General features: G+C 59.2%; 8 protein-coding genes across 22 annotated transcripts; 4 read left to right on the top strand and 4 right to left on the bottom strand.

The window, feature by feature from the left end:
- The first annotated feature begins 18,668 nt into the window (after positions 1-18,668).
- On the top strand, positions 18,669-83,511 carry DOT1L (DOT1 like histone lysine methyltransferase). Of its 8 annotated transcripts, none has more exons than XM_028126074.2 (29): positions 18,669-18,778; positions 35,731-35,774; positions 43,590-43,664; positions 46,637-46,700; positions 48,384-48,612; positions 50,729-50,823; positions 51,335-51,397; positions 57,870-57,925; positions 60,077-60,156; positions 63,630-63,698; positions 64,439-64,545; positions 65,018-65,059; positions 65,905-66,015; positions 66,112-66,346; positions 66,844-66,957; positions 67,590-67,681; positions 68,072-68,173; positions 68,600-68,737; positions 69,441-69,566; positions 70,811-71,295; positions 71,486-71,621; positions 71,928-72,074; positions 73,149-73,263; positions 74,246-74,820; positions 75,136-75,338; positions 78,075-78,139; positions 78,473-79,402; positions 80,161-80,734; positions 82,286-83,511. In XM_028126074.2, the coding sequence occupies exons 1-28, from the start codon at positions 18,698-18,700 to the stop codon at positions 80,697-80,699; spliced, it is 5,118 nt and encodes a 1,705-aa protein (XP_027981875.1). In that variant the 5' UTR covers positions 18,669-18,697; the 3' UTR covers positions 80,700-80,734; positions 82,286-83,511. The 8 variants fall into 8 exon arrangements, with proteins under 8 accessions (XP_027981875.1, XP_027981877.1, XP_027981878.1 ...); XM_028126076.2 differs by lacking the exon at positions 80,161-80,734 and adding an exon at positions 79,501-79,631; XM_028126077.1 differs by lacking the exon at positions 82,286-83,511 and adding an exon at positions 79,501-79,631 and having other exon boundaries at positions 80,161-80,223.
- Positions 83,512-85,591: 2,080 nt separating this feature from the next.
- Positions 85,592-88,278, bottom strand: PLEKHJ1 (pleckstrin homology domain containing J1). Of its 2 annotated transcripts, XM_088018725.1 has the most exons (6): positions 87,810-87,903; positions 87,649-87,716; positions 87,298-87,364; positions 86,378-86,468; positions 86,235-86,298; positions 85,592-86,146 (listed from the first exon to the last, which is right to left on the bottom strand). In XM_088018725.1, exons 1-6 carry the CDS (start codon positions 87,901-87,903, stop codon positions 86,081-86,083), a joined length of 450 nt encoding a protein of 149 aa, XP_087874851.1. In that variant the 3' UTR covers positions 85,592-86,080. The 2 variants fall into 2 exon arrangements, with proteins under 2 accessions (XP_087874851.1, XP_087874850.1); XM_088018724.1 differs by lacking the exon at positions 86,378-86,468 and having other exon boundaries at positions 87,810-88,278.
- SF3A2 (splicing factor 3a subunit 2) lies at positions 88,045-99,028 on the top strand. Of its 3 annotated transcripts, none has more exons than XM_028126132.2 (9): positions 88,045-88,186; positions 93,109-93,273; positions 94,525-94,596; positions 95,568-95,614; positions 96,084-96,193; positions 97,285-97,334; positions 97,413-97,553; positions 97,927-97,995; positions 98,115-99,028. In XM_028126132.2, the coding sequence occupies exons 2-9, from the start codon at positions 93,148-93,150 to the stop codon at positions 98,913-98,915; spliced, it is 1,416 nt and encodes a 471-aa protein (XP_027981933.1). In that variant the 5' UTR covers positions 88,045-88,186; positions 93,109-93,147; the 3' UTR covers positions 98,916-99,028. The 3 variants fall into 3 exon arrangements, with proteins under 3 accessions (XP_027981933.1, XP_027981932.1, XP_027981934.1); XM_028126131.2 differs by lacking the exon at positions 88,045-88,186 and adding an exon at positions 88,380-88,507; XM_028126133.2 differs by lacking the exon at positions 88,045-88,186 and adding an exon at positions 88,776-89,307.
- A 104-nt stretch (positions 99,029-99,132) lies between these two features.
- Positions 99,133-102,526, top strand: AMH (anti-Mullerian hormone). Of its 3 annotated transcripts, XM_028126097.2 has the most exons (6): positions 99,133-100,152; positions 100,651-100,793; positions 101,121-101,229; positions 101,312-101,480; positions 101,558-101,630; positions 101,715-102,526. In XM_028126097.2, exons 1-6 carry the CDS (start codon positions 99,333-99,335, stop codon positions 102,441-102,443), a joined length of 2,043 nt encoding a protein of 680 aa, XP_027981898.2. In that variant the 5' UTR covers positions 99,133-99,332; the 3' UTR covers positions 102,444-102,526. The 3 variants fall into 3 exon arrangements, with proteins under 3 accessions (XP_027981898.2, XP_027981899.2, XP_027981897.2); XM_028126098.2 differs by having other exon boundaries at positions 99,133-99,837; positions 101,558-102,526; XM_028126096.2 differs by having other exon boundaries at positions 101,558-102,526.
- A 303-nt stretch (positions 102,527-102,829) lies between these two features.
- On the bottom strand, positions 102,830-105,374 carry JSRP1 (junctional sarcoplasmic reticulum protein 1). 3 transcript variants are annotated; one of them, XM_088018683.1, is made up of 6 exons: positions 105,257-105,374; positions 104,880-104,944; positions 104,627-104,732; positions 104,096-104,272; positions 103,356-103,444; positions 102,830-103,243 (listed from the first exon to the last, which is right to left on the bottom strand). In XM_088018683.1, the coding sequence occupies exons 1-6, from the start codon at positions 105,372-105,374 to the stop codon at positions 102,830-102,832; spliced, it is 969 nt and encodes a 322-aa protein (XP_087874809.1). The 3 variants fall into 3 exon arrangements, with proteins under 3 accessions (XP_087874809.1, XP_087874810.1, XP_027981824.2); XM_088018684.1 differs by having other exon boundaries at positions 104,886-104,944; XM_028126023.2 differs by having other exon boundaries at positions 104,627-104,747; positions 104,907-104,944.
- Positions 105,375-116,708: 11,334 nt separating this feature from the next.
- On the top strand, positions 116,709-119,371 carry OAZ1 (ornithine decarboxylase antizyme 1). Its single transcript, XM_028126160.2, is given in 6 exon segments — positions 116,709-116,925; positions 117,993-118,050; positions 118,052-118,138; positions 118,420-118,592; positions 118,760-118,845; positions 118,961-119,371. Coding segments are annotated over 6 exon segments (684 nt in total). The 5' UTR covers positions 116,709-116,779; the 3' UTR covers positions 119,095-119,371.
- A 283-nt stretch (positions 119,372-119,654) lies between these two features.
- On the bottom strand, positions 119,655-125,132 carry PEAK3 (PEAK family member 3). Its single transcript, XM_028126134.2, has 4 exons — positions 125,035-125,132; positions 124,483-124,565; positions 123,571-124,109; positions 119,655-122,466 (listed from the first exon to the last, which is right to left on the bottom strand). The coding sequence occupies exons 2-4, from the start codon at positions 124,562-124,564 to the stop codon at positions 121,684-121,686; spliced, it is 1,404 nt and encodes a 467-aa protein (XP_027981935.2). The 5' UTR covers position 124,565; positions 125,035-125,132; the 3' UTR covers positions 119,655-121,683.
- A 6,723-nt stretch (positions 125,133-131,855) lies between these two features.
- LINGO3 (leucine rich repeat and Ig domain containing 3) lies at positions 131,856-133,634 on the bottom strand. Its single transcript, XM_028126111.2, has one exon. The coding sequence runs from the start codon at positions 133,632-133,634 to the stop codon at positions 131,856-131,858; it is 1,779 nt and encodes a 592-aa protein (XP_027981912.1).
- Between the last annotated feature and the right edge of the window lie 803 nt (positions 133,635-134,437).

Genomic DNA, 134,437 nt, shown 5'->3' with positions numbered 1-134,437 from the left:
GAAGGTCACTGGGCATCTCCTTATAGGAGCGTTCACAGAGTGCCTGTGCCATACCCCACACGTGTTCTTCTATTTTGATCCTCAAGACAGTGGGTGAGGCTTATCTCAATTTGCTCTTGATAGCAGAGGCTTAGAGAGGTGAGGTCAGTTAATCAAAACCCCACAGCTACTAAGTTGCCAGATTTGGACACAGGTGTCATATTTGTCTCCTGCTCCCAGCTACCTTTGGAATCTTTTGTAACTGTGTCACCATTAACAGACTCTTTCTTCTGCACTTGGTTTCACTGCTTTTGAAGCTCTTTCGGTCCAATAATGTGGACACCTGTATCAGTCAGCAAGTGTTGTGATAGCACTGTGTAACAAACTACACCAAAACTCAGCAGCTTTGACAATAATCACCTATTCTCATCTTCAGGTTCGTTGGACATCTGTAGAACTAACCTTATCTTAGCTGGTCTCGGTTCCAAGCTTCATGCTGCCCTACATGTCTTCCTCGCAGGGTGTGCTGGTAAATGTTTAATAGCCTTTTGGGGGTGGGGGTGGAGCTGTTTGTCACCTTTGCCAATTTCTGTGGTGTAAATACTCCCACTGGGGCTGCTCTCAGTTGACCATTATGACATCACTGGGTGCAGAGTTGGAAAGAGGTGTGCAGTGGTGGACCGTTATACACTTAGTCCATTTGGGCTGCTATAACAAAAATACCATAGATGGGGGCACTAACCTATAGACAAGAGACATTTATTTCTCACAGTTTTGGAGGATGGGAAGTCCAAGTTCAAGTTGCTGGCAGATTTGGTGATTTGGTGTCTGGTGAGGACCTGCTTCTTGATTCACATGTGGTAGAAGGGATGAGAGAGCTCTCTGGGGTCATTTTTTATAAGCACACCGATCCCGCTCACGAGGACTCCACCTTCGTCACCTAATCACCCCCCGAGGCCCCACCTCCAAATTTCAACACACTGGGGGTTAGGTTTCAAGATACAAATCTGTAGAGGACAGTACTGATGCAATTCACATAAATAGCCTGAAAATATAACCTATTTATATCTATATAATCTGAGGCATGTGCAAAATGTGATCAGTAACACCAACAGAATGGTAAAACAAATGGGAATAGTAAGTTTTGAGTATTGATCACCTTTGTTTTAAATATAACTTATTTAAGTGTACATTCATATAGTTTAACTTCTAACACTGGCTGTGTCTAAAACCCAGGTCACCAAATACCTAAATGTTTAACAATTGGTCCTTATGAGCCAGTGCGAGCTGACTTGAGCACACTGCTGGCTCCATGTGTGATTGTTCAAACCCTCCTGGGGCCAGGCTACACCCAGGGGTCGTGTTTCACCCCGGGCCACTGGTGAGCACCTGCTCTCATCCTATTGGCCAGAGCAAGTCAGGGGCATCTCACCCCATGGGGCAGGGACATACTTCCTACAGTTAGAAAGCTTTCAGCCTCACCTGACTGTGTTGACACAGGGAGGGGTTAAGAATATGGAAGAATAAAACAAGGAACGACATCTGCCATTGTGTCTCCCTCCCCACCTATTAAAATAATAGCAGTTATGGAGATGTGCCTAGGAAAGCTCACCCTCCTCCTGTGGGTGTCTCCTTTGCTCTCACACCATCACGTTGACAACACTCTGACACCAGATGTGACATCAGCTGGGAACCCTACAATCTAACTCAATTCTGACATTATCTTCCCGGAGACACATCGAGCCCTGCAAGTTCAGGGCTCTCTCCCACATGGCTGCCCCTCACTTCAGACACCAATCCCCAGTCCAGGCTGGCAGCTGTGCTGCTCATCGACTGGCTATAAATCAGAGGTTCTCAAAACCCCCTTCTTGGGTACAATTAATTTGTTGGAGCAGCTCATAGAACTCAGGAACTCAGTTTGACTTACTGTTTATTGGCTTATTATAAAAGGATATGATAAAGGATACAGACGAACATCCAGATGGAAGAGATGCATAGGGCCAGGCAGGTGGGAGAGGCACAGAGCTTTGTGTCCTCCCTGGGCACGCCACCCTCCCAGCACCTCCGCATGCTCACCGACCTGGAAGTTTCCCAAACCTGGTAACTTTGGGGTTTTATGGAGGTTTCGTCATGTAGCCATGATTGATCATTAACTCAATGTCCAGCCCCTTCTCCGTCCTCCAGGGAGGATGAGAGGCGTGCTGAGAGCTCCAAGCTTCTGGGTTTTTTTTTGTTGTTGTTGTTGTTGTTTTAAGGTTTTATTTTTAAAGCAATCTCCACACCCAATGCGAGGCTCACACTTACAATCCCAAGATCAAGAGTCACATGCTCCACCGACTGAGACAGCCAGGGGCCCCTGAAAGTTCCAAGCTTCTAATCATGGTCTCTCTGCTGACCCGCTCCCATCCAGGAGCCCACCAGTTCATCTCATTAGAACAAAAGATACTTCTATCACCCAGGAAATGTCAAGGGATCTAGGAGCTCAGGGTCAGGAACTGGGGACAGAGACCCAATGGTAGAACAAAAGATATTCCTAGTGCTCTCATCACTTAGGAAATTCAAGAGTTTTAGGAGCTCTAGACAGGAACTGGGGGACAGAGACCTATATATGTATTTGTTATTATTTCACAAGACATGATTTACATACCATAAAAGGCACCCCTTTAAATGTACAACTCAGTGGCTTTTAGTATATTCTCAAAGTTATGCAAAACATCGCTACTCTAATTTTAGGACAGTTTCAGCACAAAACAAACAAAAACAGAACACCCCTGTCCCCATCAGCAGTCATTCCCCACCCCCTGCCCAGCCCCCAGCCCCTACGAGCCCACTTCCTGTCCATGGATGAGCCTGTTCTGGACGAGTCACACATGTGGACCCACACCCCGTGCGGCCTTCTGTGTCTGGTTCCCTCCCTGAGCATCGTGGGCCTGGGGTCCGTCCCGGAGCAGCGCATGTGGGGCACCTCACTCCTGTTCTCGGCCGAGTGACATTCCTGTGTGTGAATACCTCCTCCCTCATCTGCTCATGGATATTCCGATTGTTTCCATTTTGGGGCACTTATGAAAAATGCTGCTGTGAACATCCACGTACAAGTTTTTGTGTGGACATATTTTAATTTCTCTTAGGCATGTGCATAGGAGCGAAACTACTGGGTCATATGATAACTTTATGCTTCATCTTTGAGGAACGGCCAGATTGTTTCAAAAAGCAGCTGCTCTGTTTTATGTCCCACCTGCAGTGTATAAGTGTCCCAGTTTCTGCACATCCTCTCCAACACTTGATATTATCTGTCTTTTTTATTCTAGGCATCCTAGTAGGTATGAAGCAATAGCTTATTGTGGTTTGGATTTGCATTCCCCTGAAGGCTAATGACATTGAGCATCTTCTCATGAGCTCATTAACCATTTGTATTTCTTCTTTGGAGAAATGTCTATCAGATCCTTTGCCTATTTTTCAACTGGATTATTTTTAAGTTGTTGAGTTATAAGAGCTCTTTATATATACTAGATACAAGTCCCTTCTTGGATACCTGATATGTAGATGCTATTTTTTCCCATTCTGTGAGTTGTCTTTTCAGTTTCTTGATGGTATTCTACTAAGCACAAAAGGTTTTCATCCTGATGATGTGTAATTTATCTAAGTTATGTACATGCTTGTGCACATTTTTTAGTGGATATGTGCTCTCATTTCTCCTGGCCACACATCCAGGAGTGGAACTTCTGGGACATGGATTAAGTGTATGTTTAGTTGCAGTAGATGACGCCAAACAGTTTTCCAAAGGATTGTATGAATTTACAATCCCTGAAGCAGTAGCTGAGATTTCCAGTGCTATCTATTCCTGCCAACACTTGGTTTTGTCAACAGTGTTTGTTCACTGAACACATATGTGATGTTACAGTGCCCGTCTGGCAGACCAGGAACCTGGATACTACAGAGGGAGGTGGCAGAGCATGAGTCCTCTGGTTCGGAGTGAGAAAACACCTTTCCTTTCTGCCTGTGAGGGGTGGAGTCCCTAGGGCTAGGCCTGGTTCCTGGGTGAACAATTTGGTACCTCCACTCCCCCCGCCAGAGACACCAATTAGGCTATTTCAGTCCCCTGGTAGCTGGGGAGGAGGTCCCAGCAATGAGGCCATCATCTTGCATCACTTGTGGTCCTGGTAACCAAAGGCACCAGGTTTGCTGGGTGGATGCAGTGGTGAGCAGGCAAGAGAAGTACGAGTCAGTCTTCCAGGGAGGTGCCTAGGGACCCTGGGGGGGCCTGGTCCTAGCCAACGCTCCACCAGGAGCTCAGCCCGACAGCTTGATTCCAGGCCCTGGTTTCCTCAGCTGTAAAGTGGGGTTATGATACTCCCCATTGGCCTGATCTCATGGGAAGGAGGCAGGGCAAAGATGTTAATTATATTGACATCAGTAATCATGATAATGGACATAATTATTGAGCATTTACTCTAAGCTTTGTCAGAGGTGTCTCACCTAATGCCCATACATGGTTCACATAAAAATCAGAGGCTGGGCGCCTGGGTGGCTCACTCAGTTAAACATCTGCTCGGCTCAGGTCATAATCTCAGGGTCCTGGGATCGAGCCCCAAATCGACCTCCCTACTCAGTGAGGAGCCTGCTTCACCCCCTCCCTCTGCCTCTCCCCCTGTTTGTGCTCTCTCCCTCTCTCTCTCTCAAATAAATGAATAAAATCTTTAAAAAAAAATCAGAGGCTGATGACCCTCCTCTAAAACACAAACAACTGCTAAGGGGCAGAGGCAGGATTTGAACTCACGTTTCAACCTAGGTGTCCCACCTTCAATAATCCCACAGAGAGAGGCTCCGATTGGGCCATTAAGTCACCGTCCAAAGCCTCTATTGGCTAATCATGTGACGATAAATAGGGCTACTTAGACTCCAGGAAGTAACTGGGGCCATTTCCCCAAAAGGCTGCTGTACGTTGGGCAGGTGTTTGGGTTTCTGGGGAGGAATCCCGCTTAAGATACAGGACTGACCATTAAATTTGAATTTAGGGGGGCGCCTGGGTGGCTCAGTCGGTTAAGCGACTGCCTTCGGCTCAGGTCATGATCCTGGAGTCCCGGGATCGAGTCCCGCATCGGGCTCCCTGCTCGGCGGGGAGTCTGCTTCTCCCTCTGCCCCTCCCCCCTCTCATGTGCTCTCTCTCTCTCACTCTCTCTCTCAAATAAATAAATACAATCTTTAAAAAAATTAAATTTGAATTTAGGGTGAACAGTGAATTTTGTTTAGTTATAAGCATGTCCCATTAAATATTTGGGGTATACTTACATTACAGAAATTATTCGCTGTTTATCTGAAATTCAAGTCTAACTTGGAATCCTGTATATCTAATTGCTAGATCTGGCAAACCTAATTCCAGAGACTCTCTACCGCTGATAGTTCACAGGGAGGAGAGGGGGAAATGACAGAAGGGAGAAATTCATGAGGACCTTTTTCCCCGCATGGGGGCTGAATCTCTGGGCTGTCGGCCCTGGCCCTACCTGCTCCCAATCATATTGCAACCCCATTCCCCTCAAGATCCTTCCCTTCTTTCCTCCCACGAAGAGGACAGTTGAAATATGTCTCACATCTCTCTTCTCTGATTATCACAACATCCACTGGAAGTTTGAACAATGAACAGACTTCCTGACCTCATTATGCTCATGCTGGAACTGTGTGGCTCAGAGCTACTAAATGGCTCATCCGACATTAGCAACAACTAATCCCAGCTTCTTTCTCTGTGTTTCAGAAATAACCCTTTCCCCACAACCATCCCCTTCACTGCTTAAAGCCCTTCTGATAAAGACCTCCAGGGACACAGCTGTGGTCCCAGAAAGTTAGGTTTATTAACTTGCCGCACCATGAGACCACATAATAGAGGTTGTATGGAGTGTCTCACCAAAAAAGGAAACAGATGAGAGGATTTGAGGAAAAGTAGAGTTTAGGTAATATTTACGTGAAGTGGAGTTTGGTGGGCTCAAAGCAGAGCTATGAGTGAAGAGGTTGGTGTTAAGCTGGCTAAGATGTGGATATAGGGTCTTGTTTCCTTGGAAACTGTCATATGAAATGTGTCTAGACAGCCTAGAAGCTCCACACCTGGATTAGAAATCCAGATTACTTCTCTGGGTCAAAGTGCCCTAGAGGGTTCAGACCCTCCAGACAAGAGCAAGATGTTGCATTCCCACCAAAAAGATTGGAAATAGCAAAGATTCTGACTATGATTTTAGAGAACAACGTTGTCCTGCACTATATCTTTTTTTTTAAAGATTTTATTTATTTGACACACACATACACACACAGAGAAAGAGCACAAACAGGGGGAGTGGCAGGCAGAGGGAGAGGAAGAAGCAGTCTCCCCGCTGAGCAGGGAGCCTGACTGATAGCATGGAGCTCAATCCCAGGACCTTGGGATCAAGACTCGAGCCAAAGGCAGACGCTTAACTGATTGAGCCACCCAGGCGCCCCCCCCCCCCCCGCCCCGGCACTATATCTTTAATGTGATTAACAGAAGCCATTTGCACAGACTCACATCATGTATCTCTGTCCCAACACGTGGAACACTTAAAAGTCCATAACACCCAGCACCCAGACCTTGATTTCTAATACCATTCTCCAACAAAAGAAACCAGGGTTTCTGGTTTCTATATTTGAGGAAATATACAAGATGAGCCTGGAGCATCTTGTGGTACCAGGAAGTAAGTGTTTAAAAAAAAATCCACCACAAAGATGGGGTTATGTCAACAGGACACAGGAACCAGCTGAAAGGGCTCCCAGTGCCCAAAGCTGAAACAATTTTTGCAGTGAAATAAAGCAATATTGGATTAAACCCCAAATATAACACAAATATCTATGACTCCACATGGACGTAAATAAGTGATTAAAGAAGTAAGTGGGGAAATAGATAGACCTCCCAGGCAGAAAAATTCAAAACAAATCCCATAAACACTCAACCCTGAAGGAGAGGGAGCCTAACTTCCAACATATAAATGTGAACTATACATAACAGCTTCCTGGATGGAAATAGGAAGGAAAAGGGGGAGGGAAAAGTAACTTATAGCAGAAACACCTGACATACATACCTCAACCAGGTGATGAAGATCAACAGTGATGTCATATTGAGAGCATGGACCCTTGATATGGGATGACCCTTCACCTCTGTGATCTTCTTCCCTAAAACCCATAACTCCAGTTTAATCATAAGAAGAACACCAGACAAGCACCAGTTGAGAAACATTCTATAAAATGCCTGATCACCACTCCTCAAAACTGTCAAGGTCATAAAGAATGAGAAAATCTGAGCAACTGTCTCAGCCAAGAAGAGGTCAAGAAGAAATGACCACTAAATATCATGCAGTCTCCTGGATGGGATACTAGAACATAAAAATGGCATAGAATTGGGAAAGTCCTGGAGACAGGAAGTAGATGGTGGGAGCCAGGGGTGGGTGGGGAGGAGTAGAAGGGCAGTTAAGTGTTTAATGGGGACAGAATTTCTACTTGGGAAGATGAAAAGTTTTGGAGATAGATGATGGTGATGGTTACACAACATGGTGAATGTACTTAATGCCCCCAAAGTGTACACTTAAAAATGGTAAATTTTGTTATGTGTATTTTGCCACAATTAAAAACAACAACAAAACATGACTCCAAGAGCCCTGTGTGCTTGACCAGATGGCTTCTGGAGGCTGCCATGTGGTTAAAAAAAAAAAAACAACAACAGAAGAGCATTTCTTTTTCATTTGTCGTTTGTTTTTAATCCCCATGCTCAAAACAACTGGTATAATTTGAAGCCAAAACTTGGACACTTGAGGTTGTCCAGGAGTGACTTTTCATAATTCCTAAGAGATACGTCAATAAAGGGAGAGCTTTCTTCAATCAAAGATCTGCTTACTGCACACCCTCTGGGACTCTCCAAATGTGAAAATATTTAGAGATTCCAGGAAAGCTCTAAGCTCTTGGGCTGCCCTAGAACTCCCCACCAACTGGAGGCCCAGTAAGGACCTGGGGGGAAAAAGGAGTTCTGGGGTGTACTTACCAAAACAAAGCTGAAGTTAGAACACCAGAGACCCAAACCCCTGGCCATGAAAGGCAAGCAGTGGTGGGGAGTGGGGGTGGGTATGGGGGGGGGGTGTTTCAGTACCACGGAGAGCTCTGAGCTGCCCAGAAAAAGCTAAATGTCCAGATCCTGCCAAAGTGTGTGTGTGGGGAGGGTGGGTCGGCGAGGATGCAGCAGCCTGGACCAAGGGGATGAGAGAGATGTAATCTCAGACCCCAGGGACTTTATTGTGGTGGGGGTGTGTGGAGTGCCCTCCAAAAGATCTACCTACTTTACTTAGTGAGAGACTGGGTTCCTGCTTTTCTAAATCCTATATTCAGGGACGCCTGGGTGGCTCAGGCGGTTAAGCATCTGCCTTTGGCTCAGGTCATGATCCTGGGGTCCTAGGATCGAGTCTTGCATCCGGCTCCCTGCTCGGCGGGAAGCCTGCTTCTCCCTCTGCCTGCCACTCCCCCTGCTTGTGCTCTCTCTCTCTCTCTCTGACAAATAAAATTTTTAAAAAAGATTTTATTTACTTATTTGAGAGAGAGAGAATGAGAGATAGAGAGCACGAGAGGGAAGAGGGTCAGAGGGAGAAGCAGACTCCCTGCTGAGCAGGGAGCCCGATGTGGGACTCGATCCCGGGACTCCAGGATCATGACCTGAGCCGAAGGCCGTCAATTAACCAACTGAGCCACCCAGGCGCCCGACAAATAAAATTTTTAAACAAAAATAAATCTTATATTCAGCTCTGCATTACCTTTCCCCTGCCCACAGGCACTTGGCATTCTGCATGTCGCAGCACTCCTTAATAGGCTGGGCTCTGGAGTTAGATCAACCCAGCTTGACCACTGACTGGCCGCTTGTGACTCAGGTAATCACTAAACCCATCTAAGCCTGAGTGATTTTTTTTTTCACCTGCAAAATGGGATGTTTATAGAGTACGGTAGGTAGATAGATGCCCCTCAAAGACGTCCACCTCCTCATCACCGGAACTTATGGACATGTTAGGTCACGTGACAAAAGGGAATTAAGATTGTAGATGGAGTTGAAGTTTGAATGAACTGACCTTAAAATGAGTTTATCCTGGATTATCCGGATGGACCCAAGGTAATCATAAGCCTCTTTAAAAGCGGAAGATGGTCAGGGAGGTAGCAGCTTGAGATGCTGCTGGCCCTGAGGATGGAGGAAGGGCCATGAGCCAAGGAATGCAGGCAGCTTCTAGAAGCTGCAAAAGGCAAGGGAATGAATCCTCTCCTAGACCCTCCAGACGGGAGTGAAGCCCAGTGTATTAGTCAGGGAGCTCCAGAGATACAATGTATGTATGAGAGTACATTTGTCTTGTTTTAATTTGTGGTCCTTTGTTACAGAAGCCATAGGAAACTGATACAGAAAGAATATCCCTCCTGGGGTCCTTGCAGGATGAAGTGAGATTGTGTATCAAGTGCTTGGCTTAGCCCAGGCATACAGACAGCACTCAATAACTGGAAATGGTTAAGTTGCCAGATAGTCCCATTGCAGGGAACTTGGAAAACCCTGGGCTTCAGAGGTGATGGTGGCCTGGATCCCGGAGCAGAAGGAACCTGTCGTTTCTCGGTTCTCTTCTGTTACTGCTGTCACTTCTGAGACTTTAAAGTGGACCCCCAAGTGCTGGAAGCACCACCATGTCCCTGCTGGGGAAGATTTGGTGAATTCACTGAGATTTTCCAGAGCATCTGGCAATCAGATGTTATCCTGTGCTTGTTGGTCTTCACCATGAAAAGAATTCCTATTTGTGGGCCTTGTGGGGGTGTCATAAAAGCCATCAGTGCAGTCGAAATGGTCACAAGCTCCATCTCCACTAGGAGAAAATACTTGTGTTGTGGAGACGTGGGGCTGGGGAGCGGAAGGGTCTGCAATTCTGTGTGGGGTGAAGGACAGAGAGGCAATCCACTGCGTCCTGTGCTTTGAGCTCCTATAACCTTAATCAGGGGGACAGCAAACCACAGCCCTGGGGGGCCAAAGCCAGCAGGGGAGGTTTGTGTTCCATGCTTTGCCCCAGCCCCCCTCCCCCCCCCCGCAAGCATGGTAGGCGTGCCAAGTCAGCTGATAAAAGAGGCAAGTGTTCTTCTGTCTTATATCGGGGGCTGGCACACTTTCTGTAAAGGACCGGGGAGTAAATATGTTGGCTCTGCTATCACAGCTCAGCTGTGCACTGGTGGTGGAAAAGCAGTCATGGATGATGTGGAAATGAATGCATGTGGTTTTGTTCCAATAAAACTTCATTTACTAAAGTAAGAGGTGGGCTGGATTAGACCCTGTCCTAAGCCAATCCTCCTTAAAAGAGAAAGTATGGGCCCTTAAAGCCACCCAAAATAGCTTCAAGAGGTCTGGAAGTTTCCATTCTTTTTTTAAGATTTATTTATTTATTTTGGGGGGCAGGGGCAGAGGCAGAGGGAGAGAGTCTAAAGCAGACTCCCCGCTGAGCGCAGAGCCTGACTCAGGGCTCGATCTCATGACCCGGAGATCATGACCTGAGCCAAAACCAAGAGTCAGATGCCCAACCAACTGAGCCACCCAGGAGCCCTTGGAAGCTTCTGTTCTTATGTTCTTACTGACTTTAGAACACCATGAGGCTGGTCTACTGGAGGATGAGACCAGAAAGTAGAGGTGAGCCTCCCAGCTGAAGCCCTTTAGACCAACCAGCCTACCACAGACCTGCTGTTGGAAAGACTCCAACAATCTACTATTTGTCCCTTCCAGCTACAACCACTATAATGCGTTTCTTGTGAGCCAGTAAGAATCTACTTATATGCAAGTATGTTTATGTACCTATATACATATATATATTTAAATACAAATATGAGCTTTCTTAGCATGCTAATCTGCAACTTGCTCTTTTTAATACAACATATCGTGTACATCTTTCTCCATGAGGACATCTTTCCAGTTTCATCTGTTGGATGACCTTTAACTTGGCATACAGATTTGTAATCCTCCTTCCCTGTAACACAGATGCATCCGTGCATCCAGTCTTGCCAAGAATGATCTCACTGACCCTAGGACAAAGCAAATGACACAACAGGAATGCAGAAAGAGGACTCTCAGAGGGTCCCATATTTCTGGGGCAGAAGCCTACCCTTGTCTGCAAAGCAGGTCATTATGATTACATTTGCTATCACTTTTTTAAAAAGTATGATAAAATACACTTAAAGTTTTTAAATGGTTAAGATGGTAAATGTTATTTTTTCTCGAAGCATAGTTAACATACAATATAATGTTAGTTTCAGGTGTACAGGTGATTTGAAAATTATATACATCATGAAATGCTTACCACTGTAAGTGTAGTTACCATGTTAGCCATTACTAAGTGCACAGCTCAGGGGCGTGAAGCACACTCACACCATCCTGCAGTCACCCCCACCCTCCATCTCTAGAACTTTCCATCTCCCCACACGGAGACTCTGTCCCCATTAGCGTGGACTCCCCACCCCCTGCCCAGCCCCGGCTCCCACACTCTCCTCTCTGTCTCTGTGGACGGGACTCCTCTGGGGACCTCCTGGGAGTGGAATCATGTGGGATGTGTCTTACTGGTTTATTTCCAAGCACAAGGTCTTCAAAATCCATCCATATTGTAGCAGGTGTCAGGATTTTTTTCCTTTCTAAGGCTGAATAATATCCCATCGTATGGGTGGATCACATTTTGCTTGTCTATTCATCCATCAATGGACGCTTGGGTTGTTTCTACCTTTTGGCTATCGTAAATAATGCTGCTGTGAACATGGGTGTGCAAGTAACTTTTCAATTTTTTGAGTGTATACCTAGGAATGAAATGACTGGGTCGCACAGTAACTCTATGTTTAATTTTTTTTTGAAGATTTTATTTATTTGACAGAGAGAGACACAGCAAGAGAGGGAACACAAGCAGGGGGAGTGGGAGAGGAAGAAGCAGGCTTCCCGCTGAGCAGGGAGCCCGATGCGGGAATCGATCCCAGGACCCTGGGACCATGACCTGAGCCGAAGGCAGATGATTAACAACTGAGCCACCCAGGGGCCCCTATGTTTAATTTTTCGAGGATCTCTATAAGAGTTCTCCACAGCAACGGCACCATTTTATATTTCCACCAACTCAGACCTCGTTTTATTCTATTCTATTCTTTATTTTTTTTAAAGATTTTTTTAATTCATTGACAGAGAGAGAGAGACAGAGAGAGAAGGAACACAAGCAGGGGGACTGGGAGAGAGAGAAGCAGACTCCCCGCTGAGCAGGGAGCCCGATGTGGGGCTCGATCCCAGGACCGTGGGATCATGACCTGAGCTGAAGGCAGACGCTTAATGACTGAGCCACCCAGGCGCCCCTATTCTTTCTTCTTTAATATGAGGGATAGCACACATACAAAAGGACACAAGTGCACTAATCTCAAGTGACTGGCTTAATAAATTCTCCCCCCACCCCTTTACCTCCGTCTCCACGTAATCACCACTCAGACTACAATGTAAAACACATCCAGACCCTTCTTAGTCAATGCCTCAACCCCCAGAGACAACCCATATCCAACTTTTAACACCATTCATTTTCCTGGTTTTGCGCTTCATATAAATGGAGTTAAGAAGTAAATCCTTCTTGTGGGTGGGTAACGGGCGAAACCATCAAAAAGTACGAGTATGATGAGCACTGAGAAAGGCATAGAATTGTTGAATCACTAAATCGTACACCTGAAACTAACACTGCATGCTGACTATACTGGAATTAAAATTAAAAATGAAACAAAAAAGAAACAAAAAAGCCCCAAAGAACATACTGCTCTAAAAGAAAGAAGAAAGAAAGAAAGAAAGAAAGAAAGAAAGAAAGAAAGAAAGAAAGAAAGAAAGAGAAAGAAAGAAAGAAAGAAAGAAAGAAAGAAAGAAAGAAAGAAAGAAAGAAAGAAAGAAAGAAAGAAAGAAAGAAAGAAAGAAAGAGGGACACCTGGGTGGCTCAGTCGGTTAAGCGTCTGCCTTCGGCTCAGGTCGTGATTCCAGGGTCCTGGGATCGAGCCCTGCATCAGCGGGGAGCCTGTTTTTCCTTCTCCCTCTGCCTGCTGCTCTGCCTACTTGTGTTCTCTCACTGTCTTTGTCAAAGAAAGGAAGGAAGGAAGGAAGGAAGGAAGGAAGGAAGGAAGGAAGGAAGGAAGAAAGGAAGAAAGGAAGAAAGAAAGTTTCCCTGACGGCTGCGTGAGATCCACCCACACTGGTGCACGCCGGCTCTTCCCTTTTTGGTGCTGTGTGGCATCCCCTTTCCCACAATTTCTTCCCCTGCTCTCTTGTGGAAGGACATTGAAATCATTTCCAGTTGTTGGCTATTGTAAATAAAGCCCCTGTGAACATTCCAGGGCATGTCTTTTAGTGGCGACTCAGACACTTATTTCTCTTGCGCGAGCATCGAGGAGGGGGATCGCTGAGACCTGGGGTAGGTGGAGTTAGCTCTTGGGGGTCCAGTCAACAGCTTTCCAAAGTGATTGCTCCAATCTGCACTACCAGCAGCAACACATGGGAGTTCTAGTGGCTCGCCATCCTCACCAACATTAGATATCGTCAGTCTCTTTAATTTTGGTTACTTGGGGAAGGGAGATGTCCACCATGATTTAAAAGATAACAGTAGTCAGGCGATCAAAGTTAACAGCTTGGTCATAAATCCTGTTGGCAGCGGGTATCCTTGATGTTATCTGATGAGAATGGCATTTTATCTCTGGGTCTTCCTCCCCCAAACCCCATAGTCCCATACTAACCACAAGAAAAACATCACGAAAACAAATTAAGAGACAAAATGCCTGATTGGTCCTCCTCAAAACTTTCAAGGTACCAAACCTGTCACAGTCCAGAGAACGCTGGGACAGAAACAAGATGTTAGGGAAGAACTAGGGAAATGCAAATAAAGTTTTGACTTTAGTTAGTAATAATGTATCAATGTTGGTTCCTTAGCTGCAACAAATGTATCATACTAATGTAACATGTGAAAAATGGGGGGGGAACTGGGTACAGGGTGGGGGGGCATAAGAATGTTAGGTACCATCTTTGCAACTTTTTAGGTAAATCTTAACTATTAAAATTAAGCACTTTTACAAAGATAATAGTGTATTTCCTTGGTTTAAACATGCCTGAGTCTCCTTTCCTCTTTACGATTTTGGCATCTGGATGCATCTCGATTTAAGAAAGAACTGCTGCTGGCCCCCGAGAAGGGGGTGGCTTGTCAGCAGGTGGTTCACTCCAGACCTGAAGGTGAAAATCCTGGGTGGAAGTCTGAAGGCTCTACAAGTATTTAGAACCATAGGAGAGGATGAACCTGGTCACTTAGGGACCAGATTCGACTCTGCTGGTGCCCTGGCCTCGTCTGTTGGACACGACCGTTTTGAGACTCCAACAGCCAGTATCTGCATCTGGAGGACTGTGGCGGGCTAGAAGTGCCGGAGAATTCACATCCTCCCGACCCCTCCCACCCCTCCACTGATACAAGGAGTTAGTGCATAAGTAGCCCAGCTCCTTCCACCGCCCAGGTGGGCTCATGCCAAGGTACGTGTTTGCATATCCCCAGAGTGTCTGTAATGGTGGAGGTCCCACCACGACAGCTGCTATCAGAGCACACCTGTCTCTTCCTGTCCCCCCTCCCCCTCCCAGGCAGTTCTCTGCACCTCTCAAATCATCCACCTGCACTCCTGTCCTTGTTCTCAGAGTCAACGCAACCCAGGACAGGGACCAGAACAGGGGCCAGAGGAGGTGATTCTGGAAAGAGCTAGCCGCACAAGGTGCGTGGGTGATAGAGGTCATCGTGTGTGGGGGCCAGCCCCACCTCTCCAGCTCTGAGCGCCAGGTGGATGGGCATACACACTTGCCATTTCATCCCCAAGGCTTGTCTCAGCCCTGCCTGGCTGCCTCACTCTGCATCACCTCTGAGGGTGTACAAGTGGCTGGGATGGAGTCCCTGCCCTTGCAGGATTCTGGGGGAACCAGATCATCAGAATAATGTTGGAACAGGGTCTCTGCCCCTTGGCGCTGCTGACGTTGGGGCCGGGTCATTCTCTGGGAGTCTCGATGCTAGCCTCACCCCTCATCGTTATAAGCACAGATATCTCCAGACGTGGCCCAGTGTCCCCTGGGGGCCGGATTGCTCTGGGTGAGAGCAGTGGACCCCTTTCGTTTCAGGGCCTGCATTTAAAGCTGCCCCCTCTCCCTCTCCTTCCCTTACTTTAGTGATCTACCTGACACCATTCCTGTTTAATAAATTACATCTTATCAGCTTATTGTTTGCTGCCCTTCCTGGAACGTAAGTTCTATGAAGACCTGGATTTCCATCCACTGTCCTGGCTGCTAGGTTCCCAGCATCTGGAAGAGGGCCTGCTATGTAGTAGCTGCTTATGAAATACTTGTTGAATAAAGGAGTTGAGCAAAGACACGAGCGGATGAATGAAGGGTTAGCAGGAAGGAAGGCAGGGGCAGGGAGATTTCCTTTCCGGCTGCGTGGGGATGGGAGACAAATCCTAAATAGAGTGACCAACCATCCCTGTGTGCCCAGAACAGAGGGGTTCCCTGGGTTTCCAGCGCCGAGACTGGGACTGTCCTGGGCAAACCGGACGGCTGGTCACCCTACAAACTACCATAACAATACCAACAGCAATGCTGGTGGCAAACAACTTCTGTGTAGCAGGCACTGTTCTAGCACTTTCTGTGGTACCTGACTTGACCCTCTCAAAAACATCCTGGGGCAGGGACTGGGGGCATCAGCTGCTCAAACGAGGAAACGAGCAGAGGTGGAGACACTCACCTGGCAGGGAAGGGAGGGCCGGGATTGGAATTCTGTGGGTACAGGGCAGGTGTAAAGCATACTCTGGGGCCCCACCTTGTCTGTGGAATCCAGGAAGGTTCTGGAGGAAGTGAGCAGAGAACAAGACTGATGGCAGAGGGAGGAGTCTCGGGGAAGCACATTCCAAGCAGAGGAACGGCACGTGCTGAGGGCCCGGGGCCAAGGTCACCCTCCTCCAGGGCTTGTCTTGACATCCCTCAGATGGTGGGGGACGGGCAGGGGAGGGGAGGGATGGGAAGCTGCTGTCTGCAGCCACTCTCTGGTTGGCTGCCCCCGAGTCAGGGTCTGAGAGGTCCCTGGGGGTCTCTCTGCAGAAAGGAGAGAATAGATAGAGGGAGGGGAAGGGATGGAGGAGGAGGGAGGAGGGAGAGAGGGAGGGAGGGTGTTTCCTGAGACACATGCTTTGGCTGCCTCTGTGTCCTATGGGATGGAAGCTGAAAATAGCCTGAGAGCCCGGGAGCCCGAGGTGGCTGACTGGCTCTCTTCACTGGAAGGATGAGGGGTGGCTCTGGGCTTTGGGTTCCTCAGGCTGGGGACCCTAACCCTTGTCCCAGGCTGTCCTGAGCTCACAAAGTCCAGTCTAGCTAAGTTATCCATGGGGGGTTTGTCCCTCTTCAGAGCCTTCCTTCCTTGTCACCTGGGTGACCGTCTGGCCCCCCCACTCCTCTTACTGCTTCTTCCTTTACCCCCCCCCCAACCTCCCAATGTGTTCTCTGCATAGCAACCAGGGGAATCTGTTTTTAGAAAGCTTTTTATTGATAGACACACAAAAAGTGCATGATGGATACTTTTTCACAGGTGAATGTCCCTGTGTCACCCCTCTGATTCCTGAGCTAACCACTGTCCTGACTTATTTTATTTTTTATTTTTTTAAAGATTTTATTTATTCATGAGAGACAGAGGGAGGGAGAGAGAGAGAGAGAGAGAAGCAGAGGGAGAAGCAGGCTCCCAAGGAGCAGGGAGCCCGATGCAGGATTCGATCCCAGGACCCTGGGATCATGACCTGAGCCGGAGGCAGACGCTTAACCATCTGAGCCACCCAGGCGCCCTGTCCTGACTTTTTAAAGATTTATTTATTTATTTGACAGAGAGAGAGAGAGAGAGAGACAGTGAGAGAGGGAGCACAAGCAGGGGGAGGGGGAGAGGGAGAAGCAGGCTTCCCGCGGAACAGGGAGCCCGATGCGGGGCTCGATCCCAGGACCCTGGGATCATGACCTGAGCCGAAGGCAGACGCTTAACGACTGAGCCACCCAGGAGCCCCCGCTGTCCTGACTTCTGATGCCCTTGGTTAGTTGGCCTTAGTCTCGAGCTTCCAACAATCCAGACCCCACGTCTTTCCCTCCCCATCCCTGGGAAGAAGCACCCACGGGGGCGTGGACACTGCTGCCAGGACTCCACCTTCCACCTGCCTGACTTGAGCAGGTCACTGCCCGTCAGGCTCCTCACCGGGCAAGAGCAGAAACCACCACCTGCCCTCCTGGGGAGCTGTGACACTTAAGGGAGGTACTGAAAAGGCAGGTGGTTGGCTCCCTCGCTGACACATAGCAGGGGCTCAATGAGCACAGGTGTCTGTATTAGTGAGGGTTCTCCAGACTAGCAGAATCCTACTGACACATATACAGAGACGTACAGGTGTGTATATGTACGGCATACATATGTGATACACCTGCACGTATATAACATGCAACACGCGTATGCACACGTGTCCGTACACACCTGTAAGTAGACACACTTACATATACACTATGTATATGCGCGCACACATCAATGTATAGGCGTGTATACGCACACAGATCCTCACCTACTTTTATTTTAGGGACCTGGGTCATGTGACCGTGGGGGCCGTCAAGTCAGAAATCTTTCAGGCAGGACCCCAGGGAAGAGCTGACGTTGCAGCCAGTGGCCGACAGAGGTCCCTCCTTGGAGGGAAACTTACTTTTTTCCTCTTCAGACCTTAAACTGACTGGACGAGGCCCACCCCAGCATGCCGGGTAATACCGTCCTCTGCCTCGAGTGAACCGATCTAAACGTGATCTCATGGGAACACCAGCCCCTGCACACACCTGAAGTAATGTCTTTGGGCCCCAGTGGACGCACGGCGTTAAGAACCCTTTTGGCTTCCCCGGCACTGGCCCGATCCTCCCTGCGGGCAGGGTAGTCCCCCTTCGTCACTCTTGGGTGCTCAGGGCCTGGCGCCGAGCAGAGGCTCACCAAGCTGCGTTTCTCGCGGGGCGAGTCGCGTACCCGGAGCGGTAGCGCGGGCCTCCCGGACCGCGGGCGTCCTATTTCACGAGGAATTACGGCTTTATTGGGCGTGGGAAGGGTGGGCCCCCACTCCTCCGGGGGCGGGGCTCGAACCTGTCATCCCAGACCCGCGGGGTCTCCCCGGGTCCCCGCGTCGGGCCGGCGGCGGCGGCCGAGGGCAGCCGAGGACGTGCGTGCGTGCGTGCGTGTGGGCGAGTCCACGGGGAGGGGCGGCGGGGGGGCCGCGCGCGGCGCGGCGGGCGGGGCAGCGGGCGCGCGCCGAGTCCTCGCGCCGGGCCCCCCCGCGCGCGCGCCGAGAATGGTTCGGCCCGGCCCCCGGCTCATTGTGCTCGCCTCACGCCGGTCCAAGATGGCGGCGGCGCTGGAGGCCCCGGGCCTGTGACCACAAAGAGGAGCCGGGGGCCGGACGGGAGCGCGGCGGCGGCGGCGGCGGCGGCGGCGGCGGCGGCGGCGGCGGCCGAGGCCCAGGCCAGGCCCCCCCCCCCTTCCCCTCAGCCTCCCGCCCTCCCGCCCGCCCTCCTCCGCCCGCCGCCCCGCCCCCCGCCGGCGGCGCCGCGCCCCTCCCCCAACCGCCCGACTAGCATGGTGCGGCGGCCGCGCGCGCCGACATGGGGGAGAAGCTGGAGCTGAGGCTCAAGTCGCCCGTGGGGGCCGAGCCCGCCGTCTACCCGTGGCCGCTGCCGGTCTACGTGAGTGCCGCCCCCGCGCCCCGCGGTCCCCCGCTCCCGCGGCCCCGGCCCCGCGGCGCGCCGCGCCCGCCCGCGGACGGGGCCGCCGGGGTCCCGAGAAGCCCCTCTCCCGGGGCGCCCTGCCGTTCGGCGGCGCTGCCCGCGGCCGTTTGCGGGGCGGTGGGGCGCGGGGCTGCCGTTGCCCGGGCCGGGGGCGGGGGGCCCCGCGGAGTGGGGTGTGTTGACAGTCGGTCTTGCCCTGCGTGGGGTCGTTTGGGTCTGGCGCTGTCAGTGTGCTCGGCTTTTTAGTCCCCGCGCTGTTTTCCGTCCCCCCTGAGGTCGGGGGGGTGGGCGGGCTGGCCGGACCCGGGGCCCGGGACCGCTCTGTCCCCCGCTCTCGAGTGACCCTCGGAAAATGACCGGCCGAGCGGAAATTTACCGGGGTGGCCCCGGGGCGGCCGCGGAGCCGCGGGGGCGCGGGTGGGCGGCGCGGCGCGGGTGTCCGCGTCCCCGGGGCCGCTCGGACCGGCCAGGGTGCCGTTGGGAGCGGGAGCGCGGCGGGCGCCGTGGGCGGGCGTCTTCGGGGCGCCCTTCGGCGCGGACGCCCGGCGGGGGGACGGGGGACCCGGCGGGGAAGCCCGCGCGCCCCGCCCCTCACGCGCGCTCCGTGTGTGTCAGTTTTTGGAAACGTCGCGGCCGGGGGCGGGGTCGGGGCGCGGCGACCGCCTGGGAGCGGGTGTTGGCTGCCGGCCCCGGCTTCTCCGCGGTCGGAGGGTTTCGCGGTTTCCAGCCCGCCGCGCGCACCGGAGCTTTCTATTTTTGCTCATCCTGCGGCCGGAGGCGAGGTCGAGCCCGGGCCCTGGCTTTTCCGGCTGGCAAAGTGTGTGTGTGTGTGTGTATGTGTGTGTCCGGCCGCCTGGGCAGTGGGCAGGGCGGGGAGACCGACGTCCAGTGTGACGAAAGTGGGGAGAACCTTCAAAACTCCAACCGTTCCACCAGCCTCCGCCTCTCTCCGCCCTTGTGACAGCGCTCCGCATGCACCAGTTGGCTGGCCAGCGCATTCTTTAAAATTGAGCTTTTTTTTTATCTTTAGCTCGCACGCAGTACGATCACTGTTTTTGGCACGGTGCAGCTCCAGGAGTTTGGACAGGTCCGTCCTAATGAGACCACCGTCAGCCCTCCGTGTTCCTTCCACCAGCTCAGCTCTTTTCTCTCTGCTCCTACAGGCTTGCCTTTTCCAGAAAGTCAGATAAATGGAATCAACAGCAGGCAGCTTTCTGGCCCAGTAGGGTATTTCTGAGACTCACCCATGTTGCTGTGGGTATCAGAAGTCCGTCCATTTTATTGCTATGTCCTGTTCCATCTTTTCATTTCCCTGTTTCACTGCCCGGTGGTGGCCTTGTGGGATGTTTCCAGCGGGGGGGGGGGGGGGGGGGGCGGTAGTTAGGAATAAAGCTGCTATGAGCGTGTGGGGGCAAGTTTCTACGCGAACTTGACTTCTCACCTTGGGAAGCATTCAGTGGGAGGACGGGCCTGTGCCGCCGTGTGTGACACTTGTGCATCTCCCTAATTGGCACTGTTGGGTATTGGAAGACTGAGGAAATGCACTGTGACCCACTATCCAGGCCCTGGACACCAAGGTTAAAGTTCATCCGGAGACAGCCACAGTGTCCCCCTCACCACCATCTTTTATTTGGAGCAGAGCAAGGCCCATAGTGATTTGTACCCGGTGTAAACAAGGCCTTCCGTGTTGGGCCTGGCTTTCTAGTGGCCACTGGTTCTGAACTGCAGAGTGTCTTTCCCTCACTGGCTGGGACCTCGCTTGGCAAGGGGATGGGATTGTGCTGCCCGCCTGGCCAAGCGCTCTGCCTGACGTCAGCGGCCCTTTCCTGGTGTGGTTGTCCCACTGCCAGGCCAGTGGGCAGGCGGGCCCCGTGAAATCCTCTGCTAGTGCAGTGGCAAGCGACGCTCCCGCTACAGCTTTGCGGTGATGTCTTTTAACTTTCCGTATCCCTACTGATGAAGTTTGCTTTCTGGTGGGAAGCGAGGGCCAGTACTTTCAAAAGGGTTCATATCTTGTGATGATTCGACGATGACCGTGTTAAGAAAACGAATGACTTCATAAGTTAACTTCTCAGGAGGTCAGACTGTCATTTGACTACATGTGCGAGATGACTGGGCCCATTTGTTCACGGATCCATTCATTCTGCCAGCACCTACTGGTTGCTTCCGGTGCTCCTGGGGCCGCAGAGGACAGTAGACAGTATTCGCATGCTCAGGAAATGTATAAACATAGGGAGGTAGGAGATCTATAAACCCACAAGTTCAGCAGTTGTGTGGCCACATAGCTGCCGGCTGAGGTGGTCCTGGAGGGAGGGGCTGCTGGTTTTGCCCTGGGGGAGGTGTGGGTGGCTTCTTGGAGGTGGGGGCATCTGCAGGAGGAAGTACCAACAGTCACAACCACCCACACTGGGAAATGTCCAGGGTCAGAAACAGGCTTCTTGGGAAATTGAGAAATGGGAGGGAAGGTGGGGGGGGGGGTTGCGGCTGAGTTTTGTTGCTTCCATGACTTAGAGTTCTTGGATACTCACCTACAGCTCAAGGTGGCTCTTGTCTTAGTGGGAAAACCAGGTCTCAGCTGGAAGGGGGGTAGTGGTATTTTTAGCTGCCTGGCTGCCGGGCAAGAACCTTCGAGGGCGTGGAGTGGTCCATCTCCTCCATGACTTATGAAGCCTGTGGGCGGGGGAGCAGCCCCATCGTGACTGTCCCCGCCTTCAGCTTCCTCCCGGGGAGCCCACGATCTGATGAGTGCCCTCTGAGCAGTCATGCCCTTTACGCAGGAGGCTGAGTGGGTGGGCAGAGTGAGCCATCCCTCCCTGTGACTCAGAAAATATTTCCTGATGCTGACCTAGGCTTGTGTGAGCCTTCTGCCTAATCCGCACTCAGGTGGAAGGCAGATTAACCCTTAGACAACCTTGTGTGGGTGGAGTAGCCACTTTAAAGGGGGGAGGGAGAATCAGAAAAGCCTGTATGTCATATGTGGCTGTTAGTTTTCACAGCCAGCTTCCTCGGATCCAAATGCCTGCCGGTACTCTGTTCCGGACGGGTAGGAGACGGAGGGAGCAGGAACTTTGGATGTTCCCTGGGGAGGCAGGAGCAGAGCAGCAGGGCACCTGCCTGGCACCTGCCTGCCCAGTCTCCCTCTGGGAGCTCTGCCTTTTTTTCCCTTGAACTATTAATTTCGAGATAATGGTACATTCACTTGAAGCCATAAGAAATAACAGGGGCGCCTAGATGGCTCAGTTGGTTAAGTGTCTAACTTTTGGTTTCAGCTCAGGTCGTGATCTCACAGTTGTGAGACTGAGCCCCGAGTCGGGCTCTGCACTCAGCCGGGAGTCTGCTGCTATCCCTTTCCCTCTGCCCCGGGCTGTCTGTCTCAGATAAATAAATCTTAAAGAACGAACAGAGACACCCTGTGTTCTCCTTACCCGGCTTCCCCCAGTGGTAACATCTTACAACCAGAGAGCAGGATGAGCATATCGTTGGCATTGGTGCAGTCAAGATACAAAGCATTTTGGGGTCCTCTCTTGAATGTGGGACCTGTGGGCTGCCAGGGTTCTGCATCTGGGAGCAACTGAGTCCTGGGCCCCATGCCTCTCTCTTGGGAAAGTTCTCACTCTGCCTGACTTCCCCTGCAGAGTGCGCCTGGGTCTCCCTAGCTGTGGGAACAGCATTCCTGTTTCCTTCCTCTTGCCCAGGGTTGTACTTCCTGAAGCCTCTCTGCTTTCTCTGTCCCCTTGAGGTGTCCCCACAGTTCCCACCAGTGGGGGCTCCTGCTAGCCCAGGCCATGGTATTGATTCTGCAGGTATTTGCCAAGGACCTGCCGCTGTTTGGGGGGTGCCGGGGCGTCGCTCTGCCACCCCACGGCCCACATGTGGCTCCGGCCTGCCCCTCAGTGCCTCGCCCTCGCCATTCCCTTGCTCCATGCGCTCCGAACTCCTCTTCCTGACGTGGTCTTTCCTCTCCCCGACCCGCATCCCGCTTCCGGTTCCGAGCCCGTGGGCCCTCCCCCCTGCGCTGCACCAGTCCCTTCTTCCTGCCTGTTGTGTGGCTCCTGGGGCGCTGCCCGTGGAGGTTGGGAGGTCAAGGGCTCTGGGCTTTACCATGCAACCGCCCTAAGCCTCAGTTTCCTCCTCTCGAGAGAGACTTCGGCTTGAGCTCCCCTCAGCTGGTCGTGGGGTGTGGGCTGGTGTGCAGAAAGTGCTGTGGGTGTGTGTGTGAGTGATGGGTACTCACTCCGATAACACTCTTGTCATTTAAAAGCCTGACCCTTCTTTTTAGGAGTTGGGGGACAGGGCTTTCTGGGCTTTGTGGTAGGGCTAGGGATAGAGGAGGACACAGTGCCGGTGGGGGGAGTGTGGCCTGGGGGACCACAGGAGCCCCCATGGGGCTCAGGTTTCTGCCTGGATGGCTGTTTTGCTGTGATCTGTTTAAAGGGGTGAACAGGGTTATGTTTCCCCTGGTCTGCAGGTGGCTCACTGAGGATGGGTCTGCTCTCCCTCTATGGGGCGGATGCTGGGCTGCATCCCTGGTCTGGCAGTTCGGGTTGTCTGCCCCAGATGTGCCGGGTACGGGAGGCCAGGCGCAGGGGCCTGGGCTCAGGGAGGGACCAGGAGGACACTCAACAGGAGTGCTGGGGCGGTGCTGGGGCTTGTGGGTTTTGTTTACAAGTAACAACTTTATTGCAATGTAATTCGCACACCACTCCATCTCATCTGAAGTACATTGCCACAGACCAGTCCGTTCACAGGGTTGTACAACTGCCACCTTTAGTTCCAGAACCTACCATCTCCCCAGAAGGAGACCCATCCCCATCAGCTGTCACCTCCCCCCGTCCAGCCCCTGGCCCCCACGAGCCCCCTTCCCGTCGTGGATGAGCCTGTTCCGGACGTGTCACCCACGTGGACTCACACCCCGTGTGGCCTTCGGTGTCTGGTTCCCTCCCTGAGCATCATGGGCTCGGGGTCCGTCCCTGGGGCCACACGTGTGGTCTCCTGCTCCTGCTCAGGGCTGAGTGATGTTCCTCTCCATGGATGGACCAGGTGGCCGTGGCTGCTGCTAGGATGGCACAGCTCCAGACTCCTTCCTTGTGGGGGCTCCTTCCTCTGGGCCCCCTGGTCATTGGGTTGCACGGAGCACGGTGTCCGGGGCTGCGTGGGACCGAGTTTGCGCCCGAGTGAGGTCTGACGGGCCCCGCTGCTCCGGTCTTCTGGACAGCTCCTGCAGGAGGCTTCGCATCAGCGCTGGCTCCTCAGACCACTCTTGGGTGCTCCTCAGCATGCCTTCCTGTTTTCCCTCTTCCCTCCCCCAGCTGTATTTATGGCCGCGGGGGATCCCTGTGGCCCACTCTGCTTCCCACGGCGACTCGGGGGGCTCGTGTGTCGATTCTTTCGTTGGAGTGCCTCTTCGAGGTCATTGGCCATGGCCACACCGCAGGCCTGGCATGCTGCTGGGATGGCATTGGGCGGGACTCCCTTGCCCTGGAGACTTGGGGGCTGTGGGTCTGGTGGGCCGGGTGCTTTTAGATGTGGCCCTATCCTCTGAGCAGCCTTGTTTGTCAGGGTTGGCGCTGGGCAGCGTGGCCCCGTGGAGAGGGGTGCGGTGGGGGTGGTGGCAGGAGCCAAGGCCTCCTTCCCGGTGAGTCACTGCTGGCTGTCGTCACAGAGCTGAAATGGTTCCTGAGAGCCAGGGTGCGTCACAGGTGAGTGGTTGGCTCATTCCCCCCTCCCCCGAGAGAAGTTATCTGAGCAGCATTAAGCTGCCCTCCTTCTGGCCCCTTTGCAGCGTGACATTGTTTCGGGGGCCACATAAGTTTAGTCCTTAAAACTAGTGAAGCTCAAAAGCAGTGGCTGGGTGACTTGACTTTTTCTACAGCTTGGGGGAGTGAATTTGCTGCTCTCACGGATCCTGTGCCTCATCGTGGGGTAGTGACTGGCTTCCTGTCACTCAGCCCAAGCAGGTGCCCCCAGTGTGACCACAGTCACTGTGTGGGTCTTTAAGTAACTGTCCCCTTCTCTCCCTGTGCTGCCTCCTACCATGGACAGCAGGCCCAGAGCCCCTGGGGTACCCATTGCTGCGTAGACACCAGGGCTGTGAGCTGGGAGGTTGTCTCCCCTGCACAGATCGCTCATTGTGTGGGAACGTGGAGTCTGAAGACCCAGCCAGTTGAGAGCGGAGGTCTGGGAGAAGGACCAGCAACGAATAGGAGGGCTCTCCAGGGTAGGTGTGTCCCCACAGGGTCCGGTTTACAGAGGAGGGAGCCACCACAGAGATGACAAGACCTGTCCCAAGTCCTGTTCCTTCCAGATGGCAAGCCTTCCTGCAGAAGGGCCTCACGCTTGGTTTAATCCTGTGAGGTGGCTAACCACGGTTGAACGGGAGCGCCCTGGGCCCTCCCGAGCTGCTGTCTTTGCCAGGTCCCTGACCTCTCGCCCTGCCCCACTCTGCACCCTATCCTGAGGGCTAAGTGTGGACCGCAGACCTGAGCCCTTGTTCACCTCCCAGAGCACCGACACTAGCTGTGCTCGGCCTCGGGGGAGCTCCCAGACTCCGCCTGCTCCGAGCACCGCACATTGACCTTCCTCCCCTCTAGGCTGACCTCCAGGGTGATACCCTCCCACCGCAGCCTTCTTACCATTGTTTTGTGCTTTTTACTTATTTGTACACATGGCCTGTCCTTTTGGGTTCTTGCTTATTTGAACCAGGAAGGTGCTATTGCTATAAATACCTGAATTGGTCATGTTAAGAACAAACCGTAAGTCAACTGCTCTTGCTCCCCTGCTTAGCTTCACCATGAACTCAGCCCGAAGTGGCGCTCTCTGTTTTATTTATTTTTATTTTTTTTTAAAGGTTTTATTCATTTGAGAGAGAGAGAATGAGAGACAGAGAGCACGAGAGGGGAGAGGGTCGGAGGGAGAAGCCGACTCCCCGCCGAGCAGGGAGCCCGATGCGGGACTCGATCCCGGGACTCCAGGATCACGACCCGAGCCGAAGGCCGTCGCCCAACCGACTGAGCCACCCAGGCGCCCAGCGCTCTCTGTTTTAAAGTGATTAGGAATGAGTGTTTATTTTGTCAAAGGGCCATGTAGTAATATCTGTGAAAGGGCAGCTTCCGCATGAAATTTAAGGTGATTATTAAGATAGCAGATTGACCACGTTGAGTTTTGAGATGTTTAAACAGATTCAGACTGTAATCTATTACATTTCTCAATGTGGGTGTTATGTTACACATTTTCCTTATTTCTGAGTTGAGGAATAAACAATTTTAGCCGGGGGGGGGGTGAAGGTACTGGAAAATTCATGGAATTATTAATATATTCAGAAGACTTCAAGTATGCTCTTTTCTTCTTTGTTTTTGTTTTTGTTTTGTTTTGTTTTAAGGTAAGCTCTAGGCCCATTGTGGGGCTTGAACTCAACAACCCTGAGATCAAGGGTTGCATGCTTTCCCCACTGAGCCGGCCAGGCGCCCCTAAGTGTGTTGTGTTTATCTTTATGGTGCTCCTGCCAAGTAAGAAGGCAGCAGGCAATGTCCCCCGTCAGGCGGATAGAAGGCCTTCTCCGGGTGGGGGTGGGGGTGGGGGTGGGCTGAGGGACTGCGTGTGCCCGGACACATACAGACCCCGATAGCACCTTTCTGGTTTGTCTGCATTTGGAGAACCTTCTGTGTCTCACCTTCCTGTGCAACGTTTTTGCATTTGGAACGGATTTTATTTATTTTTACTTTTATTCTTTTTTTTTTTAAGATTTTATTTGTTTATTTGGGAAAGAGAGATAGAGAGCAAAGGACAGCTCAAGCAGGGGAGCAGAGGGAGAAGCAGACTCCCCACGGAGCAGGGAGCCCGATGCAGGGCTCCATCCCAGGACCCTGGGGTCATGACCTGAGCTGAAGGCAGACGCTCAACCGACTGAGTCACCAGGCGCCCCTGGAAAGGATTTTATTTTTTTTAATTTAATTTTTTCATTTATTTATTTTTGAGAAAGAGAGAATGAGAGATAGCACGAGAGGGAAGAGGGTCAGAGGGAGAAGCAGACTCCCCACGGAGCAAGGAGCCGGATGCAGGACTCGATCCCGGGACTCCAGGACCATGACCTGAGCCGAAGGCAGTCGCTTAACCGCCTGAGCCACCAGGCGCCCTGGAGAGGATTTTAGACAGAAGAGCACATTGTACAAATGGAAGAGAGTTGCCGTAGCCCTCACTCAGCTGTCCCCGTGGCACAGGGTCCAAGCCGGGGCTCGGCGCTGAGGGGACTCGAGACTCTGTCTCCCCATGTCCCTTTCTGCTTAGGTCCAGCCCAGGGTCCCCTTAGTGCTTAGTTGTTGCGTATCCTCAGCCCTAACCTGGGGGAGCCCCTCATGTTTACGGGAAGGCCAGCACCTGTCATGACCTGGCCACCCCGCAGGGGCCTTAGTGGGGGGTTGGAAGTGCGTTCTTGGCAGGAGCCCCACAGGCCAACGCTGTGGCTCCTCGGGCATCACCTCCGCGGCTGCTGAGGCTGTGCATCTTCCTGCCGACGGTGCTGACCTTGAGCCCTGGTTGTGGCGGCAGCGCCGGGTCTCTCCCCTGCCCATGATCAGGTTGCTGCTACCCTCCCCTCCTCCCCGGGGGGCGGGGTGCGTCGAGGCTGTCTGGGGCCCTGGGGGGCCTTGCCTACAGCAGTCGCGGCAGCCCCTGCGTCGTGGGGCTTTCTCCTTTCCTCCACCGCACTCTCGTGGTGACTGCAGTTCCTCTCTGGGAGACCTGTGGCTGTCCTCCACTTACCCACACGTTTCTAGCCTCTGCGTGGACTGCATTCTCCGGGTGATGGTCCAGTCTGTGAGGGGCTTGTTGCTCACGTTCTGGAGCCAGCCCCCGGGAGTGCCTCCGGGCTTTCTCCTGGGCCCTGGGCCTGCCCACGCCCCTTTGGGGACATGTCTTTGCTCCCTGGTGCACAGGATGTCCAAGCTCGTCTTGTGTTTTCCCTGCCGCAGCCCTGGAATCAGCCATTCCTGCAAGGAGCCTGGTTCCTTTTCAGAGTCCTGTGGAGGAGAGTACCGGTGCCGGGCACAGTCGTGCAGTGGGTTCTCAGGGGCGCGGAGGCCTCCTGGCTGCGCGTGGTTTTCCGCTGGGTGTGGGCAGCTGCCGCAGAGGGTGCCCGGCACCTCGGGTCAGAGCAGGGCTGCCTCTTCTGCTCCAGCGTTCCCGGGCCAGCCGCAAAAGTGCATTTTGTCGGGAGCCACTGTTTGCGGCCATTTTCGGTGCCGGGTGCCGCTGCCGGCTGAAACTCCACCTTCCCCGCTGCCCCTTCTGGTTGGATTTCTGCTTTTCCACCTGTGTCCTCCTGCCTTCGGCCCAGAGGCCTGCTCCTTCTTGGCCAGCTCCTCGTCCCCCCCTTGGGTCCTGGGCCACCCTGTGAGCGCTGCCTGTGTACCGCCCGTGCCCTGGGGGTCATTGTCTTTTGTTTGCCGGGGCTGCGCTGATGGGATACCGTGGGGGGCAGCTTGAAACAGACACTGATTTCTCACGGCCCCCCAGAGGCTGGCAGTCCAAGGCCACGGTGCCGGCAGGGCTGCTACCTGGGGAGGGCGCACTTCCTGGCCGGCAGCCCCGCCTTCTCGCTGTGTCCTCACGTGACCAAGAGAGTGCTCTGTCCCTTCACCCCCTTCCACGGGCACTGATCGCACGGGGGGTCCCCACCTTCGTAACCTCCCCAACCCTGTCACCTCCCAAAGGCCTTGTCTCCTAATACCATTCCACGGGGGGTCAGGGCTCTAGCGTGTGCATCTGGGGGACCCAAACATTCTGTTCTTCACAGTGTCCCCGTGTCTCACCATCTGGCCCCTCCAGCAGCCCCGAGAGTACTTCCATGTTGGTGTCTTTGTTCAGCTTCTTCTTCTTTGGAGTGTGTTGGCTGGAGACCCAGCTCACTTGGCTGGGCCTGGCTCCCCGCCTATGACAGCCCTGGCTGGGTGCAGTGCTCTGTGTTTGTGTTCCTTTATGAGGCCTGTGTCCTTTGCGCACACCTCGGCCATGGCCTGTCTGGTCCTCGGGTATGGTTGCCGGGCTCGCTTCCACCGCCTTCCTGGAGCCCATAGGGCAGGCACTCCATTGCTGCCACCCTGCTCTGCCCTTGCTGGGGGTGTGCAGACATCCGGGGCTGGCTGTGGACGCGGCTGGCATGATTCTGTGCAGCCTGGGATCTCTGCTGCCGTGCACGAATTTGCTCCTCTTCACATGAGAGCCTGTCCCTTCTTGATGCTCAGGCCCTGCAGGTGCCACATCATGCTGGCTTGCTGTCCTCACCGCTGCTCCCTGCTCCCGGTCCCAGGTGCGCGGGCACACAGGCAGGTAGATGAGGCTGAGCACCCCAGCCAGGCCCCCAGGCCCCGTGCTCTCCATCCCGCTGGGCTTTGTAGCTGTGGCCCTCTGGTCTTCCTCCTGGACCGAGTGTTCCGGATGCCTGCTGATTTTGCACTGTGTCCTTCTTCACTCCCACCAGATCTCTGCCGGCAAAGCCCTGCCACTGATAGAGACAGACAGCAGGCCTCCCACCACGTCCCGTCACCCAGCCTTCATTCTCTGCCCTTCTCCACGCCTTAGAGCTCTGTCTGCACGTCCCCATCCCATCCACGGCAATTCCCATGTCAGTTTACTCAGGGCCGTGGCTCTCAGAGTGGGGTCCCAGAGCTGGCAGCCTTTGTATCACTTGGGAACTTGTTAGAAATGCAGATTCCCAGGCCCCCAGACTTGCTGAATCTGAGACTTTGTGGATCGGCCCCATCGGTGCTCAGGAGCCTTCCAGGGGATTCTGATGCTTGGCGCAGTGTGAGATCCCCGCTTCAGAGGACTGCTTGGGTTCTGCCCTCCACCTGTGAATCCTGATGGGAGCCGAGGGCACTCCCTGGATGTTGTTCTTGTAAACGGGAGTCAGGAGAATGGAGCTGGCAGGCGGGTTGCCCGGGCACGCACCCCTCTGTGCACCTCTGGGTCTTCCCTTGCCTCTGCAGCCCGCCTCTCACCGACACCCCTCCAGTCGTGCAGAGGAGGTCCTGAGCTCCCAGTGCTCGGGCGCCTGGGCTCCTGCCCTTGCAGAGGGCATCTCAAAGACCCTCCTGTGCACACTTCTTGTGCTGAGACTGCAGACCTGCCGGGGACAGGCTGGTGGCAGAGCCAGACCTTGAGTTCTTGTCTTGGGTGCTTGTTCTCAGGTTTGTCCTCAGGGTACAAGAGGGGGCCGGGCCTGGGCTAGTGAGGCAGCTGGGGCTCCCTGCACGCTCTGTCCCTCTGTGCGTGTGCCGTCCACACACCGTCTGTGCTGGGCAGTGCTGAGGACACAAGGGCCGGTGGCCTCACACTGCCACTGGAGTTGGGGAGGCGAGTGGTAGTGGCAGGTGACAGAGTTTCGTGTCACCTCCGGGTGTGATGACTGCCCCCTGGGTGGTGTGCAGCGTAAGACAGGGACAGGTTGTACTTGTCATGGACGTTTTCACGTGCTCCCCGAGGCGGAGGGCCTAGTGCAGCCCGGTGCCCGCTCTCCCAGTTAGCTGTGTTCACTAAGCAGGGTTTGTATGGAAGAGCCTCTCTCAGCTGCTCCGTGTGGACGCTCCCGTGCAACTCGTGGTAGGAGAGTGGGCCAGTCCCCACGCTGCGAACAGACGTTCCTGCTGTGGCCAGCGCCAGGCTGGGGACACGGGCTGTGTGTGTGCATGGAGGGGTCCCTGTAAGGACCCCAGGGTTGGGGCGCAGGAGGAGGAGGAAAGCGGGGTATGGGTCACAAGACAAGGGCTGCTCGTGAATGCAGGCTTCCTCGGGGCTGTTCTCAGTCTAACCTTTCCGGGTGGCTTCTGGCTTCTTTCTTCTGAAGGCCGCATCCACGAAGTTGGAGTTTCTGAATCATTTATGGTGACCACTGCATCTTAAATTACACACCTCAGGGCCACCAGTGGCAGCTGGCCAATTCCTGAAAGGATCATTCTGAGACCTTTGGAGGCCCTGTTGTAAACTTTTTTCTTCCTTTTTTCTGCTTTTAAAGCATTGAGAAAGCTGGATTTCATTTTCTCACAAGAAGAGATCAAATTCCAGGCACCTCTGCCTTTCCAGGTCTGTGGATCTTGTGTGAGGCGAGTCAGCCTGGCAGGCTGTGTGGGTTCCTGTGAGGACGGGGGGAGGGTGCGAGCCCCACATCTGCACGGGCCTGCCACACAGCAGCTGCTCAGGCTCCTGTCGGCGGTGCTTGCCCCCGCCCTGCCGTGCACGGGGCTGGGCAGCTCGTCCTTAACTGTGGTGCTGCTCTGACTCAGACCCTTGTGGTCAGGGGCGTTTCTAAGAGAGTCACCTGTGCTCCCGGGCTGGCTTATCAGCCTTAACACAGAATCTGTATTGGTTAGCTGTGGCTGCATAACAAATTAATCCAGATTCGCAGCCTAAAGCAACACGCGTTTATTTTCTCAGGGTTTCTGTGGTCAGCAGTCCAGGAGCAGACATAGCTGGGTGGTCCTGGCTTGGGGTCTCTCATGAGATTGTGGTCAGCACATAGGCCAGCCGGGGCTGCCTCATCTGAAGGCTGGACCCAGGCAGGAGGAGCTGTTCCTGCCAGCGCCCTCGCAGGGCTGCTGGTGGGAGGGAGGCCTCAGCTCCCCACCATGTGGGCCTCTCCATGGGGCTGCTCATGACCTGGCAGCTGGCTTCCCTGTGACCCAAAGGAGGAGTGGGGGAGGGACAGAGAGAGAGGCAGAGAGCGCTTTGGTGGAAAGTTCCAGACTAACTACCTTTGGCATCTCTGTAGCTACTTGTCCTTGTGCTGTGCGAGTCTGATGGTGTCTTCTGTAGATCCTGTGACATAATGTCTTCTCTGCTTTTTCAGGGTCAGTTAGTACGGGAGTCAGGTGAGCTCCTGCCAAAACTCTGAATCTGGGTTTCATTAACTGTTGTGGACAGCAGTAGAGTAGGGTCATCGTGTGAGTGTCTTACAAACTCAGTCTTTTCCTACCGGGGTAGGGGGGTGCTTTTAATAATGCTAGGCGGCATTACTTCTGCAGATGTTTTTGTTTACAGCTTTTTTTTTTTTAAGGTTTTTTATTTATTCATTTGAGACAGAGAGATACAGAGAGAGAGCACAAGCAGGGGGAGCAGCAGGCAGAGGGAGAAGGAGAAGCAGGCTCCCTGCTGAGCAGGGAGCCCGACACAGGGCTCGATCCCAGGACCCTGGGATCACGATCCGAGCCGAAGGCAGACGCTTAACCATCTGAGCCACCCAGGCGCCCCTGTTAACAGCTTTTTTGAAGTATAACTCACATACCAAATAACTCACCCATTTAGAGTGTGCAGTATTCACAGAGTTGTGCAGTCATCACTACTATCAATTCCAGAAAGTTCTGTTACTGCAAAGAAACCTCGTCCCCATTAGCGGTCACCCCCATCCCCTCCCCAGGCCCCAGCCCCCACGAGCCCCTTCCTTTCGTGGATGAGCCTGTTCTGGACGTGTCACCCACGTGGACTCACACCCCGTGTGGCCTTCTGTGTCTGGTTCCCTCCCTGAGCCTCGTGGGCTCGGGGTCCGTCCCCGGGGCCGCGTGTGTGGGTGCCTGGCTCCTGTCCGTGGCCCGGTGTTGTGCCCGTGTGTGGGGGACAGGTTGTGTTTGTTCATCTGTTGATGGACACTTGGGGTGTTTCCACTTTTTGGCTATTAAGAATGCTGCTACTGTGACCGTGCATGCACAGATTTTCGTGTGGATGTATGATGTTTCTTTTGGGTGTATACTTAGGGGTAGGATTGCTGGACCGCATGGAAATTCCACTTAAGCATTTGAGGAACGGCCAGACTGCTTTCCAGAGCAGCTGCACCATTTTACGTGCCCACCAGGCAGGTGTGAAGGCTCTCACTTCCCCATCCCCACCCCAGCACTCAGTGTCCATAGTTTGGACTCTGGCCGTCCTTGTGGTTTTGATTTGTGTCCCTTCATGGCTCAGGAGGTGGAGTATCTTTTCATGTCCTTATTGGTCTTATTGACTGGCCATTGGAGCATTTTCTTTGTCGCAGTGACCATGTCAATTCATGTTTTAATGGCCTTATTTGTCTTTATTTTGAGTTATTCGAGTTCTGTATATGCACAGGCATGCATTAGGGGTCCTGTGGGTTTGGTTCCAGACCACTGCAGTAAAGCAAGTGTCTCAGTAAAATGACTCACGTGAATTATTTGGTTTCCCAGTTAACATAAAAGTTATATTTACGCTGTACCGTAGTCTGTTAAATGTGCAATAGCGTGATGTCTAAAAAAAAGACCATGTACTTCTCTAAAAATGCTAACCGTCATCTGAGCTTTCAGTGAGACAGAATCACGGATCACAGATCACCGTAGCAAATATAGTAATAATGAAGTTTGAAATATCGTGAGAATGACCAAAATGGGACACACAGACACCAGGGGAGCCAACGCTGTGGGAGACACGGTGCTGATACACGCTCATCCCAGGGTGGCCACAGCCCTCAGCTTGGAAAAGCGCCCTCTCTGCACAGTGCAGCCTGGTGAGGTGTGCCTCTGACAGATGCTGACGCTGTTCCGGAGAGATGACTTGCAGAATTTTTCTCTCATTCTTTGGTTTGTCTTTTCGGCTTTCTTGATGCTGTCCTTGGAAGCATCATTGTTTCATTCTGATGAAGTCAGCTTAGCTGTTGTCCCCCCCCCCCCCCGCCGCCGCCGGGGGAGGTTTATGTGATCATTCTGGGAAAGGGTGGCTCGCTGCCAGGCAGGGACTCTGATTGCCCTCCCCTCCACCCTGCATGCTCCTCACCAAAGCACTGGGTGCTGCTGTGTCTCCTGCCTCGCTTCAGGTCCCACCGCTGCCTCATGAGAGGCGCTGGGGGCAAGCTGGTGCTCAGCGTCTCCATCTGCAAAATGGACTGCTGGCTGTGCACGCGGAGGGCTTGGCACCCCCTGAGCTCAGTGGTTGTGTCACACGCTCACCTGCGTGTATCATGCAGTCTCCCGAGCTCCACGGATGCCACCCACCGCTGTCACTGTCAGATCTCCCACCTCGCTGGTGCCCACATGGCGGGTGTGGACCTAGAGGGCCAAGGGCTGAGTGGACAGGCCCGCTCGGTGATGGGCCTGGATGCCTCCGGTCGAGCCACGGGGAAGGATGGCACTGCACGCGGGCACAGTGGTGTTTCACAGTGTGGGCTCCTAGGCGAGCGGTCCAGCAGCAGGAATTGTGGCTTCCTCCTTGTTTCCGACACTCACAAAATAACAGGGAAGTGCCCACGAGGAGTTTGTGGGGACTCTGAAGGTAGCAGTCTGGGTTCGTCTGGTTAGAGGAGCTCCATGTTTGACGGGCCAGGAGGTGTGAAGACGAGGCTGAGACGAGCAGAGAAGCTGTTTCCTCGTGGATGTCACCAGCTCCTCACTCCTGCCCACCCTCCTGGTGCATTGGAGCACCTGGGTGTGTTCCCGCTGACTTGGGACCCAGAGGGTATTGCGCAGGCTGGTGTGGCTCACCAGCAAAGCTGGGGCTCCTGTGTCAGAGGCCGGGGGTGTCTGCTGGCTCCGTGTTCCTTCCCCAGAACGTGGGGGGCAGGCAGTGCTGGGCCTTGGGACTGCTGTGCCTGCAGCCCGCGAGGAGGCTCTCCTTGTGGCCAGTTCCCATCGTTCCTTTAAGGCCTTTTGAGGTTGGGCTAAAGCTGTCTTCGTGTGCCCAGCAGAGCTGCCCCAGTTGTCTTCCGACATTTGCCAGGAGGTCTTGGGGCCACTAGTTCCCATCAGCGGTCTCCACCCCAAGTTTCTGAGTCAGCAGCACGCCGATGCTGCAGGTCAGTCAGGTTCCCCTCGGTTGGGACCGCTGGGCTGCCTGCCTTCCATCTTGCCCCCCTGCCCCCGCCATACCCGAAGAACAGGACTGCAAGTGACGTGTGTCATTTGATCCTTCGTCAGTTGGAGGATATTATTAAGAACATGGCAAGGTTGGCTCTTCATTTGCCTTAAAAAAAATAAGGCTTAGCACAAAATGCCACACAATGTGTGATTCCATTCATGTAAAATGCCCAGAAACAGGCAAGTCCACAGAGACGAGAGTGGATTAGTGATTGCCAGGGGCGGGGGAGTGACGGCTCATGGGGACGGGGTCTTTCTGGGGTGTTGAGAGTGTTCTGGAATTAGTTCATTGCTTGCACAGCGCTAGAAGGACTGAAAAGCCACTGAGTTGTGTACAGGAAGCAGGTGAGCTCCAATCTGAGAATCCCGTCGGCATGGAGCTGTCCCTCCTCCGGAGGCAAGGGTAGGGCCCACGGGTACTTGGAGTCGTGTTGACCCTTACGCCGGGCCCTTGCCCCCTGGCGTCTGCTGTAAGGTGGTGCAGGGGCAGGCTTGTATATACCCTCTCTGTGGTGCAGCAGGTGCAGCGCTCGCATCAGACCCGGCGCGTCTGCTCTGGTTTCTGCGAGGTCTGGGCTCAGTTGGCTGCCCAGACCCCACTGAGAGGCCTGGAGGGAGCCCTCAGTCTCCTCTTTGAGGAGGGCACGGCAGCGAGCCCCCATGCTGGGGGCACTGTGAGGCTAGCGGGTGTCTGCTCTGGCAGGAGGGCGGCCCCGTGAGTTTTCCCCATGGTTGGGTGGTACTTGTGTTTCCCCATTTTACAGATGGGAAAACAGAGGCCTGAAGAGGTTCAGTAAGTCAGAGCCAGGCCTGTGGCTTCCAGGCTGCAGCAGCACCTGGTGGGGGGGGGGGGCGGGCGGGTGAGTGCGGGGGTGCTGGGAAAGGAGGGTCGGGGCGAAGACTCCATCCCAGGCCCCTGCCCCACTGCGTGCGGCGGAGGGACAGGTCTTCCCCAAGAGCGGTGAGTCCAGCGTGGGCAGGGGTCCCAGAGCAGCACCTCATGCCCTGGGCCGGGTCCCTGCACCCTGCATCACCGGAGGGTGTAAATCCTCTCCCTTTGTCTTTCAGGACAAACACCACGATGCTGCTCATGAAATCATCGAGACCATCCGGTGAGTGCGGCACCTGCCAGGGTGGGCGGCCCCCATGCAGGCCACCCCAGCTCTGCTTTCTGGGCTTACAGCCTGCCTTTTGACCCCGCTTTGCCCTGCGTGGCTCCTCTTGGTGAGCACCTCAGGAGGACTTGAGAAGCGACAGCTTGGTCAGAGGCGGCCAGGTCGTCCACGTGTGGCCCCGAGCAGGTCTCCGTGCTTCTCGGAGCCTCGGATCCTCCTGTGAAGGGGAGGGAAATGCCAAGCAGGCAGGGTGCTGGGGGCTCCCCCACCTCTCCTCACCACCTTGCTTCCTTCTCCTCCCCCTTGGATTTGGTGCTGACTGAGCCTTCCCGCGGGGCTGCTCCGCTCAGTACCCTGCACAGCCTTTCGCCAGCTTGTTCCCTGAGTTGTGTGGAGAAGAGCGCCGCCCCCCCCCCCCCAGGCGGGCGACCTTGACAGAACCCACAGAAGGCTTTCTCCGTGCCTGCCTGGGGTCTGGAAGGACCTCCAGAGTGCGGGCCGTGGCCGCTGGGCGCAGTTCTGTAACTGCTTCTTGCTCTGTGGTCAGGGACCCTGTTCTTCTCTGAGCATCTGTAGTAAAGCCGGGGGGTCCTATGTCTGCATGGCTTTGGCCTCTCTTGCTGTGTTGTTCCTCAGAATCCTCACCTGCGTAGCCACCCCCGGGCCCCTGCTGTGATGTCTGCAGGAAGCTGCCGGGGCTGGAGACAGGGCTGGGCTGGTGGTGCCCCGTGCATCAGCCAGGAGGGCAGGGCCAGCTGTGGTGGGGCCCTTTCCCTGCCGCGTGGTAGCTGGGCCGTCAGCCCAGGCCACTGCAGCTGCCCAAGCCTGTCGGGTTGGCTCTGGGGGCCAAGCAACGCCTCCGCACAAGATCGTTTTCAATTTTAAGTGAAATAATGTGTGCAAATGTTGCAGGGTGGGCCTGAAAGCAATCAGTGGTGTTAACTAGTTGCCTTAGTTTGATTTATGTTATTTTTAAAGAAGGCTGCTGGTTAGGAAGTGGGAGTGCCGAGGTTAACAGGGAAGGCTCTGAGTCAGGTGGCCTGGCGTGCGCCCCGGTGGCCTCTGCGCCTGTTTCTCATCTGCGGAGTAGGGTGCTTCTCCCTGTGCAGCTGGGGGTCAGCGTCCGTGCTGCGGCTGCTGAGCCAGCCCTTTGTCTGCTGTGGCCTCGCCCTCTCCCGGGGCTGGCCAGAGCTGCCCGCCTACAGGCCTGGTCCTCATGTCCTGGGTCTCAGAAGCCCGTTACCTTCTTCCTCTTTGTCCTGCAGACAAGTTCTGTTCACTGGCAAGATGGTCGGTACCTCCTTTTGTTCTTTCTCTTATTTCACTTTCTATAATGGAGAATTTCCAGCAGACACAGTGGTAGACGGAGGGTGTCATGAACCCACGTACCTGCCACCCAGCCTCGCGGTGACCAACTCATCACCACTCACGTGTCGTCTGCACCTCCGTCCACTTTAGTCTTTGCTATATTTGTATTTCTTAAAAAAGCAATTGAGATAGGACGGCGGTGCAAGAAACCACACGTAGGCAAGGTGCACGCTCCAGCCGGTGTGGGTGTGCGCGCCGGTCTCCCTGTGTCCTCTGTGGTCTGCTTGCCCTCCACCACTGTCCCCAGGCAGCCCCCGCCCCACCGTGTGCCCCTGCAGGTTACGTCGCTTGTTCTAGAATCTTACCTGCAGGGACTTGTTCTGAACGCCCTTTTCTTTTTCCTGACTCTTCTTTCAGTCGGCACAAGACTTTGAGATGCTCCCTGTTGTGGTGTGTATCAGTCGTTTTTCCTCTGTTACTGAGTGTTCCGTTGTAGGACAGACTATAGTTTGTTCGTCCTACCAGACGATGGCCATGTTTGGGCTGCTTTCAGCTTTGGCGATTATAAATAAAGCTGTTACGAACATTCATGTGGGGGTTTTTTGTAGACATGTCTTTTGTTTCTTTTGGGTAAATACCCAGGAGCGGGATTGCTGGGTTTTATGGCAGCTGACTTTAAGAGGAACTACCAAGGTGTTTTCCAGAGGGATCATCCTGTTTTGTACCCCACAAACAGTGCAGGCACATCCCTGTAGCTCTCCAGCGCACCGGCATGTGGTGTTGACATGGTTTGCTTTTGCTGGCCTAATTTGAGCTGTGTAGTGGTATTTCACTGTGGTTTTAATTTGCTTTTCCTAATAATTAATGACGTTCATCATCTTTTGCCTGTTTTTAAGAATTGATTTTACTATTGGGGCGCCTGGGTGGCTCAGTCGTTAAGCGTCTGCCTTCGGCTCAGGTCATGATCCCAGGGTCCTGGGATCGAGCCCCGCATCGGGCTCCCTGCTCGGCGGGAAGCCTGCTTCTCCCTCTCCCTCTGCCTCTCCCCCTGCTTGTGCTCTCTCTGTCTCTCTCGCAAATGAATAAATAAAATCTTAAAAAAAAAAAAAGAATTGATTTTACTATTGAAATTTTGCTGTTCTTTACATGGTCTCATTACCAGGCCTGTATCAGATGTGTATTTTGCAAATGTTTTCTTCCTCTATGTGGCTTACCTTATCATATTCTTTTTTTTTTAATTTGATTTATTAGGGGCGCCTGGGTGGCTCAGTCGTTAAGCATCTGCCTTCGGCTCAGGTCATGATCCCAGGGTCCTGGGATCGAGCCCCGCGTCAGGTTTCCTGCTCGGCGGGAAGCCTGCTTCTCCCTCTCCCACTCCCCCTGCTTGTGTTCCTGCTCTCACTGTCTCTGTCTCTGATCATGACCTGAGCCAAAGGCAGACTCTTCACCAACTGAGCCACCCAGGTGTCCCTACCTTTTCATATTCTTAACAGTGTCTTTGGAAGAATAGATAGCTTAAATTTTAATAAAAGTCCAATTTGTCCACATTTTTCTTTTATAATTTGTGTTTTTCACCTCCTAAGAAATATTTGCCTAATCTGAGGCCACAAGGGTTTTCTCCTATGCTTTCTAGAAGTTTTATGGTTTAGGTTTTCTATTTAAGTTTTCATCCATTCTGAGTAAGTTTTTACATATGGTACAAGGGATGAGTTGAAGTTGATTGTTTTGCATGTGGATGTCCACTAGTTCCAGCACACTGTTTGTTAATGAGACTGTCCTTTCCGTCTGGAATTTCCATGGCACCTTCGTCAGAAGTCAGGGGACAGTGTGGGAGTTGGTTTATTTCTAGGCTTGGTTCTATTCCACTGACCTGAAGAAAACCTTGATTCCTTTGGCTGTAGAGTAAGTGTTGTGGTTGAGCAGAGTTAAGTTCTTCACCTTTGTTCTTCTTTTAAAATACTGCTTTGGTGGAGCCCCCGGGGGGCTCCGTCAGTTCAGCGTCCGACTCTTGGTCTCAGTGCAGGTCTTGATCTCGGGGTTTTGAGTTCAGGCCCCATGTTGGGCTCTGTGGTGGGGGCGGAGCCTCCTTAAAAAAATAATAATAATAAATATTGTTCTGGTTATTTCACCTCCTTTGTATCTCCGTATAAATTTTAGAATCAGCTTATTGATTTTTGCATAATTTTGTTAGGAATTGCATTGAATCAATAGGTCTTTTGGAGAGATTTGTCCTTGAGGCTTCCAACACTGGGTCTTTCAATTCGATGAACATGGTATATATATGTCTGCAGTTCTCTCAGCAGTGCCCTGTTATCTAAGTGTGGGGTCTTGGACACCTTCTGTTAGATTTATTCCCAGATAGTTGAGCTTCTGGCACTACTGTAGATGAGATTCCATGTTAAATTTTATTTTCCAGTTGCCTGCTGCTAATAAATAAGAACACAGTTGATTTTCATATATTAACTATGACTTGTTGCTAAATTTATTGATTCTAGTACTTGATTTGTAGATTTCTCAGGACTTGCTCTAGAAATGAATATACTTGTGAATAGGGACAGTTTTACGTCTTTGTTTCGGTTTTCATGATTTTATTTCTTTTCTTTCTCCTTTTTGAATTGGCTAGGACCCTCAATACAATTTAGCGTAGAAGTGGTAAAAGCTACGGGTTTTTCATAGATTCCCTGTGTGAATTTGAGGGAATTCCTTGCTATCCCTGATGTTGTTTTTCCTAGGTGTGACCATGGCATTGTAGTTATATTAAAAGAAGTCTGTAACTTTTACAGATGAATGCTGAAGCATTTATGAATGAAATAACATAGTGTCTGTGGTCTGCTTCTGAATGATAGGGAATATGGGTGCAGAAAAAGTGTTTGGCCAGAGTGTCTGCTCGTGAGAATAGCTGTCAGTGTGGCTAGAGGCAAGTGGCCTGTGATTTTGTCTTAACTGTGGTGACATTAACCTTGCTCACCTGCTCCACCATGTCTCTCTGACGTGTAGTCACTGCTTTTCCCCTTTTAATTAATAAAGACCTTGGGGGGGAGATCCTTGGAGACCATGCAAATATCCTGTTTCTCCTTGGACTTTCGCCCCCTGATTTTAGCGTCCGGAGGTGGCTCTCACCTGTCACGACTGGTTACTGTTGCTTCTGAAGGCGATTTCTCTCTTCTCATTCTCTGCGTAGTTATTGACTGGAATTTTTCTGTGAGGAAGAGCTGTTCTCTCATACGTGTTTATTTCATTCCGTGAGCTATAACCCACTACTGCTGTTTCCTCACTCACATTGTTCCTGTGCTGGCCATGTGGGGCTCTGTCAGTGTGCACCCTGACCCCTTGGCCTGCCCCCTGCCTTCCCGAGCCCGTGCTCACTTTCTAGACCACAGATGCTCCAGAGTCACCTTGAAGTGCCCGTGTTCCAGACATCTCCGAGGAGCTCTGGTCTCTTTTGTTGGAGAATAGTTTTTGCTATTTTTTGAGATTGAGTTGTCTTCTCCTTGCTGAGCTATGAGAATTCTTGACATACTCTGGCTGCAAGTGCCGCATGAGATACTGTATTACGTGTGGCGCGGCTGATTGTGGTTTAATGGCACCTTCACCAGTGCGAGTCCTTAGTGTATCTGTTCATTTTTGGCGGTTACTCCTCTGGGTCATGTCCAGGAAATCTTTGCCTGCCCGAGTCGCAAAGGTATTCTCTTCTGTTTTCTTCAAGAAGCTTTAGTGGTTTCAGCTTTTGTGTTCAGGTTTAAGGTCAGTTGTGAATGGAAGTTCGTGTATGTCGGCTGGGGGTTTGTATTTGTGGGGATCGAGATTAACTAAAGAGACTCTGTTTCCCCATCAGGTCGTCTTGGTGCTTTTATCCAAAAGCCAGTTAAATGTTAGCCTGCGTCTGTTCTGTGCGCTGGGTCATTGATCTATCTCTTCATCCCTCTGCCAGCACCACGTTCTCCTGGTTACTGTAGACTTACAATGGGTCTCAAAGTAAGGTGGTTAAATCTTTTAACAGCGTTCTTTTTTAAAGATTATTTAGGCTAGGTTCTCAGTCTTTGTATGTCAGTTTTAGAATCAGCTTGTCTTGTTTCTCAGAAAGCCTACTGGGCTTGTTCTAGGAATTACTTCCAGTTAGCAGTTCAGTCCAGGGAGAAGGGCCATTTTAACAACGTTGAGTCTTCTGTTCTGTGAACATAGTTTCCCTTGCTTTCTTTCGTCTTTGATTTTTCTCAGCAGTGTTTTACAGTTTTCAATATAGAGGTCTTGCAAATCTTTCATTAAAATTGTCACTAAAGGGGCGCCTGGGTGGCTCAGTCAGTTAAGCGTCTGACTCTTGATTTTGACTCAGGTCATGATCTCAGGGTCGTGATGTTGTGCCCTGGGTTGGGCTCCGCGCCGGGCATGGAGCCTGCTTAAGGTTCTCTCGCTCCCTCTCCCTCTGCCCCGCCCCCACGCACAAGTGCTCTCTCTCTCTCCCTCTCAAGTAAATAAATCTTAAAAAAAATTATCGCTAGGTATTTATGTTTTACTGATGTTTTAAATGGTATTTAAAAACTTCATTTAAAAATTCTTTGTTGCTGATATATGCAAACATAGCTCATTTTTGCTCACTGACCTCATGTCTTGTGACCTTGCTCAATTCATGTAAGTTCTAGAAGCTTCTGTGTAAATTCTTTAGGATAGCGTATTAATTTGTGTATTAAATTGTGTGTCTGAATGGAGACATTTTGCTTCTTTTCTAGTCTTTATGCTGTTCACTTATTTTTCTTGCCACGTGGTGCTGGCCAGGGCCTGTCGTAGAGCGTTGAAGGGAAGTGTGGGGGCCGGCCTCCTCACCTGTCCCCCCCCTTCTGGGAGTGCTCAGTCTTGTGCCAGTGGTCTGGCGGTGTCTGTGGGACCGGTACCTTCCTGTCCCGTTGGGTCTCCTGACCTACGCCGTGTGTGCTGCTGAGCAGAGCTTACCGTACAGAAGTGCTTGTGAGGAGGGAAGGTGGGGACCCCGGGGCAGGTTGGTGCTTGGAGGTGGGCACTGCCCAGCTGGCCCTGGTGACTGAGAGTGGGGAGGGGCCGCAGAGTGAGTCTGGGGCGGGAGGGCGTGTGTGTGTGTGTGTGTGTGTGTGTGTGTGTGTGTGCGCGCGCGTGCGCGGGAGGGCCGGTGTGTGTGTGTGTGTGTGTGTGTGTGTGTGTGTGTTAGGGGGCTGGCGGGGCACGATGAAGGAAACTGCCAACTGGACTCAGCAGCTGCTTCCTGCTCCGGCGAGGGAGTCTGGCTTGAGGACACAGGGGCGGGGCGGCCCTCCCTCCTCCAGGAGACCTCCTGTCCCCACAGAGCGGAGCCGGCCGGGAGCCCGCAGGGAGCCGGCAGGCAGAGCAGAGACAGTGGGCGCGTGGGCAGCACCCCCCTCACGCCTCTTTCCACCTCTTGCTTCCTCGGGCTTGTTATCCCGCGCGGGGCTTGGGTTTGGGTGTTTCCTGTGTCTGGTGAGATGATCCTACTACTTTCTATCCTTTGTTCTGTTAATGAGGTGAAGGGTGGTGATTCATTCCTGCGATAAACTCCACCTGATTAACATGTATTGCTGACTTTAGTTTACTAGTAATTTTAGAGGATTTTTGGGTCTGTGTTCATGGGGGATATTGGTGGATAGATTTCCTGTTTGATACCGACTTTGTCTTTCCAAGGCTTTGTCTCCCTCTGGTTTTGGCATCAGGGTAACACTGGCCTCCTAAAACTGAAAACGATTAGTGTCATTCTTCCTTAAATGTCTGGATTCCCCAGTGAGGTCAGCTAGACCTGGAGGTCTGTGTGTGGGAAGGTGCTTGATCAGGGAATCGAGGTCTTTCGTAGGGTCGAGGCTGTTGAGATGTTTCCTTTCTTCTGGTTTTGTTTTCGCCTATTTGTGTCTTTCCAGGAATTAGTTCATTCCATCTAAGGTGTCAAATCTCTTGGCGGGATGTTTTCCGTAATGGCCCGGGTTTTCTCTGGAAGATCTGTAGTGTCGACTCCTCTCCCCTGGCTCTTTGTCAGGGTTGCATCAGGATCCAACAAAGGTTACGCCTTGGGATTGGCTGGTGTGTTTCTCTGTCCCTTTACTCTGTCGGCTCCCCTTCATCTCTCAGTTTCTTGCAGCATGTTTGTTGAAGCAGCCTCTTGTCTTGGGCTCGGGTAACTCGTGGCGCGGCACTTGCCGCTAACTCCTGGGGCACACAGCGCGTGCCGAGCTCTCTGCCTGGAGTGGGTTGGTTTCCTCGGCTCCATCCCATGTGGGCCCATTGGCACCCAGGAGCCGACCCTGGCGGGGGCTCCACACACCATGTGAGTCCCAGCGTCAGCCACAGCCTCACGCAGTTTGTTCTGAAGTAATGCCACCCTTTTCTCATTGCGCATTTTGACTTGAATAATGAGGATTTTTTTTTTTTTTTTTAATGTTTGGGAGTTAACAGTATTTAAGACAACTGAGAGTAAAAACTAGAGCATGGGGAATAGTTTTCACTGTTGGTTCTGCTTTTGTGTTTCAGATGGGTCTGTGAAGAGATCCCAGACCTCAAGCTTGCTATGGAGAATTATGTTCTGATCGACTACGACACCAAAAGGTGAGCAGAGCTCTGTCCACGCTTGCTGGGGACGCAGCCTCCCGTCAGCTCTTCTTCGACGGCACAAGCTGGTCTGCAATTTCCTTTGAGAGTTGGCTGTCGCCTCCATGAAGTTATTTTGGTAGGAAATGTTTATCAAATATTGGCAGAGGCTGTCAGAGCGAGGACGGAATTGGAAATGCCACACTGCGGAAACGGCGCCTGGTATGTGTGAAGTCGGCCCCAGCTAGCTGCCGAGGGGCCGTGCTCCCTGCGGGCGGCCGTCAGCAGCCAGTGCTCCCGCCTGGGGCCAGCGCCTCTGCACGGGCCTCCTGGGGCTCGGGCTCTGGCCAGCCCCCACCTGGGTCTCAGTGGGTTTGGTCCGTCACTGCGCGTCCAGCCCTTTGGCCGCTCCTCGCAGTTTCCTGCAGGCACGTCCTGGATCTCAGAGGAGAGTCCTGTGGGTGGAGAAGGGTGAGGCTGTCTCTGGAATGCCTGCCTGGAGTTTTTTTGTTTCTCTTTGAGAAGGAAGGCTGACATTCCAGGCTCCTGCCGTTTTAGCTCTTGGCAGGCTTAGCAGGGGCACTGCGGTATTCGCTGAAGGATTGTGACCTCTGTGGGCTTTGCTAGCTCGCTCTCCATAAGGTGCACAGTCCAGGGGCCCCTAACAGGACCCGGCACCCAGGTGTTGTTGACCTGCTCTCACTTTTGTGTTTGAAGGGCCTCTTGGTCTGCTCGTCAGCCCTGATCCCATTCCCCTGGCCTCCTGCCTTGTTCCCCATTTAATAATTGGCCCAGCATTTGAGAAAGAAGAGAACTGTGCTCACTCCTCACGCAGAGAGCATCCAGGCCCCTGGGCCCTAGGGTGGCCCCGTGGACTTGGGTGGTGCATGTGCATCTGGTAGCGTGGGCACACACCGAGGAGTGGGGTACACCTCTCTCACTCCCAGGGTGAAGGTGCAGACAGGTACTGACCCTTGGACCTTAGTCGTTTGGCCAGTGAAACAACGGGTTGATTGCTCTGTGCCTGGCTGAGAGCAGCCAGCATTTTTCGGGATAGTATTGCTATAAGATGTTTGCAGCGGGGGTGTTTGAGGTTCTTCCCCTCCATACTCAGTTGGCTTAGAAAAGACGGGGAGTAGGCAGCGGGGGGCCAGTCTGGAGGTATCCATCTGAGGGACCGGTGCGGCCGCAGGGTCAGGTTCATGGTGGGGGAATCCTCATTTCTCTCTCAAGCAAGGTGGCAGCAGGGCCAGCCCATAGCGTTTGTGCATCATCCAGGGACAGGCCTCCTCCGGGGTGGGCTGAGGCCTGGGTGGCTCACAGCTGTCCAGGCTGAGGGGGACCACAAGGAAATAAAATGACAAAGTAGTGCCTTCGTTTTCGCCTGAGGGCTGCATGAGAAACTAGGAGCCAGAGGTCTTGGATCTTTCATTTTGCAAATTAGGAGGGCAAAGGAGTGTCACTCAGACGCTGGGCATTGCCAGGGCTGCGGACTGCCAGGTCCTGGTTCTTGTGACCTTTTGCCTGGCCCCGTGCTGAGCGGGGGCGGGGGCTGGGGCACCTGCACCGCCGGCACTGCCTGTGTCCGTGGCCCGCTCCTCTGGAAGAGTGGCAGAGCCCACTGTTGCTCTTGGGTTCCTGAGTTCACCACGTTAGCCTGGGGGCGGCTCCGTCATCGTCCTTTGTGAGGACCCATCACGCTTTGGTAGTGACTGCTCTTGCCGCCCGCTCACCACTTCTCGCGCTTTTCCACCGCAGCTGTCCTACGGGGGCCTTGGACTTGCTGTCGGGGGCACCGGCTTAGTTGAATCCTTTTATTTCTTTTGTAAAGGAAGGGTGCACATGCTCTCAGGGTAAATCTGGGGCCGAGGATGAGGGGCAGGCTGTCAGTGAAGATGCAGGGGACAGTGGGGCGGGCGGCTTGGGGTGCACACAGCATGGTCATTGCTTCCCATGTCCTGTGTGTGGAGGGGCCTCTCCCAGGCTCCTGGTGTCTGGCTCGGGGAGGAAGCCTCCTTGCTGCTGTGTGTGCACGTAGGTGGACAGAGGCCCCCAGCTGACGTGCCCTCCATTACAGCGCGGACATTGGAGCACGTCCCCGGGCACTGCTCATATCGGGCCAGCCGTCCTCTGCGGGACATCCCGGGCACTGTCACAGGCTGAGCAGCATCCCTGGCCCCACCCCTTTGATGCCACCCCTTCGATCCCAGAATGTCCCCAGATGTCCCCAGATGATGCGCAGTGTCCCCTGGAGGCAGAGTCAGTCCTGGGGGGACCTCCTATGTTGGATTTCGTTGAAAGTCATACCTGGAGTAAACGTGGTGGGGTCTGGGAGAGTCCTGTCTCATGAACCGCTCCCAGGCAGGCTCTCGTTCGGCACCTGACGTGTACTGCTTGCATCTGTGGAAGCGTCGGAATCTGTAGGGCAGGTGTTGGGCAGTGTCCTCTTCTGCCACAGGAGCATCAGTGGGCCCTTTCTGCCGCTGGGTGGACCCCATGCCCATCAGGTTGGGGCTGAGATGGAGGCTCCTTCCGGCCCGGGGAAGGAAGTATGGCCCGTGCACACTGCCCTGGGGCAGTGGGTCCGGCTTCGGGAGCAGGTGGGATTTCTGTCCATCTACTGGGTGGGGAGTCTGGGCTGGCCAGGTCCCAGCCGCAGGGCTTTATGAAGGCTGTGTGGAGCCCTCTCTCTCACCTAACATCTGCTAGGCACACCATTCACCTTGGGTTTGACCCGTGAGCCGTGACCTCCGCAGGCTGCCCTGAGGTACACAATTTGGCCACGTAGCCAAAGACTGCCTGAGCCCCAGATACTGGGCTCAGCCTTGTTGCCCACCCGTGGTTCTCCTCGGTGCCCTGTGACCTCTGCCTTCTCACCAGGGGAGAGCTGGCTCTGCATGTCCAGGAGCCATCCCTCCCGAAAGGCCTGCCAGGCCCATGTGGCTTGTTCTGAGCTCTGCAGTGATCAGCACCTTCCCTTGCCTTTTCAGCTTCGAAAGCATGCAGAGGCTCTGTGACAAATACAACCGCGCCATCGACAGCATCCACCAGCTGGTAGGTGGCCTCTGCCCGCCCCTCACGTGCGTCTGCTTGTCGGGGACCCATGGGGGGTTGCTCCACCCAGCTGTCGTCACGTTTTCTGGGTAGTTTTTTTTTTTTTTTTTTTTAAGATTTTATTTATTTATTTGTTAGAGAGAGAGAGAGCCTGGGCCAGAGAGAGTGAGCGAGAGTACAAGCAGGGGGAGCTGCAGGCAGAGGGAGAAGGAGGCTCCCTGCTGAGCAGGGAGCCCGATGCGGGACTCGATCCCAGGGCACCGAGATCATGACCTGAGCTGAAGGCAGCCGCTTAACCGACTGAGCCACCCAGGCGCCCCTCTGGGTAGTTTTAATGACATGCCTCGCAGACCCCCGCAGACGACCCTGGAGTGCGGGGGTTCACACGTGCGGCGTGGGGCTGGCCACTGCTGACCCCCAGCGGAAGGTGTCTCAGGAGCTGCTGTTGGGACCGGGCTGGGGGTGGGGGTGCGTCCTCAGCCCCTGTCCCTGGCATGATGAGTGCTCATCCTGGGGTCTCCAGTGCATATGGACCTTCACATCGCTGCCCCGTCCCCACTGGCTGAGGCAGGCAGGTGCGGTCAGGAGCTTGCCCGGGGCTTCTCCTGTCCCTCAGCCAGCTGTGTTGTGACTGTTTTCCTGCCATCCCTTTGGGATATTCTGATTACGGAGAGGCCTGGGACTCTGTCCTCACCTCCCTCTGCTGCCATGCTGGGGTCTGGGGAGCCTTCGCCTGGTGAAGAACAGACGACAGCCGGGCCGGGCCATGCTGCAAAAGCGGTTCCAGAGAGCGCGTCGCTCCTGTTTCTAAGGACGTTTCACTGTCTAGGCCGGGTGGGCTCCTGCCGGGGGTGGGGGTTCTCCGGTAGGAGCCTTGCTGTCAGGGGAGGCTATGGCGGGGTGTCGGGCCATGCAGCCCTGAGGGCCTAGCACGGGCTGGCCTGGGCTCTCTGGGCAGTCATCCCCATCACTGTTACTGACGGGAGGGGAGGGGGATGCTGAGTCAGATGAGTATGTTCTGGCCTCCTGTGTGAGGGACCGGGGTTCAGAGAAGTTCCTCTGGGTGTCAGCGGTGTGGGCCCCCCCGGCCCACTGCCTCAGCCCAGAGCCCTCCCCTCGGTTTTGTCCTGGGTAGGAGGTGGGGCCTGGGGCTTGGGGCCGACCTGGGCCGCTCGTGGTGGCCAGGCCACGTGGCCTCCAGTGCCCTGCACGGCAGTGGCCTGGTCCCAGGCTGGGAAGGCCCTTGGGAGCTGCCAGGGCCGCAGGAGGCTGAAGGGCAGCTGACATGAGTCGGAAGGGGGCAGACCGTGAGGGGTTAGGGCACCAGGCCTCAGTGGCGCCCCAGGGCTGGGAGCCTGAGGACTCCCTCCTCGGGTCAGCATGAGCTGGATGGGGTGCCTGCCTGGTTCTGGCCCCTGAGGCCCCTGACAAGGACCCACGAGGCACTGGCTCTTTCCGTGGCTCTTGGCTCATTTCTTTTCCCAGACAGGCTTTCGGGTGAAGGCGCAGCTCCCCACTCAGTGGGGAGTCTGCTTGAGCCCAGGATTGCAGGGTGGCCTCTGCTGTCTAGGGAGGCGGCGTGGCCGGCTGCCCGCGAGCATGCGCACCATTGTCTGGCGTGGGCTGGTGCTGGGGCGCAGCGCCGCCCGTGTGACGCGTGTGGTGCTTTCTCTGCCGTCCTAGTGGAAGGGGACCACGCAGCCCATGAAACTGAACACTCGGCCGTCCAACGGGCTCCTGCGGCACATCCTGCAGCAGGTCTACAACCACTCGGTGACGGACCCTGAGAAGCTCAACAACTACGAGCCTTTCTCCCCCGAGGTGTACGGGGAGACCTCCTTTGACTTGGTCGCACAGATGATCGACGAGATCAAGATGACCGAGGACGACCTGTTTGTGGACCTGGGCAGTGGTGAGTGTGGGCAGGCCGTGCTGTGAGCACCACCAGCCTCCCTGGCCCCCAGATATGGAGGGGGCAGCTCGGTCAGCACACCAGGTCACCCGCAGCCCTTTGCGGTGGGGGCCGCCCCTCTCTGCAGCAAGCTGGTGCTCTGCACAGAGGAGAGGCCGGGTTGTCGTGCTCCCTATCTCTCACCCCTGCTCGCCTTGCGGGACCTGTTCTTGGCTCAGGGGGGACCCCAGTGACCACTGCAGACCAGCCCCCCACATTGCTGGGTGTCTTCGCCCCTTCCCCACACCCCCTGGCTCTCACTAGCCGCCCCCCTCCTTCATGTACGGCTGGTCCTCCGGCACCAGAGTGGAGGCTCCTGAGGGCAGGGCCTGTCCTCAGTGTGGCCTAGCAGGTGTCCACGGGATGAACTATAGACTGTATGGAATAAACAAACGCCTCGGATTGGCTGATTCCAGATGGGACATGTTGAGGTGACAGGGCTGATGATGATGTGGCTGTCAGCCTGCCGTAGGAACCCCGTGCACAGCCCTCCTCTGGGGCGGCTCTGCCACCTGGATGTGACCTTGTTTTGACAGCCTCGTGCTGCAGACTCAACGTCCCATCTCAAACCGGCATGGCCTCGGTGCTTGGAAAAGGGCCCAGAGCACCGGGCGAGGACAACTTTTTTGATGTCATCATGAGTTTGAGCTTTTTTAAGCACGCAATTCGTATTTTAATAAAAATGTGTATAGTTTAGGGGCGCCTGGGTGGCTTAGTCAGTTGAGCATCCAACTCTTGGTTTTGGCTCAGGTCATGATCTCAGGGTCGTGAGATCAAGCCCCGTGTCGGGCTTCGTACTCAGTGGGGAGTCTGCTTGAGATTCTCTCTCTCTCTTCCTCTGCCCCTCCCCCTATTCGTGCATCTGCATGTGCGCGTGCTCACTAAAAAATAAATAAATAAATAATCATGTGCTTCAAAAATCAGTTATCTAAACATTTATGTGAGAGAACGAGAATGAGAAAGAGTACATGAGAGGGGGGAGGGTCAGAGGGAGAAGCCGACTCCCCTGGAGCAGGGAGCCCGATGCGGGACTCGATCCCGGGACTCCAGGATCATGACCTGAGCCGAAGGCAGTCGCTTAACCAACTGAGCCACCCAGGCGCCCCTAAAAAGTCAGTTATCTAAAAGGCCACAGAATTTATCTGCATGTACTGGAAGGTTTAGGAGTTTTGGAAAGCACCTGCCTGACTTCTCATTTCCAGCTCTTAACCACCCTCCCCCTGTCCCTTGGCCATGACCCTTGTGTCCACTCGCCGTGGGCCTTGCCATTTACCCTGTGTTTCTAGGTAGTGGGCTTACTTTCTTTTTTTCTTTAAGATTTTTTAAGTAATTTCTACCCCCAATGTGGGGCTTGAACTCATGACCCTGAGATTGAGAGTCACACGTTCCACCCACCAAGCCAGCTGGGCACCCTGGTGTGCTTATTTTTATTATTTGAATATATTCTGTTCAAAGTGCAAACTGAGAAGGCTCCTGGCACGTAATCTGAGAGGCACGACCAACCTACGTGGGAGGGGAGAGCATTGACGAAGCGCCCTGGCACACACGAGGTCTGAGCGCCAGGGCGCCGCACGCTGCCCCTAGGAAGCTGCACAGCTGGGTGTGTTGGTGCATTCAGCTTGCTTGTCGGGCTGCACAGGGAGGCCAGCACATGACAGTGGTTTGGAGACCCCGCTTCTGGTAGGCATCAAAGCCCCGTCGATGCCGTGTTGACGGGTGTTCTCAGAGGGATTTCAGATTTGGCCGGCCATGCCGTGCTGTGGTGGTAATATGGGAGCCTTGCAGAGGTAGACAGAGAGCAGGTTCCCCTCGCAAGAGCCCTGGAGTGCCCTGGAGTGTTGTCTGTATGAGGCCATGTCGGCCAGTTGGCCGTCCCCCTAGTGGGGGCTCAGCTCATGGCCTGGGTCATTGGCATATCCTAGTGACGTTGGAGAGTGCTCGCACCTTCTTGGGGAGCCGGTGGCCTCTGCCTGTTGACCCCCATGGCCGGCACCTGCCTGTCCTGGGCCTCGACTCTGGGTTGGTGCCGCCTCTGTCCCAGGGGCTGCATCTGACGGTACCTCTTGTCTGTCTGAAGGAGTGGGCCAGGTCGTGCTGCAGGTCGCGGCGGCTACCAACTGCAAACATCACTATGGCGTAGAGAAAGCTGACATCCCAGCCAAGTACGCGGAGGTGAGTGACGCTGGGGTGGGACACAGGTGTGTGTGTTTGCGTCTCTTTTCTTTCAAACCTTTGTTTGCCGTAACGCACGGGGTGTAAGGAGGGGAGGACAGAGCAAGGTGGGCGTTTGGAGGGGCTGCTTGGGCTCTGCTTGCGCATCTGGGCCCTGCTGTGTGTGCTGCCCACAGAGACTACAGCCTTGTCTCCCGCAGGCTGGGCCTGTCTCCTCCAGATGCACCAGGGGTCAGAAGGCACCACTGCTGTGCCCGTGTCTGCCTGGGATGGGGTCAGTGGGCTTTGGGGAGTAGGTGCGTCTCCAGAAGTGCCTTTAGAGCGTGTGGCCTGCACACGTGGTGGACTCTGCACGTCCTGCAGTCTGTCCTCCCCTGCAACCCGCAGAATCAGAGGGATTGTGTTGAGGGCTGGTGGATGGGCAGTCCCAGCTTGTCCCGGGGTGGGAGTGGGCTGGGGGGGAAGGGGCCGCGGGGAGCCGCTGACAGGCTGTCGGATCATTCCCTTGCAGACCATGGACCGAGAGTTCAGGAAGTGGATGAAATGGTATGGAAAAAAGCATGCAGAATACACAGTGAGTGCCATCGCTCCATGCCCCTGCGGCTCACGATCCAGCTCCACTTCTGGGTCTCCTCCTCCCCTGACCCGCCGTTCCTCTTCCCTCCTGGGGACACTCCCCTGCCTGTCCTCGCCTGGCGTGGAGCGCCGTGCGCACGGCTGAGCTGGGCGTGTGGCGCCGTGCGGGGGGCGGCCCGCTTGGCACAGCAGGACCCTCCTTCCTCTCCCACCTCTTCTGCCCTCTCTGGGCCTCCTCGGGGGCTGCCCCTGCCCCGTGCCCTCTGAGAACAGAGGTGGGACGGGGCGGCGCCCCTCTGCCCCAGTCCTCGGCCGCTTGAACGCAGTCGTGTGCGGCGTGTCAGCAGGCACCTGGCGGGTCTCAGGGAGCCCTCCTTCGGTGCAGTGGCAGCGGTGTGGGGCTGGGCCGCGGGGTGTGGATGGCAAGCCCTCTTCCCTTGTCCACCGGCCAGCCCAGTGGCATCTTCTCCTTGCCTTCCTGGCTGCATGTGACCCAGATGCCGAGTCCCTCCTCCTGGCAGGGCTTGGGTTTGGGGCGGCACACCCCCCCAGCTCTCCTGGCTGCCGCTGTGCCTCGGCCTCCATGGCTTGGCCCAGCCTTGCGGTGCCTGCGCTCCTTGGCCGGCCGGGGTTCTAGACCCCTGGCCTCCACTCCTGTCTGGGCATCCGTGTCTCACGCATCGAAACGTGTCTGGGCCCAAGACTCATCCCTTACTCTGTCTGTTGCTCTGGACACGCGGAGGCTGTGCGGCCCGCACCCGCTCGGCCGCTGCGGGGACGCCGCGCACACAGTGTGTCCAGAGCGGATCTTTACCTCTTCCTTCTGTTCCCATCTCCGGCCATTACCGACACGTACCCGGAGCTCGAGGCCCGAATCCCCAAGGTTCCACTTGGTTCCACGGCCCGGCCTGTTGCTCCTCTCTCCCGGAGCCTTCTTACAAGTGTTCACGTCTCGCCCTCTCCACCATCACCAGCCCAGAGTGAGCCATACCATGGGGTGCTGACCACTGAGCTGGGACTGGCCTTCCTTGTTGCGTTAGAGAGCTAGAATAAGTCCTGCGGTCATGGGCTGGAGGTCAGTGGGGGTGTGGGGAGGAGGGGAACAGGAGGTTTCCCTTTCCTTCGGACGGCCTGACGGTTCTCCTTCCGTGGGTCATGCCTGCGCCGTAGTGTTTGAAAGTCATTGCCAAACCCAGGGTCACCCACACTCGCTCCCTAGTGTCTTCTGGGAGTTTTATAGCCGTGTTTTACCTATAGGGACGTGAGGCTGTAAGGACAGCACCTGGATCCTTTCCTTTGCACTTGGAGGCCCAGCCGTTTCAGCCCCGTGGTTGCAGGCTCTGCCCTTGCTCCTCTTGTCTGTCTGTTTGCTCCCGCAGCAGCCCACACCATCTATGTCACCATGGCTCTGTAGCGAGTCTTCACTCAGGCAGCGTCCGCCCGTCCTCTGGCCTGGCTCTTCTCCTTCCACGCTGTGTCGGCCACGCTGGGGCTTTCACCTCTCCAGATAAACTGTGGAGTCAGCGTAGAGTCAGTCTGTGGGCGTCCACCTCAGAGCTCGCGGTGGGCTGGGTTCGGGGTGCCACTGAATCTGCACAGCAGCTCGGGAAGAACTGCCGTCTGGACAGTAGCGCAGCTTCCTGCCTCTGGCGCGGCCCGCCTCTCCCTCACCGAGTTTGCCTCTTGTAGATCTTGTACATCTTGTAGATCTTGAAGTCTGTCTGTCTTGGTGTCTGTGTAAACGGTATTGTCTTTTTAATTTTAAATTCCACTTGTCCATTTCTGGTTTTACAGGAAAGCAATTGACGTTTGTCTGTTGCATATCAACATACGATAATACCTTTACCTTAGAATGTTGCTGTAATGTTTTATCGGCTCCAGGTTGTTTGTTTTTCCGAATTCCTTCAAATTTTCTGCATAGATGATCGTGTCACCTGTGAACAGAGGCGGTTTTAGGTCTTCCTTCCCAAGCTGTGTATGTTTTATTTTTCTTGTCTTACCGCACGAGCCAGCGTAACAGTAGGTATGTATGGTCTGCTGCCCAAAAGCAGTGGTGAAAGGGGCGCCGTGGCCTTGTTCCTGAGCTCACTGAGAAAGGTTTGACTTTCTCACCATGGAGGCGATGGGAGCCGTAGGTATTTTCTGGGTGTTCCTTAGCAAGTGGACACAGTGTCCCTCTGTTCTTATTTTGGGAATCTTCATCTTGAATGGGTTGGAGTTTGTTAAATGCCTTCCCTGCATGTGTTGATGCGCTCCTGGGATCTCTCTCTGGCCTGTTGACGTGGCAAGCACAGGTGTCCAGCTGGCCTTCCAGGTGAGTCCCGCCCGGTCGTGGTGCGCGGTGGCTTTCACACGGTGTTGGATTTCCGCTCCGCACCGGGTTGTTGAGAGTGTTTGCGCCCGCGTCCACGAGAGATCCCAGCCTGTGGCTCTCCTTCCTCGCAGCATCTTCGGGTGTGCGGTGATGCCGGCCCCGTGGGGAGAGGCGCTGCACCCTCTGCTTCTGTTCTGTGTTCCTGGAGCCAGGATGTGCACGGGCAGAGTGGGACCTGGCTTCTCTTCCCTGTGTCTTGCTGCAGTTTCTTCTGAAAGTCTCTGCGCCCCCGTCTGAGGCTCCCTGGGGTCTGCCGTTCGGGCTGAGCGTGCGGGGAGTCCAGTGGGTTTCCATTTCCAGGAACTTCTTCCTGTGCGGTCCCCACATCTGCTTTTATGCTGACTGCATTCCTAAATGGACTTCCTAAAACACAGGTTTTCGTGTTTTAAACCACCTCTTGTTTCTGGTGAGAAAGCCCCAGCCCATGGTGTAGGAGTGGTGTTGCCGCATTTCTCAGAAACGGCCCCTGTTGCTCCAGGCACGGCTTCCAGGACGCTGTTTGTAGCCTGGTTTTAGCTTCTGGCAGCTCCTCTCGGCTGGGGTGAGGGGCAGTGGTGAGGCTGGGGGCGCTGCTCGCTCACTTCTCCTTCCGCCGTGCTCCTTCCTTCTCTTGTCTCCATCCGGGGTCAGTGGTCAGCATGCGGGGAGGGGCTCCCCACGTGGAAACCGTCTCATTCCTTGGGTCTCGTGTTGGGCAGAGTGCTCACTGGCCCCGCCTCAGCCCCTGCGAGGTGGCTGCGAATAGAATTTGGCTCAAAGGACACTTGGGCACGACCTTGGCAGGGGTGTGTGGAAGGAGTGGGCAGCAGGCTGTGCCTCTGCTGTTCTGTTGTCTGTTTCCAGAGGGCTCCGGCAGGGTGTGGTGAGCGTGTGCTGACTGATGAGCACCCACATTTGGCGGGAACTTGCGTCCTGGATCTCGTGAGGCCTTCCCAGCAGCTTTCTGTCGCTTTGACCAGGCGTCCTCACTGGCGGACGGAGTCCTGCTCTTGTTACTTAAGATCCAAAGAGGAAACAGAGCCAACAGGAGTCTAAAAATAGCCCATGTGCTTTTCCAAGCCCCAGAGCCTGCTTGTGCAGGCCAAGGACCCCATGTGGCCGCCGCCTCCCTGTCCTGCAGCCCAGCGGTGCCCGGGTGCCGAACCTACCTACCCACCCCCATGCCTCCTCCTGTCAGAGCCCCGTTCCCTCCTTCCACTGGGCTTCTGCTTGCCGGGCTGTCTCAGCTCAAGGTACCCCCTCCGCCTGGGAGACACTCTGTCCAGCTCCCCACCCAGGCCCCCGGAGTCCCCACAACACAGTAGCCGTGCTGTTCACGATGAGCCCCGTCGGGTGGGCCTGGCATACAGCGGGCCTCGAACATCAAGAGCGTGTTACCTTGGGTGGCTATGGCCTCATGGAGGTGCCACGTGGGGGCGGCGCCAGGGTGTCTGTGGACCAGCCTGTGCTGAGGCACTTCTTGCACTCAGGGGCAGGGGCCTCTCTCTCCAGGACATGTGCAGGGCCTCCCCCTGAGCACCTGCCACCCCTCCAGCTTTGCCCACGTCAGGATGGTGCCTCTGTGGCCCTTGGGGTGGCTGGGCCACATCAGCCGGGGCCCCGTACATCTCAGAAGCACTGGCCCACCTCCCCTCTGGTCTTGGGCAAGGTTGGGTCACCGGCAGGCGGGTGCTGCCAAGAGACAGGGCCAGGGGGTTCGGCCAAGCTGGACTGCGTCTGTGGACTTGGGGCTGCTCCTGGGCAGGTTCGCCGAGGGCCAGGGTGTGCCCGTGGGTGGCGCTTGCGCACCTGACTGTGGGTGGGGCCAACCTCGGTCTCTTCATTCTCAGTCGCTGTGCTCTTTTCCCCTGACTGGAGAGCGTGTGTGTTCCATGCTGGGGGGGGGGGGGGCGGCTCCAGGACCACCTATGTGGCGAGCTGGGGCGGCCTGGGGGTGGGGCTGCACCTGGGTCCGCGTGCGGACCAGTGGTGTCTGTGGCATGCGTGGTCGTGGGCACTGAAAGCCTCTGCACCTGTACGTGCCTAGGGCCTTTTCTGCGTCTTCCCGTTTCTCTGATTTTTCTGTACTTGAAGGTCTCTGACACTGGGGCCGCTCACGGGGTCCCTGGGCAGGCACAGGAAGGCCACGCACGTCTTTCTGGCCGCTGTTAACTTGGGTGCTCCGGCCTCAGCAGCACAGCTGACGCAGCCAGTCCCTTCGCTCAGAGGGTCCCAGCTTGCCCATGCAGAGCAGAGCTGCTGCGGGGCCTGGATGGGGGAGCTGCCGGGAGAGGGAGGCCACATGGAGAAGTGCCTGATAGCATCCGTGTCCGGCCCAGGCCCAGGTGCGGGGATGTGCCAGGAGGACCCCCAGGGCTCAGCAGATGGTCGACCCCACGGCTGTGGTTTATACAGAGAGGATAGGAAGCCAGATGAGCTCAGGGCAGGGGTGGGGACACCAGGCGCGAGCTTCCAGAGTCCTCTCCCGGGGTGTCCCACAGGACACGCTCAGCTCCCGCCAAACGAGACAGGACCGCGCATGTGAGGTGTGGTCTCCAGGGGGCCGGCAGAGACCCAGCGCCTGATTCTCTGCGGGGGTCGGTCTCGCGGGCCCCTCTGCCCGGCTTGGGCCCGGACCCCAGACTCCGGGAGGGGAGCAGGTGCTCAGCCCGAGCCTCGTGTCTGCACAGACGGTCCAGGGACCCGAGCCCCTCAGCAGTGAGGGTGGTGGGAGCCCGGAGTCCGGTTCCAGATGCCGCCGAGGGCCAGCCTTGGGAGCCCGCCTCTGGGGAGGGAAGTCTCAGGCCCGCCGCGCAAGCTTTCTCTCGCAGCACCAGTAAGACTGTGGACTCAAGTCATTCCTGAGGCCTGGCAGGGCTGTCCTCGGGAGTGTGGCAGATTCAGAAAGCTCCACAGGTTGGAGAGGATTCAGAGATAGGACAGCTGGGATGTGGGCAGCCCCCCACAGTGCCTGAGAGTGTTCAGGTAGACCTCCCCCTCTCCCCACCGCCCGCACCCTGCGTGGTCACGTCACATACACCGCATGATACCCTGGGTGGTCTCTGTGCGTGCGCTGGAGGGCGTAGGATCGGATCCTGGCCTGGCACACGACCTCTGCACTGGGTCAGCAGTGCTTACTGGACTGTCTCTGCTCAGGGTGTTCTGTCCTTTTCTGAGCAACAGCAGGCCGAGTGCCCCAGTGGGCTCCTGCCGTCTTCCTGAGGAGAGTGGGGGTTCTTGTCACTTCGCGGCATCTGTAGGGGTGCCGGTGAGGACAGTCTCCCCCCTCCTTACCCCCCCGGCCCCCACGAGCCCCCTTCCCGTCCGTGGATGAGCCTGTTCCGGACGTGTCACCCACGTGGACTCACACCCTGTGTGGCCTTCCGTGTCTGGTTCCCTCCCTGAGCGTCGTGGGCTCGGGGTCCTTCCCCGGGGTGCGCGTGTGGGCGCCTGGCTCCTGTTCTTGGCAGGGGGATGCTCCTGTGCGTGGGGGACATGCTGCTGGGCATTTTAGATGGTCTCCATTGTTGGCTCTTCTGAATCCTGCTGCCGAGACCTCGTGTGCACAGGTTTTGTGGGGATGTATGCTCTTGCTTTTCCTTGGCCTACACTGAGGCCTGGTGTGTTAGCATTTTTGAAGAACGATAGACTTGTTGGTTTGCTGAATGCCACAGCTCAGACGTCTCGGTCACTAAGAACCGGGTACACAGATAGCAGGCATTGAAGGCGCGGACGGGGCTGCTGTCAGGTGAGGGCGCGGGAGACCGGGCTCGGCCGCTGTGCCTGCACTTCTGTGGTACAGAAAGCAAGCCTGGCCTTCGCCGCAGGCCGGGCCGGCGCTCTCCCCCAGCAGTGCTGTGTGCCCGGGGCGCCTCCCAAGGGCACGACCCCTGTTCTGCGCTATAGCTGTGGCTGGCCGGCCCACGTTCTGTCCAGAACCGCCAGCAGGCTGGGAACCACGCGTGGACATGCCCCGGAGCCGCCACTGCCTCGGTTTTATGTCGTCCCCACTTCCGTGACAGCGCTCATTTCATCTCCTCTCCGCGGGCGGGCGGGCAGGGCGCGAAGCTGGGTGAGGCCTCCTGAGTCAGCTTCCCTCCTGTTGTCTTCCTTTCAGCTGGAAAGAGGCGACTTCCTCTCGGAAGAGTGGAGAGAGCGGATTGCCAACACAAGGTAGGGCCTGGCCGGGCGGGGGCGCCCCAGGGGAGGGTGCTGGACATGGGGTCAGCTGTGGTGCACCTGGGAGAGGTGGCTGGCGAACTCCTTCTCTCCCCGTCCCTCGCCTGTAGCGAGCAGGTGGTCCGGGAGCCAGACCCAGGGCCCCAGGGCCCCAGGGCAGTCCCCCGGCTACCCGTCAGGAAGGGCCCTTTCCAGCTGTCTCGGCCCTGCGCTCAGAGTGCAGGTCCTTGCTGTGTCTGCACCTCCCCCAGCCGGGTGTGGGGGCAGGGCTGTTTCTCTGCACCTACCATGGGGTGGCATCTTGTCCCATGCATCTGGGGTGCTGCAGTTTTGCCCGCCTCTTCCTCTGGACCCGCTCTGGGCCCGGAGCTGGTCTGCAGCCCTTTCCCTGACCTCAGTTTGGGGGTGTGGCAGTCAGCTGGAGACTGCTGGAAGCCCGGGGGTCCGAGAGGCGTTGCACACCCCAGAGCCATCTTCCTGGGGAGAAGTCATTCTTGCTGACGGTGGCCCACTGTCTCAGAGGACCTTGCCATGTGGCCTCTCCCTGTCTTTCCTTCAGGCGCATACTGCCAGTAGCCCCATAGTCCCCACCCACTCCTGGGGGCAGGTAGAAACTGGGCACTGCTCTTTCCAGAGCATCTCCCTTTGTGGCTGTCCCTCGAGAAGTCCTCATCTGAGTTGGGTCCACTCTGCTCTCCCTACTGGCCAGGTCTTCCCCCTTTCCCTGAGAGACTCCTGCTGAGCCCGTGGGCGTCCCCATCCGTGGGGGTCTGGGGGCTCTCCAGTGCCGGCCAGCAGCATCTGGGCCAAGGTGTCTCATCTTGTGGTCACCCTGGCGATGTGAGAGCTCACGGGGAGGGCACTGTCCCCCGGGCCTCGTCTGCCCCTCGTCCTGCAGGCAGAGTGGGAACAGGCCTTGGTGATGGGAGAGCATCCCCTTGACGACCTCCCGGGTGCTCTGCTTCCTGGCAGGGGTGTCCCCTCCCCTCCCAGCCCCCCCTTCTTATTAGGGACTTCCATCTCTGCTTCGGACTCCTCGTGCATGACATGGGAGGGGCAGCTGCCTTCGGAGCACCCTTCTTCCATCAGAGCCATCCCCAGGGCCTTTGCTGGCTCACGTCGTGCCTTCCCAGGCTCCGTTCCCGAGTAGGGACTGGGACAGGCCAGCCTCGCTCTCTGTGGGAGTTGTTTCCGCCTGGCTGTCTCGTCAGGGCTCCGTCCCTTGGCTCCCAAGGACGCCTGCGCCTCAGCCTAAAGCCTCCTGTCCTCATCTTTGTGGTGCGGTGGGGCAGGGAGAGTGCACTGGGCGTGGTCCGTGTCTTTAATGATTCTTCCCTGCTGCTCTGTCCACTGGGCATCTGGCGTCTGTTCTCGCTCTGGTCAGGTCACCCGTGACTGTTCTGTTTCCTGGTTGCTATGACGGCTTCCAGAGTCTCGATTTTAGACTGTCGAGACTCCAAACAAGCAGCGAGGGGATGGCCATCAGCGCAGTTTGTTTTCTGTCCCTTTCAAGACAGGACGTAAACCCTCTGTCCACAGTTCTGCCCCCTGGCCCAGGTCTTATCTGGAGGCACTTATGTGGGAGAGAAGAGCTGCACAGCCGGGTCGGGAGCTGTTTCACCTGTGGGTCTTGAGATGACTCAGCTGACGGCTGTGTGGAGAGCGTAGCCATTCAGAGAGTGCCTCGAGTGGGCATGAGCTGGGCCCGGGCGGGCGGGCAGGGCTGCATCTCCGCGCGCCCAGAGTGGGGCAGCAGCCTCCCCAGCTGCCCCGGTTGGCGTGTTCGGACCCAGGCTCCTGGGTCGTCCGGTGCCAGAGCGCATGGGAGGAAGAAGGGCTGTGCCTCTGGTCCTGCAGGTCCTCAGGCGGCTCCCTTTCAAATGCGGCCTGATGGGGTCCTCCCTCCTCTGTCCCCAGGTGACCTTTGTGCCGTCCACATCCCCACCCCAGGGACCTCCCGGGGGCAGGCGGGGACCACGCACCCACCAATGCAGCTGGCTTGTCCCTTGGGCCCCGCGCCCCCGGGTCCCGTCCCCGGGCTGGGGGATCTGATGGTGGAGGAGGCGGTAGGCGTGGTGTGCACTGGAACTCTACACGTGTGGAAATGGAACCTTCATTTTACTCAACTGGAATATTATTTTGCAGTGTTATATTTGTGAATAATTTTGCCTTTGGTCCTGAGGTGGATCACCAGCTGAAGGAGCGGTTTGCGAACATGAAGGAAGGTAATGTACCCCGCCCCGCCATCCTGCCCTGTCGTGGTCAGCATGTGCTCCTGGCGCCCGAGACCCGGTCGGGTCTGTCTGTAGCTCCGGCACTGGTCGCAGGGCCTGGGGCCCTTGTAAGTGCTGACAGCCCTCCACGTGCGGGCTGGGCGGAAGGCCTCAGGGCCGGGGCTCCGCTGACGGCGGTTCTGCCCTCTGCTTGCGGGCCGAGCGCCTCCCGGCTCAGCATGCGCGGTGGGGCCACCTAGGCCTCCCGCAGGCCGGAACTGCCAGTGGGCCCGAGGGACCTGGGGTGGGTGGCCAGATTAACAAGCGGGCTGCAGGCCGTTCAGTCACACTCAGGTTCCCTGGAGACAGCGAATAACGTCTCAGTACAGGCTCATACTGAGGGATCACTCACGGTGTACCTGAAATTCAGGCTCGATCGGCGTCCTTGTTCCATCTGGTGACCCTAACCTGGGGGCAGTGAGGCCACTGGGGTCATCCAGACGGGTTTCTTGGCTTTTTCTGGGTTTTTCCTGTGTTTGGGCCCCTCTCAGCCTGGGCAGAGCTGCCGCTGCCGCCTTCATCTGCCTTCCTGTCCCTGGTTGGGGGAGGGAAGGCCCCTTGGCTTCGTGAGTCTCGGACTTGCAGCAGAGCTGCTGGGCACAGCTGTGGGGAGGTCTTGGAAGGAGCTCGAAAGCTGTGCTCTCATTCCCCAGCTGGGCTGTTGCCCTGGGAGTCGGTTGGCATTTAGGTAGGATTGCGTTTTCCTTGTGCTTGTGGAGGCTTCTAGATTTGGAATTGTGTGGGTGGTTTTGTAGAGTGAGGTCCTGTACTGTATCTGGCCTGAACCTTCTAGGGAAAAGTTTGTTTTCTGAATCTTGGCAAGCTGAGACTAGGGGCCGGCGCGCTGGGGTGCAGCCTCTTGGCTGACCTTGCAACCTGGCCCAGCAAGCTGCTCCTTCCCAGGAGCACTCTGCTGTCCCTGGCTGCTCCCGCAGCCTGTGGCGCACCTGAGGATGGCCGTCCTGAGTGGTGGCCTCGAGAATCCCTCTGCACCAGAAGTGTGTGTGCCGTGGGGCCCCGTGTCCCGCTCCCACAGCCACCCTGCCGGTGCTGGACGAAGGAAGGTGCACCCTCAGGCGCCAGGCAGCGCAGCTTAGTGTCTCTTCTCCCTTTGCTGTGCCCGAAGCCCTCGTGCACTTGGAATGTCAGGCAGAGAAGACCATCCAGTCTAGAACCTTCTGAGTAGGTGGGAGTGAACTAGTTTCACTTGAACACCGATTCAGGCCTTTGTAACTGCAGCGGATTGCAGCGTGTGTGCTCTGACTCAGAGCACAGGAGAGCCCAGCGAGCTCCTGGAGGGAAGATAGAAACATCACCTTCTTGCAGGTGCCGGTCACTCTGGGCGCTGTCTGGGGCGCAGGGGCCGGGCTGCGGTGGGTCCTCCTGTCTCTCCCATGACGAGGGCCATGTTGACTGGTTGTTTGCTCCCCTCGGTCTGCACCCTCATGCCTCTTGCTTGTGTGTCCTCACTGAGCCAAGAGTCAAGGTTCTGGCTGTTTCATTTTTCATTTTCTCCACGTGGAGAAAGCCTCGGGACAGTGGGGGGCCCTTTGTCTGGCTGAGCTCGGTGTAGCACTGAATCCGGTCCTTGGTCATAGCTCACCGTGTTTCAGGATCGAGATGAACCCACTGCTTGTGGGTCAAGTCCTCCAGCCAAGGGCTCAGACCCCAGTCTGTGGACTCCCCTTCTCCCAAACGCCCGGGGTGAAAGGTCGCCAGGCTCTGGGTCTGCTGCTGCCGTCCTCATTAGAGCTCTGCCTTGGGTGCCCGTCCTTCTTGGGTCCTCCTGGCATGAATGTGGCTGGACTCCCTGGTCCCCAGGGTGACATGCCCTGTTGGAGGAGTGGGCCATGGGCTGTGGCCCTACTGTGGGCATCGGCCCGTCTGGGCCCTGTGCTCAGGGGCCTGAACGGGAAGCCTCGGGAAGTGCCCTCGTCCTTGACCAGTCACTGCATCTCCTAACACAAGTGCTAAAGATGCTGGGGTTTTCTAGGCTCCGAGATGGCCTGGAGGTGGCCTTGGTGCTCCTAACCCAGGAGAGCCCAGCACAGATGCAGGTGGTTACCAGCTGCGTTTGGCACTGACAGCTGGGTGGTGTGCGTGCAGGTCTGTGTGCAGGGGAGCATGCGCACGCGGCCCGGGTTGCTCCTGATCATTGTGTAGGAGTGAACAGTGGCTGTCCCAGGGCACCAAGCCACGCACCAGTCCCAGGACAGAACGGAGGGCCCCTCCACCTGTCGCTCTCCTGCCGCCCGCCCAAGGGCCCACCTTCTGGCCGGCTCGTCCTGGGCCAGGGCACAGGGGGGCTTTTGCTGGAGCAGGGTTCCTCCGTGTTTATTGATGACGCCTGCTGGGTGTCCGGGCTCATCGTGGCGTGGGGTGTCGCTGCTCTGGTCCCTCCCTCATGGTGTCCTGTGGGCGGGCTTGGGGGACCTGATAGGGTGGGACTGCGCAACGAGCCCTGCAGTCCCCAGCCGCCTGACCTGTTGTCCTGTAGTGACGCGCCCTCAGGGGCCCCTCGCAGCTCCCATTGCCCTTGCCGTGTGGGCCGTGCGGGGTGGTGCATTCCTAGCTGGAGCACGTGGGGGACCCCAGGGTGTACCCCACTCAGCACCACGCTCCTCAGAGGCACTCCGGTTTGCAGGTGCCCCACGGGACTCTGTTCAGCCTCTGGCTGCTGAGATCTTTGATGGGACTCCATGGGCCCTAACCCTGGCTGCCACCTGACCTTGCACCTGGCCTGGCCCAGCGCTGGGCCCATCACCTGCTCCTGCCGGGGATGGCTCTTGGGACGCGGGCTGGGTGGCTGGGTGCTCCTCAGGACGGGGGCGCCCCGGCCGGCAGGTGTGTTTCTTTTCCATTTGGCTCTTTCTTTCTCCTACCAAGAAGTATGGCTTCTGAGAGCGTGCACCTACCCATCTGCAGTGTTTCCTACAGCGCGTGCTGGGAGCTCCCTCACGAGCCTCCCTCTGCGCGTCTTTTCCTCCTCAGAGCTTGGCACGCGGAACCGCTGCTGTCAGCGTGGCCGGCCCGACCGGCGGTCCGGTGGTGGGGCTTCAGGGTTGGCGTTGGCCACTCGGACTCACTTGTGACTGTGGGACTCGTCTGCACGAGTAGCGAGACGGCGGAGGGGGCGCGTGTCCTCACCGATGGTGTCCGTCCCGTGCCAGTGTGACCCCAGCTGGGAGCTCTGTGGGGCAGCACCGTGGGGCCCAGAGCACGTCTGTCCACGAGGGCTACTCGGGGGACAGACTTCCACGGGGAAGGTGTCTCCTGGTTTTGCTCTGACTTGTGGGAGGCACGTGGGACTCAGCCGCGCCGCTGTCCCCGTGGCGGCTCCTTCCCCCGCCCCACGCTGTTTCCTTCCGTTTGCGTGTGTGTAGCTGCCCCCCCACGAGGGGCAGTAACTGGTGTTTGTGTTTCAGGCGGCAGAATCGTGTCCTCGAAGCCCTTTGCGCCTCTGAACTTCAGAATAAACAGCAGAAACTTGAGTGGTAAGAAACTCTCGCTGCTGAATTATTAACATACATGATTTTAAGCATCTGACGTGTGTCAATGTGGGGCCTGTCCCCCTGGTGCTACTCACGTCAGGGCAGGTCATTCTCTGCGGGGGTGTCCCGGGCACTGGGGGGGTTTCAGCAGCACGCCTGGCCCCACCCCCTCGGTGTCAGGAGCACCCCCAGTCCTGACCACCACAGACGTCCACACACGTGGCCCTGTGTCCTCTGCGGGCAGGGTGGCCCGGCATGGACCTCGGAGGGACAGGTTTGCCGAGCGCTTCGCATCCCTGTTGTGATTGGCCTGAGCAGGCGGTGGTTGCCTGTCCCTGTGCAGGGAGGGCTGGTGGCAGAGGGCCCGCGGCAGGAGCTCAGCCGGGCCCCTGGGCCGGGCCGCATGGCCCTCGGGGGCTCGTGACTTCTCGGGTGCTGCTGGGAGTTCCTGTCGCCACATTGATTTTAAGTCGTCCTCCAAATGCTTTCCGATGTCACCCGCCCCGCTCGGACAAGCCCATCGGCATAGCCGTGTGCACGCCTCTCCGACACCGCTTCCCCGACCCAGCGGCGTGCTGGCGGGCGGTTGGGGTGGTGAGGGACTGCAGTTCTGCCCCTTCCTGCCTCACCTGGGTCTCTCGTGGGGGGAGGGAGCCACTGAGATGCGAAGCGGCACAGGGGGCCCTGCCCACTCACCCCCTGGGTGCAGGAGGGGCCCTAAGCGTGGCCTCTTGTATACACAGACATTGGCACCATCATGCGCGTTGTGGAGCTCTCCCCGCTGAAAGGCTCGGTGTCCTGGACGGGGAAGCCGGTCTCCTACTACCTGCACACCATCGACCGCACCATAGTGAGTGCCCCACGTGGCGGGGGGGGGGGGGTGGTGGCGCGCTGTCCAGCCAGCCCTCAGCACGGATGGGAGTGGGTCAGGAGGCTGGGGGCCCCTGGTCTGTCCTGCCTTCTTTGTCCTCAGCCCTCGTGTGGGGCAGACCTTGTCCCAGAGGACTCGTGGAACAGCGGCTCTGCCTTGGTGTCAGAGGCCTCCCAGAAACCCGGATTCTTGGCCAGGCCCGCCGCGAGGCTGCCGGCTCCATGTGCGATGGCGCCGCAGGGTCTGCACGGGCCCGCACAGTGGGATCCTTGAGCCTCGCGGGTCCCCGGGCAGGACCGTGTCCCCTGCCGGCCGGCCGGCCGGGAGCCACCCTGCCATGCTCTGCGCGTGCCTGGTGTCCGCGTGCGTGGGCTATTGCTTTCACCCCAACAGGGCTCGGTCGGGACGGACTTCTGAGACTTTGCCTTGTTTTTTCTCTTTGCATTTTCAGCTTGAAAACTATTTTTCTAGTCTGAAAAATCCAAAACTCAGGGTAAGTGTGTGTTTTTTCTTTGCCTTCATGACACATGTGCGCTGCTGGTGGAGGGTGTGCCAGTGCAGGTGGCCATGCGGAATGGGGCTGACCTGAGTGACGGGGACCTAGGGGCCCACACCTGCCTTGTCTTCAACAGCCTCCATGGCCACAACTCTTAGGCACGTTTTTGGGAAATGGGTTGAATGAGTCTCTGAAATGGGATTTGGTGATCCGGTGAGCTGTGCCGAAGTACGGGATGGCGAACAGCCCTTGTGCTGTCCTGACCCGAGTCCCCAGGCCTGAGGCCCGGGGCGCGGAGGGGCTGGGATGCTCTGAGTTGCTGTGCACGGGGAGCCGGGACCTGGGCTCCCGCGTCCCTCCCGCTGCCCGCTCCGGCACTCCGTCCCCCACCCTCACAGCCACTTCAGACAAGTATCCAAGCAAGAGAGGCCCCCCCAGAGATGGCCAGCTCTGGCCACCTGGGGTCCCGTGTCCTTCGTACTGTGTGTAGGGGCACTCGGGTCGTAACGTGCTGAGCAGCGCCCTCACCCCCTGGAGCTGGCCGGCGCCGTCCTTCCTCTTACCGCGGTGTGGGCTCACCGAGGAGGACAGCGCTCTAGCACGCGCCAGCCCCTCGGTGTGGGGAGGCACGCCACCAGCAGGGGGGAGATGACCATCAGGCGGCTTCTCCCGCCCCAGCCCCAGGGTCCTGCGCTGTCCACGGTTGGAGGGCCGCCTGCTTTCTGACAGAGGACGGGGGTGTGCATGCGCGCATGCGCTCTTGGGCTCCTCCGCACTCTGCGGCCTGGCCTGTGCCGGACAGCAGGGCCAGGCTGCGGACACAGCCGGCGCTTGCTTTCCAGGAGGAGCAGGAAGCGGCCCGGCGCCGGCAGCAGCGAGACAACAAGAGCACCACGGCCACTCCCACCAAGCTGCCCGAGAGCAAGGCTGCTGTGCCCGCGGACACCCCGATGGTGAGCGCTCACCCCGCGTCCCCGCAGAGGGAGGCTCACGGGGCTGGATGGGCCTGCCGGTGCTCCCTTGACATCCCCCACCCCCCTGTCTGCTAGGATTCCGGGGCCGAGGAAGAAAAAGCTGGGGCGACCACCATCAAAAAGCCGTCCCCCTCCAAAGCCCGGAAGAAGAAGCTGAACAAGAAGGGGCGGAAGATGGCCGGCCGGAAGCGCGGGCGTCCCAAGAAGATGAGCACTGCGAACCCGGAGCGTAAGCCCAAGAAGAGCCAAACTGCACTGGACCTCCTGCATGCCCAGGCCGCGTCGCAGACGGCAGCGCCCTCGCCGCAGGGTGAGCCAGCCGCGTGCGGGGCCCCGTGGGCGTGCAGTCTGCCGGTCCCGGCGCACCCCTTGCTGCTCTTCCTTGGTACGGCGGATGGGGGTCCCTCTCCTGTGCCCTGTGGCAGTGAGGGGGCAGAGCCCGCTGGGACAGCGCCTCATGCTGAGTGGCTGAGTGCTCACGTTTCAGACCCTACTGGGGGCACGCTGGGGCATCCTCGCACCTGTCTGCACTTGGCTGGGCTCCCTGAGAGCGAGCCCCAATGGGGGCCTTGCCATCATCCTGCCACCCCAGGCTCTGATGAAGGACCGCACAGAGGGGACACGGCTCCCGGGCATTTCTTAGATCACACGGGGATTCGAGTCTGCTTCTCAGAGTGCCGAGACGCGCCGTCTGGTCCTGTGTTCAGTCTCTGTGTCAACAAGCTGGCCGGTTCCCTGAAGCAGACTTGCGGGAGCCTCCGGGACACCAGCCTGCTGCTGATGTGTGGCCGCTCTGTCTCCCTGCAGATGCGTACAAGTCACCTCATAGCCCGTTTTATCAGCTACCTCCCAGTGTGCAGCGGCACCCCCCCGACCAGCTGCTGCTGGCACCCACCCCGCCCGCACTGCAGAAGCTGCTAGGTGAGCCGCACCCAGACCTCGCAGGCTCTGCTCTCCCGGCGGGCTTCTCCAGCAAGCCCCCATGCTGCCACTGTCAGCTGGGCCCACGTGCTCGTCTGCAGGCGGGCTTCTGCCCCGGGGCACATGGGGTCAGGACTGGGGTGCTGCCGGCATGGAGGGGGTGGGGCCGGGGAGGCTGCGGCGTCTCCTCAGCGCCCGGGACACCCCCAGAGAACCACCTGGCCCGTGTGCACTGCATGGGGTTGGGAAGGCCGTGTTGGGGGTGAGCTTGGCCCCCGGTGTTGCTGAGCTGAGTGCGTACGTCCTCACGCTGCTGGGATAGATCGAGCGGCTGCTTATCCCTAAAAATTGGGTGAAAGAAATCCCTTTTCACATTTTGGTAGCTGTCAGTTTTCTCAATTCAACGTCAGTAACATGTGCTTCTTAAGAACACGGGCGGATTTACTAACGGGAACCCACATGGTGTTGGAGGGAAGAAGACATGGGGTGGTGGTGGCAGGTGCTGTGAGGGGCACCCAGGGTGGGGACCGAAGGCCCCCGGCATGTCGGCAGGTGGTGAGGCCCCCCTCTTCCTTCCTGCCGGCCTCAGTGGGCTCACATCTGCGCTAAACTGTGTACTTGACCCCTTGTAGAATCCTTCAAGATTCAGTACTTGCAGTTCTTGGCATACACCAAGACAGCCCAGTACAAGGCCAGCTTGCAGCAGCTGCTGGACCAGGAGAAGGTGAGCCCTGCCCTGTGCCCCCACCTCTCGTCCCCCAGAAGGTGCCTTGGCCCTAGGAGAAGCAGCAGGCTCCTCTCAGGCCCGCGCATTGTCCCTGCTGGCTCCAGAAGGGCCACGGGGTCTCGCTGCTCACCACGGGGTCACGTTCTTTTTTTTAAAGATTTTATTTATTTATTTGACAGAGAGAGACACAGCGAGAGCGGGAACGCAGGCAGGGGGAGTGGGAGAGGGAGAAGCAGCAGGGTCACGTTCTTAACCGGAGAGAACGGCTGAGGGTTGTTGGCCTTCTGGGCCGGGGCATGTCCAGCTGAGCAGCCCCCCTTCAGGCCCTTTGTGGGAAGGGACGTGGTGGGGACAGGGCCTTGCCGTCACCACGCTCCATCCCCCCAGGAGAAGAACGCCCGGTTGCTAGGTGCTGCGCAGCAGCTGTTCGGCCACTGCCAGGCCCAGAAAGAGGAGATCAAGAGGCTCTTCCAGCAGAAACTGGATGAGGTAGGAGTGCTGGAGACCACACCTGCCACCCCGGGCTCACTGGCCCAGCGAACAGCCCCAAGTGCAGGATTTAGGTGGGTGGGGGCAGGAGCAGGGTGCAGGCCCCAGTGCTGAGATCTGGAAGGACCTTCTCCTTTCCAGTGCTTTGACACTTTACGTCTTCTGACAGAGGGATGTAGAATGTGTGTAGTCGGCTGCTGGCTTGGGTTCATGCCCTGGGGGTCAGCCCCTCGTTCCTTCTCTGGGTCACTGTAGTTCCTCTCTCTGACTGCCATCGGCCGCCGCCCCAGCCCTCCCTGTACTGCCCCCAAATGGCCCCCAGCCCCAGTCCCAGGCGGCTTGGGCCCGCTGAGGCTTCCCCCTGCCCTTTGCCTGCCATTCTGCGCTCCTGCGTGAAAGCCCACCTCTGCTGTCATGTGTCCCCAGCTGGGTGTGAAGGCGCTGACCTACAACGACCTGATCCAGGCACAGAAGGAGATTTCGGCTCACAACCAGCAGCTGAGGGAACAGACGGAGCAGCTGCAGAAGGACAACAGGGAGCTGAGAAGCCAGAGCCTACAGCTGGTGGGCCCCTGGGAGAGGGTGGGCCTCCTCAGTGGCTGGGCATGCAGGTTGTGGTTCTGGTGTGGGCCCTGGACAGGATGAGAGGGTGCTCACCAGGGCGCAGGCATCCTTGTCGAGCACGCACTTCCCAGGAACCCCTAGTCTGCAGCGGGACATGGTCGTGCATTCTTTTCCTGGGCTGTCAGAGCACGTCGGAACTAGTGGGGCCCACGACCCTCGAAAGGCCTTCACTAAACGGGGCTTTCCAGGTGGCCCAGGCTTCGATATCCTTCTGCTACCCCACAGCCGCATGCTGGTCTCCTTAACCAGCCCTTGGGCCAGGGTGCAGATCTCTTGGACCTCACTTTCCTGGGGACCAGGGCACGCTTGCTGGGCATGCACGGGCGTCACTTCTAACGGGGCCTCCCAGTCTCATCCTGCGGGCACCCTCGCTGTGCTTCCTGTGGGTGTTCTTGGAGGGGAACCCTGGTCTCTTCCCTGGCTGCCTCCTCAGCCAGACCTTCTCTTAGCAGGTTCCATTCTCCGGGCACACAGGCGCTCGGAGGCACCTGCCCAGACATCTGCTGTGTCTCCCCACAGAGCCCAGTGTCTGCTCTCCACTGGGCGGACAGCTGCCCACCCCATTCTCCCCACAGCTGTGCATGCTCCAGAGCAGGGGTCTGCCCAGCTGGGGCTCACGACCGTAACCTCCCTGTCCCCACAGCTCAAGGCTCGGTGTGAGGAGCTGAAGCTGGACTGGTCCACGCTGTCCCTGGAGAACTTGCTGAAGGAGAAGCAGGCCCTGAGGACCCAGATCTCTGAGAAGCAGAGGCACTGCCTGGAGCTGCAGGTGGGGGCTGGGGCCGTGGGGGGCTTCCATGGCAGCGCCATTAGCTGTTCCCCCCCCGGAGCTGTCCTGCTCCCAAGGACGGGGTTCGTTGTGGTGTTGCAGTAACAGCCTGGATATCCTGGACATCCCTGTCTCTGGTCCTCAAAGGGGAGCGAGGGGCTTAGCATCTGAGTGGCCCCACTTGCTCCCAGAGTGTCTTGGGCTCCGTTCAAAACCTAGGATTTCCCCAGTGCCCCTTACTGAGTCATTTGTGAAGCTGCCCATGAGGAGCCCGGTGCTTGCGCGGGAAACTGTAATAGCTTGCAGCTTTTGCCAAGGTCCGCTGGAATCTCGAGGTTTCCCGGAGCTGGCTGACCAGGTGTGTAGCCTTCCGGGCACGGCAGGACCACAGCAGGGTGTGCGGCCATCGTTGGCGTCTGGAAGCTCCGTTTGCAAGGCTATGGCCTCCTGTGGAGTTGGCGTCTCCCCAGCCTGGCTTCACCGTGAAGCCCTCCTGGTCACCAGGCTCTCGGGGTTTTTCGGGTGTTTTCTTGTTACAAAATGACACTACCATGAATTGTTCTGCACCGAAGACTCACATTAAGGATATTTCTTAAAGACCTACTCTCCAAAAGTGGGTCTGTGAGTGGTTTCCGCTCCCGGGATCCGGGGCCAAGCTACTTTCTGAAGGGTTGTGGCCCAGGTGAGCCTCTCACAAAGGAGAGGCTTGCTGCCCTCGTTAACAGAGCCAGGGCTCGCTTCTGCGCTCATGTCTGTGAGGAGCCATTTGGGTGCTGATTCCTCCGTGGAATAAAGGCACGTTCATTATCGGCAAAGCACAAACAAAGCAGACAAACCAAAGAGAAAGTGCCTCGCGCCCCGAGCGCCAGTGCCAGGGTTTCTCGGGGACGGTTAATACGTGGTCTCCTTTGGTGCAGATGGGGTCACTGCGCCCCGTTCCCTTCCCCCGACTGCACGTTGGCAGAACAGCTCTTGAGACTAGCTGTTCTGTCCATTGTCCCCAGCGCTTCCCACCCTGTGCTGGGCGGTTGGGTGCTCTGGCTTCCCCGTCACACACAAAGCTGGTCTACATCCTTGCAGCCACTCTAGGTGTGCATCCACCGCGCTTTCCTGGGATGGTCCCTTGGCTGGGTTGCTGGGTGCCGGCGGGGGGGGGGGGGGCCGGCCTGCCCTTGGGCACTTGGCAGAGGTGTGAGCGGGCCTCTGCACGGAGCAACAGGCCTGACCCTCCCCTCGCCTGACAGATCAGCATTGTGGAACTGGAGAAGAGCCAGCGGCAGCAGGAGCTCCTGCAGCTCAAGTCTTGCGTGCCGCCGGATGACGCCCTGTCTGCGCACCTGCGCGGGAAAGGAGCCCTGGGCCGGGAGCTGGAGGCTGACCCCGGCCGGCTGCATCTGGACCTGGACTGCTCCAAGTTCTCCCTGTCCCACTTGAACAGCGCAAGCCCAGAACTCTCCATGAACGGCCACGCAGCTAGCTATGAGGTGTGCGGCGCGCTGAGCCGGCCCTCGTCCAAGCAGAACACCCCCCAGTACCTGGCCTCCCCCCTGGACCAGGAAGTCATACCCTGCACCCCCAGCCACAGCAGCCGGCCGAGGCTCGAGAAGATGTCGGGCCTGGCGTTGCCCGACTACACCCGGCTCTCCCCGGCCAAGCTGGTGCTGAGGCGGCACCTGAGCCAGGACCACGTGGCCAGTGGAAAGACGGCGGCCAATGAGCTACACCCGCGGTGAGTCTGCACTTGGAGCTCGCGAGCCCCGCCCTGGCGCCCGTGGGCCACCTTGTGGTCTTCTGAGTGAGTGCTCCGTTCTTTGGAAGAGATTCGGGATGTTTGCTAGGCCTGGGCCACCAGCTCTAGATGCAAACCCATGGCTGTAGCCGCTCCCCAGAGAAGTAACCAGGGATGTGTCTTGTCCCAGAGCTGAGCACGCCAAGGAGAACGGCCTTCCATACCAGAGCCCTGGCATTGCAAACGGCATCAAGCTGAGCCCTCAGGACCCTCGACCCTCGTCCCCCATGGCCTTACAGATGACAGGGGAGAGGGGCGGCGAGAAGGTGTGAGCAGGGCCCAGGCTGTGGGGGGTGCGCAGTGGGTGTCCTGAGCCAGGCCTGGGATGTGGTGCTGCAGCAGAGCTCCTGTGAGGGCCCATTGCCCGTAGGAACAGGAAGGAGAGAGTCCGTGGGCAAGTAATGGGTGTGGGGGCCCTGGAATTTCAGGAGGCGGAGTGTGGCAGAGACGGGTGGGTGTCACAGGACGAGGGACCGCCTCCGGTGCTGGGAGGGTCCCCATGGCCTTCAGGGGTTGCTGGGGGCCTGGCGTTACTGGTCAGCAGGAGCGAGTCTGGTCTGGTGTGTGTGCAGGGTGTGAAGGAGCGCGCCTATGCCAGCACTGGGGAGGCCATCACCAGCTTGCCCGTCAGCATCCCGCTCAGCACCGTGCAGCCGAGCAAGCTGCCCGTCAGCATCCCTCTGGCCAGTGTGGTGCTGCCCAGCCGTGCCGAGAAAGTGGTGAGTGGACGCCAGCCAGGGAAGGTGCCGGCCACCTCGGGTGACTGGCCCAGGCCCTCGGGCTCCAGCAGTGTGGTATTCCTGCAGCGCGTGGGTAGGCAGAGAAGGGTATTGTCTTGTTTTTTCCCTGCAAGACCTAGTCACTTTTTGTTAGTTTGCATGCTGATAAGTTCGGAGCATACCGCAACGCCCCAAGACAGACAGAACCCCGAAGTGCAGAGTTTGTTACAGTAATATTTTCCCATTTTGATCTCAGATCTGTTTTTGTGGAAGGTGGTGTGTGCAGGTGGGGAGGGAGTCAAAGTCTGGATTCGGTACAAGCACGAAGCCCATCTCCCTTCGTCCTGCCTCGCACATGTGCACCCGTGAATGGCGCGTCTTGTGTGACGCGGGCTTGGCTTTGCTTTAGTTGAGAGATGATTCACATCCAATCCCCCCCGGCTACAGTGCATGGTCTAGTGTAGTGGCATTTAGTACATTCAGAGTTGTGCAGCCACATCTGTGTGTCCACAGATACATTCACACGCGTGCACTCACACCCCGTGTGGCCTCCTGTGTCTGGTTCCCTCCCTGAGCGTTGTGGGCTCGGGGTCCGTCCCCTGCTGAGTGACTTGCGCATGGACAGACCACATCATGTTTATCTGTTCATCTGAGGGTGGACATTTGTTGTTGCCGCCTTTAGCCGTTAGGAATCACGCTGCTGTGAATGCACGTGAGCAGATTTTGTGGGGGTGGGTATCTTCACCCCACTCCACGCAGGAGTGGAATCACTGTTTGGATCATAGCTGTAGCCTCTTAACAACCGTCCCTACTCCCTTCATCCCCAGCCTGACGTTTGCTGTAGCCAGAACAGTCCTTTGGGACCCGAGTCAGACATCTGCCCCTCACCTCGTCAGAACCTTCTGAGGGCTACCCATAGTGCTCAAACCCTGAGCAGGTCATTTCCCCTTCTGTGCGCCGGCTCTCACGTGCCTGCCGTTCTCCCTACCCCAGGCCCTTTGCACATCCTGTGGCTTATGTCCGGGACTCCCTCCAGTCCTGGCTCAGCTGACAGCGTGTACTTTCTCTCCACAGAGAAGCACCCCCAGCCCTGTGCCGCAGACCCGAGAGTCCTCGTCCACACTTGAAAAGCAGATGGGCACTAATGCCCACGGCGCTGGAAGCAAAGGCCTCACCCCAGCTCCTGCAGGTCAGAGTGCTCCTCTTGCTCCTGGGTCCCTGCCCCTGGCCCTTCCCCCAGGGCCCAGCCCTCCCCAGCCTCTGCTACTGCTGCTGGAAGGAGGAGGGCCCGGACAGGCTGGGCATGTGAGGACCCCACGTCTGCCAGGCCAGGCTCTGAGCCGGCTCCCCTCCTACCGGCCACAGGGTCTGAGCTGCATCAGGGCCATTGGCATGCAGCACAACGAGCCCTGGGGGTTGGGAGCTCTAGGCTCGGCCTTGGCACATCTCAGGAGCTTTTGGCCGTTTCATCCCAACGTTCAGCCCGGGCGCTGTGCCCCACCTGGTTGGTGGCATCCTTGTGGAGCTGCCCGGTTTCTAGCTGGGCTCTGACTCTCCTTCAGAGACTTCTGATGGTTGCTGGCAGAGGCCCCTGCAAACTTTCCATACAGGGCCAGGCGGCACATGGTGCCTCGCTGGCATCGGGTCTCTGTCCCAGCTGTTCAGCCCCGTGGCGTGGGTGTGCCAGTGACGGTGTCTGGGTGGGCGGCGTGTGCCAGTGAAAGTCCTTACACCAGCCGTTGGCCAGACTGCCAGGCCCAGGGACTAGTCGTTCGTGTGCCGACCCTGTGTTAACCCAGGGAGGGCAGGTCCTGCTTCTGGTGTCTGGCACACCATTTCATCTGGGGCAGGGAGGGCTTGATGGCAGGTGGCGTGAGAAGGCCATGGACCTTAGTGAGCCTCCGTGGGGGGAGGGGGTTGGCCAGGCCCACCTGGGGTTGTCGGGTTCCAGCACCGGCACTCATCTTACACCCAGAAGCCAGACGGAGCCACGTGCCTGCCTGGCCGCCCAGGAGCCCCCAGGGCTGGCACAGCCGTGCCCGGTCGCTGGTGCCTGTTTCCGGTACTCGAGGGAAGCACATGGAAGGCGGGTTCCCAAGTGTGGAGCTTGCTCACCAGCTGCACCCCAGGCAGTGGCGTCCCCCACTGAGAAACCCCGTCCTTCCTGGCAGGCTTCTACGCGGGCTCAGTGGCTGTCAGTGGGGCCCTGGCAGGCAGCCCGGCCCCCCTCGCTCCCGGAGCCGAGCCCGGCACCTTCGATGAGGTCTCGGGCTCAGGAAGCCTGTTCGCCAGCATGGGGTCCTGCTCCACCCCGCAGCACCCACCCCTGCTGCCGCAGTCCCGCGGCTCCGGTGCAGCCTCGCCTGCCCATCCGCTCTGCACCAGCCCCCGGCTCAGCAGTGCTGCCCAGGGCCCGCTCCCCGAGGCCAGCAAAGGGGACCTTCCTTCCGAGGCCGGCTTTTCAGACCCTGAGGGCGAAGCCAAGAGGAGGATCGTCTTTACCATCTCGGCTGGCGGCAGTGCCAAACAGTCGCCTCCCGGCAAACCGAGCCCTCTGCCCACGGGCGCCCGTGGGGACAGTGGCCAGGGCCATGGGCCAGACAGCCGCAAGCGGGGCAGGAGGAAGCGGGCGGCAGCTGGGACCCCCAGCCTGAGCTCCGGCGTGTCGCCCAAGCGTCGGGCTCTGCCGTCCGTTGCCGGCCTCTTCACACAGTCTTCAGGGTCCCCGCTGAACCTCAACTCTATGGTAAGGCCAGCCAGGGCCGGCTGGGGGGCAGAGCCGCAGCGGGGAGGGCATGCTGGCTCCCCTGGCCCACACAGGTGCCTGCACGTGGCATCTCGCATTCCCAGCCTGGCCAAGATGGTAGGGCGCCAGGAGCACAGGCAGCAGGCCGGCGCCACGGGCCACCTCCCTCTGAGGGCAGCAGGCCGGCTTTGCCTTTCCGCAGCGGTCTGAGATCCAGGGCGGGTCTGGGTGGGAGGGACCCAAGCGGAGTCCTTGGGTGTCGGTGCTTGGGGAGCCTGTTGACAGGCTTGTGCTGTGTCTGTGCTGGTCCCTCAGGTCAGCAACATTAACCAGCCTTTGGAAATCACGGCCATCTCGTCCCCCGAGAGCCTGAAGAGCTCCCCTGTCCCTTACCAGGACAACGACCAGCCGCCCGTTCTCAAGAAGGAGAAGCCGTTGAGCCAGACCAATGGGGCCCACTACTCCCCACTGACCTCAGACGAGGAGCAGGGCTCTGAGGATGAGCCAGGCAGCGCCAGGCGAGTGGGGCCAGGCGGGGTGGGCCAGGGGCATCCACGGGCGGGGCTTCTGGGAGGAGAGGTGCTCGTGATGAGGTCGCCCTCCCAGGGCAGGGCCTGGGCGAAGGACAGGCAGTGTCCAGCTACCGTTAGTTGGTGGGTGCAGGGGCCCTGACCGTGGCTGCTTCCCCCCTGGGGCCCCTCAGCTGCTGTCCGCAGCCCCACAGAGCGGCAGTGCTCGAGTGGACAGTTTCCCCAGACTTAACCTTGACTTGGTGAGAAGCTGCTCGTGAAGGGCCTGGGCGGTCTTTCCCCCTGAGACGTCACATCCAGGACAGGGCCAGCCCCCTGGGCCTAGAGCCCCCGGGACGTGGCGTTGCTGTGTCAGGTCTCGCTCCTGGTGCATATGTCACCTGGTTAAAGCAGACAGAGGGCGCGCAGGCGGCCACAGCAGGCAAGGGCTCGAGAGAGCAGAGTTCCCAGTTCTTGTCGACACTGCACGTCTGGTGTGTCTGATGATGAACAGTATTCTTTCCTGATACGTAACAGTTTTTTTTTTTAAAGATTTTATTTATTTATTTGATAGAGACAGCGAGAGAGGGAACACAACAGGGGGAGTGGGAGAGGGAGAAGCAGGCTCCCCACCGAGCAGGGAGCCTGATGTGGGGCTCGATCCCAGGACCCCGGGATCATGACCTGAGCCGAAGGCAGACACTGAATGACTGAGCCACCCAGGCGCCCCCGATACATAACAGTTTTATTAGATCTAATTCACGTAGTGCATCGCCTGTCTGGAGAGTGCAATCTAGTGGGTTTTGGTATATTCACAAAGTTGTGCAAATATCACCAGTATCAATCTTAGAACCTTCTTACCACCCCAGAAAAAAAGCCTATATCCCTTAACTTGGACTCCGCAGCCCCGGCTCCCACCCTCTCCTCTCTGTCTCTGGGGACGGGACTCCTTTGGGGACCTCCTGGGAGTGGGGTCCTGCAGGATGTGTCCTTCTGGGTCTGGCTCCTCTCACTGAGCCTGGTGTCCTCGGGGGTCCCTCCACGTCGTGGCAGGTGTCAGGGCCCCTTCCTTTCTAAGGTTGGAGCGTGTTCCCGCGTGGGGACGGACCACACACATGTTCATTCATTACATGCTGATGGACACTTGGTGTGTCCGGTGTTGAGCTAATGAGGATAATGCTGCTGTGAACTTTCATATACCTCCTTTTGCTTGGAAATGTTTTTAGCTGTGGCACCTGGGGGCTCAGTTGGTTAAGTGTCCGACTCTTCATTTTGGCTCAGGTCGTGATTTCAGGGTTGTAAGGTAGAGTCCCGCATCGGGCTCCACGCCCAGCATGGAGTCTGCTGCAGGATTCTCTCTCTCCTCTGTCCCCTCCCCCTGTTCATGCGGCCACATGCACACACCTTTGCACGCGCTCTCTCTCTCTCTTGCTCGCTGTCTTTCAAATAAAAAGAAAATATTTTCAATCTACCCAGGAGTAGAACTGCTAGGTCAGGTGGTGACTCTGTGTTTACTGTTTTGAGGAATCCCTGGACGGTCTTTCACAGCCCACCTCAAGCGCCCCCTCCCCACGCCCTCCCCCACTTTGCACCCCCCACCTCGCGTACCCCCACTGCCCCCCCACCTTGCACCGCCCCACTGCGCCCCACCTCGCCCCCCACCTTGCATGTCCCCCCACCTCACGTTCCCCCACCTCGCGTGTCCCCCCACCTCGACCCCCACCGCTCCCCCCACCTCGCGTGCCCCCCCACCCCCCGTCAGCGTGAGGGAGCCAGGTTTTCCCCATTCTCGTGGACACCTGCTATGGTCTGGTTTTGTTTTTTATCGTGAGAGCCATTCCCGTGGGCGTGAGGTGGGGGTCTCGCTGTAGTTGTGGGCTCCGCCGCTCTGGCCAGTGGTGTGGGGCGTCTTCTCGTGCGCGGACGGCCGTTGGAGTGTCTGGGGAGAGACGTGTGCTCAGGTCCTTTGTCGTCGTTGACTTCTGAGAGTTCCTCGTATGTTCTAGGCAGGGGTCCTTTACCTGACATCTGACCCGCGAATATTCTCTTCCATTCTCTGATTTTTCGTGTCACGTTCTTGCGGGTGTCTTTGAAAGGCTAAAGTGTTAGATTTTGGTCCAGTTCCGTGTTTGTTCTCTTTCATGGCCCGTGCTCCTGGTGTCTTGTCGGGGCCCGTTCATCCTGTTCCTCTTCTGCTTACGTAGATTACATTTTTAAAAGTTTTGCACTTGAGTGCTTTTCTTTTGTGTTGGGAATGTCCAACTTCGCAGTTTCCAAATTCTCTAGGGCAGTTTTCTTACGCTTCTGGAGGTCATGGTGTTCTTCCACCTGCTGTGGGAGTATGGACAGTAGAGCGTGTGTTGTCTGCGGCCTGGCAGTGCTGCGAGCACCGACCTGCCATCGTGTGCCGCGTGCTATACGGGTCATGTAGGTCCCACGCCGTTGCCGATGTGCCTGTAGCCACAGCAAGCCTCTGGGGTCTGACAAAGAGCCTGGGAGGTGAGGTGAAACAAAGGCAGCCCCATCTCGGACTTGGGGTGTTTCTGTGTTAGGATGTGACACCCCTGTTCCCGAGCTCTCGGCCCTGTCCCCTGCTGCTGGCAGTACCCAGCTCAGCACCAGGGGCTCGGGCGCTAGAGAGGTCTGCAGGCAGGCAGGCCGTGTGTCAGGCTGCTTCCCCACATCCCTGGGCAGTCCACGTGCAAATGGATTTCAAACATTTGTCATCTATTTTTTTCTTGATAGAATCGAGAGAAAAATTGCAACAATCTCCTTAGAAAGCAAATCTCCTCCAAAAACCTTGGAAAGCGGTGAGTAGCTGTGCACCCTGCCCTGTAACTCCCAGGCTCCAGGGTGTGGCCTTGGCACTCAGGACCAGCTGCGCCAGGCTTCTAAAATTGTCTCTGGGTGATGTTGAGTGCCACCCGTGTCCCCATGATGGCTGCCGTCCCACTCCCTCCTGGTCGAACCGGGCCAGCATCTGACACTCTCGGTACACCTGCCCCACCCCCCACCCCCACAGATGCTCCAGTCACCATCTCCCTATCCCGTCCCCCCCTCGCTCTACCGGAGCACACTTCCCTTGGGCGGGACGGGGTGACTCTGAGCCCCCGGGCCTCACCGGCTCTGCTTCTCCTCATCAGGTGGTGGCCTGGCCGGGAGGAAGCCGACCCCTGCCAGCGAGCCCGCCAACAGCAGCAAGTGGAAATCCACCTTCTCGCCCATTTCCGACCTCGGCCTGGCCAAGTGCGCCGATAGCCCGCTGCAGGCTGGCTCCACCCTGAGCCAGAACTCCCTGTTCGCTTTCCGACCCCCTTTAGAGGAGCCCGGCTTGGCTGATGCCAAGCTGGCTGCCCACCCCAGGAAAAGCTTTTCTGGTGCCCTGTCGGGGGCCGGTGGGCTAAGCCCCAGCAGCAACCCTCCCAACGGCTTCGCCTTCAGCGGGGGCCTGGCCGCCGACCTCAGTTTACACAGCTTCAGCGATGGTGCTTCTCTCTCCCACAAGGTCCCCGAGGCGGCCAGCCTGGGCGCCCCTTTGAGCTTCCCTGCCCCGCGGGGCAAGGAGGGCGGTGCCACAGAGCCCGGCGCCTTTGTGAACAAGAGGCAGCTGGATGGACTGGGCGGCCCCAAGGGCAGGGAGGCCGGCGAGCTGGGCCTGCCGGCGTGCGGGCCCCCGGACAAGGCCTCGCTGGTGCACAGCAAGCCGGGCAAGGGCCGGGACCGTGAGCCCGACTTGAAGAATGGCCACAACCTCTTCATTTCTGCCGCCACTGTGCCTCCCGGGGGCCTCCTCAGCGGCCCGGGCCTCGCCACGGCGGCGTCCTCGGCGGTCAGCGCGGCCCCCTCCGCCCAGACACACCGCCCCTTCCTGGGCACCTTTGCCCCCGGCCCACAGTTCGCCCTGGGTCCCATGTCCCTGCAGGCCAACCTGGGCTCATCCGTGCTACAGTCCTTGTTCAGTTCCGTGCCGGCCGCTGCCGGCCTGGTGCACGTCTCGTCCGCTGCAACCAGACTGACCAACTCGCACGCCATGGGCAGCTTTTCCTCCGGGGTGGCAGGTGGCGCAGTTGGAGGTAGGCAGACGCGCGTCTTTCCCGACTGACTCTCGGGTCCTGCGGGCCTCACGCCGTCGCCCTCCCGGACCGCTGGGCTAATGACAACTGCTTTACAGGTTCCCTTGCAGGGCCCCCTAAGGGGCGAGAGGCTGTGCCCACCTGTCCCTTGGGGTCCACTTTGCACCTGCCACCTCGTTCCTTTTCATGAGATGCAGATGTGCCTGTGGTGTGGGCAGAGCACTCGCGCGTGAGTCGGCCTGCGTCAGGCCCTCTGGTTGTGACGGCGTCCCTTGTACCTTCAGGAGGGCTGGCGCCATGACAGGGTTCTGTCTCCTCCCCGTGGAGGTCACCTGTCCAACCCGATTCAGCCCATGGGTTCTGGGCAGCCTTGGGGGCTGGTGCTGGGCAAGAGCGAGGGGCCACAGCGCCTGCTGTGTGGTGGCACCGTGTAGGGGTGGAGAGGAGCCACGTGGCCAGCCCGGGCTGGGCCACCTTGGGGTCCCAGAAGTCCGCAGCCAGCTCCTTGCTGGGCACAGGCAGGCAAAGCCCTGTCTCGCGGCCGGGAGCCCGGGTGGGTGTGCCCGCAGGGGGTGTGGCCCGGCGCTGCCCTGCAGGTAAGTCGCACCTGGCCGCCCGTGCTGCTTGCTGCTTCGCCCCCCGCCCCTGCGACACACGCGGACCTGTGGCCGCTGTCTGCTTCCCTGTTGTTGTGTCTCTCTGCGCTTGACTGGAGAGTGCCCACCTGTTGAAGCTGAGTTTTTCTCTCCTGTTTGCAGGTGTCTTTAACCACGCGGTGCCTTCCGCCTCCGCTCATCCGTTTGGAGCCAGTTTCGGCAGCGGGGCTGCGTGTCGCAGCGCCACGCTGAGCTTAACCCCACTGCAGGCGGTGGCCGGCGCCCCCGCGTCTTCCTTTCAGGCCCCGCCCCCGCCCCCACCGGGGCAGCCCGCCCTCCCCGCACCCCCTCCCCCTAACGCCGCCTTGCCTCCTGCCCCCGCGCTGCTCCCGGCTAACTCTGAGCCCGTGCTTCTGCAGAACCTCGCGTCCCTCCCGGCTAACCAGGCTTTCTTATCCACCTCCTCTGCCGCCTCTCTGCAGCCTGCTAACGCCTCTCTGTCCATCAAGCTCGCCTCCCTCCCGCACAAGGCCCCCCGCCCCTCCTTCACGGTGCACCACCAGCCCCTGCCCGGGCTGGCCCTGGCCCAGGCCGCGCCCGTGATCCCGCAGGCCAGCTCCACGGGGCCGTCTGCCGTGTGGGTTTCCCTTGGCATGCCGCCTCCGTATGCCGCGCGCCTTGCGGGGGTTAAGCCAAGATAAAGACCTTGCTTAGCTAGCAGTTCGTATTCTGTAAGGTAAGGCTAGAGCCCAACCAGGGGGCCCGTACGAGACCCTGAACTATCTGTCCTTCCTTCCACAGAGAGTGGACGGGCCCGCAGGGCTCCGAGGAGGGGCCCAGGGGACCCAGGCTCTTCTGCCTTGGGTGGAGACGGTTGGTTCTGAGAGGTGCAAGGGAAGATAGGGCACAGTGAGGCGAGGGAAACCGGGTGGCTAGGCAGGGCTGGCTGTGTGTTCCGGCCTCCGGGGTGGCTGAGCACCCACCACGGAGCTCCAGGGGGTGGCCTGCTCTCACTGCCCAGCCCAGCCCTTTATGGCAAGCCCCCATGGGCCCCTGCCCAGCGGAGGTGGCCGGGAGGAGGTGGCTGAGGCCGGCAGCCCGGCCCGGCCCGTCTAGCTGGATGGAGCCCGCCATTGTCATCCTCAGGCTTTGTGTCTGCAGCGGCCAGGGACCGGGGCCCCTGGGGCAGCTCAGGGCTCAGCCTTGCTGTCTGTTTGCTCTAGGGCCTCCCACAGTCTGTCTCCCTGAATGCACCTTTAGGGCTTTAAGAAAAGGCAATGCGTAGAGGATCGTCAAACTCAGTGCTCGTGCCTCGGGCTCCGGGGCTAGAGGCCTCTGCCTGCAGGCCCAGGGCAGCGTGGCGCCGCCCACAGAGGAACGGCTACCTCGGCGGGGGGCAGCGCTTTGCCGTGGTGGCCACAGCATAGCTCCTGCCGCTCCCGGGAACGCGGCCCGTGCCTCGGGGCAGTCAGCGCCGAGTCGTGCAGGGCAGTGTAGGAAGGGCCCATATTCGGAAGCGGGTGAGGAAGGTCATCGTGAGGCCTGCACGAGCCGCGCGTGTCGGCGTTAGGGAGCCGGGCCCTGGTACAGCCCGCCCGGCCACTTGCTGGTGCTGCTTGGCGTCCCCGGGGGCAAGGACTCGAGGAAAGGAAGCTGGGCGCTAACAGGGCGCTGGGGCCGGCCGGTCCTCCGTCTGCCGCGTGTTTAAGTGGAAACAGGTGTGGGGCCGCCGCAGTCTAACGGCCTCCCAGTCAGGGTGCAGGTCTGGGGACAGGCTGTGCCACAGTCCTGTTGGAAAAGCCCAGGAGGTAGAGCAGGTTGCGTGCGCGTGCGCGCGGGGGCCTCACGCCATCAGAGAAGGCGTTGTGCGGCCGGGACCGGCTTTGAAGAGGTCCGAGGTGTGCGTGCGGAAGCATCTGGGCATCAGGCTCCTGGTCCTGGCCCACAGGGGACCACCGCCTTCTGTTCCTCTGCCCCGTGGCCGTCACGGGCGGTTTCCCTAGGCTGGCCTGCGAGCAGGGCCTGGCATGCGGCCGGGAGGGGGGGCCTCGGTGCCAAGGCTCCTGGGGGGGAGGGGAGGACGGGGACCTGCTGCCTCCGAGCGGACCAGGGGCACAGCGCCGGGGGTCCCTGCCAGGAGAGGCGGGGCCTGCAGCGACCCTGTTCTGTCTGTCCGACCGTCCATCCGCCTGTAGGAGGCTTTGGTTCCCTGGCCTGGGGGAATGTTTGGGCCCCCCCGAGAGACGCTGAATCTGTGCTGCCTTTCCTCCCGCGCGTGTCTCTGCAGGGAACTAGGATTTCTACCTCAACCGTGAGACCTATGCAAGGACGGGCTGGGCCGGCGGCCGGCCATCGGACAGCGAGGACGGACTGAGGACGGGACGAGGCTCTACTGTGAATCCGCGCTGTGCAGACCTGCAGGAGGTGCTGGGGCCTGGCTCTAGCTCGTACTGTCGATAGTTTTAGATAAAGTATTTATCGTTTTTTAAAAAGTATAAACAATTCTGACTTATTTTACTCCACCGAAGTCGTAAAGGCAACCTATTGAGAAGTGTAAATACTATATATGAGAGGATCTATATGCAGACGTCCACCCGAAGGACTGGCCTGCCCGCGGACGCGCTGACCGCCGGTCCCGGTGCTATCTCGACGCAGGCCTCGCTGCTGCCTCGTCCTCTTGGTGCTGACTGGAGGTTGACCAATGCCAGAACCGGGCCGGGAGGCGCCTGCCCTATTTATTCTTGCCGCTCTTCCTATACCAAAGGCACGGCTGTCTCCAGGTGGAGGGTGGCTCGCGCTGTCGTGACATTCCTCGGAAGAGGCCCTCTCCCCGGGGGGGCGCCCGCCCCCGCCCCATCACTGTGAACGGCTCCTACCGGACTGTTGGCCCCTCGGCCTGGGATTAGCGCCTTTGGCATAGGAACGGTCGGCGGGCGTGGGGCGGTCAGACCCTCCCCGATCCCGCGCGGACCCGTTCTGAGTGGTGCTTGAGGAAGGTCTGGTACCCGACTCCCGACGGCGTGGCGGGCTGGTGCAAGTGCATTTACTTTCGTACGTTTCTGCTCGTCTGGGGCTCCCGCCGCGGTCCACCAAAGCGCGTAGTAAGCTCGCGGCACATGGGCCAGGGACGTGGGACAGGTTAGTCACGGGTGCCTGGCGTGTCTGTACAGAGGAGAGTCACACTGAGGAGTGACAGTATTTTATAGAGATGTGATGAAAATTTATAAATTTCATAGACTTGACTTCATTTATTTTTAGATTGTATAATGCATAGTAAACTAAAGAAGAAAAGCGAGGGGAGAACCTTTCTATTTATTCAAGTGCGCACAGTGGCATGGGCCCAGGGCCGGCCCTTAGCCCCGGACTGCGTGACCGCAGCCCCCCGGGGTGGAGTGGACAGGCCCCGCACCCCGCCCAAGCCCCTCTGGCCAGTCCGTGCGGTTGCTGCGGCTGTGCCGCCCCCACCCTGGAGCAGCTCTGATGGTGCTTGTCAGTGAACGCCAGTGAACGGGGGTGGGGGGGTGGGGGGGGGGAGCAAAGCTGGAGCTGTTCGGAGGCGCCTAGAGGTTGCCAGTAGGGCTCTCCAGCCCCTCCAGGGTAGCAGTCGGCCAGTGTTGTGTATGTCTGCGGTCTTCAAAGGGTGCGTCCAGAAGTCCCCAGCCCTCCGAAAGGGCCAACATCAGCCAAGGTCCTGGCAGAGGGATCTGGACCCCGAGATGGGTGCTCTAGGAAGGGCTGAGTCGGTGAGGTCAGAGCCCTGTTCTCAGGTGCTTGCATCCCCCAAGGAACACAGGGAACTTGCCTCTTTCCAAAGGTGGGCTGTGTTTAGCCTGTTGCTCAAGTAGAGGCCCTGAGCTCCTGCCTGCCCGGGAGGCTTGTCCTGACCACCACTCTTCCGGTGGGCAGGCAGAGGCCTTGAGGCAACGCAGGCCAAAGACGGCCACCGCAGGACCCTTTTCTGCCTGCAGCCGCCTCCTGGAGGCAGACAAATCTGTGCAGGGCGGGTCTGGCCGTTGGCTGTTCTGGAAATTGGCTGGACCCCTGGTTTCCACAGGCAGGGGCCTGCCAGAGCCCTGCTTTCCTGCTTGCCCTGGGGGTAATGCTTCTGGCCCAGAGCAATAGTTGAGGCAGAAGATGGTGCTCGCGATGGGTTCTTGAAATTGGCCCATTGTTCTGTAACTGGCTGCCCTGGCTCCTTCCCTCTGGGTTGGCGCTCCCGGGGCATGAAGGTGCTGTGCCTCACCCCTGTGAACCTCAAGCCCCTGGCCCCCAGGACAGGGCAGTGTTTGCCTGGCCACACACACACACACACACACACACACACCCTTGTCAGGTGCACAGGGCTCCCTAAAAAGCTACAGGGTGGGTGGACATCGGAGAGGTCACGCGTGAGTCCCCAGCGTAGAACAGAGCGACCCTGTTCACAGACACTGCATCACTTCAGGGGGGCCCGCACAGTCACTGACATGGGGCTTCCTGCGGATGTGCCATACTGAGTCTCCCGGCACGAGCACGGGTGTGTTTGGGATCACCCCACGGTGGCTGGGCCATCCCTAGCAGGAGGGGAGGCAGCACGCCGGTGCACAGAGCCCCGGGGCTACTGGCGACCGCGGGGGCAACTTCAGGGAAGTCTGGTAGGCCGCAGGTGGCCCTGCTCAGGAAAACCTAACAGTGAACACGGCCCTCCCGACAGCTTGCCGTCTCCTGCGGCCACGGACCGTGATTTATCTAAGGCTCACGTGCCCCTCTTTACCCGCCCCGCCTGCCCTCATTCCCACGGTCCAGCCGCACTGGTTTGTTTCCCACATCTCTCAACCTTGATTTGTAACTCAGACGGGGCTTTGCTTTGTGTTTTTGGTAGACTGTGTTTCAGTTGGGGGTGCTGGCATGGCCTGTCCCTCCCTGGGCTGCTGGCTTGACCCTCTTTTCCTAAGAGAACCCCAATGCACTCTGCATTTCCACCTCTAGGCGCTGTAATAAAATACTTGTTTTCACTTGAACCTCATCTGGTGGCAGCGTTTCTTTCTGATGATGATGCAAGGGAGAGGTGTGAGGGCCAGGGGTCACACTCACCATTCCCCGAGTGGGGAGGACAGGGGCTCCGAGCAGAGGCCTGGTAAGCTCCTTAAGGCAGCCCCGTGACCCTGGCAGACAGCAAGCACCCTCCTCAGGGAGGCCCAGTCCCTCCCGTGCTTACACCTGATTAGGCAAGGCCCACCCAGGATGCCTCCTGTTTTTAAGACGGATTGACTTAGGACTCTAATACTGGCAAAAACCCTTTCCGAGGTCCTGCCTGTCCTCAAGGGAAGGCCTAGGAACTGGGATCACAGGTCACCTTCAGGTTCAATCACACCCTCCTTCCATTGTCCCTTGGGGGCCTGTTAGCACCAACAGGCTCTATGGGCCAAGCAAAGTCCCAGCCTCCCCGCCTCTCCCTGGTCTGGGTCTAGGTCTCTGTCCCTCCACTGGGGCAGCCCAGCCCCGCTCCTGGGCACTTAAACCCCCACCCTGGGGAGGACTACCGTCCCACAGAGGCCTCACTGCCCTGCCTCGGGGGCCAGCAGCCCCTCCCTGCATTCACGGCAGCACCATCCCCCGTGGAAAAGAGGTCCCTTTATTTGAATACAACAAGCACGCTGGCCTGAGAGTGAAGACTTCCAGCTCCACCCAGAGGCGCCTGGCCAGGGCCTGCCCCATCAGCAGGAGTAGAATTCACAGTGGCTCCAGCAGGCGTGTCCCCCACGCCCTTCACAGCATTGTCTAGCTTTGTACATTCAGCCTGCACAGGCCAGGAGAGCTACACCAGCCTCAGGAGCCGTCAGACCCCAGACGGATGTGCCCAAGGGGCTGGACACAACTTCTAGGAGTGAACGTTTGTCCCCCGGTAGCAGCATGGGGCACCAGTAGGTGCCAGACCAGTCCGGGGGGGGGGTCAGTGGGTTGTTTCTCCAACCTGCCCCTGCCCACTCCCACCCATCTTGGGTTTTTGAAGTCTTTAAGCCAAACATCTGCTGCAGCAAATCCAGACTTGACCAAGAAACCCAGGGCCTGGAGAGGATGGGGGGGAGGGGTTGTTCCAGACTCAGGCCTTCAAGCCACCCAGCTGGAACCTGGCCTCCTCCGATATGCCGAACTGCTCCAGGGGGTCCTGTGTGGGTGAACGGGCAGCATGAGCCCAGGCCCCAGGGACCCAGGCCCCTGTCCCCACCCCTGGCTCCCCTGGGCCCTCTGTGCACCTTGCCAGTCATCTTCTGGATCTCATTCCTGTAGAATATGAGGCTTCTCCGCATGAACTCGTAGCTGGGGGAGAAAGTGGCGTAAGCTCACAGAGCCCCGCTGTGCCCCCGCCCCAGACCCCCCAGGCAGGCCCGCACCCCACCTGGCTCGCCGCAGAGCCCCCATCCACTCCTGACATTGCTCCTCACTGCAGCACTCAAAGTGATACTTCCTCTCCGGGTCCTCCATGAAGCCTGCAGAGGGAGCAGCCCCCCCCACCCCGGTCTGTTCCTGCTCACCACACCCCCGCCCCAGGGCCCGCCACAGGCCTCAGCTTCTTCTTGCCTCTGTCCTAAAGTGTCCCCTCCTCCAGTCCCAGCCCTGACTCGTCGCTTCCCACCGGCTGTGCTGTGGATTGAATTGTGTCCTCAAAACAGAACATTCAAGTCCTGACTCCTAGAACCTGAAAATACGACCCTATTTGGAGTCAGGACAGTTACAAGTGTAATTACTTAATAGACCAACCTAGAAAGAGTGGGGTACCAAACCTAGTGCCACTAGCGTCCTCGTAATAAGGGGAAATCTGAACACAAACACGCAGAGGGTGAACCACACGCACATGGAGAATGTAGGGTTGATTCTACAAAGGCAAGGGGCACCTCGGGCTGCTGGCGACCGTCGGGAGCCAGGATCGCCTGGGAAAGCTTCCCTGGCAAGAAACCACCCCTGCACACACCCTGTTGTCGGACTTCTGCTCTCCTGGACTAGGAGAGCACACATTTCTCTCGTTTGAGCGCCACACCAGAAAACCAGCACAGACTCCACCTTCCTCTACCGACGCTCTCGAGACGACCCAGAGAATCCTCCGCAGCGCCCAGAACCCGGCCGGGCACCGGAGCACTTGCTGTGCTCCCCAACAAGAGAGCAAGTCCTAGGGCCCCTGCGGCTGCAGCTAGCAAGTGGTTGCGCCCCGGGGGAAGAGCCCGGCCCGCCCTCCGGCCGCCCGGGGCAGTGGACTTTGCCTCCGCGCAGACAGACGCGGCGGCAGGGCCCGGGAGGGGCAGGCCCGGGGCCGGCACTCACTGATGGAGAAGCCGCTGGGCTCCTCCTGGGTGACTCTGCAGCGCTCCAGCAGCAAGGCTCCGACGGGCTGCGGGCAGAGGCGCGAGGCGGCCGGTGAGGGCGGGCCTCCGCGGGGACCCCGGCCCCCGACTCGGCCCCGCGCCCCCAGCCCGCCCCCGCCCCCGCCCCCGGCCCGGCTCCCGGACCCCCGCCCGGCCCCCGCCCCCGGCCCGGCCCCGCCCCCTCCGGGCTCCCGGACCCCCGCCCGGCCCCCGCCCCGGCCCCGCCCCCCGCCGGGCCATGACCCGCCCCCCCCCCCCCCCCGCGGGCCCCGAGCGAGCCCCGGCCCCCGACCCCGGGCCGTCGGCCTACCTCGGCCTCGTCCGTCCGGAAGTAGAAGAGGAAGTTGACCACCAACTTCACCAGCCGCCGCTTCAGCACTGCGGGCACAGGGCGGGCTCACGCGGGCTCGGCGGCCGCTCACCCCCGCCCGCCCGGCCCGCCCGCCCTCCCCGGCGCCCCAGGCCGCTCACCGCTCCCCTTCTTGGGGCCCCGCATGCCCAGCTCGGCCGCCAGCTCGGCCGGTTGCCGAGACAGCGCCTGCAGCTCCTTCTCGTTGTAGCGCATGGCGCGGCCAGGACCCAAAACGCGGAGCGCTGACCGCGCCCTCCCGGCCGCCGTCCCCACTCGCGCCAAAAAAGTCCCACAGCGCCGCCCCGGAAGCGCTACCGCAGCCACTGCGCTTGCGCGCCCCCGAGCCACGCATCCTGTGGATCGCCGGCGCGCGACGCTGGCGTCCGGCGGGGCCTCGGCGCTTAGCGAAGCCCGCGTGGGGCGCACGCGATAATAGACGACACAGACGGTCGTTATAATCATCAATAAGCTGGATCCGGGGTGGGAACAGAGGAAGGTACCCTCACGGTCGGTGGCGCCCTTTACCGACGAGCGGAAGCCGGGCCTCCGCTGAGAACTGACCCCGCGCGAGTTAGGCGTTGAGAGCCTGGTGCGCACGCGCACTTCGAGTTCCGGCCTTATTCTCAGCCCCTCCCCCTTTCCTCGCGCCTCCGGCGCTTCTATCCCCCTCGTCGGGCAGAGCGGGCATGCGCACAGGAGAGGCCGTTTCCCCAACCCCCTCCCCGCGTTGCCCCCGGAAGTGCTCCCTTAGCACGCGGTGCGCGTGCGTATAACGTATTCGTGGCAGCGGCGGGCGCGGGGCGAGGAGCGGCGCGGGGTGAGGAGCGGCGCGGGCCGAGGGCGGCGGCCCCGGGACCCTGGCTTACTCGCACCGCAGCGGACGTGGGCCCCGGGCGTCTGTGGCGGGGGCGCGGGTTGAGGGCCGGGCGGCTCTTGGGTTGGCGGCGCCCACGGGCCGCGCTCCGGGCGGGCCAGACGAGTCCCGCCTCCTCGGGAGCCTGGCGGGCTGCCAGCGCGGTCGGGGTGGCGGTGCGCGGGGGCCGCGGTGCCCGCCGCTGGGGGGTCCCCGAGGGGGGGTGGCTGAGGCCCGGCGCCGGGGTGCTTTGCCCGCTGCCGCCTCCCCTGTGTTCTCAGGGCGGGCCCTGCGCCGGTGTCAGCGGGACCCCGTCGGGGTTCACTCGCGTGCTGCTCTTCCCGCCCGCGAGACCAGCGTCTCCGTTTTCCTGGTAGCCCGGTTTCGCGGGCCCGGTAGTGCGCTTCCCCTCGAAGCCCTCCGCCCCTCGCCGTCCGGTGCGTTGTATGTCGCCCCGGCTTTGCTAGTTCGAACGGACTGACGGCTTCCCCGGCCTCTCCGCGCTCCGCCCCTGCCGCCAGCACAGAAAGGCCCGCTCGGAGGCCGCCACGCCTGCCCCGGTCTGCGCGGGTTGCTCGCGGGGCGGGCGAGCAGCTGTCTGGAACTTTGTGGGCTGCGCCCCGGGGCGGGCTGCCGCTCTCCGTCTGGCCGCGTGTTCCTTCTCCCTGGCCCTGTCGGGATCCTCGCGGGGTGGCTCTCGAAGACCTCGGCTGACTGAGTTTGAGTCCTTGGTTGTCTGGGACCCCGAATGACCCGGAGTTGGGGTGCGAAATCCGTCAGCGCTCTTCTGAAAAATCGGATTCCCTCCTGGTTTCCCCACCTTTTGTTCCTGGTCTTTTTCTTTCTTTGCTAGAAACTAAAGTTTCTTCTGGGTGGGGTAAACTTTCCCGATTGTTTTTATTGACAGGCGTTTCACGTGCTTCTGTCGGAACGAGGAGATGTTCTCAGCCCTGGGCTATTTCCCTTTTTGGGGGAACACTCTTGTATTTCTGTGATGATACTTTTCACGCTTCTTGCTGTTCTTGCTCCAAGATTTCGTTTAGGTTTTCTTCTTTTATTTTTTCCTCTTTCTCCTTTTTTTTTTTTTTTTTTAAGATTTTATTTATTTATTCGACAGAGGCAGAGACAGGGAACACAAGCAGGGGGAGTGGGAGGGGGAGAAGCAGGCTTCCCGCCGAGCAGGGAGCCCGATGCGGGGCTCGATCCCAGGACCCTGGGACCGTGACCTGAGCCGAAGGCAGACGTTTAACGACTGAGCCACCCAGGCGCCCCTCTTCTTTCTAAAAGACTTATTAAACTTGGACCTTCAAGCTCTCACATTTAGCTTTTTGTTTGGATCGTCCTATCTTTACTTTGCAAAGGTTTTTTTTTGCTCTGGTTTTAACTCGTCTTGATAATGCGTGGTGTGCTGTTCTGCTTTGGTGGTGTAGTAACTTCCCCAGTAATTAAGGAGGACACTAACATGGTGGAGGGGGGCGTTGTGTGGAATTCTTCATGTCTGTGTGTGTGTGTGTGTGTGTGTGTGTGTGTGTGAGTTCCCCGCTTCTCACCTAGTGAACCTCACTGCCCAGCGAGCCTGGGGGAGACGCTGCTGTTTTCTTTGGGATGTGGAGGACCCCAGCTGTCAGTGTCTGAGAATACCGTCTCTGGCGCTCTTGCTGTACCCCTGGGCTGGGCTGTGTGTGGGCCTCCAGCTGGACTTTCTGGGCAACGTGTGGGGGAAGCACAGGTTTTGATGGAATTCCCTCTTTTCAGCCTGGCCTTCATTCCACTCCCCGACTCTCCGACTCTCTCCCGTTGTCCCTGCCCCTGTAAGTGGAGTGGGCCCTTCGTTCTGGTTCTTCTGAGAATAAAACTACAACCTACCCAAGCAGCCAGTCAAGGGCCCCTGGGCCCATGATCTCCTGTTGGGGGTGAGCTCTCCTAGGGGGACAAGGATGCTGTGTGCAGTGGTCTACCAGTAACGGGCAGCTTGGGTCTCCAATGCTTACTGGTTTCCCTCTACCTTGGTGACCAGGTCGGCGTTTGAGTTCGGTCTCCCTGAGCCCGTCACTCTCTCCGTGGGCCCTTTTTGCGACACGTCTGGTGCCTTTTCCCCAGCCAGCCACCAGCATTTAAAGGGTTTCTCCTGCTGGTTAAGAAGGAACTGGGCTCCTCACCAAACTGGTGGGAACTCTTGGCTCTGTTAACATTGTTGCCTTCTGAGTTACTCTTGTAGTTTTACCTTCCTTGGGGTCAGTGGGGGTGTTCTGGAGATGTCACCCATACAACAGGTGACAGGAAGTGAGGGTATGTCTCTGTCCTGGACCCTGGAGCTGTCAGCGCCTGCTTCACAGGGGAGCACGCAGGTCCCCCCCGAGCCCTGGTCGGACTGGGGAGCGTGCGCTGCCTTTGTTTTCTTCTTGAGAACAGCCACTCTGATCTGAGTGAGGTGGCTTCACACTGTGGTTTCGCTAGTGACACTGAGCAGGATGTCATCCACCCGTTGGTTGGCTGCTGACTTGATCAGAGTACACGCCTACCCCCAGAAGCACCCAGTTTTCGTTGTTCAGGTGAACACTTTCCTGTAACAGCCTTGAGAAGTAAGTGTTGTCTCTCCATGGAGGCCTGTAAGTCACTCGGGACCTGTGGAAAAGAGATCTCCCAGGCCCCCATCCCTGCTGCACATCTATGCTGCTGGTGGAGGCCAGAGGGCTGGTAGCGTCCCTCCCCCTCCCCCATGGGAGTTTCTGTCCCTTCACCCAGAAACCTTGAGTATTCTGCAGGGAAAGTCAGGTGCTTCACCAGCAGGTGCAGGCAGGGCTTGGCCTCCGCCAAGGAGCCTGTGGCCAGGTCTGGCAGTGGGCACCGCAGAGCTCTGGGTAGACTGCGGCTGCAGGCCCCCGTGGGTGTTGGGGTGCAGTGTTCCTTGGTCTCGTGGATGATGGCACAGGTGGCACACTGGCATTCCTGGCCGGGGCTGCCCTGGTATCATGGTCTTCTTTTTTCAGGATGAAAGATTTTTTTTCACAGGGTGCATGCCACAGTTGACAGTGCTTGTCTCGCACGCTTTGTCTCACAAAACTTTAAAAGTTGGCAGCTCTAGGTGGACTCGTGTAATAAAAAGTCTGACCCCGTGATGGGTATAAGTTCCTGATTCAGCAGCCATCTGGAAGGTCGCTTTGCTGGTTCCCAGGTGTGAGGGCTTCATATGCTCCCCAAGAACAAGAACCAAGCCAGGGAGAGGTCTGGATTCCTGCAGAGTTAGGGGTGACTCCGAGTCCCACTGCAGGTCCACGGCAGAGCTGGCCTGCCCCTGATGTCTTCCTTTCCTGCTGTAGCCAAGCACCACAGAGTCAGTGGTTGAAATGATACAAGTGTATTACCGTGCAGTTCCTGAGGTCAGAAGTAGAAAAGGGGGGCTCAGTTGGCTAACTGTTCGACTCTTGATTTCGGGTCAGATTGTGTTCTCAGCGTTGTGAGATCAAGCCCCGCACCAGGCTCTGCACTCAGTGCAGAGTCTGCTTGAGATTTTTTCCCCCACTCCTCTCTGCTTCTCCGTCACTTTTCTCTTTTTATTTAAAATAAGTATATAAATCATTAAGTATTTTTCTAAGTATGAAATGGAGAGTTGTGTTCCCCTGGGGACCCCAGGGAGACCCGGCTCGTGCCTTTTCCTGGCCCACGGCCCCTCCTCCATCCTCACCACCAGCAGCGCGAGGTCCGCCCATCTCTGGGACTCCCACACTCTGCCTCCCTCTTGTGAGGACCTCGTGAGGATGCCAGGGACCCAGGGTCACCCCCACCTCAGGGCCTTGACTTGCCTGCCCCTGCAAGGTCCTTTTTGCCATTTATGGTTCCATGTTCTTGGGTTTCAGGGATTAGAATGGGGACGTCTTTGTGGGGTCATATTCACTCCTGGGCCCTGTTCCCGTGAGCTGACCTCTACAGATACGAGATATTACAGGTGTAAGCCAGGGGCCCGGGACTGACATTGACCAAGTCAAGAGGAAAGTGTTCGGAGGCCAGAGGGAGGTACCTGGAGGTTGGGTCTGAAAGAACAAGGGAATGGAACCAGGCTATTTAGGCCCAGGAGAGCCTGCCTTGGCCAAAGAGAGGTCTTGAATCTCTGTTGTGCATTAGGCAGAAAACGCAGGTGGATAGATAGAGATCTTCCTTGCTTTCAGCAAATTTACAGCTGAGGCACAGAAGTAGAATTTAGCTTGGGAGAAGCGAGTGGAGACAAGCAGAAGAAATTTAGAGGAGTGCACACCGTGCACTTGCGCAGTCGAGGAAGGCTTCCTGAAGGAGGCGAGACTTGGTGAGAGAACTTGGCTGCCTCTTCCCTGTTGCCATTTCGGGTCTCTGAGTTTTTACACTTCTCTGTTCACATTGGCTTCCTTTCTGACCCTCCCCCACAGTCATTCGTAGACACCACACTTGTTGTTCATCCTTACTCCTGGTTTGTGTGTCCTTGGGCCACCGGGGGCCCTCAGTCTCCTGGACGCTGAAGAAGAGGGTCTTGACCTGACCCGTCCGCCGGGCCACACCCTGCATTCTCACGGCCTCCCCCTTTGGCCCTGCAGGTCTCCCTACCAGTGTGGTAAAGCCCCAGCGCCCTCACCATGGACTTCCAGCACCGCCCCGGGGGGAAGACCGGGAGTGGAGGCGTGGCCTCCTCCTCGGAGAGCAACCGAGACCGCAGGGAGCGCCTCCGGCAGCTGGCCCTGGAGACCATCGACATCAACAAGGTTGGTTGAACCGTGGGCAGGCGGGCAGGCAGCTCCCGCTGTCTCGCGGCCCCTCCCTCTCCCTTCTGTCAACGGAGCCAAGTTCAGTATACCCTGCACCTGGTGCCCTTGGCCCTGCTGCCCAGCTCTGTTGGCCTTCGGGGTCCTGGTCTGTAATCGAGGGAACTTGACCTAGAGCGACTCCGGCTGTTCAGAGGGACCTTTTATTGCACGAAGTTTTTTGGTTTCGTTTGATTTACCAGAGACATGGAGAATCGTCAGTGGCAAGGGCCACAGTAGCATCACGTGAGTGGATGTTTTAGCTGTAAGCAGCAAAGGACGACATTTTATTTGGGTGTACGCAGCTGTGGGCAGACCAGAGTCTATCCCTTGGCACTTGGGAAATTCAGGGCATTGTTGGCAGCTGGGCAGTGTCCCCAGCTCCCACCCACTCAGTGCCAGGAGCATCCCAGTTGGGAGGACCACAGATGTGCCCAGACATCACCAGTGTCACCTGGGGGCAGAGTCACCCTGGGCGTGACCCCCAGCGGTCAGCGTATGGTTCCACTTAGACTTTGAACTCTGACATGTGTCGAGCCCTCACCTCTGAGGTCAGTTCTCTTAACATCCTCCTGAGGAAACAAGACAGGACCGTCATTGCCAAAGATGACACGGCTGCTGGGCAGTGGAGTTCGGGTTTGAACCCCAGCTGTCTGCTCCATGCCTGGGGTCAGAAGCACTTACTCTGCGGCCTTTGTTTATGGAAAGTCACTTGTCTGGCCTGGGAGCCCCTGCACACAGAGACAAGGGTCTCCGTGGGCCTTCGTTTTAACCCATCTGCTTCTGTTCTTCCCACACCTGGCTTGTGTGGTGGTGCTTGGAATGCCGGCGTGGTTGGCAACAGATCCCTGTCCCGGCCCAGAAGGTGGGCGCTGAGCAGTGCTGTTTTGGCTCTGCTGCCGTCTAGGCCCAGAACTGCCCCAGAGGTGGGGCCAGGCACCAGCATTGTAGGCCCCCAGCCCTGCCCGGTGGCCTGCGTCTGCGGGATCCCCGGTGGTCCCACAGTGCTGCCTCAGAAGGCCCTGTGGGGCCCCCGGCTGCAGGCTGCTGCTAGTCCTCTATCCTCAGAACACCTGCCAAGGAGGAAGGCCACCGCCCTCTCTGCCAGTTGAGGGAGGGCCGTGCATCCTGGACAAAGGGAAGGCTTTGGCTCTTCACGGTGGGCAGGGACCACAGGGCGAGATTGCTAATGGAGTGTGTCTCCCTGCGCAGGACCCATATTTCATGAAGAATCATCTGGGCTCATACGAGTGCAAGCTGTGTCTGACCCTGCACAACAACGAGGTGCGTTATCCCTGCCTTCTCCGTTCTGGGCAGGGCTCTGCTGCTTCGCTTTTCCCACCCCTGTCCCATCGTGCTCTCCCTTTTAATTCTGGGACATTGTTCAGAGCGTGGCCGGGGGCGGCGGGGCTCAGGTCTGCTCACTCACCAGCCTGCGCCCCCAGAGCCTGCTGCCGCCCTGGGTGTGCAGGGCTTCCTCCAGACCACTTGCTTTGAACACTGTCAGTGCCGATTCCATGTGAATGCGTGCCTGCAGGCATGGGATGGGCACAATCCCGGATGGTCTAGATCCAGGTTTTGAGAGCTCATTGTTGCGGCCCTAGCTCATCTCTTTCACCGACCCTAAGATCGTCCCAGTGATGGTCTAACAAGTGCTCACCTGGCCCTGATTCAGGAACAAATAGATGTCGTTCGTCCTTTTTCACACTGTCTCACATTGTGGTGGTTTTCAGTTTGTGTGTAAGTAGTGCTGAGTTGGCCAGTCTCGTGTGTCAGGGTCTGCCCCCTTAGCACTGCTGACATCAGAGCCGGGCCATTCTCGGGGGGTGCTGGGCATGACAACCACAGACATCCCCAGATGCGGCCCAGTGTCCCTCTGCTGGTCCAGAAATACGTAGTCTGTCCTGCTGTCTGGGGACAGGTCTTCTGGGCTGTAGTCAGAACGGACACACGGGGTCATAGGGCATGTTCACTTGTGGGTCCGCCAACTGGTGCCAAGTGGTCTCCACCATCCAGCCAGGTCCACTAAGCCCCCCCATCCCCCACGGTAGGCGGCAAGACTGCCGTGTCCCACACGCTGTGACCACTGACGTTTGCAGACTTACTTTCTTAGGTTCTGTGTGCGTTTCGTACCACTTTGTGTGAACCCCATAGAACTTGTTCATTCCGCAGCGGCCTGGTGGATGAGAGGCCGGCTCCTTCTCTCGGGCCACCCCCACCCACCTTGAGTTGTCCGTGTGCTTTTCCCACTGCAGGGCAGCTACCTGGCACATACCCAAGGGAAGAAGCATCAGACCAACTTGTGAGTACCTCAGGCCCCTTCCAGTGCCCAGGGTCTGGCCTCCACGGTAAACGAGGAGTCACTTGCCACCCCTGTGTGAGATGGTCTCAAGCCAGCCCAGCCATGCCTCAGGGCCGGTGGAGGGGAGGGTGCCAGGGGAGGTGGGAGGTGCTCTCTCCGCAGTGGTTAAGCTAACTGATCTTGCGTGAGCGTCAGCCTTCTGGGACACGAGAGGAAAGAGGTGAGGGTTCACGTAAAACTCCCTAGTAAGGGACAGTGGGAAAGGTGACAAGAAGAGAGGGGTGCCCCAAGCCTGTCTCATCCCCATTTCATGCAAACCCCGCGACCCCCAGCCAACCCCCCTCTGCCGCTGGCCTCTCATACAAACTCCGAGGTCAGTGTGGGGGTTGGACAGCTCCTAGCACCTGGGCCTGTGGCCTTGGCGGCCTGTGTGGCAGGGGCCACAGCTCCATATCCATCCTGCCTGCAGGGCCCGGCGAGCCGCCAAGGAGGCCAAGGAGGCCCCCGCCCAGCCAGCGCCAGAAAAGGTCAAGGTGGAGGTGAAGAAGTTTGTGAAGATTGGCCGCCCAGGCTACAAAGGTAATTCTGTCTGGGAGTGTGGTCTGGCCTGCCCCTGGTGCTGGGCATGAATGAGCCCTTCGCCACGGCCCCCAGCCCTCGTCCTTGAGCCCCACAGAGACTGCTGTTCTGTTCGAAGCAGGGGCCCTCCCTTGCCCACGCCTCTCCCACTGGTCCATCACTGGTGCCCTGGGCCCCACCTTTCCCGTGAACTTTCCCAGACCACTGCATCACAGTGTCAGGGCTTCCCTTGGGCCCCTTGCGCCTTATCCTGGTGTTTGGGGAGCCTTGTGAGGATGAGGGGCCATGAGTCCCTTTCCTTTGACCCTGGGAGGGGGGGAGGAGAATGGGGAGGGTCCGTGTAAGAAACCACTTACTCAGTGGAACCCTTGTGCAGAGAGGAGGATTCCTGGGTCACCTGCCAGAAAGTTGGTTAAGTGGCTCAATTGGAATGTAGACAATTGTGTTTCTGGGAGTTGAAAAGAAAGAAAGAAAAAGCTATTAGGCAGATATCCTAAATAAAGGTAGAAAAACCATGTAGGTGACTGGCATTCCAGGCAGGACACAGCAGTGCAAAGGTCCGGGGGCAGCTGTCCATCATAAGCTAGGGCTAAGATGACAGGTTCCTTGTGGGGAGGCCATCAAAGGTCTTTTGGCCATAATAGGGCATCTGTTGTCTGTCCTGAGTAAAGCGGGGGGACGCTTGGGGGCTTAAGGGGGGCTGAGTGTGGCATGTCTCAGAGCTGCATGGAGAGCGGTCTGGAAGTGGGGGCACGGCTGCTGGAGGCTTGGCTGCAGACCTCTCGTGCGAAGGGCACCCTCCCAGCAGCCGGGGTGCAGACCTCGCTGGCCTTAGGTGCACGGTGTGCCCAGTCTGGAGCTCCTGCCTGGTGCTGTCCCGGGCCTCCAGGGAGGGCAGTGGCACCCACTGTCCTGCCTGCGCCCCTCCCTGTGATCTCAGGCAGGGACCCTGCTGGCCCTGGGCAGCAGCCACCCGAGTATGGGTCCCCCAGTGTCCTTCCGTCCTGTTCGGGGCCGGCATTAGGCCACACCCATGCTTTAGCTTCGGGGAGGACAAGCTGGCCTGGACTTGAGACCCTTGTGTGTTGCAGTGACCAAGCAGAGGGACACGGAGATGGGCCAGCAGAGCCTCCTCTTCCAGGTAAGCTGAAGCCTGGAGCCCAATTGTGAAAGGAGGGTCCCCTGAAAGGCGGTGCTGCCACCTGCTGTGTCCCCGCAGATTGACTACCCTGAGATCGCCGAGGGCATCATGCCCCGCCACCGCTTCATGTCCGCCTATGAGCAGAGGATCGAGCCTCCTGACCGGCGCTGGCAGTACCTGCTCATGGCCGCCGAGCCCTATGAGACCATCGCCTTCAAGGTAGCACATGTGGGGTCCCCAGATCCACTGCACTGTGGGGAGCAGCCAGTTCCTGGCCTCCAGCCTGCTCCACGGGTGCCCCTTCGGTGGGTCCTTGCCTCTGGAAGGCTGGGTGTACTGCAGTCGGGTGCCCCTCCAGTAAGAGGTCCTCCTTGCCAAGCTGTTCGGGGATCCCATAACCTCATCCGGGGCCCACACAGATGAGAGCACAAACCGCAACTTCCCCCAGGGTGGCAGGCTTGCTGAGTAGTGGGGCTAGTCTGTCACCCGAAAACTTAATCCTGTTCCCTGACTGGGCCTTTCCTGGGCCAAGGGACAGTCCCTGCCTGGGACACTGGCACCTCGCACTCCATTGAGCTCCCGCCCCACACAGGTGCCCAGCAGGGAGATCGATAAGGCCGAAGGCAAGTTCTGGACTCACTGGAATCGGGAAACCAAACAGGTAAGCCAGTTTCGGGTCCAGGCAAGCCAGTTCTGGGGCCTTTGATGGCTGCCCTGGCCAGCCTGCCCCTTCGCCCAGGGCCTCAGGGGCCCCACTCAGCCTCTTCTGTTTCTCTCCAGTTTTTCCTGCAGTTTCACTTCAAGATGGAGAAGCCACCAGCCCCTCCAAGCCTCCCTGCTGGGCCTCCTGGGGTGAAGAGACCCCCGCCCCCCCTGATGAATGGTCTCCCCCCCCGGCCGCCTCTGCCAGAGTCTTTGCCCCCGCCACCACCAGGAGGCCTGCCTCTGCCACCCATGCCGCCCAGTGGGCCTGCACCCTCAGGGCCTCCGGGCCCTCCCCAGCTGCCCCCCCCAGCCCCCGGTGTCCACCCCCCGGCACCAGGAGTCCACCCCCCGACATCTGGGGTCCACCCCCCAGCACCAGGAGTCCACCCCCCAGCTCCCGGGGTTCACCCCCCGGCACCGGTGGTCCACCCCCCGACATCTGGGGTCCACCCACCGACTCCGGGCGTCCACCCTCCAGCCCCAGGGGTCCACCCACCTGCTCCGGGTGTCCACCCTCCCCCATCTGCTGGGGTTCACCCCCAGGCTCCAGGGGTGCATCCACCAGCTCCTGCAGTTCACCCCCAGGCCCCAGGGGTGCACCCTCCAGCTCCTGCAGTTCATCCCCAGGCCCCTGGGGTCCACCCACCAGCTCCTGGGGTCCACCCACCAGCTCCAGGGATCCACCCCCAGCCTCCTGGGGTCCACCCTCCACCTCCTGGGGTCCACCCGTCGGCTCCTGGGGTCCACCCCCAGCCTCCTGGAGTTCACCCCTCAAATCCTGGGGTACACCCCCCAACTCCCATGCCCCCGATGCTGAGGCCCCCACTGCCCTCCGAAGGCCCTGGGAACATTCCCCCCCCTCCCCCAGCCAACTGAAAGGCAGCCCCTTCTCCAGGCAAGTCTGGTGTGTGTTTTCCTTCAGAGCTAAGTTTGGTGCTTTTGAATGGGGCTGTGTGGTGTCCCCACTGATCATTAAATGCCTTCCCCGAGGCCCGGCTTGCACTGCTGTGTCGGTGGCTGGGGGGCGATGGGGCAGAGGAGTGGGGGCGCCCACTCACTGTTGGTGAACACTTGCTGTGCTCCCCCACCACACGCAGGGGCAGCTCAGGGTTTGGGCGTCGGTGTCTCTAGGACGCTGGTGCGTCTGGGGGCTCCTTCGTGAGGAGGGCAGAGCTGCTGCTGCTGCTCACTGTCGTCAGGGACAGTGTGACCGAGCACTCGGGGAGCCCCAGCTGAGCCCGGGGGACCACCCGCTGCCCGGGCCCGCCCACCCAGTGGTCGGAGCACCAAGACATGGGGTCCCCATCCGGCCTGGGGCAGGGTCCTCTGGGGCATCCCCGCTCTGCCCTGGGCCAGGCCTGCCCCTCCCCCGTCCGTCCCAGAGCTGTTGGTCGCCGGGGCCGACGCTCCCCACTCCCCGCTCCCCGTCCCACTCCCGCCCCCAGGGGGGACAGCCTCGTCAAGGACAGGCGCTTGACTAGTTGGTCACAGGATGCACCTTGTATTGTGGGTAAGAAGATAGGCCGGGAGGCTGGAACAGAGGAGGCTTTGAGAGCAGCGGCCCGGCCCTGCTCCCCAAGGTCACACGCCAGGAGGGGAGAGGGGCTGCTCTGCACAAACAGCCGGTGCTCGCCCACAGAAGCCAGAGCCACCCAGCCTGTCCCGGCAGCCGGGATGCAGCCTCTGCTGCTCTGGCCACTGGCCCTGGTGCTGTCGGTGCTGGGGCCGCTGCTGGGAGCCGGGGCCCCCGGAGGAGAGGGCTCCAGCACCCCAGCCTCGCCCAGAGAGCCGGCCACAGGTGCGGGGGCGCTCATCTTCCACCAGGACTGGGACTGGCCGCCAGGCAGCCCACAAGATCCCCTGTGCCTGGTGACCCTGGACCAGAAGGGCAATAGGGGCAGCACCCCGCTTCGGGTGGCAGGGGCCCTGAGACGCTATGAGCACGCCTTCCTCGAGGCTGTGCGGCGGGCGCGCTGGGGTCCCCGTGACCTGGCCACCTTCGGGGTCTGTGCCGCCAGCGCCGGGCAGCCCGCCCTGCTCCCTCTGCGGCAGCTGCAGGCATGGCTGGGGGAGCCCGCAGGGCGGCGGCTAACTGTGCTGCACCTGGAGGAAGGTAGGTGGGGGGCCGCGGCGGCGGGAGCTGGGCTGGGGGTCTGGCTCCGGTCTCCTGAGAAGGGAGATGGCCACACTCTCAGGATAGGGTGCTGCCAGAGCCCCTGCTCCAGACTCCTCCCCAGGCTCCTCGGGTGCCCTTAGGTTCTGTGTGGGGCTCTAAGTCCCCAAAGCTTGGCTCCCAAAACCCGTCCGTGCCTGCACTTCCCGGAGCCCAAGGGAGTGGGGCCGGTCCAGCCAAGGCGTCCCTGCTGTGAGAGCTGGCCTGTCCCAAGAAGCCACTGGCCTCAGAGAGACCCCAAGGAGTCAGGGGTGACCAGTGGCAGCTGGTCATTCCTCCGGGCTACCCATGTTGGGGTGTCAGACCTCTCCCACCAGGTCCCCAAGGCTCCCAGTTGGGGTGGGGGCTCTCCCTGCAGGAATGGAAGACGGGCTTCGGGGAGGGGCTTGGGCTTTAGTGGCTCAGGTGTCATCCCCTCCCTGTCTGTCCTGGCCACAGTGACCTGGGAGCCGACACTCTCACTAAAGTTCCAGGCGCCCCCACCTGGAGGAGCCGGCCCTCTAGAGCTGGTGCTGCTGGTGCTGTACCCTGGGCCTGGCCCTGAGGTCGTGGTCACCGGGCCTGGGCTGCCAGGCACCCAGGTACCAGGGCACTGAATGGGGCGGTTCCCAGGCCTCCTGGAGCCCTCACCCAGCAGAGAGAGAGAGCGGGGGGGGGGGGAGGGGAGAGGGGGCAGAGGGAGAAGCAGACTTTGCTGCTGAGCAAAGAGCACGTGGGGCTCGATTCCAGGACCCCAGGATCATGACCTGAGCAAAAGGCAGACGGCCAACCGACAGCCTCCCAGGCGCTCGGGTAATGGGGTTTTTAAACTGTGCTGAACAAGGTTCTGAGTGTCCTGGCTGGGCAGCGGGCAGAGCAGGGCTGGCATCCTCACCCCACCCAGCTCGGCTGAGCCCCCATCTCCACAGAACCTTTGCTGGTCCCGGGACACGCGTTACCTGGTGCTGGCCGTGGACCACCCAGCAGGGGACTGGCAGAGCCCTGGGGTCACCCTGACCCTGCAACCCCGAGGAGACGGTAGGCTCTCAAAGGCAGGGACCTGGCAAGGGCGGGCTGCCCTCGGCCCCCAAACACTAAGCCATCCCCGGGGTCACGCCAGGCCACACAGGTGCACCCCTGAGCACCACCCAGCTGCAGGAGCTGCTGTTCGGCCCCAACCCCCGCTGCTTCACGCGGATGACCCCGGCCCTGCTCCTGCTGCCACTGCCCGGGCCCACATCAATGCCCGCGCACGGCCTCCTGGACCAAGTGCCCTTCCCGCCACCCAGGTGTGCGCAGGCCCAGGTGGGGGAGGGGGAGGGGAGGAACCTTGTACCTGCTCATGCCTCCCAACTCCGCCTTCCAGGCCCCCCCAGGAGCAGCAGGCCAAGGAGCCACCGCCCAGCGCAGACCCCTTCCTGGAGACGCTCACGCGCCTAGTGCGTACCCTGCGGGGGCCCCCCGCCCAGGCCTCGCCGCCGCGCCTGGCCCTGGACCCAGGCGCGCTGGCCGGCTTCCCGCAGGGCCTCGTCAACCTGTCGGACCCCGCGACACAGGAGCGCCTGCTCGACGGCGAGGAGCCGCTGCTGCTGCTGATGCTGCCACCCGCCTCGGCCACGGCCGGGGACCCCGCGCCGCTGCAGGGCCCCGAGTCCGCGCCCTGGGCCGCGGACCTAGCGCATCGTGTGGCCTCCGAGCTGCGGGCCGCGGCCGCCGAGCTCCGCGGGCTCCCGGGGCTGCCCCCGGCCGCCACGCCGCTGCTGGAGCGCCTGCTCGCGCTCTGCCCCGGGGCCCCGGGGGATTCGGGGGACCCCGGCGGCCCGGGTGACCCACTGCGCGCGCTACTGCTGCTCAAGGCGCTGCAGGGTCTGCGGGCCGAGTGGCGGGGGCGCGAGCGGAGCGGGCCCCCACGGGCACAGCGCAGCGCTGGCGCCGGGGCGGCGGACGGGCCGTGCGCGCTGCGCGAGCTGAGCGTAGACCTGCGCGCGGAGCGCTCGGTGCTCATCCCCGAGACGTACCAGGCCAACAACTGCCAGGGCGCGTGCGGCTGGCCGCAGTCCGACCGCAACCCGCGCTACGGCAGCCACGTGGTGCTACTGCTCAAGATGCAGGCCCGGGGCGCCGCCCTGGCGCGCCCGCCCTGCTGCGTGCCCACGGCCTACGCCGGCAAGCTCCTCATCAGCCTGTCGGAGGAGCGCATCCGCGCGCACCACGTGCCCAACATGGTGGCCACCGAGTGCGGCTGCCGGTGACCCCTGCACCGGCCGCCAGTGGCGTCCCCGCCCATATTTATTCGGACCCCAATCCTCGCCCCAATAAAGACCGACAAGCAGTAGCTGATGTGTATGTGCCTTTGGGAGACAGGCGGGGGCCTCGTCCTGGCCAGCTCTCCCCAGGCGCGGAGGGCAGCGTCATCCCCGACGGCGCCCACGGCCTCGACTCCTGCCCCCACCGGCGTCCCAGCCTAGAGCTACCATCTCCAGCATTCAGGCCCGGGCAGCTGCCGGCGTGGAGGCTCAAAGGAGCAGGCGACCCTGGGGCGACAGCACTCAATTTATTTCGCTGAACCGCGGGGCCACCGACAGGATTGGGGGGGCGGGGATTGTCCCAGGATTGTGTCCCGGGACCGAGGCCTGGCTCAGTCCCGCCCCTTGCCCGCGCGGTGCCTCTGGCGTCCGGGAGGCGGGTCCGTGTCGGGGCGCCGCAGGGAGTTCCAGGCCTGCCTCTTTTTGTGTCCGGGGTCTCGGGAGTCCTGCATCCAATGCCGATGGCCTCCTTCGCGCACCTCCCAGCGCCGGGGTAGGGCCGCTCGGGGCTCCCTGGCGGCCGGTGGCTTCTCCTGCTTCGGAGGCCTCACCTCCTTCCGCGGCTTCTCCTTCCGCGGCCTCTCCTTCCGAGGCCTCTCCTCCTTGCGTGGAGGCTCCTTGGGCGCGCGCTTTTCCCCAGCAGCCTTCTCTGCGCCCTCCCGGCTTGCTGGAACCTCGGCCTTCTCCTCCTCCTCCTCCTGGGGCTCCGGGGGTCCCGATGGGGGCGCCCAGGCCTTGGGCTTCGGCTGCAACTGCAAGGCCGGTGGTGTGAGGTGGTGGGTTCAACGCACACCTGCCCTGCGTGGTGCTCAGGCCCCTTCCCCCAAGGGCCTGTGGTCTCTTAATGGAAGCACTTACCCGGGCTGATGCTGGCTCCGGGGCCGAGCTTGGAGGTACCCACGGCTCAGGGACAGGTGCAGGGGCATCTGCCTCCCCGGCCACAGCATCTTGGAGGGGAGGGGAGTCAGCCCAGGCCTAGGCGCAGACCAGACCCGCCATCCCAGCCTTCCCCCCCAGAGCTCCCTCTCCCCTCCCTCCCAGCCTCCAGAAGGGAAGGCTCCTGGCCTCTGCGGCTAAGGCGCCCCCTTCCCTCCAAATCTCCCTCATTCCAGTTGCAAAAGGGCTGGCCATGTTTCTCCACAGGCTGTAGGAGCTCCCTGGCGCATACTACCCAGAGGGGGCTCATGGGGCCAGTCCTGGGGGGCAAAGCCCATGAGGGGTGAGGACCTGTTCAGGGAGGAGAGAGGTGCGCCAAGATCCGATCTGGGAGAGGGAGGGCCCCGGGAGAAGGTCCACAGTGGGGGAAGGGGGAGGAGGCGCTTTCCACCAAAGCCCGCACAGAGGGAGGGCCCAGGCCCCATCCCGGGGGCGCACAAGGCCAGTGGCTGAACAGGGGTGCACAGTGGGGCAGTGAGGGGACCAAACAGAGTCCACGCCAGGGAGAAGGGGACCAGCGGGGGTGGGGGGACAGGTATATGAGACCCGCCCCTGGAGGGGAGGCACACAGATCCAACCCTTGGGGGGCACACGAGCTCCCCTGGGAGGGCGGGCAGGCACCCAGGTGCAGCCACTCCCGGGGGGAGGGGCCTCAGGCTCACCGCGGCACAGCTGGAAGGCTGAGCCCAGCAGCGCCACGAATGAGGCGAGCACCAGGCACTTGTTGAGTGACAGGTCTCCCCAGGGCAGCTCCTCGCTCAGGGCAGGGGCTGGGGGTGGCGGCGGCCGCTGCGGGGGTGGTGAGGCCTGCACCTTCTTGCGCACGGGGCTCCGGGGTGCTGCGGGGAGCAAGGGCTGGGCTGGGCGCGGCCCCCAGGGGCTCAGCCCTGCCTGGCTACGGGCTCTGGGCCAGGGAACTAAGCCTGCGAGCTTCAGAGCTTCGCTGGCATGTGGAGAATACTCTAGAAGGTGATGAGCTGAAGCCTAGGAGCACCTTCTGTTGTGTTATCATGAATCAGCGGAGGCTTCCAGCCCTGTTAGTTACAGCTAGAGACACGCAGGGACAGAACCCAGCCAGCAGCCTCACTGCACCCTGTCCCCGCCCCCCAGATCCAAGGACCCAGCCCAGGGCCTGCCCCCCTTGCTGGGCCATACCCACTCCCCCACCTCACCCCTGCCTTCTGCAAACCTACTTGCTCCTGCTTTCAGCCTCTCTTTCCCGTGTCCTGGGGCCACTTTGGCCACGGGCTCCTTCTCTGTCTTCTTGGGCCTGGCATCCACACTGCTTGCGGGGCTGCCCTCAGCTTGAGAAACCTATGAGAAGTCGTGAGTGTCCCGGGGTGTTTCCTTCCCCTCTTTCCTCCAAGGGAACGCAGACTCTTCCCATGGGGTGTAGAAAGCCACCCCCTTGGCCAGCGTGTCCCTGATTCCAGGGGCACCCCAGGCAGAAACCCCAGGGCCCCGGCTACTCACATGGGGCCAGCCGCTAGAGTCGGCCAGCCTGGGCATCGCTGTTGGAGGAAAAGAGGGAGAGTCAAGGTCGTGAGACCCCCCCTACACACACCTCTAAGGCCCATCCCACCCTCTGCTGGGCTCTGCTGGGTTGGGGCGGGGTGATCGCTCCCATTTTACAGATTAGAAAGCAACCAGGCTCAGAGGCAGTCCTGCCCCAAGGCACTAATGGGCACAGAGGTTGGAAACGGGGAGCATAGGTTGAGCCAGTCCAACGTGGGAGTCTTAGTCCTGGTCTCTGCCAGTCAGCCACCTGGCTCAACAGGAGGAAGGGGGCGGGGGCTCTGTCCGGCCCCCGCCCCTGTGGGTACCTTGAGCCCTGTCCTCCTGGGGCTGGTCAGGGCAGGGGTCAGCCAGTGTGGAGCGGTCCTCGCCTGCTTGGCAGCTGCCCAGGCCTCCATCCAGCTCCTCCAAGGCCCTGGTTGTCATGGAGACGTCTGAGCACCTCGGATCCAGGGTTGGGCAGGGGGAGGCCTGGAGAGGCGGCGTCTTGGTCGGAGGAGTCTTGCATTTGCTGAGCCCCTGCTGTGGGCCCCGGGCCTGATCTGGGGCTGCCCCTTATACATGAATGAAGTGGCCCCCTGGCTCTCAGCTCAGCCTTTGCTGGTCCTTCCGCCGGGATCCTCCTTTACGTGGCAGAGTCACCCTCGGGTGGGCGTGGCCCAGCTGCCCCCCGCCCCCCCAGCCCTGGGACCCCTCCCTGAGCACGTGGAGGCTGCTGGGGCCCAGAGAGGGCTGGGACCCACCCAAGGTCCCACGCAGATGAGCTAAGACAGCCCAGACCAGAACCCTTGGCCCCAGGGTCGGCTCAGGTTCTCTGAGACCAGGCACTATTTTTATCCAGTGCTGGAGGCCAGTGGAACAGGCCGATCTGCCGCCCGGCCCCTCCCAGGATTTTACCCCCGCGGGGTCTCTGAACTGTCCTCGCAGGCCGGCCGTTCCTGGCACCCAAGCCCCCAGCCCCTCAGTCCAGAAGCTCAGGCTGTAGCAGCAGGACCGGCCTCACTCCGGCCACCACAGGCAGGAGCTGGGGGGGCCCTGGGGCTTCCTGATCCCAGCGCTGGGGCCCCTGCCTCTTCCCACGGCCTCTACTCCCAAAGGGCAGATAGGGAAACTGATTCTCCAGGGAGAGCCAACCGCCAGAGGTCGTGGGCAGCTTGTTGTCAGACCCAGCTCTGCCAGCTTCCCACAGCCATGTTTTGGGGTCCCCATGCCCCTGGCTGCCGGCGTTAGCTTGTTCTGACATCTCTGGTCGGAAGAGTGATCCTTCCCTGGGGCTGGAGCAGGGCACTGCGCGAGGGGCCCAAACGGGCAGTGGGCAGGTGCCCTTAGGTATTAGGGGGCAGCCACAAGAGTTGGAGGCCCCCGTGGACCTCAGAGATGCCCTCCCCAGACCCAAGGGACCCCCACCTCTGCCCAGGCCTCCCCCTGCCCCACTTACTCCACAGCCGCCACGGTGAGCCCGCTGGACAGATGGAGCCCGGGGACAGTGGCCCCAAGACAGACAGCAACAGGTGTCTGGAGGCAGCGGTGTGGGCCAATCCGCCGAGCAGGCCGCAGCGGGAAGGGGAGGAGGGCCGCGGGGGGGGGAGACTGCGGCTGGGGCGGCCCCCACCCTTGCAGCAGGACTGGGCCTTGGCCAGAGGGTGACCCCACCCCCATTTCAGCACAGAGCCACTGCCTGGCTGGCCACGGTGGGCCTGGGGATGTCCCTTCCTGTCTCTGAGCCTCAGAGAAGCAGGTCCTGGAGGTGAGGGCACCCACAAAGGGTCACCTTGCTTTCTCTCTCGAATTCGGCCAGCAGGCCTATGAAGCGTGAAGTCGGCCGGGCTCCGCCGAGGCGAAGCCAACTGCGTCCCAGCTCCCAGAGCAGCAGGGGGGTGGCCTGCGGGACCAGGGGTGTGAGGGAGGGCTCCCTGGGCCAGCCGGGGCGAGGCACCAGCTGAGAGGCCTGTTTCCTCATGTAGAATCCGAATTCGGTAAGCACTCCGTAACCATGGGCGCAGCTGTGCTTCCATGACCACAGTCAGCTCCAGAATATTCTGTCACCGCAAAAGCAACACCCCCCCAGCCCCCGGCCCCCGCCGGCCCCCTGCCCGTCTGTGGATGAGCCCGTTCCGGACGTGTCACCCGCGTGGACGCACACCCCGTGTGGCCTTCCGTGTCTGGCTCCCTCCCTGAGCGTCGTGGGCGCCTGGCTCCCGTCCGCGGCCGCGGGACGCTCCCCTGCGTGGGGAACTCCTTGGGTTTATCTGTTCCTTGGCATCCGACAGGGCTGAGACTGGGGGGAGAGGAAGTAATTTGGTCAAGTACAGTGTCAGATCCTGTCTTTATAAAATATAAAATGTGCATATTTTGTTCATCATGGGTTTTTATGCATTAATTTTTTTATTGTGGTAAATACATAGAACATGAAATATATCACTTTAATCTCTTCTAAGTGCACAGCTCCGCGGCATGAAGCCCACTCACACGGTCCTGCGACCAGCCCCACCCTCCGTCTCCAGAACATTCCGTCTCCCCCCACGGAGACTCTGTCCCCACCCCCTGCCCCAGCCCCGGCTCCCACCCTCTCCTGTCTGTTTCTGTGTGGACGGGACTCCTCTGGGGACCTCCTGGGAGTGGGGTCCTCCTGCGGGATGTGTCCTTCTGGGTCCGGCTCCTCTCACTGAGCCCGGTGTCCTCGGGGTCCCTCCGCGTCGTGGCAGGTGTCGGGGTCCCTTCCTTCCTGAGGCTGGAGCGTGTTCCCGCGTGGGGACGGACCGCACCGTGTGTATCCTTCACCCATCGATGGACACTGGGGTGTTTCTACCTTTTGGCTGCTGTGAATCATGCTGCTGTGAACACAGGTGTGCAAATACCTGTTTGAATCCCTCCTTTCAATTCTTTTTTTCTTAACACCAGCTTTGTGAGATATACTTTATATACCAGGCTAGTCACCCATAAGAAAAAGTGGTTTTTAATATTAAAATGTGTGAAGATAAACCAAGGTTACATAACAATGAATTCCAGGAGCATCTGGGTGGGATCTTAAAATACCAGTTTGCCTGGCAATGACCAAAATATCCATGGGTAGTGACCAAAATGGCTCGATCGCACGACCCTGAGATCTGAGTCGACCTGAGTCGAAATCAGGAGTCGAACACTGGGCCGACTGAGCCCCCCAGGTGCCCCCAAAGTGACCAGAAACAACTTAACCCCCTCCAGCAGGAGCTGTGTGTGACCAACCCCCTCCGTCGGCCTCCAAAACCGAGCGCTCCCTTTCCGATGTTTACAAGCCACTCGGCCTGTGACATTCGCTTGCAGCCGCCTGAACGGACTGAGACAGGGCGCTGCAGATGCAATTAATTAAGATGAGGGCGTACGGGGACAAGGTGGACCCCAGGCCAACAGGATGGCATCCTTGTAAGAAGAGAGCAATTTGGAAACAGGCGTGCGCAGGGAGAAAGAAGACGATGCAGCTACGCGCCGCGCTGCGGAGGACAGAGGCGGCGGCGAGCCCCGGAGCGCCGCGTGGGAGGGGGCGTGGGCAGGAGCTGCAGGAGGACCGCCCCCAGCCTCCTCGGGGTGGGGGGCGAGGGCGCCCTGCTCATGCCGGGATCCCAGAGTCCGCCTCCAGAGGGTGTTTTCAGCCTCCCGCGTTGTGGTTATTAGTTACAGAAGCTCCAAGACACTCATACACCCGAAACCTTCATTCTCCCCATATGGTTGCACAGAGAAACAGGGGTCCCTTGCTCTGGGGGGCTCCAGGCTCTCCTCTCGATATTCAGAGGCACATCCTGAGTCCTGTACCCAGGTGTTTGCAGCTGGAAAGCCTGGGCCACTTTGGGACCCCTAAGGGGGAGTGGGTTTGGGCAGTGAGTCATCATCACTACAATCCCTGAGCGGATCAGGTCTCCCCAGGAGCCACCCATGAAACCTGACAAACCTGCCCACCCACATAGTAGAGGCTGGCAGCCTGCTGCACCCCCAAAACCCTGCTCACATTCTTCCTTGGTACACAAGGAAACCCGAAATTTTAGACAATGTAGACCAGAGACCATTGTTAACACGCCCAGCATGCTCCCATCCCAAACCACACAGTCTGATACCCACGTGTTCTCTCTTCGGGTGCAGGTCTAACTTTTGTTTTAATAGTATTTACAGATTCTTTTTTTTTTTTAAGATTTTATTTATTTATTTGAGAGAGAGAATGAGAGATAGAAAGCACGAGAGGGAAGAGGGTCAGAGGGAGAAGCAGACTCCCCGCTGAGCAGGGAGCCCGATGCGGGACTCGATCCCGGGACTCCAGGATCATGACCTGAGCCGAAGGCAGTCGCTTAAGCAACTGAGCCACCCAGGCACCCTTACAGATTCTTTTTTTTTTCTTGTTTAAATAGACTCCACACCCAATGAGGGGCTCGAACTCACAACCCCGAGATCAAGAGTCACACGCTTTACCCACCAAGCCAGCCAGGTGCCCTTCCATATTCATTTTTTTTAAAAAACTAGCATCACGGGGGCACCTGGGTGGCTCAGTCTGTTAAGCATCTGCCTTCGGCTCATGTCATGATCCCGGGGTTTCAAGATCGAGCCCCGCATTGGGCTCCCTGCTCAGTGGGGAGTCTGCTTCTCCCTCTGCCCCTCCCCCTGCTTGTGCTCTCTCTCTCTCTCTCTCTCTCAAATAAATAAAATCTTAAAAAAAAAATTGAGCCTGTTCTGAACGTGTCACCCACATGGACTCACACCCCGTGTGGCCTTCTGTGTCTGGTTCCCTCCCTGAGCGTCGCGGGCTCAGGGCCCATCCCCGGAGGCAGCGCGTGTGGGCACCTTGTTCCTGTTCCCGCTCCGCAGCCACAGGACACTCCCGTGCGTGGATGGACCGTGTTGTGTGTACCTATGTGTCCATTGGTGGACACTGGGTTGTCTCCACCTTAGGCCGTTGTGAATCGTGCTGCTCGGAACATGCGTGTACCAAGTATTTGGAGTCCCAACTTCTGGGAAGATGTGTAGGATTGGAATTGCTGGTCATGGGGTCATTCTATGTTTAGCTTTTCAGGAACCACCAAACTGTAACATACTCTCAAGGGAAAAGAAAATGTAGTTTGCAAAACAAGGTGTTCAGATGTTCACTAAAGGTTCTAGGTGGGTTTTTTTTTTAAGATTTTATTTATTTATTTTACAGGGAGAGATACAGCGAGAGAGGGAACACAAGCAGGGGGAGCGGGAGAGGGAGAAGCAGGCTTCCCGCGGAGCAGGGAGCCCGATGCGGGGCTCGATCCCAGGACCCTGGGACCATGACCTGAGCCGAAGGCAGATGCCCAAGGACTGAGCCTCCCAGGCGCCCTCTAGGTTTTTTTTTTTTTTTTAAGATCTATTTACTTATCTGAGAGAGAGAGTGTGTGGGTGAGTGAAAGCTGGGGTGGGGAGGGGCAGAGGGAGGGAGAGAATCTTTAGGAGACTCCCCACTGAGTGCAGAGGCTGCCACGGGGCTCGATCTCAAGGCCCTGAGATCATGAGCTGAGCTGAAACCAAGAGTCAGAGGCTTAGTGAACTGAGCCACCCATGTGCCCCATGATGCTAGTTTTTATTTTTATTTTTTTAAAACATATTTTTAAAGATTTATTTATTTATTTATTTATTTATTTATTTATTTATCTGACTGAGAGAGACAGCGAGAGAGGGAGCACACGCAGGCGGAGTGGGAGAGGGAGAAGCAAACTTCCCGCTGAGCAGGGAGCCCGATGCGGGGCTCGATCCCAGGACCCCAGGGTCATGATCTGAGCTGAAGGCAGACGCTTAACGACTGAGCCACCCACACACCCCGAACTGTACACTTCAAATGAGACTAATGCAGGCGCGCCTGGGTGGCTCATCAGTTAAGTGACCAACTCTTGATTTGGGCTCAGGCCCTGATCTCAGGGTCATGGGATCAAGCCCCATGTGGGGCTCTGTGCTGGGCTGGAGCCTGTTTAAGATTCTCTCTCCCTCTGCCCCTCCCCCCTCTAAAAAATAAATAAAATTAAAAAAATTAAAATAAAATAAACGAGATTATTGCATAGTATATGAATTCTATCTGATCAAACCTGTTACAAAATGTTAGGAGTTCCAGAAAAAAATAAAGCTCTATAGAATAAATATATTGTCTACTGTATTATTACTGAAATATAATACACAGAATAAGGTATATAGATAAATACTACGAAATTAGATACAGCAAAATATGTGTTTATAAATATATATCAAAATGGGGCGCCTACGGGTGGCTCAGTTGGTTAAGCAACTGCCTTCGGCTCAGGTCATGATCCTGGAGTCCCTGGATCGAGTCCCGCATCGGGCTCCCTGCTCGGCAGGGAGTCTGCTTCTCCCTCTGCCCCTCCCCCCTCTCATGTGCTCTCTCTCTCTCTCTCTCTCTCATTCTCTCTCTTTCAAAATAAATAAATACACTCTTTAAAAAAATAAGTATATCAAAACGTATATAATGTGGAGTATTTTATATCCACACATAGAGTGTAAACACAGATGAAAAATATACACAAAAGTTCTGGTAAGAAATATGCCCGTATATGGGGCGCCTGGGTGGCTCAGTCGTTGGGCGTCTGTCTTCGGTTCAGGTCATGATCCCAGGGTCCTGGGATCGAGCCTCACATCGGGCTCCCTGCTCCGCGGGGAGTCTGCTTCTCCTTCTCCCACTCCCCTGCTTGTGTTTCCTCTCTCGCTGTCTCTCTCTCTCTCTCTGTCAAATAAATAAATAAAATCTTAAAAAAAAAAAAAAGAAATATGCCCGTATATATTTAGTGTCCTCAGTGAACATCCATTGCTCTTGGCTTTATTTATTTATTTAAATTTATTTATTTTTTTAAGTAATTTCTACGCCCAGCGTGGGGCTGAAACTCACAATGCCGAGATGGAGAGTCGCGCGCTCCACAGACTGAGCCCGCTGGGCGCCCCGTGGGTCTCATATTTAGCAACAGAAATTCTGTAGAAATGAAGGTAAAACTAGGTGAACATAGAGGAGGGGGCCACGTGGGGCAGGAAATAGAATAGCCACGCCTTCGTGTTCTGACCTCCGCCTGTGGACCGTTTTCTATCAGGAAACCTCTGCGGAAACATTGGCCTCACTGGGTGTATCCAGGAGCGTGGACACGGGAAGTACAAGGGAGATAAGAACAGTTCGCCCGTTTGAGATAAGCCCTGCTCACGTCTGTGTCGTCCATCCCCTCGGGGGCTTCGAACGTGCGCGTTTGCGACGTTGTCCCGATGCCACCAGCGTGGCCTGTGGTCCCCCGCTCTATCTCACGGCCACAGACGCATGCGTGTGGATCCGTGGCCAGACGGCTGCCGGGCTGGCTGACAGCCCTCAGTTCTGGCCTGTTTTCCTGCAGCTTGGTCCACGCGGTCCAAAGGCCTGCCTTTCCGTTCTCAGGAGCAGAGACCGGAGAAGGGGCCAGGCTGGGGGCATGATAACAGGAGCTTCGAGCTTCTTCCAGTTTTACTCTTTAGTGTTTTATTATGAAAATTTCCAAACGTTGAGGAACTTTTCCAGCGGACACAGACCACACACCTCCGCCTCCATCCCACCGGTAACGTTTGCCGGGCTCGCCTTGTCTGGCTCCAGCCGCGGGTCCACAGCCCCGTCTCTGCGTTTTATTTTAAAGTCGGATGTAGATATTGAAACACTTCAGAATGGACTAGAGATCCGTGTGTTTGGCTGAAATTCACATGCCACCGCGGTCACTGACCCAGATGCCCAAGGTCCGCCTCAGTCCACGTGGGAGTTCCCCGGGGCCCCTGTGATGGATGGCCACCAATTTAGTGGCTTAAAACCACAGGAATTGATTCTCTTGACTGGGCTCGGGAGTCCTAAAACCCCGGTGTGGGCAGGGCTGGTCCCCCCCGGGGCCCCGGGGAGACCCGGCTCTGGCCTTTTCCTGGCCCGCGCCCCCCCCCCCCATCCTCACCGCCAGCAGCACGGGGTCTGCCCATCTCTGGGACTCCCACCCTCTGCCTCCCTCTCGTGAGGGCCTCGTGAGGACCTCGTGAGGACGCCGGGCCCCCCAGGAACCCAGGGTCACCCCCTCCTCGGGGGCTGTGACTTGCTCCCACCTCAAAGTCCCTTTTACCATGTGAGGTGATACACCCACATGTTCTGGAACTAGGACATGATTTTGGGTGGCTGTTTTCAGCCAACTATACTCTACAATTCCTTTTTTAAAATCAGAGTGAGACCCCCAGCTTCCCTGGCACCCCCAGATACCTAACACCGCCATACTGATTTCACCCGGACATGAGGCATGGGCTCTCTCCCTCCTTGACATGCTCACGCCACACCCTCTGCTGTCCCGTACCTGCAGCTCAGCTCTCACCACCTCCAAGAAGCCCTCCCTGACACCCCTCTTTCCTACCCTGCAGTCTAGGGGGTCCCTCACCTCTCACAGGCCCATTCCGCCAGTCTGATTTCTCTCTTGGTCCCCAGCAAGCCCAGCCAGGGCAGGCTGCCTTGAGTGCCTGATCCGGAGCCTTCCTTCCCCCCGAGGTCCTCCGAGAGTGGAGGTGTCCTTCCTCACAGACTCAGCATTTATAGGTGCACCCAGAGTAGATGGAGAAAGGAGAACATGACATTTGCTGGACACGGGGTGGTGTCTCAGGGCATCTGTGGTTGTCACGATGGGGGGAGGGAGCTCCTGGCACTGAATGGTGGGGGGAACCAGAGATGTGCTCACCCCCCACAGTGCCCAGACGGCCCCCAGACATGACCAGCCTGACTGTGCATAGTGGGAATTCATTGCCGCGGGAGTACCTGAACCCTGGTGTTTCCAATCCTGGTGGTGGCAGGCGCCTGGGTCCCCTCCCCGCCCCCACAGCCAGTAAAGCCAGTGAAAATGTTCCTCATGCCAGCTGCCCCCACCTCCCTGACAGCAGGCAGAGGGAGCCATCCCCAGACCCAGAGCCCAGCCTCCTCAAGAGGATGAGGGACACTGCTCCTACACCCCTGCCCCGCGCTGGGAGCCCCCAGATGCCCTGCCCCCTCCCCGCAGTGACTCTCCCTGACTCAGATGCCCTGCCCCACCTGACCCCCCCACACCCCCTTTCTCTCCCACTTCTGCTTCTCTGCAAGTTGCTGCGACTTGTTTTTTACCAAGAGGCTACATTTTCCCCCCCTTTCCACCCACGATGATTCCAAATTAAAGAGTGCTTTGGTCAGCAACAGCGCAAAGCCTGTTGATGAAGAAGGACCCTTCCCTTCCCACCCGAGTCTTGGGTCTCTCAAGGCTGGTTCCCCATAGGCTGAAGAGGGCTACACCTCATTCTCCAGACTCTGCCCCCGGCAGGTAAGAACATCTGGTGGACATCTCACTGGACCAGGTTCTTCCTGGGCAGTGGGCCAGGGCAGTCTCGAACCCACCGGTGCTGGGGGTCAGCTGTGATCTCTGTCACTTCCTGGCCTCAGCATGGGGGGTAGACAGACACCATTTGACCAAGTGACCAGTGGCAGGTCTGGATTCTGGACTCTTGGCCCAGAATCACTCATCTGCGCAAAATGCTGGAAAGCCAACAAGAGGCAAAACCCCAAAAACAAACAAAACAAAACAAAAAAAACAAAAAAAAAACCCTGCCCAACCAGATTTCAAAACTCAGAGGCTCTTCCAGCCTCACAAGGACAGGGCCTACATTATAACAAAGACACCGATCCTACAAATATTGAGGACATGGCATCAGCGCCCCAGGGTGGGTGGGCTGGAAGGGGCCTCCGCAATGAAAGCCTGCACCTCTGCACGACAACTGAAAACAATTGGAAAGTTAATCTACTTGCCTTTCATTTTCACCACAGGCTGCAATTCTAAAGTCACGGATTAAATATTCTTTCCCAGGAAAATTCCTTGGTTGGTCCAACACATGCAGTTCTTAAGAGTTCTGGTTGAGTTTTCATAACGTGTGTATGGAAGCTGTAAATAAGACATTTTTACTTGGAATTATCGTATGAGAATAAACACTGCATTTCCCCCTGGAAGGGAATTAAGAGACACACAGGGATTCAGCGGACGTGCTTGGGAGAGTAAGCTCCGGCGGGTTTTGCAATCATTCAAGGTCTCTTTGAGGAAAGTTTGTGTCTCTAACCCAAATGGATACAGTAGATTGAAATAAACATGAGATGAAACGAGAGACGTGGATTGTGAAGACAAAAAAACATCCAGGAGTTTCTTCAATTCTACCTAACTCTCCCCAGCCTCTATTTGTGCCTAAAAAGTAAAAACCATGAAAGGAAGCACGACCTGCAAGGTCAGTGCACGATTCGGTCCACCGGGAAACGCTCCCAACCTTCTGGAGCGGGACTCCCTCCTGGACGGTCCGCGTTCTCCCGGGAGGGGTCTGCGTTGACCCGGGGAGGGGTCCGCGCTCACGGGGAGGTGTCTGCGTTCCCCCCGGGAGGGGTTCGCGTTCACCCAGGAGGAGTCTGCGTTCACCCGGGGAGGGGTCTCCGTTCACCGGGGAGGGGTCTCTGTTGACCCGGGAGGGGTCTGCGTTGACCCGGGGAGGGGTCCGCGCTCACGGGGAGGGGTTCGCGTTCACCCAGGAGGAGTCTGCGTTCACCCGGGGAGGGGTCTCCGTTCACCGGGGAGGGGTCCGCGTTCACCGGGGAGGGGTCTCTGTTGACCCGGGAGGGGTCTGCGTTGACCCGGGGAGGGGTCCGCGCTCACGGGGAGGGGTTCGCGTTCACCCAGGAGGAGTCTGCGTTCACCCGGGGAGGGGTCTCCGTTCACCGGGGAGGGGTCCGCGTTCACCGGGGAGGGGTCTCTGTTGACCCGGGAGGGGTCTGCGTTGACCCGGGGAGGGGTCCGCGCTCACGGGGAGGGGTTCGCGTTCACCCAGGAGGAGTCTGCGTTCACCCGGGGAGGGGTCTCCGTTCACCGGGGAGGGGTCCGCGTTCACCGGGGAGGGGTCTCTGTTGACCCGGGAGGGGACTGCGTTGACCCGGGCTCCGTTCACCGGGGAGGGGTCTCTGTTGACCCGGGAGGGGTCTCTGTTGACCCAGGAGAGGTCTGCGTTGACCCGGGGAGGGGTCCGGGCTCACCGGGGAGGGGCCTGCGTTTCTCCGGGAAGGCTCTGAGTTTCCCTGGGAGCAGGAGGGTTGTTGACTAAGTACGGACGCGACACGCACGATTTCATTAAATCCGAGTATCTTCAGCACAGAAGGTTCTCTCCTTAACTGCAGCTGTTCTGAAACGCAAGACCGAACCCAGAAAACCACCGCTGGACCGACCCTTCCGAGGTTATCACTGAAAAGAATTCCGCCCCGTGGGGTGCGGGCTCTGGGACCCCTGCCCGCGAATATGGGGGCCTCTGTCGCCCCGAACCTCCCGGGAGAGGGGGCCCCGCTAAGGGCAGGGACCCTAGCGAGGGCGACAACGGCCACGGCGGAGACGGCACCACCGCCAGCCCCTCGAGGACCCGCAGAGCCGGGCGCCCCCGCCCCCGCCCCCGCCCCCGCCCCCAGGCCCGGCTGATGGGGGCGGGGCGCGCGCGCCGCGTTCGCGACGCCACCGCGCCCCGCCTCCCGCGTGCCCACAGAGAGACGACAGCGGTGGAGGAGGCGGGACCTGCGGCTGCCCCGCCCCCACCACTGACCGTCCGCCAATCAGGTGCCGAGAGGGGCGGGCGCGCCTGGAATTCTCGGGGGCCCCGCGGCCCCGCCCCCTCGCGCGGCCTCGTTCCAGGCGGCGTGGGGGCGTGGCCCGGGCGCGGCGCCTATAAAGGCCCGCGGCGGCGGCGGCGCCATTTTGCGAACGGCGAGCAGCGGCGGCGGCGCGGAGAAGCGCAGCGGAGGTTTTCTGGTTTCGGACCCCAGCGGCCGGATGGTGAAATCCTCCCTGCAGCGGATCCTCAACAGCCACTGCTTCGCCAGAGAGAAGGAGGGGGATAAACCCAGCACCGCCGTCCACGCCACCCGCACCATGCCGCTCCTCAGCCTGCACAGCCGCGGAGGCCGCAGCAGCGAGAGGTGAGCGCCCCGCCCCCGCCCGAAGCTTCCAGAAGCGCCGCCGCGCAGGCCCGTGGGGGAGCCGGCCGCGGGGCGCCACGGAGGTGGCGGGAGCGCGAGATCCGCCTTTCTGTCGCGGGCACAGTCGCGCTGGGGGCGGGGCGGGCGGCCGCCCCTTCCGGCAGCGCTTCGGGGTCCCCGAGGGCCCGGCGAGGGGGCGGGCGCGGGGCGGCCGTCGTGGACCGCGGAGGGGGGGTGGGGGGTCGAGTGGGAGCCGCCGCCGGGCCCCCCGAGGACGCGCGGAGCTCAGGGCGCCACGTAGACGCGGCCGGGGCCGCCTCCGTCGGGGGCCCGGCGGCCGCTCCCTCCGCTGCACGGCCAGACGGGGGCGGTGGTGCCCGCCTCCCGGGGCCGGGGCCCCCCGACGACGCGCGCCTGCGGCAGGTGGCAGGGTCTCCGACGGCGGCCCCCGGGCTGGCTGTGGAGTTGGGGGGCGCCCCGCGGACGCGGTCCCTAGGACGGGTGCCGGCGGGCCGCGGATGGGGCGGGGGGGGGACCCCGCTGCGAGCCGTGCAAGATGGAGGCGACTTTGGGCCCTGTTTACACTGCGCAGCAAATGGCTGCTGGCGCTGCCGAGCGCGCCGATTGTGAAAACCTCCCTCGGGGCCGCGGGCCGCGTCTGCCGCGATGACGCAACCCCGAGGCCCGCGGGGAGGGCGCGGGAGGGGCGCCGCCCGGGGCGCCGCCCGGGGCCGGGCTCGTCGGGAGGCCGCCGGCGGCCAGGAGGGGCCGGCGGGAGGGAGAAGGGGAAGTGCGCTCGGCCGGGGTGGAAAACGGGAAGTCCGCGGAGGCCTGGGAGGGCTCGGGTTGGGCCCGGCCCGGGGCCCGGTGCAGGATGGCTCGGCGGGGCAGGGAAGCCCGGGCCCCCCGAGCGCCGAGCGCTGGCCCGCTGCCCTGACAGGCGGAAGTGGCCGCGGCGCGCAGTGTGAACACGAGCCTGGCTGAGGGCGGCGACGGGGAGGGCGCTGGCCTGCTGCTGGGCCTTGGGGGGCTCCTCGCAGTCGGGCTGAGCGCCCCCGTTTTTGCAGTTCCAGGGTCTCTCCTAACTGCTGTAGTAACCTGGGTCCAGGGCCTCGGTGGTGCTCCTGATGTCCCTCACCCACCCCTGAAGATCCCAGGTGGGCGAGGGAATAGTCAGAGGGATCACAATCTTTCAGCTAATTTATTTTACTCTGTGAGTACCCCATCCTGCTGGCTCCCACGGGGGCGGGGGGCGGCGGGGGAAGCACACCTGTGCGCACCTGCTTCTCAGCTCCGCCGCGTGGTTTATTAACCTTCAGGGAACCAGCACAGGTGCCCCCTGGGGCCTGGGCCCAGCCTTGGGGGGGGGGGGGGTTCATTTTGGTGGCCTCTGGGTTTTGCCAAGTGTTGACTGTGGTGAGGAAGCCCGCGGGGCGGCGGCCGTGAGCGGCGGCTGGTGTCTGAGTGCGGACAGAGCGCTCTCCCCCTCTGCAGGATAATCGGCTGAATGTAACAGAGGAACTAACGTCTAACAGCAAGACGAGGATTCTGAACGTCCAGACCAGGCTCACGGGTTCCAGACACATTAACTGGAGAGCGGTGCTGAGCGGCTGCAGCCTGTACATCGAGATCCCTGGGGGCGCTCTGCCCGAGGGGAGCAAGGACAGGTGAGGGGCTGGGCCCTCCGCGGGTCGGGGTGCCGGGGCCAGCAGTCTTCCGGGGGGGGGGGGGGTGGGTCTGTGGCCGTGGTCGCCGGGTGCTTCTGGGCCCTGAGGGGGGGGGGTGCCCCCGGAAGTGAGGCCTGCGGCTGGCGGGGCTGATGGCGGCCCTTCAGCTTTGCAGTGCTTCTTGAGTTCGCGGAGGAGCAGCTGCACGCCGCCCACGTCTTCATTTGCTTCCACAAGAACCGCGACGACAGAGGTAGGGGACTCGTGGCGCGTTCCCTGGGTGGTGGAGCCGCGGGGCGCCCGGGGCCCTGCTCACCTGCCCACGCCGCCGAGCCCCGGCAGCAGCTCTGACTCCGTTTCCCCCGCAGCCGCCTTGCTCCGGACCTTCAGCTTTTTGGGCTTTGAGATTGTGAGACCGGGGCATCCCCTTGTCCCCAAGAGACCTGACGCTTGCTTCATGGCCTACACGTTTGAGAGAGAGTCTGCGGGTGAGGAGGAGTAGGGGCGGTGCCGCCTGCGTCCCGCGTGCTTGGCTGCCGCCGGAGCCCTGGATCGCGGTCCCGTCGCGTGTGTTGCGCTCAGTGCGGGTGGTGGGAGCGACTGCTGTGCGGGGTGCAGACGTCAGGCCTGCTCCTCTGCTGGGTTTGTCCGCATGTTGTAATTGTGCAAATAAACGCTCACTCCAAATTAGCAGTATATTTCTTGAAGTTTAATATTGTGTTTGTGATACTGAAGTATTTGCTTTAATTCTAAATAAAAGTTTATATTTTACTTTTTTATTGCTGGTTTAAGATGATTCCGATTGTTCCTGTATTTGGAGGAGGAGTTTCTTATTTGAAGGCTCTTGGAAATCGTAGGTCTCTTATCTTGGATAGGTGTTAATCTACCCTTCTAGTGCTCTGAAAAATCTGAATAAAAGTGATGACACCTCCAAGACCTGTGTTGGCTCAGTGGTATTCCCCCGGCCACTGTCCCCCGCCTGCCACCCTGGGACTGGAGGGCTTGGGGCAGGGGGTGTGCACCTGCCCTGAGCTGTGTGACCCCTTTCTGCGGGGGGGGGGGGGGGGGGAACCGCCTCACCTCTCCGGCCACGGCCCCGCGCCTGTGGGATCTGATGCAGGGCCAGCCCCCGGGGCTCCGGGTGCCTCTCTAGGTCCTTACAGCAGCCCCGGGAGGCTCTGGGGGGCAGGCTGCCGCCCCCTGCCCCGGCCCGGCGCCCTTCTCTGGGGTGGCCACGGCTGCCGGCTGGCTGAGTTCCTGCTGGCCCTGAACAGTTTCACCTCTGCCTCCTGCCCTTGTGTGGGGTGTGGCCAGGGCAACCTGGGACTTGAGGTGCTGAGGTGTGGGGGTGTCTGAACTTGGGCCCCCACTTCAGCAGCTGTGTGGACCCCGTGGACACCAGTAGCCCCTGGGGAGGGCCTTGCAGGGCTGTGCTGGGACAGGAGCGTTCTGGCCGCAGGGGTCACAGCAGGGAAGCGGGCCGGGCGGCTGGAAGGTCGGCCGGGAGGGCGCTGGTTATGGTTCGGGAGGACTGCAGCGCCACCTGCTGGCGGCATCTGGGAGCACGGCCCCAGAGATAACACATCCAGGCCTCAGCTGAGAGGCTGGAAAAGGGGGCATTTTTATGGAACAGGAAAGGTACTTGCAGGGATTGGAGTATATCTGGGGCTGGGGTAGGATGTCCAGTTACCTGAGGATGGAGCTGGTCTTCAGAGTTCTGAAGGGACAGTTGGACAACACTCCAGTCTGGGGGGAGTGTAAGGGTGGACAAAGGGCTTTGGAGTTGGGGTATTGAAGGATGAATAGGAGTCTGAAGCAGACGAGTAGAGAGGGGAGAGTGATCCAGGGCAAGAAATAACCTGGGCAAGTTCTGGAGGTCAGAAAGCTCCGCGGGTAGGCAATGTGGCAGGAGGGGTTGGCCGGAGAGAGCTTGTGGAGGCTTTGGAGGAGCCCCACTCTATTCTGAGGGTACTGAGGAGCCATGGGAGAGGTTTGAGCAGGAGAGGAACCTGGTCGTACCTGAGGGAGCCATGGTGGGGGAGGGGAAGTGAGGGGGCATGACTGGAGGCCCCAGAGGTAAGGGCAGTGGGGCCGCTCAGGGCTTGTGTGTCCCATTTTTCAGAGGCGTAAACTGAGACTGTTTTCTCCCCCAGCCTCCCTGATGAGTCTTCCTTGCCAGTTGATTCCATCATCCTGTGAGATTAAACACCTACTGTGTGTTAAGCCTGGCTTCTGCCCTCAGGGAACTCAGCCTGGTGGATGAAGTGGTCAGGTGGCGGGTCGTGAGAGAAATACTTGCAGCTGGTGAGCAGTGCTCTGGGGGGAGGCACGGGGAGGGGCGACAGGGGGCCCAGGAGGGGCACCTTTATCTGCTCAGAGGAGGTGAGATTCGGACAGTCTGGCAAGGGAACGGCCCACGCAGGAGCGTGGCAGCTGGACAGAATTGCCTTTCACAGAGGAGAGCGCGCAGGCCACGCTGGGTGGAGGGCACGGGGACACCATGAGGACGCCCGGGCGGGTGAGCTCAGGCTCGCAGGCAGGCTGCGCTGGGTGGGCTGGCTGTCCCAGGTTCTAGGAGCTTCCCCTCCCCCTGGAGACCCCAAGCAGGTCTAGACGAGGACGTTCACACAGTCCCTGGCCATCCGCAGCACAAGGGGGTGCCCCAGGGCCAGAGATGGAGGACAGTGTCCACCTTCTCACCGAGACCGCGACCCTCAGACTCCAGCACTAGAAGGGCAGCCTCCCTTCTGCTGGGAGGTGGGGGGAGGGGCCCCACACTCACACAGACCTTGGCCCAAAGGGAGGGCCCACACCTGGAAGAGGGCGGGGCCATCCTGGCCTCAGAAAGCCTCAGGAGGCGCTGGCCACTGGTCCCCAGCCCCCGGCCTTCCTGGGAAGGACTTGGGCCTAAGTCCCCGGAGTAGAAGGGGGGTGCATTGGAGAGGAGGTGTCCACAGCCCCACACTCTCCCCCGGCCTTCTGGCCCTTTCTGGAAGAGGGTGTCCCCACCATCATGGAGGCAATCTCTGCGGGCCTTCTGGCCCCAGGTCTGGGGAGGGTTCCTACCTCTCGGCGAGGCCCTTGGGAGGCGTCAGTCCCACAGCAGTGCCAGGGCGTGGCCCAGGGAGGCCTCCGTGGCCCCAGCCAGGTATTCACAGCACAGCCAGTCCTCCAGGCCCGGCACCACCCCGGCCGCGGCCCGCTCGGCCAGGTGTAGGACGAGCAGCGCGCGGCCCACCTGCAGCCAGGGCCCTAGTGGGGCTCCCTGGCGGTGCAGCTCAGGCCCAGGCCCCCAGAGCAGCGTCTGCAGCGCCGCCCGCGTCTGGGCCGCCGAGGGCCGCGAGCGGGCCAGCTGGGCCGCCAGAGTTTCCAGGCCAGCGGCCAAGGGCGTGGCTGAGGGCGCAGCAGGGCCGAGTAGGACGCGGAGCAGGCGGCTCAGCTGCTGCGCGTGGGCGCCGCGGGGTCCCAGGGGCCGTGGGTGGACGCGGCCAAAGTCGGCCAGCAGCAGGCGTGGGGGCCCGGTCGCCGCACAGCCCCGAGGTGCCGCCAGCAGCAGGTTCTCCGGCCGGAGCTCCACCAGGACCGCGCCCTGCGCCTCCAGGTGCTCCAGGGCTGAACTCAGCTGTAGCAGCAGCAGGGCCACCACCCAGGGGAACTCCGCGGGCCGCGGCCTCCTGCCCACCTCTGACAGCCACTGGGTCACCGTGCGCTCGGGCACCTCAGCCACCAGCACCACAGGGCCTCTCCAGGTCACGTTGGGCAGCGTGCCCTCGGGCACCAGGCCGCACAGCCCCTGCAGGTTGAAGTGTGGGGCCAGCGAGGCCTGCAGCTCCAGGCCCCACGGGTGGGGCTCCTCAGCTCCCGGCTTGGGCACCTGAGGGGCAAAGGGGGGCCGTCAGGGCCCTGACCGCAGAAGCCTTCCCGCCTGCCCCCCCGGCGGTTTGGGAGGGGGGAGCGGGCCAACCGGCCCCCAGAAGCAGGAGTTACATGTTAACTGGGGTGTGTGTCGCCAGCATGATTTTAGGGAAAGCTCCGCTAAGGACCCTGGTGTTTAGGGGTCAAACTGCAGCCTTCCAGAGGCACGAGGAAAGGGCCAGCACAGGTGCCAAGGCTGGGACTCAGGCCACGGTATCATTAAACGTTTCCAGGAGCCGCATTCTAAACATGGTAAGAAACGTGAACATAAATCCCATACGCTGTTTTATTTGACCTGATATATCCAAAATGTTATCACGCAACAGTCGTGAACGTCAAAGCCACTAATGAGGTGTTTTGCATTATGGTTAATTTTTGATCCTGAGTCTTGGAGATCTGGTGCATGGCGGACACTCCATGGGGACCAGCCCCGGTCCAGGGGCTCAGACGTCCCACTGGCCAACGGCCGCTGTACCGGACCACAAAGCTCTTTTGAGGTGGGGGGAGCACCAGCTCTGGGAACTACATTAGAATCACATGGGGTGGGGGGTGTTTTAAAAACTACACCCCCGGGGCCTCAGGCACACACAAAAGGTGATGTGTCTGACGCGGGGTGGCTTACCAGGGATTTTTTTTTTTTTTCTGAGTGGCGCATAAAAACGGAAGGATCTTATGACAAATGTGGTGATAGTTGCGTGAAGATTCGGTGGGTAAGGGCGTCTTGGGGTCCCTAGAACGGAACAGCTTAGGGCACCCAGAAACACTCCAGACGTTTTGATGGTGACTGATTATTATCATTAACGTGGCTGGCAAACTCAGCAGCTTTCGCTGGAGACTGGGTTAAAATGCAGACTCCTGGGCTCCCGGGGGGTGGGGGGGTTAAGACTCCCAGGTGATTTGCATGCCCGTGGCCCCACACCTGAGAAACGGGGTTCCCAGGGCTGACTGTGTTAGTGCACGTTGGGTGCAGAGTAAGTGGGGAGCCCAAGCTGTACGCATTCCGGCTTACGCCCGAGATGGGACATTGGGGAAAGTTCCAAGGGGGGCGCGGTGGCAGGCTCACCTTGGCAGCAAGCATGTGCCACGTCTCGCCGCCCACCCGCACCAGGCGGTAGTAGAGGGCGTCTCCGCTCTCCACGCACGGCGAGCTGTCCAGGAGGCGGAAGCCGTGGCCGGGCTGGCAGGGGCCCGGGTGGCCCCCCAGCAGCCGGGCCTGGAGCCGGGCGTGCACGGTGTGGAGCCCCTCCAGCTGCCGGGCCTCCAGCATGGTGTGCATGGCCTCGGGGGGATGCAGGTCGTGCCAGGCGAGGCCCAGCGGGCTGTTGAGCAAGTGGAAGTCCGGTTCCACAGGCGGACGGGAGGCCCAAGGTCGGTTGTTGCCTGCCTGGCTCTCGTCCACACTGTGGGACCCCAGAAAGGGTCTCCGAGGCTGCCCTGCGGGAGCAGGGCTGGAGCCGCGGGCCCTGTGGGTGGGCAGGGACTGGGTCCTGGCCAGGGTCTTCTTGGGCAGGGGTGGGGGCATGGGCTCTGAGTCAGTCGGGGGGCGCCCGGATGTCCGGGGGTGGCAGGCCTTGGAGGGCAGCAGCTGGGCGCGGACCTCACCTGAGGGGGGGCGAGTGGGGAAGGGCGTGAGGACATGCAGCGGTCAGGCCCCTCGGCCACCACTGCCCCATCTGCAGAATGAGAATGGCCCCGTGGGGTATGGGTGCCATCCCCAGTTTACGGAGGAGGGACGCATCGGTGGCAGAGAGGTGTCCAGCCCACGCCAGGTGACCCCGTGTCCCTGCGTGGCTCTGGCCAAATGACCCCACCCCCATGTTCACAAGCTGATGATTCCAGCTTTTTTCCTTTCTCAGCAGAGTTTTATGGAGGACCACGAACTGGTCGCTGTAAGCAAGCTAAGCTGCCCTCAGGCAGAGGGAGCCTCAGCCCTTCAGCTCAGCCGCCCGCCCCTGCCGGCCCCCGGGGGGCTCACCGAGGTTGCTGTAGGTGGGCTGAGTCGGCCAGGTGGGGGCGTCAGGCCCAGAGGTCTCACTGGGTGGCTCAGGGCCGCTCATGCTGCAGGGGGGAGGTCAGAGTTGGGGGCACGCGGGGGTGGGCACGCGCGGGGCACTGGTGGTGTGCGTGGGGGGTGCGGGGAGCTAGGCGACAGTGGGGGCAGTCTCGGTCTTCTTGCCCGGCTTGACCTGCTGGTGGCCCTGGGACAGTGTGTCGCCCTCTCTGGGCTCCTCTCCTCATGGGTGAGGCAGGAACATCACTCCTCAACTTTCCAGGATAGTGGGAAGGACCCTGTGCTTTTGTGACATGGACTGAATAGAATGTCCAGCTGTGAGGGTGGGCCGGGGTGGGGGGTCAGCTGGGGGCCGACGATAGCCCCCAGGGACCCGTGCAGGGTGGGGGGGGGCTCCTTCCCAGAGCTCGGCAGCCTGGCCCCCGGCCCCACCCAGACCCCCCCTTCACTCCAACCTCTGCGAGGCGCTGCTTCTGCCCGCCCCCCGCCCCACCACACCCCTCCGGGAGCCCCTACCTGCAGGACTGGAGTGACCGGGGGCGGCGGCGGCCTTGGGGTGAAACTCCGGGGCACTGCCGCCCCTGGCCCGCTAGGCTGACCTGTGGCCTGCGGCCACCCGGAAGTGCCGCGCAACTGTCAGACCGCAGGGGAGGGGGTGCTCTGTGCATCACTTCCCCAGGCCAGGCTTCCCGCCTGCCCGCAAAGGACGCCTCCCTCAAAGATGGGAAGGGCATTCCAGGCAGAGGGCGGGGCCTGGGCCAGGACGGGGGGGGGGGGGGGGGGGGGCAGGGGCGATGGTCCCAGAGCTCGCACGAGGGGGCGGCGAGGGCAGGGGCCCCAGCCACCGGGCACAGAGAAATGGCCCCAGGTGGCTCTTTCCTCTGTGGCTTTCGCTTCCCCTTCTGTGGGGTTGGCTGAGAAGCCCCCAGCGCCCCCTGCCCGCTGCCCGCCCAGCCAGGGACCCCGGGCGGGGCCTCAGGAGCAAGCGCCCGCCTGAGCTCTGGGACGGTTGGTCTACGATTGCCACACGTGGAAAAGCAAAAAAGGTGAAATCCAGGGGACCAGATGCTGAAACTGTAGCTGTGTTTGGGCTGGAGGCTTGCCCGGCCGGGCCGCGGGCGTGAAGGGCGCCCCAGCTCCGAATGCAGCTTCTCCCCCACGTGAAGGGAAAACCACGGCATCCCACGCGGGCAAGGTTGCAACGGCCTCTTTGCATTGTGGTTGGAGAGTATTTGGGGCTGGATTTCTCTCCCTGCCACCTGCCGTTTCCCTCCGGGGCAGTGAGCCCAGAGAGGGTAGGGAATCCTTGTGGGGTCATTCGGCCGGGCGGGGCACAGTGATAGGTCCCTGGGGCCATTGCTGGGTGCCCCACCCTACCCAAGGCCCTTGGTGCGGGGAAGCAGGTTAAGCCACTTGGTGAACATCTTCCACACGGGTCCCCTGCCACATTTGGGGAAAAATGGACCGGCTGAGCTCAAGGCATTTGCAGCGTGAGGTTCTGTAACTTGACCCTATATTTTCCCTTTTCCCCACACTCAGCTTCCTGAGCCGACAGAATTGACCCTCTCCGTCTGTCATCGGTGGGGTGCCCTGTGAACCTCACGACGGGAGGGTGCGGGCTCCAAGACGAGCCCAGGGGACGGATTCCACAAATCCGGGGCCGTCCCTGGTGGGACCAGACGTGCCCCCTGGCTGCCCACACCCTTCTGAGCACCAGCCTTGCTCTGCCCGTCATGAGACCATGGGGCCCCCCGGTGAGCTCCCGGCTCCGACCCGCGACTGGGGCGCAGCTTGCCAGGCACCCACCTCAGGCACAGAATGTTAAGATGTGGCCAGAAAAACCGCACTCCGTGATCGAGATAAAGAACATTTCCATGTGAGACTTAAGAAACCTAGTTGGCTTCCCAGGGCCGTGGGCCGCCCAGCTGTTTAGGGAAATGATGTTTTATTAGAAACAGGGCCAGGCAGGGTCTTGCCGGGGCAGATCCTATTTTTATTTAAGAGATGGATTATTGTTCATTGTGGATCTGGGACATGAATTCATTTTGTTTGTGGGATGTTGATTTTGATGACTGAGTTCTGGGCTTCCCCTTCAATTTTTTTTTTAAAGATTTATTTATTTGAGAGAGAGAGAGAATGAGAGAGAGATAGAGAGCACGAGAGGGAAGAGGGTCAGAGGGAGAAGCAGACTCCCCGCCGAGGAGGGAGCCCGATGCGGGACTCGATCCCGGGACTCCAGGATCATGACCTGAGCCGAAGGCAGTCGCTCAACCAACTGAGCCACCCAGGCGCCCTTCCCCTTCCAATTTTGTGCCTGAGGGGAGGGCCTCACTCGCCCCAGCCTGGGCCCCGCCCTGCCATGGCAGCAACGTGGCCAAGCGGGGGTGGGGGCGTTGGGGGTGAGCAGACGGGCCAGGCTGGGACCTGGGGTGACATCTCCAGGGACTTTCGCACCTGGGATGGGGCGGGGTGGCTGTGGGGGTGGGGCTTGCCCGGGGATCCCTTGCTTGCCTCAGGCTGGCCTCTCCTGGGAGTGCTCCCAGAGGCCTTTGCAGGAGAGGAGAGCAGAGTGCCCAGCACCCCGCCGAGCCCCATTGGACAGGCCTCCCCTGGGGCTCAGGAGTGAGGACCGCTTGCCTTGGCTCACCACCATCCACATGGGAGTCGCCCCGGGCCTGCCCCTCCCGGCCACTCCGCCTTGGGGTCAGCCTCTGCGCGTCCTGCTGGGCCGGGGTGCTCGCGGATTCCACACGACACTGGCCTTCCTGAGAAAAATGCCCCCGTCTTGGTGGTGGGCAGAGTTATGGCCCCCAAAGGTGTCCATGTCCAGGACCTATGAACCTGTTACGTGGGGGAAACTGAGGCTGCTAATGAGATAAGGTGAGGGTGACCCTGGGTTCCCGGGGGGCCTGGCGTCCTCACGAGGTCCTCACGAGGGGGAGGCAGAGGGTGGGAGTCCCAGAGACGGGCAGACCCCGCGCGGCTGGCGGTGAGGATGGAGGGGGGGCCGCGGGCCAGGCAGAGGCCGGAGCCGGGTCTCCCTGGGGGCCCCGGGGGGGACCAGCCCTGCTGACCCATTTTAGACTTTTGAGCTCCAGAACTGTCAACTAATAAATCTCAGTTTCGTCACGGGGCGTTCCTGTGCACGGCTCGGGGTCTCCCGGGGGTGGGGGGCACTGCCTGGAAGGGCCTGGAAGAGACAGTCTGTGCCGGGAAGATGGGGCTCAGAGACGCGAGGTGTGAGGGTGCCACTGGAGGAAGCTCCATCTGGGAGGGGAAATCAAGGCAGGGGTAGTCAGCGCCCCCCTCCCAGGCCCAGGCGTGCTGTCCTGTGTTCTGGGGGGACCCCACAGACACCCTGTGAGCGGCCCCTCCTTGGTTTGGGTCCCCGTTCAGCTGGGCCTTGGAAGGAGGACCCCTCAGCCCCACCCCAAGACCGGAATGGGACTCAGGAAATCCTGGGTCTCACACCCGGTTTGAACCAGGGAGCCAGGCAGCCCCGGCCGAGGGGCGGGTTTCTCCTCCCTTTGCTGTGGGAGGACCAGGGGAAGGGAGGCTCCCAGGGCCAGCATCCTCGCCGGGAACCAGCATCCTCGCCCGAGGCCGGCATCCTCGCCCGGCGGCTTCTTTGAAATCAGGCACGGAGGGGTCACCCCACAGCCTGAAGCGTCCCCGTCCTGCTGCTGTCTCCTGCAGGGCGGGAAAGGACACTCTTCAGACGGGGACCCCGAGGCCCACAGAGAGGCGCTGAGCGGCACGGGAGAGGCCACCCTTGGCCACGTTGCCTGGGGCCGGGGTCTGCTGACCGCTCTGACTCGGCCTACCTCCTTCCAGGAAGGGCGGACGAAGTGCTTTGTTTAAAAGCTGAGAGAGAGAGTACGTGCCCCTGAGTAAGGGAGGGCCAGATGGAAACTCCAGGAGAGAGAGAATCCCAAGCCGACTCCGAGCTGAGCAGGGAGCCCGACGTGGGGCTCAATCCCACGACCCTGTGATCACAACCTGAGCCGCAACCAAGAGTCGGAGGCTCAACCCGCGGAGCCACTCAGGTGCCCCTCAAAGCTGCCTGCTCTTAGGGGACCCCTGGCTGGCTCAGTCAGAAGGGCATGTGGGGGGCGCCTGGGTGGCTCAGTTGGTTAAACCGCTGCCTTCAGCTCGGGCCATGATCCCGGGGTCCTGGGATGGAGCCCCACATCGGGCTCCCTGCTCGGCGGGAAGCCTGCTTCTCCCTCTGCCTGCCGCTCCCCCTGCTCGTGCTCTCTCCCTCTCTCCCTCTCTCTCTCTCGCTCTCTCTGTGTGTCAAATAAATAAATAAAATCTTTAAAAAAAAAGAATTCCTTCTTTTAAAAAAAAAAAGAGCATGTGACTCTTGATCTTGGGGTTGTGAGTTCAAGCCCCACGTTGGGGGTAGAGATGATTCAAATAACAAATAAACAAACAAATAAATAAATTTTTGAAGCTGCTTCCCTTTTTTCCCAAGCCTCCAGAAGCAGGGAGACTGCTGGTACCCCCTCAGAAGAGGGGAGACCCCCCAGCCTGGAGAGAGGAAGCACAGCGGGGAGCACCCCACCTTCCCCCAGCTGGGGACTCTGGGCAAATGCCCTCCATTCCCTGACTTCCCCTTGGCCCATCTGTAAAGTGAGGTCCTAAAAGAACCCAGCTCTCAGGGCTCTTACCTGCCCGAAAGGAGTTAATACCGGCAGCTGAGGAACAGCACCGGGAACAGCATGGGTGCCCCCGAAGCAAGACCTGTAATGTCATCACCGCAGGTCCTTCTGTCTCCACAAGCGCCCCGTGACGCAGGCCAGCTTTGGGGCTGGAACCAGACGGCTCCCCCTGGGGACCCCGGCAGCCACTCCTTCCTGCCCCCACTCCTCCCATGAGAACTAAAAAAACAAAAGACCCAACAACCCTTAAGTCCGTTATTAAATCAGCTTCATTTTTACTGGATTCCAACCAAATAGAGCAGGAGGGGGCTGGGGGGGCTGGAGGGGGTCTTGGCTCAAGTTGGGATGGGGGGTGAGCAGAGGGGGTGGGAGATCCCAATGCGCTGCCGTTCTGCAAGTCCTGACGCTGCTGAGAACATACCCCTCCCATTGTTGGTGATGCTAAAGGCACTTGGATGTCATTTTGAGGGGCCTTTGGGGTTGTTATGGCAGCCAAGGTCAGGAGGATGTGAAGGGAGAAAACCAGTCGGTTCTGCCCAGCTCGGGTGGAGTTTGGGGTCACAGGACACCCCGTCAGCTGTCGCTACGCCTCTCAGCACGAGTGGGGTTGAGGCGGGTGGGAGCAAGACCAGGGCCTCCCGACGTTTCCCGCCACACAGCGCAGGCAGGAGGGCTGGCATCCCCTCCGGAGTTCCGTCTGGATCCTGTGCTCAAAACCCCCGGGGTTGGCCCAGCCGTCTCTCTGGCTCCTCTCAGAAAGGTCTTGAAGGATCTGGGATCCAGGTCAGGCATCAAGCCCGTCCGTGGACCTGGCCTCCTATATACATGCAGCAGTGGCTTTGACCTCAGACCTATGCTACGGATGGGGACCGCAGTGGTCCAGGTGGTTCTCAGTCATCAGCTACAACTGCACACCTGGGCGGGAACAGACCTGGTCTCCAGCCTTCCTACGAGGTCCTTAAGACTACTGTCCTAACTGCTTGGTGGGCGGCCAAGCTCCTCTCTGGTCTAGGGGCCCCACCACGTTTCCTGTGCCCCTTCCTCCAACGACACCCTGTCATCTGGCCCAGGTGGATGGTGGGGGCAATAAACCGCCTGGGAGAGGCAGGGTCATGGATGGACGCTGTGTGGTGTCTGAAGATTTCTGTAAAACGTCAGCTCCTGTTGCTTACCCCCAGTGATGGGGAACTCACTAACTGAAGAGTCACAGGGCAGTGACCTTGGGGAAGTTCTTCCTTAACCCGAGCTTCCGTCTGCCTGTGCTCCCTTACTCCCCAGCCCTAGCTCTGCCCCAAAGTGGCAGAGACCGAGGTGCGCCTACCACCTCCTCCCAACAGCGCAGGTCCAGATCCCCCTGCAGCCTGCACCCTGTCCTGGCCTTGTTCACCATTGTTGCCCCTGTAGGGCACTGAACGGGGACCCCCAGAACCGGCCACACTCTCCGGCCTCATTCCCCACATGCGCAGCGGGTCCCAGGGGCGTGGGCAGAGCAAGCAAACGGTAGCTATTGGGGGTGGCAGAGGAAGCGGGGGGAGATGGCTTCTCCTAGTGGGCAGCCCGCCCTGCAGGGCCAGTGGGTCCTGGTGTGGGGGAAAGTCTGGGACAGGGGCACGGGCTAGCATGCCGTGTGCTGGGCAGTACCTGCTCTGCAAGACCTTAGTGCAGCCCCAGAGGTTCCCCCAGAGATGGCCAGCTGAGCAGGAGCTGGGTGTGAGCTGAGTGTGTCTCAGGCGTGATCTGTGCACGTCCCAAGTGTGAGCTGTTTGTCCCAGGCGTGAGCTGGGCTCTCAGGAGAGCCCTGGGTCCCCATGGTGGGCTCTGCGGCCTGGGGCACGCGTTTAGCGTCAGCTGGGTCTAAGCTGTGTGTGTCTCGAGTGTGAACTGCGTGTTCGGGTGTGAGCTGAGCATGTCCTGGCTGGGAGCTGTGTGTGTCCCAGGTGTGAGCCCAGTGTGTTCCCAGTGTAAGCTGGGGATGTCCCAAATGTGTGCTGCGTGTCTCGAGTGTGGTATGTGTGTGTCCCAGGTGTGAGCTGGGTGTGTCCTGAGTGTGAGCAGGGTATGTGTCAGGCATGCGTTGTGCTCTCACGAGAGCCCTGCGTGCCCGAGGTGGGCTCTGCAGCCTGGGGCACCTGTTTATGGTCAGCTGGGTAGAGGTGTGTGTGCGTTCTGTTTTGGAGCTGTGTGTCCAAGAGTGTGTCCTGGGTTGAACACCTGTGTGCTCGATGAGAGGTGTGGGGCGTCCAGGTGTGCCTCCCCTGGGGGCTGGGCAGCCCCCCCCCCCACGTCCTGGATGTAGGCCATGGTCCCTTAGGGTGTGAGCGGTGTTGGGGGACCCTGGGGCAGCAGCTGTGTACCACCCCCCTGCCCCGCCCTGGGGTGTGAACCACCACCACCCACGGTGAGGGCTGTGGGGTCTCCGAGCTCCCCCACCACCCTCCCCCCGCTCAGCGACCACACCAGGGGCAGGAAGACAGAGTGAAACCTTTAGAAAATGCTTGAGAAACTATGCAAAAGATGAGTCCTGATGAAAAAACAGTCCTGTGGTCGTGTCTGTACAAAAAAACGGAGGCAGTTCTGCCAGGAGCCGGCCGCGGGGCCGCGTCCGGGAGATGCATAGGTGGTCATCGGGCGGGCGGGCGGGCGGGCGGGCGGCGAGCGCTGGGCCCGGGGCCGTCAGATCATCTTCATGGTGAACTTGCGGGCGCCGCCCTGCCCGGCGGCCGCGGCCGGCCCGTCCACCTTGCGGAAGGAGTACTCCACCGAGAAATTGTTTTTGTGCTGCCCGCGGCCGCGGCTCCACACGAAGAGCAGCAGGAAGCAGAAGAGGACGACGCCCAGGAAAGTGATGCAGCCCATGGCGGTGGACACCAGGATGGTGGTGAGGTCCAGCGGGAAGCGGGCGGCGGCCTGCGTCTCGTTGCGGCCCTCGCTCGGGGTCCGGTTGGCGGCCGGCTCGGGCTGCACGGTCAGCGTGGCGAAGTAGGTGTCGTTGCCGCCCGCGTTGCTGGCCACGCACGTGTACGTGCCGCTGTCCTGCGGGCGCGCGCCCTGGATCTCCAGCGTGCCCCCGGGGAGCACGCGCGCGCGCCCCGCGCTGGCGGCGGTCACGGCGCGGTGCCGGGGCGTCACCCAGGCTACGGTGGGCGCCGGCTCGCCCTCGGCGCGGCACTGGAAGCGCACGTCGTCGCCCGCCACGGCCGTGATGCGCTGCAGCCGCCGCTCGCGGATTTTGGGCTTGCGGCACACGAAGTACTCGAAGAGCACCGAGTCGGGCAGGTTGCGCAGCGCGTCGCCGCGGACCTCGGCCGGGGTGGCGCAGGCCGGCAGCCGCCCGTCGAAGTTGAGGGTCTTCCGGCGCTGCACGATCCAGAGCAGGCGACAGTCACAGGCCAGGGGGTTCCCGTCCACGCGCAGCGTCTCCAGCGTGTTGACCGAGTGGAAGGTGCTCTCCTCCAGCGTGGACAGCTGGTTGTTGGAGAGGTTGAGCAGGCGGATCTGCCGCAGCCCCAGGAAGGCCTGCGGCTCCACCACGGCCAGCAGGGCGCCGGCCAGGTGCAGCTCGCGCAGGCGGACCAGGTCGCGGAAGGAGCCGCGCGGCACCGTGCTGATGGGGTTGTGGGACAGGTTGAGGCAGGTGAGGTGGGCCTGGTGGCGGAGCGCGGCTGCCGGCACGGCGGTGATGTTGGTGTGCGTGACGGACAGCGAGGTCAGGTTGAGACCCTGAAGGCTGCCGGCGGCCACCTCCTCCAGCAGCGGCCAGTCGTCGATCTCCAGGTGCAGCAGGCCCGGAAGCCTCCGGAAATTCTGGTCCTCCAGGGCGGCGATGGCCAGGTGCCGCAGCCGCAGGGCGCCCAGGCCCCGCAGGTGGCCCAGAGACTCGCCCGACAGCGCCGTGAGGTTGCAGCGCTCGAGGGTCAGCTCCTCGAGGGCCAGCAGCCCCGCGAAGGCCCGGCGCGAGATGAACACCAGGTGGTTGTCGCCCACCTCCAGCCGGCGGAGGCTGTGCAGGTCCTGGAAGGTGTAGTCCAGGAGGATGACCAGCTTGTTCTCGCTCAGGTCCAGCAGCGTGAGGTTGTCCAGGCGCGTGAAGACCCCGGGCGGGATGAGCTTGAGCAGGTTCCCGCGCAGGCGCAGGACGCGCAGGCGCGGCAGGTTGGCGAAGGCGCCCGGCTCCACGTGCGCGATCACGTTCTCGCTCAGGTCCAGTTCCTCCAGCAGCGGCAGCGCGGCCAGGTCGCCCGGGTTCAGGCAGCGAATGCGGTTGCGGCTGAGCTCCAGCAGGCGCGTCTCGGCCGGGATGCCGTCGGGCACGGAGGTCAGCCGGCGCCGGGGACAGGCCACGGCGCGTGTCTGCGCTGTGCACTCGCAGCGGGCCGGGCAGCCGCCGGCCGGGGGCGGGGCCGCGGGCAGAAGCAAGAGCTGCAGGCTCAGGACGCACAGCCAGCAGGTCATGGTGCGGAGCCTGGGCCTAGGGCCGCGCCACCATCCTCGTGGGCACCTGCGGGCGGGGGAGGCATTAGCACGCGGGGCGCCCCGCCCCCCTCCCCCGCCCCAGCGGTGCGCACGAGACACGTCTATCCAGGCCGGGCCCAGCGCCCCAGAGAACTGAACGCACGTTCGCGGCAGCAGCGTTCCTAAGGGCCAGAAAGCGGCAACTGCTCACACGGGCATCAGCAGAGGAACCGATGCACACAGCGTGTCCGCCACGCACGGGAGGGTCCCGCGGCCGAGAACGGGAGCGAGGCGCCCACACGCGCGGCCCCGGGGACGGACCCCGAGCCCACGACGCCCAGGGAGGGAACCAGACACAGAAGGCCACACGGGGTGTGCGTCCACGTGGGTGACACGTCCGGAACGGGCTCATCCGCGGACGGGAAGGGGGCTCGTGGGGGCCCGGGGTTGGGGAGGGGAGGGGGAGGTGACAGCTGATGGGGACGGGGTTGCTTTTGGGGTGACCGAATGTTCTGGAACTAGATAGTGCTGATGGTTACTGAAAGCCACCGAAATGTACACTTTAAAAGGGCAAATTTTGTGTTATGTGAATTTTATCTCAATAAAAAAATTGCAAGAGAAAACATTTATTGAACTGGAGAAGAACTTTACAAATATAGTGTACAATTTTGAGGTACAACGCCCCCCAAAAAACACTTAGTGAGGGCCTACTGAATACCAGGCTCTGAATACACTGAAGAACAAGGCAGATGTAGATCCTGCCCTCCTGGGGTTCACACCCTCCCAGGGGAGATACCAGTGTT

This window comes from Eumetopias jubatus, unplaced genomic scaffold, assembly GCF_037043125.1.
Source record: "Eumetopias jubatus isolate StellerSeaLion01/CBP00866 unplaced genomic scaffold, mEumJub1_p1.0 scaffold_1, whole genome shotgun sequence".
NCBI lineage: Eukaryota > Metazoa > Chordata > Mammalia > Carnivora > Otariidae > Eumetopias > Eumetopias jubatus.
The sequence above is the reverse complement of the archived record's forward strand: the minus strand, read 5'-3'. Positions and strand labels throughout refer to the sequence as shown.

What these genes read in the sequence shown, in the direction of transcription:
- DOT1L (XM_028126074.2), top strand. Translation starts at nt 18,698, where the DNA reads ATGGGGGAGAAGCTGGAGCTGAGGCTCAAGTCGCCCGTGGGGGCCGAG. An exon ending in ATCGACTACGACACCAAAAG is followed by an intron (nt 43,665 to 46,636) that starts GTGAGCAGAGCT and finishes TTGCCTTTTCAG; the next exon opens with CTTCGAAAGCATGCAGAGGC. An exon ending in CCTCACCCCAGCTCCTGCAG is followed by an intron (nt 73,264 to 74,245) that starts GTCAGAGTGCTC and finishes CCTTCCTGGCAG; the next exon opens with GCTTCTACGCGGGCTCAGTG.
- PLEKHJ1 (XM_088018724.1), bottom strand. Translation starts at nt 88,042, where the DNA reads ATGCGTGGCTCGGGGGCGCGCAAGCGCAGTGGCTGCGGTAGCGCTTCC. An exon ending in TCCGGACGGACGAGGCCGAG is followed by an intron (nt 87,365 to 87,648) that starts GTAGGCCGACGG and finishes CTCTGCCCGCAG; the next exon opens with CCCGTCGGAGCCTTGCTGCT. An exon ending in GCCCAGCGGCTTCTCCATCA is followed by an intron (nt 86,299 to 87,297) that starts GTGAGTGCCGGC and finishes TTTCTCCCCCAG; the next exon opens with CTACGAGTTCATGCGGAGAA.
- SF3A2 (XM_028126132.2), top strand. Translation starts at nt 93,148, where the DNA reads ATGGACTTCCAGCACCGCCCCGGGGGGAAGACCGGGAGTGGAGGCGTG. An exon ending in ATGAGACCATCGCCTTCAAG is followed by an intron (nt 97,554 to 97,926) that starts GTAGCACATGTG and finishes CGCCCCACACAG; the next exon opens with GTGCCCAGCAGGGAGATCGA. An exon ending in GGAATCGGGAAACCAAACAG is followed by an intron (nt 97,996 to 98,114) that starts GTAAGCCAGTTT and finishes GTTTCTCTCCAG; the next exon opens with TTTTTCCTGCAGTTTCACTT.
- AMH (XM_028126096.2), top strand. Translation starts at nt 99,333, where the DNA reads ATGGGGTCCCCATCCGGCCTGGGGCAGGGTCCTCTGGGGCATCCCCGC. An exon ending in TGTGCTGCACCTGGAGGAAG is followed by an intron (nt 100,153 to 100,650) that starts GTAGGTGGGGGG and finishes TCCTGGCCACAG; the next exon opens with TGACCTGGGAGCCGACACTC. An exon ending in GTGCCCTTCCCGCCACCCAG is followed by an intron (nt 101,481 to 101,557) that starts GTGTGCGCAGGC and finishes TCCGCCTTCCAG; the next exon opens with GCCCCCCCAGGAGCAGCAGG.
- JSRP1 (XM_088018683.1), bottom strand. Translation starts at nt 105,374, where the DNA reads ATGACAACCAGGGCCTTGGAGGAGCTGGATGGAGGCCTGGGCAGCTGC. An exon ending in CCAGGAGGACAGGGCTCAAG is followed by an intron (nt 104,945 to 105,256) that starts GTACCCACAGGG and finishes TTCCTCCAACAG; the next exon opens with CGATGCCCAGGCTGGCCGAC. An exon ending in GCCGGGGCCCTGGGGTTTCT is followed by an intron (nt 104,733 to 104,879) that starts GCCTGGGGTGCC and finishes TCTCAAGCTGAG; the next exon opens with GGCAGCCCCGCAAGCAGTGT.
- PEAK3 (XM_028126134.2), bottom strand. Translation starts at nt 124,564, where the DNA reads ATGAGCGGCCCTGAGCCACCCAGTGAGACCTCTGGGCCTGACGCCCCC. An exon ending in GCCCACCTACAGCAACCTCG is followed by an intron (nt 124,110 to 124,482) that starts GTGAGCCCCCCG and finishes GCCCCCCCTCAG; the next exon opens with GTGAGGTCCGCGCCCAGCTG. An exon ending in GGCACATGCTTGCTGCCAAG is followed by an intron (nt 122,467 to 123,570) that starts GTGAGCCTGCCA and finishes TTTGCCCCTCAG; the next exon opens with GTGCCCAAGCCGGGAGCTGA.
- LINGO3 (XM_028126111.2), bottom strand. Translation starts at nt 133,634, where the DNA reads ATGACCTGCTGGCTGTGCGTCCTGAGCCTGCAGCTCTTGCTTCTGCCC.